We start from the raw sequence: 114923 nt of genomic DNA, 5'->3' as shown, positions 1-114923 counted from the left end.
CAAAACTGAACCGGTGATCAAATCGGTCAGACTACTGGGTCACTAGTTCAACTGGTAGATTACTGGTTGAACCGATTAGGTCAATACTACAAATATAAAATTCTAAAAATAAATAATACAAAAATAGACATAAAATTAGTCAATACTACAATAATATTTTAATTTAACACAATAAGAGTGACAATATTAGGTAATTAGCAATCAATTCCAATTAAGCAATTAACAATCACTTTACAGGAATGGAGCCTATTAACAATTAACAATCAAATAGGCAATTAATCAATTCTAACAAAATCTATTAGCAAGTAACAATCAATTCTAACATAGCCTATTATCTAGTTCTAATCACACTATCACATTGACAATCTATTAGGCAATTAACAATAACATTGCAGCAATGAAGCCTATTAACAATTAATAATCAATTAGGAAATTAACAATCAATTTTAACAAGACTCTATTAGCAATTAACAATCAATTCTAATAGATAAAATATGTAAACTATGTATAAGGGCCAGGGTTCTAAAAATGGACTGGTGATCAAACCGCTCTAGCTACTAGTTCAATGGTTTACTGGTCTAATCGGTTCAACTGTGATTCAACTGAAAAAACTGTTTTATAATAAAATAATAAATAAATTATAAATAAACACCTTACATCATAATTACAACTAGTACAACTGAATCACAAAACATAAACAGCATCACACTCACTATAAAAATCAAAAAACACAATGGCACAATTAATCAATAATCATACAATCTAAACACAACTAAGTCATCAAGACAATCACAATACAACACATTAATTTATAAAAACATTCGATAATTTCAATCTAAAGCACAATTAAGTCATCAAGTCACTCACAATCTAACTGCAATTGAGTCACAAAACACAGCAGTACATCACTATATATAAAAAACACAAAACAATAGCACAATTTGAATAAAGACTATCAAGGTTAACCAGTGATCTAAATCAACTAATCCTTCAATGATTTAATACAAAATAAGAAAAAAAAGTAACAAATGTACAATACAGCATCGGAGCAGAGCTAACCATTCAATGATTCAAATTTCAATTTGAGTACTACTAGCAGAATCCCAAACAAAAATCAATGTTTTGAGCAAAGAATGAAAAAGAATAGAAAACGAAAATTAAAAGCAACTAAAGCCATTACCTTCGTTCTGAGCAGTCTGAGTAAATAATCCAATTCAGTTACAATATCACAGCAATCGACAGCAATCCACTCCTACCAGTAACCTCAACAGTCAAAATTACTCAAAATTATTTAACCCAGTAACAAGTAACAACAACAACGTTCACAGATTATCTAACAACAATTATTCAAAATTATCCACAATCCTAAACCACAGTAATGAAAAATCACAGTTCACATATTAAATAACAGCAATTAGCCAATTATAGTTTCAAAAAAAATTAATACCTAGAAGCTAGAACAGAGTTGACCGAGCTAGAGGGGGACAGGGAGCATGACTGAAGGGCTGACACAGCTGAAGGGACAGGAGCGCAGTGAAACAGATCTGGCGCCTGCAGAGGAGAAGAAAGTTGCGACGGTGGCTGTGCGATGGAGGGTAAGGAAGTTATGATGGTGGCTAGACGGAAGTGAGGGAATAAGGAGGAGCTAGATGAGACAAAAGAGAAGGAGAGTGGCTCAGTGTGAGATGAGCTCGATGATACTTTCATCCATATCTAAAAATTACCAGCAATCCAATAACAATACAGTGGAAGTGTGGAACAGACCTGGCGGCAGCGAGAAGTGGTTGCGCGACGGACAGTGGCTGCACGAACAAAGCTTGCAGTGTTCTCGATTTTCGAATAGAAAAACGGCGGTGGCTGGAGTCTAGACATTGGCTGGACGGAGGTTGCGTCAGTGGCTTCTAACGGCCCGATGTTGCGACGGCGGTGGCGGCTTCAAAAGTTGCTTCGCGTTCTCCTTCTGCCTGTCGTGGATTGGAGATTGGAGAGTAGAGGGGTACTGGGGTAATGGTCACTGGTTAGGGAGTTACGGTTCCAAAATCCAAACACAAAGTGACAAAACGCTGCTTTTTTTAAATAAGTCAAAAACCGGCCGGGTCACGGTTCGGCGATCCATCACCAGGTTCTTAATCTACCAGTTTCTACTTCTGTCAAAAACCGTCTTTAGTAACGGTTTTTGATTTGACTAGCCAGTTCGAACTGGTTTTCAGAACCTTGATAAGGACCACACCATTATTGTTGCGAAAAAAAAACGACCAGACCATTATAAACAATGGTAATTTCAGGACCCTCAAAATTAAAACTGAAAATAAGGTGCATCCCTATTATAAAAAGTTATCAGGTGAGAGATTTCTGAATGGTTTTGTTAAGTTGGAATGACTTTCACAAAAAATTTTTGTTAGCAGCATAATATCATAACCACAAAGTAAACTAAATAACTAAATACCAATATCCAAATATTTTCTTCCCAAATACAAAATTAGCAAACAAACATAAAATCTGCAGTAAGCAGCATAACTAAATTAGTAATTAGCAAGGTTCCCATTCAACAAATTTAAATCTCCAATTCAACAAATTGACAAATTCAGGTCTCATCATAAATTCATAACCAAGCAATTAGTTAATTACATTACATACATAGCATCGTAAGAGATCATAGCTTACAACACACACAATTAACTAATTGTTTTTAACTAAATTATTTTGAACACATTAAAATCTAAATTAACCAAATCACATTTTTTATGAAAACCAGATTAACAACGAAAAGAGTAAGCAAGAAAAATTAAGTAACCTTCGGTGATCTTCCAATGAGCAGAGTACGAAAGAGGAGCAAGAATGTGACGATGAATATGAGGGAGAGGAAGCAAGACCGCTGGCGACGAGCACGTGAGGGACGACAAAGCTGGACTAGAAAAAGAGGTTGGCTACGCAACGAAGCTGCACAGAAGCAGAAATTGGTATATTAAGAAACCGGTAATGGATTGCTGAACCGAACCATGACCCAGCCAGTTTTTGAATTTTGCAAAAAAACACAGCGTTTTGTCACTTTATGTTTGGATTTTGGAACCGTAAGTCCTTAACCAGTGACCATCACCACAGTAACCCTCTACTCTCCATTCTCTAGTCCACAATGGGCAGAAGGAGAATGCGAAACAACTTCCGGCGCAACTTCCAAAGCCGCCACCACTGCCACCTCCATCCAGCCAACATCCATACTCCAGCCACCGCCATTTTTCTCTACGAAAATCGAGGCCACCACCAGCTCTATTCGTGCCGCCACTGCCCGTCGTGCAACCACTTTCCGCCGCCGCTAGGTCTATTCCATACTTCCATTGTATTGTTATTGGATTGCTTATAATTTTTAGGTATGGATGAGAGTATCATCGAGCTCGTCTTACAATGAGCCACTCTCCTTCTCCTTTGTCTCATCGAGCTCCTCCCTCACTTTCGTCTAGCCACTATCGCAACTTCCTTGTCCTCTGCAGGCGCCAACTTTGTTTCACTGCGCTCCTGTCCCTGCAGCCATGTCAGCCCTTCGGCCGTGCTCCTTGTCCCCCTTTAGCTAAGTCTACTCTGTTCTAGCTTCTAAGTATTACATTTTTTTGCAACTATAATTGACTAATTGTTGTTAGTTAATCTGTGAACTGTGATTTTTCATTACTATAATTTAGGATTGTGGATAATTTTAAATAATTGTTGTTAGTTAATCTGTGCTGTTGTTACTAGGTTGAATAATTTTGACTGTTCAGATTATTGGTTGGAGTGGGTGTGATATTGTAATTGAATTGTATTGTTTACTCAAACTACTCAGAACGAAGGAAATGACTTCAGCTGATTTTAATTTTCATTTTCTATTCTTCTTCATTCTTTGCTCAAAACATTGATTTTCATTTGGGATTGTGCTAGTAGTACTCAGATTGAAATTTGAATCATTGAATGGTTAGCTCTGCTCTGATGCTGTATTGTACATTTGTTACTTTGTTTTCTTATTATGGATTGAATCATTGAAGGATTAGTTGATTTAGTTCACTGGTTAACCTTGTTAGTCTTTATTCAAATTACGTTGTTGAATATAGTGACGTACTACTGTGTTTTGTGACTCAATTGTACTTAGATTGTGACTGACTTGATGACTTAATTGTGCTTTGGATTGAAATTATTGAATGATTAATTGATTATTGATTATCTATGGCTACTTTATTGTAATGTTGTTGTGTTTTGTGATTTTTATACAGTAATGTGTTGTATTGTGACTGTCTTGTATCTTAGTTGTATTTAGATTGTATGATTATTGATTAATTGTGTTGTTGTGTTTTGTGACTTTTATAGTGATGTGATATTGTTTTATGTTTTGTGATTCAATTGTACTAGCTGTAATTATGATGTAAGGTGTTTATTTATAATTTATTTATTATTTTGTTATAAAACGATCTTTTCGATTGGATTACAGTAGAACGAGTTGAACCAGTAAACTATTGAACTAGTAGCTAAAACGATTTGATGATTGGTCCGAGTTTTAGAACCTTGGCCCTTATACTTAGTTTACATAGTTTATCCGTTAGAATTGATTGTTAATTGCTTAATTGATTGTTAATTGTTAATAGGCTTCGTTGCTACAATGTGATTGTTAATTGCCTAATAGATTGTCAATGTGATAGTATGACTAGAACTAGATAATAATAAATCTGTTATACTATTGTACAAATAGTAAATAAAATATTTAATTTTTCATGTTTAATATTAAAGTACTTTATGTTGGTAATAAATAATAATAAAACTACTGTAATAAAGTACAAATAACAAATAAAATATGATATACTTTTTATTTTTATTATTATATTTTTTGTGTCAATAATAAATTAAATATTATATGTTTTTTAGGTTTAGTATCATATCTTTTGTCTTAATAATGGATAATTATAAAGAATTTATTTTAATTGTATAATTTTTTTTATTTTATTTGGAGAATAAAATGTATCTATTTCTATTATTAAAAAATAAAAACGATGAAGAAGTTTAAGTCTTGTGGGCTCCCAATGTTAGTTTCACTGGTATTGAAATTTTTTTTCATTGATATTATTATTATTATTATTATTATTATTATTATTATTATTATTATTATTATTATTATTATTATTATTATTAGAGTAATTACCCAAATCAGTCCCCAAGAATTTTAGAATCGGACATTCTAGTCCCTAAGGAAAATTAATACACAGATCAATTCCCAAAGTTTTACTCTGGTAGACAAATCAGTCCCCAGTTCATTTTTCGGCAGAATAATTACTCAGATCAGTCCCCAAAGATTTTAAAAACGGACATTTTAGTCTCCAAGAAAAACTAATGTACAAATCAATCCCCAACGTTTCTCTCTGTTAGACATAATAGTCCTCCGTCCAAAAATAAAATAAAATAAAATTATTGTTATTATTAATTGCACAATAATATTGTACTATATTTTTTTGTATTTTTTGGACAAAAATAATGATAAATTTATTCATTAAATTCTTATATATATATATATAGCCACTCAATAATAATAATAATAATAATAATAATAATAATAATAATAAAAAAGATTATTTTACAAAAAATTCAAGATTAAAACTATTTGATATTTTTGTATTTAATATAATTAAAAGATGTCTTATGTAAAAAAAATATATGTTTGTATTAAAAAAATATATTAAAAGAAAATATTTTAATTTTGATTTATATTAAATACATATTTTTTTAATACAAACATATTTTTTAAAATTGTACATCTTTTAATTATATTAAATACAAAAATATCAAATAGTTTTAACCTCAAATTTTTTATAAAATAATCTCTAATAATTGTATTTATTTATTTATTATTTATTTATTTATTTATTTATTTATTTATTTATTATTATTATTATTATTATTATTATTATTATTATTATTATTATTATTATTATTATTATTATTATTATTATTATTATTATTATTGTACCATAATTTTTTGTATTTTCTAGTAAAAATAATGATAAATTTATTCATTAGATTCTTATATATGTATTTTTATATATATAGTCACTCAATGATGATGATGATGATGATGATGATGATGATGATGATGATGATGATGATGATGATGATGATGATGATGATGATGATGATGATGATGATGATGATGATGATGATGATGATGATGATGATGATGATGATGATGATCAATAAAATTATTTTACAAGAAATTCAAAGTTAAAATCATTTGATATTTTTGTATTTAATATAATCAAAAGATGTACTATTGTAAAAAATATGTTTGTATAAAAAAAGCATGTATTTAATATAAATCCAAATTAAAATATTTTCTTTTAATATATATTTTTTAATACAAACGTATATTTTTTTACATAGCATATCTTTTAATTATATTAAATACAAAAATATCAAATAGTTTTAACCTTGAATTTCTTGTAGAATAATCTCTAATAATTTTATTATTATTGTTATTATTATTATTATTATTGAGTGACTATATATATAAAAGAATCTAATGAATAAATTTATCATTATTTTTGTCTAAAAAATGTAAAAAAAATATAATACAGTATTATTGTACAAATAATAATAATAATAATAATAATAATAATAATAATAATAATAATAATAATAATTATTTTATTTTATTTTATTTTTGGACGGAGGACTGTTATGTCTAATAGAGACAAACGTTGAAGATTGATTTGTACATTAATTTTTTTGGGGGACTAAAATGTCCATTTTAAAAATCTTTGGGGACTGATCTAGGTAATTACTTTGCCGAAAAATGAATGGGGACTGATTTGTCTGCCGGAGTAAAATCTTGAGAATTAATCTGTGTATTAATTTTTCTTGAGGACTAAAATGTCCGATTTTAAAATCTTTGGGACTAATTTGGGTAATTACTATTATTATTATTATTATTATTATTATTATTATTATTATTATTATTATTATTATTATTATTATTTATTTTGCTGGGCTCGGTTGGTTTTAGTTTGTTATTATTATAATATCATTTTTCAGAAAAATGGAACTTCATGCTCAAAATAGCATGTCCATATGATAGCCCAAAATTAGATTTTTGACCAATAAATTCCTTCTCAACCTAGTCCAATGACAACAAAAACCAACAAAAAGTAATTACCTTCGTTAAACCATTAACAATCACTATATACATCCAACAAATTTCTGCTGCCACTGTTATTCTTTAGGATGTGTCTCCTCCTTCAACAACAATGCCAACACGTCATAGGATCCCTTCACCACCTTATTTTAGCAAGGCTGAAAAATTCTTGTTTCAGGAAGTTGGTGAAGATTTTACAATTCACAAACTAATCGGTAAGTGCACCGAGTCATACCAAGTAATACCTCAGGTGAGTGAGGGTTGATTCTACGAGAATTGATGGACTAAGCAACAATGGTTAAGTGATTTACTTAGTTAGACAAACAGAAAATGGTGTTTGAGAGTTCAAAGAGCATTAAACAGTAATTTCAGAAAATTAAAAGACAGGCAAATAAATAAGTTGGGAATAAAACATGGAGAAAGCAGCTAAGGTTTCAGAGTTATCTATTTTCCGGATTGACTTTTCTTATTAACTATTTTAATCATGTAAGATTTAATTTATGGCAAACTATATGTGACTAGACCCTAATTAGTTAGACCTTTCTAGTCTCCTCTAACTCTCATCAACCGCCAATTCCTTGGTCAATTAATTCCAATTAGAGGGTGAAATTCAATTCTAGTTTATGTGCCACAAAAATCCTAATTACCCAAATATAAGAGGATTATATGTCACGTATCCCGTTAAGTCCAGATAATTAGAAATTTAAGAGAATATGTTTTCAAGCTGTTGTTCAAGTAAAGAGCTTTTCCAAGTTATACAAAAACTCAATTAGAAAGAGGGTCATACTTCCGTTCCACCCAAATTCATAAGATAAAGAACGAAAACAATTCTTAAATTATAAATCAGTACATGAATTAAAATAGAAAAACAATAGAATCAATCCATACAAATAGACAGAGCTCCTAACCTTTAACAGTGGAAGTTTAGTTGCTCATGGCAAAGAGTGAAAAACTAGGATTCATGTCAACTAAATTGGGATGAGGTGGAATGAAAAGTTAACTAATGGAATGATGGAATTCCCTGAAGAGAAGTTTCTTTTTCCCTTTTATATCTAATCCTAATTAATTTAAAATCTAATTTCTAAAATTAAAATAATATCTTTTCCTATTTTTAAATTAAAATTTAAATTTAAATCAGAATTAATTATAGCAATCAACAAGTTTTCAATTGATGGATGGGGACCACTTGCTTCGTAGGATCCACGCTTAACTTGGGCTTTAGTGTGCTTTAGCTCCCGGCATTTTCTGCGTTTTCTGCACGTGGCGCATGTCACGCGTACGCGTTAATCACGCGTACGCGTCGATGGTCTTCTTCGCGTGTCACGCATCCGCGTCAAGTACGCGCACGCGTCGCTGTGCAAACCTCCAAATCACGCGCACGCATCAGGTATACGTACGCGTCACTCCTCACTGGTTATCTCCTTCAATTCTTGTGCTCCTTCCATTTATGCAAGCTTCCTCTCCATCAAATCCAACCGAATGCTATCTAAAATAAACAGAATTGCACACGACTCAAAGTAGCATCCATAGTGGCTAAAAGATAATTAATTCTTGATTAAACTCAACAATTTAAATGCAAATTCATTAGGAAAAGATAGGAAAGATTCTCACGTATCTTTATGAGTTATTCCAATCACTTTTTCATCACGGCAAAATCTAGCACCAAACAGGAACTGTGGAATCTCTGCACAGTAAAATGGAATACATAGAACATGGTGAAAACCATCTATATATGCCCAAAATCCTTTTTTCCTTTACTTTTATAGAAAAACTAAATCATGAATTATATGAAAAATAAATGCGACCTACGTGTGGTTTTCTCACTTCCTGTTTCTCTAACGATAATTAAAATATTATTTTTTTTGGACCTCTTCAATGAGTCTTTTCTCAATTATAAGAGTACACAATGATGACAACAAGCATAATCCGGATTATCACAACACAAGCCAAAAACTACTAGGAAAACATAACAAGGAAGAAAAATATAAAATTAGACTTACTCTGTTGTGCTATCTTTGGCCTCTTGAAAAAGGAAACAACTATAAATGTTAAAAAATAACAAAAACACTAAAACTCAGTGGCTACCTCTTTGCTGTTCTTTTGCAGCAAGTCTTTGAAATCTCAGTGGTAGCCACTGTCGCATTTCCAAATTAACAGTTTTGGATTTGTTGAAATGCCTTCCATGGCTAAGAGAAGCCATGACCCTTGTTCTATCGGAAAATTCTCTAATGAAAAGCAAAATCGTCAAACTGAGTTCTCTGCACGGTATGGATTTTCGCAATACATGTCAAGTTTCATTATTTCCTCCAAACCCACGAACAAAAGAATCACGTTTGTAATCACTTTGGAAAAAGAGAAAGGAGGGAGGGAGGATAAATTTGACTGTAATTTTAGTGTATTTGTTGTTTTTAACATTTATAGTTTCCTTTTTCAAAAGGCAAAAGATAGCATAGCAGAGGAAGTCTATCCCGATAGCTTCTGGTATTGGCTGAGCTTGATGTTATATTTTTCTTCCTTGTTATGTTTTTCCTAATTATTTTCGACTTGTGTTGTGATAATCCAGATTATGCTTATTGTCGTCATTGTGTACTCTTGTAGTTGAGAAAAGACTCATTGAAGATGTCCAAAAGAATGATATTTTGATTATCGTTGGAGAAACAGGAAGTGGAAAAACCACACGTAGGTCACATCTTACTTTTTATGTAAGAGTAAACTACCATTTCTACCCATGGAAGTTAAAAACGCTGACAAAATTACCCATAAGAGACGGAAACTACCAAATGTATCCATCAATCATGAGTTCCGTGGGACGAAACTAACCAATCCATATTCCGGCGTTGACTCCATCAGTAACACTCCCTACGTGGCACTTCACGGCGTGACATGGCTTGGGGGGCTGCACATGTGGATTGCTGACATGTCTGACCGTTATAATGTACCCTCAACCCCAAAATTTCCCAAATTCAAACATTGTTTCATCCAAAGCACGAACCCTAGATTCACAGTAATCTTGGAAATTATACCAATGTCGAGGCGAAGACTCTTTACTCCACCTTCTAGTGGCAGCGGTAGTGTGTCTGGAAGCTCAATTTCAAAAAGGGTGCATGATAGGAAGTTCAATGGCAGATGTTTCTGTGGGTTGGGGGTGACGCTGTTACAGTCCGGGACGGCGATGAATCCTGGAAGGTGGTTCGTCCGTTGTCCCAATTGGAAGGTAACCCGTTGTACACCCTGTTTTGTGGGAGTTGAATGTGCATCTGATTTTAATTTTTTTGCCATGGATAGAACTCGGACTGCAACTTCTTTGCATGGGTAGACGAAATTGAAGGGCAGTGGGAGGTTGAGGGTTTGAGGAGAGCACTGTCGGAAAGAAAGATGCATGAAGATGTTGATGAGGCTGAGGCTGAAGTGAAGATGCTCACGAAATCAGGCAGCTTTGAAGCTGAATTTAGCAAAATTAGGTTTTGGCTTCTGATGATATCAATGGCTGTAGTTTGTAATGTTGTGTGCACTGTGTATCTGATTCTTAGGAAGGTTTGATCCTTATTAGTTGTTAGTGTAATATCCTGACAAAAATACCCATGATCGATTCTAAATATACCATTTGTGCACACATGGTATGCAATTAATGTCAGATGTAGGCTTATAAGTTATGTAACATGAAAAAATTATCTGCTACTAATTGCAATTCTTGTTTACTTTCTGGTCCAAAATAACATCAAAGACAGGCATAATATCCTGATAAGTATGTAGTAACTGGCTTACAGAAATGTGCAAGATTGTACTAAGAGTTATCAAAACGTAAACAAAATAAGGCATAGTTTGTGACATGTCCAACAATTGTACGATAATCTGCCAACAGGATTACAAAAAAACATAAGTTATGAAACTATTGCTTCACGGAATTGGAGTGGAGTTGCTGCTTCCGCTTGACCCCTCTTTCAAGTGTGCAGTTGTTGACCCCTTTTTGGCTGGCAGACGGAAGGCTGGCTGCGGCCACCTCCTTGAGGTTGATACTCTAACTGTGGGGGTTGGCATAAACTCCATGAACCTTGAAGTAGTACCCTGGGAGGCAGCTTGCATAGTGTGAGGTGTTACAGTGGGTGGCACATCAGAGGCTGGGGGTGATGAACTAGTAGTAGCTGGTGTTGTTGGGCTGACAATAGGCGGAGGAGGTTGTGGTTGCTGACTAGTTGGTGACGGTCTCCTCACATTCTTCTTCTTCTTTGGTGGCCTTTTTGCAGTGGGTGGCCTAACTGGGGTGGTCTCCTGTTCAGATATAAACGTATGAGTGACATAATGACATAAAACTTGCACATTGTAAAAGGGTTTAGGGCAAAATAATTCAATAGAGTTACAGGTGGTGGCTGAGTTGTTGCTGCTTCAGCTGCTTCAACAGCTTCAAGAGTTTCCTCCCAAAACATCTCCTCCAGTCTTGCCGCCTCCTCTTCGTCATCCACAGCAGGTGGGTGTTGACTTGCACTTTGTCCCCCAGCACTCCCAGCCATTGCCTCCTTCTTCTTGGAACAGCTGCGACTGTTATGTCCAGTCTGCATTAACATGTGGCATGAAACAAAATGTGGAACATGAATTTATAAATGATGTGAGATATGAAGTATGAATTACCTTTAGGCAATACTTGCAGGTGATGGGGCCATACTTTCTGGGGGCCCTATGTGGATCTGGGGTGGGTTCCTTTGGGGCGTCATTCCTTTTGTCTCTTTTCGACTTTGGCCTCCCAATCTGCTTCTTGTATACTGGTGGCAGTACAGGTGGTAGGTCAACATGCTCCCAATATTCTTGACTTGGAACAGGTTGGATGAGGAACTGGTATGTGCTGTTATATGCCCCATGGAAAGCCAGTTGTGTGCATGTTCCTCTGGTCGCCTATTCTGGTATGCAAGGGCAGCACATGCATGCCTGCATGGCAAGCCAGTCAGTTGCCAAAATCTGCAACTGCAAGTCCTCTTTTCTAAGTCCACCATAACCTTATGTGGCAAGTACTGAACTTCATACACATTTCCAGGATCATCTCCAGTGGGAAACAGGCGCCACTTATTGCTCTCCCTTTTCTCTTTTTCCAGCCTACTCTGCTACACCGGAGTGATAACTCCATTATATCCAACCAACGCCTTCTTGTTTCTAGCAATTATGCTCATCATGTAAACCCTCACCTCTTCCAGCATAGTTATAATAGGCTTCCCTCTCATCTTCTTGATCCTAGAATTGAACGATTCGCAGTTGTTGTTGGTATAATTTTCAGACTTTGGGTATTCGCTAAAGCCAGACCTACTCCATTGACTTGGAGGGATCCTGTTCAGATACTCCCAAGCATGTGGATTAACCCGTCTGATCCGATCCAGTACAGCATTGAACTCTTGGGAGGTTGTGGCCTTGGCACACCTCCACATTGCCATCTTCAACTCTGTATCACCCCACTATTTTCTGAAGTTCTGCCATATGTGCATAGCACAATATCTATGATGAGCACCTGGGTTTACTTCACGCATAGCAGGGATGAGGCCCTAGTGGGGAAAAGTAAAGCAAGTAAATCATGTTCCCTTATGAATAGCTATTCATATAGAAATGAAGTAACTATATAAACAACATTGTAAATTGCTAATTATAAAGGCATACATGGACAATAAGAATTGAGACCATTACCTTCTGCATGTCCGACATGAAGTTAATTCCATTGATAGCTGCGTCCCCTAAGTCTTGTTGGAGAAGTTCCAGAAACCACTTCCAACTATCCTTGCATTCACACTCCACCATAGCATAGGCTATAGGGTATATATGGTTATTGGCATCGTGGCCGATCGCAGTCAACAATTGCCCAGGGTAGTATCCCTTCAAAAAAGTACCATCTAACCCGATAAAAGGCCTACAGCCAACCGAGAAGCCCTTCTTACACCCTTCCAAGCATATGTAAATTCTTTTGAATTTATACCCAGTCCCTTCGACATAATCAGTGCTAATCCTTACGGTGGAGCCAGGGTTGGTCCTTATTATTTCATTAGCATAATCCCGTAGAAGTGCATACTGAGCTATCTCTGATCCTTCTATTAGTTCTTTCGCCTTCACCATTGCACGGTATATCTTCCTCTCATTGACAATCACATCAAACTCCTTCTTGAAAAAATCATGTGCCTGCCTTTGAGTCATGTCTGGATGGTCACGGATCTTGTCCTCAAGCTCTTCAACAACCCATTTTCCATCTGCAGATTTGTTCTTATTAACTCTGCTGCAAGTATGTTCGTTGACAAAGGTCTTCACTTGGAAGCTTAATGGAAACGACCGTTTGGCACAATAAATCTGCCATGGGCAATCCTCGTCATAACATATGGCCTTGCACCTTGTTGAATCAATTCTTGGAAAGAATATGCTTCGCCCTAGGTTGATGTTGAACTTCCTTACTGCCTTCTTGAAATGCTCCAGATTCTCAAATTCCATCCCAACCTCTAGCCTTACCTCCCTAACTGGGGCATCGGGATTAGCTTGAGGAAATGCTGCTTGCTGACTGTCTTCATCATCACTTGCAATAGAATCCAGCTCTTCAGACTCGTAACAATGCATCCCTGCACTTGGCCCAAACATATCTTCACCCTCCACAGGTATAAAGATTGAAGGATGCTTGTTTGGATCCTGGTTAGGTATGAACGTTTGCCCTGATGGAGGAGGTCTAACTGTTGATCGTCTCTTTCGCTTCTTTGGACTACCACCACCCACATCTGGGTTTGTAGACGGTTCGGGCTGTGAACTGCTAGGTTGACTCTCTTCACAAGGTGTTTCATTCTCATTCTGAATGGTCTGCTCCTGAGACTCTGGTTCGTTGCAAGATTGTGGAATATATTGTGTGAAAACCTCATTAGATTCCGCAGGCCCTTTATCAATTGTGGGAGCCACTGACTCCGCAGACACTGGATTTCGGTGCCTAGTTTCTTGACTTCCAACTGGCACACGTGGTTGTTGAGGCTCTGGAGGAGTCTTGTCCAACGGCTCATGTGGAGGCAAATTGGGTTCGGTGGGTGCATCTGGGGTCTGAATGATCCTTGGTGGCTCTTCGAAGGTTATCTTTGGTGAGTGTGTGGGGAGATTTGGTTCGTCACTGCCTACTTTTGGTTGTTCTGTTTGGGTATCCGGTCCAGGCATAACTCCTTCAGTATCGCTGATCTTCACCACTTTCTTGTGCTTCTTCTTTGGTGTTGAGGGTCTCCTAACACACAGTTTGGTTCTGTGCTTCACTGGGGCCTTCGTAACATTTAAAATCTCAAGATCTGGTTCAGGTTCATTGTTTTCTTCTGCAAACTCAGGAAGGTTAACTGGATGCTCAGTGAACACCTCAACTCTCCTCCCATTAACAATGGCTGCTTCGTACATAGTCACCACATCCATGTCAAGTCTAAGCAACCTCAACCCACCATTCAACTCCTTCCCAGGTTCAAGCCAGTAAAGCTCGCTCACATCAGTGTACCCTATATCCTTTACTAAGTCATTCATGAAGAACCTATTTAGAGTATCGACATTCACTCGTTCAATCTCTATTTTCTCACCCCCAACGTATGCGACATTCACTCCTATTATTTAGTTTTTCTATAAAAGTAAAGGAAAAAAAGGCTTTTAAGCATAGCAGATTTTCACCATGTTCTATTTATTCCATTTAACTGTGTAGAGATTCCACAGTTCATATTTAGTGCTGGATTTTGCCGTGATGGCAAAATGTTTGGGATAATTCAACCGAGACGTATAGCTGCCATTACAGTTGCAAAACGGGTTGCTGAAGAATGTGGTATTGAGTTGGGCCAGAAAGTTGGGTACTCTGTTAGATTTGATGATACTACTTCCAGCTCAACAAGAATTAAATATATGAGAGATGGATTGCTTCTAAGGTATACGTGTAACATGGATGTTTGAATATCTTTTTCCGTTTTCCAGTAAGATTCATTTGTTGAGACTTTTACTGGGAACTTGGCCAATCAGAATTTGTTGCTCTTCTCAATACTGAAATATGAAAGAAATTATGACTTTGCTTTGGTGGTGTCTTTCTTCCATTTGTTTTAAGTTGTTTTCTTTAAGAATGGGCTAACCAAACCACGTTCTTCACAAATTGCCCTCTTTGACATGGATTTTAGTTGTATGTGATTTGAAGCAACTAAGGAGATTTCAATTTGAAATATCTGTTTTCTGCAAATTGTAATGCAGCTTTTTGTATAGGATATCTGATGTGTTTCTTTATGCTTATAGGGAAGCATTGTTGGATCCATATCTTTCCAAGTATTCCGTTATAATTGTTGATGAAGCACATGAGAGAACTGTCCACACTGATGTCTTGCTGGCCTTGCTAAAAAATGTACAATCTGCTCGGTCAAGATCTATTGCCGATGATCAGGGCGTTAACTTTGGAAAAAAGAATGTGAATGCTGGCATGTCACGGGAGAAAGAATACGGTGGTTAGAGCAACAGTTTTCTTAAAAAGGATAACCACAAAAATTATGCTCCGTTGAAGCAAATATTTATGTCTGCTAGTCTTGATGCTCGCACTTTCTCCGAGTATTTTGGTAGTGCCAAATCTGTTCACATCCAAAGGAGACAATTTTCCATGGACATATTTTACACATGCCATCCAGAAGAAGACTATTTAGATGCTTCCTTGATAACAATATTCCAGGTGATAGGTTTAATTAATTAATAACCATTTAATTTAATCTAATATAATGCAATCTATATTTTATTTGATTGTAATGAGAAATCTTTGGATATTTTACAATGCATCACTCTTGGTTTCTACATATGCATTTATGGTATTTACAGCTTCATAACTCATGCTATGACTCAATCCATTCATTCTCATTAGTGCATTAAATCATCCAGCGATATTGTTGCGTATATATTATAAATAAAATCATATGATATACGGTTATAACAATGTAGTGAGTGTTGGATGATTGAGAAACAAAATTTATAGTTCTGTTGCTTAAACTCATGTCATTGATCTATAGATTCATCAAAGGAGGGCCCTGGTGATATACTAGTATTTCTGATTGGTCAAGAAAAGATTGAATCAATTGAAAATCTTATCAATGACAGACTCACTCAGTTTTCTGAAGGGAGTCAGAAGCTTTAAGTTGTGCCTAAATTTGCAGCTCTTCCATCTGAGCAGCAGTTGCAGGTCTTTGCACCAGCTCCGTTTGGGTTTTGCAAGGTATTTCCTCTTTGCATTTATCTTTCATTTGCTCTGTCTCTCAACTGATTCAATAAAACTAAAGGGAAAATAAATTTAAGTTAGACGTTAGTAAAATTGGATTCAAATATTTAAAATAATTGATATATTTAGTCTAGGTTTCCATTAAATATCGTGAGGCATTTTGTTTTGTTTGACCAAATCTACAATTTAAAGTAAAATGCCGGTGGCCTCATTTTAGAGTTAAATATGCATATGCACATGCTTTTAAATTTATATATAATCTATTTTTAAGTAAGGTTCACTGTAAGTGCTACTGGCTTTTCCATAACAACTACCTCCTATGATTTGGTAAATTTCAGCTCAGCTAGACATAATCCCTATGAATACTATAAAATTTTTTTTTTTATTTTGTAAAAAATAATTGGGCATCCACCTTGCTTAATGAGATTTGATGCAAATTTTAAATAATAATCGAATGGGTATTCACTTGCTTTTAGTTGCATTCAAGTTATCTTTCTGTTTCTTTCTTAGGTGATATTGGCAACTAATATTGTTGAGACATCAGTAACAATTTCTGGAGTAAACTATGTAATAGATCCTGACTTTATCAAAGCACGTTCTTATGATTTTGGAAAAGACATGAAATCCTTGATTATAGTACCTACATCCAAATCCCAAGCACTGCAAAGAATGTATGGTGCAAGATTCTGTTTTAATGTGCTTAATGTTGATTGTTGCTTTAATTTAGTAAAAAACCCGACAAGCTTTTCTCTATTTAACCGAGGATGTCAGTTTTTCCAGTGTTAATTTAGTTTAGTGTAGAAAACCTTTTTCTCACATCACACGGCATTGCTGAACAAAGACTTTTTAGATGTAAATCTGGCATATTGTTTTTGGTATATTTTTCAATTTGTTTTTGTCACGTGTTTTTTTTGCTATGCACGTCCATTGGAAATCTCTTTATTAAAGCAGTATTTGTTAGTCTTGCTGGTTCTTCTTATTCATCCTCGGCCAAATTTCACTGTTTATTTGACCGTGGATTTTGGGTCTTCATTTTAACGCTCTGTAATTTGGCAAGTGTTTTTAACTTATTTGGTTTTAGTGAATTGTGAATTTTTGTTAGCTCCCAATATGGCTTTTTTATAAAACTTAGCTTTGCTTGATTCATGCATCCAGCCATATCCAGTGAGGGAAAGGTTTTGATGTTGTCATGATAGATTTTAGTGAATTACATCATAGTTTGATTTTATTACTAGCTACTTGGGTTTGTGATCATCCAAGATTATCCCTCTCCAGGTGAAAGAATAACTTTCTCACAAATGAGATTAGGACAAGACACTTCCATTAAAATGACAGCTTTTTTTCCAAATTGATATATTGAGACAAATTTCGGCATGAAAGTTAAATGCATCAGAGAATCGGCCATCTTAATAGTATATGGAAACTAGAGTTACATGTTCAACCATTAAACGTATATAGAACAGAATAAACTAAAAGATTAATTGAACAACTCGACAGAAGTTGAAGATGGTGAATATTAGTACAGCTATCCCTACAATGGTAGAACTGCTTCTCCAAGGATCCCGGAAGTACACCCACCTGAGTGTTCCCATAGTCCATTTCCAACCATTGTTGTAATGTTCATTAAGATCTCCAATGATTTGTTGGTAACATGTTTTATTTGTCACAACATGTTTGCATAGACTATTAACCAGTGTTGCCAATTCCTTGTCACTTCCAAGTTCATGGACAATAGCTTCCTTCTCAACCATCAATTCTGCGTCATCCTTGGTGTGAATAAGAGAATCAATCAGAGAAACATAGTTGCAAATGTAAGGCTCCTCAGGATAGTGACACTGCTCAAATGCTATCAGGTTCCTAAGAACACATTCTGCTGTGGGAACTGAGATCTAGCCTTAAAACACTTGGAATATGGGAAGCAACCCAAGCAGAGAAACCAGCTGAAGAATCTCTTCTTCTCAAACTTTATGTCTAGCAAGGATCTATTATGAACCTTCTCGAAGCTTATTCCGGCTTCATTCAACTTTGTCGCGGTCCTCAGCATACATTCTTTTTGCGAGTAAGTGTGGCGACTCTTGTCATCGTTGAACCAAATCAGTGAAATGCAGCGATTTCTCCCACTTCTTCGGCTCGAACTTCCTCTCAGAAGATTTCTGATAAGGGTAACAAGATGCAAAGTACTCATGAGCAAGCCTAATGAATCTGGAATGCTCTTTGAGATTGCTTGGGACACAAGTCTCATAGAGTTTCTCCAAAACTTGATTTGGAAGCTGGTTCTGAAGCAGCAGCAAGTCCCTCTGGATGCTTTTGCTAAGACATCGTTGAGTCAATACACAATCATCTTTGTGTTTCCACCGTTTCGCTTCCCTCAGAAAGAGTTCCATGTTGAAAACAGAATCCAGCAGAATAATCCTCACAAATTGTTCGCTTCCGATGTGAGGGAACTTCGACTGGTAACAACGCCTTATGATCTGCTCTTGTTGTTCAATGAAGGCCTTGAAGTCCTCTAGGGATCTTGTAGATACAGCACTCTGGTCATCTTATTGCAGGATCAATGTTTTCTGGAATATCAATTATTTGTTGAATAGCATATTCATCAATAAATGTAGATCCCATCACACCTGCTTATAGCTTTTTCTGTTGCAAATTCAGCATAGCAGATCCAATATCAGACATAACTAAGTTTGATTATTATAGAACATTTTTTTTATAAAGTTCAAATTTTATGAAATTAAACATAAAAGAAAGGAGCCTCAAATGTTTCTATGTTGTGACATCAAGGTAAAGGATACAAATATTGAAAATAGTCTCTCCACTTGTAAAGATAAATTGTGTAAATATATACCAAGTATATATTTAGAAAAAAAGCCTTTTCAAATTAAGGAAGTAAAAAGGAATTTATGGTGTGCAATGTAACTTAACTGTTAGAATAAAAATAAAAACAGAACTTTTCAACAAGATTTATAAAGTTGGTATATACAAAAGATTCAACCCCTCTTCCATGTAAAGACATAAAGTGTAGATACCACACACAAAATGGCTTTGCTGCTTTGTCTAAAGCCACTGTTTTTTATTATTAAATATCACTTCAAAGTTCAAACAGCACAAGGGCCAATCTAGAAGAAAGGGACAATAAATTCTATTTTTTTTATTATTTTTTTTAAAAAGGAACAAAAATAGAATAGTTCTAGTTATTAAGTAATAAATGGCAACATCATCTCAAAAAAAAAAAAACAAAAACAAAAACAAAAAGAAGAAAAGAAAGAGCATTCTACTAAGAACCTGAAACTAGTGAAAAAACAATATGAACTACTGCAACAATCTAAAGACAGAGAACAAGTAAAGTGCAGAATACTAGTATACTACTAAGAACCTGAAAGCAAACGTTGTATCTTTTCACTTTCCAGAAGCAATTTCTCAATTTCTGGCTTGTGACTCTTTAAGTTCTAAGTTCTCTTATCAGCTCTTTCTGCTTTATACAAAGACAACAACCTATAGGAGTGTGCTTCATGGAAATAGCAAGTGGAAAATAGAAAATTCAAAGAAAGACAAGACCATGATAAATGAGAAACAAATTTATAACCGACATGTCTGATTTTACTTTATCTTTTTGCTTGGTACAATTAATTGGAAGGTGGGAAGATTATTATGAACTCTCGTGAAATATTATAATAAAGTTTGATAGAATTGGGCAGCTCAAAATATTTGTTAACTGGTCTAACTCAATTCCTTTGCTCAAGTTAATCCACCACCTCAAATGTAACCATCAACAGTAAGGTTTGCGGTTACATCACTCGCCCATTATTGAATCTCAATAGCAATAACCACCCAGTAGTAGAAAGTAAAGCAGGAACTCAGTAAGAGGTGTATGTCGTTGGAGGATCCAGCCGCATTTCCATAGTTTTAGACAAGTAATGATAGCAAAAACAAGCCATTAAAACTGTTGTCATTTACATAAAGTCGATAGGCAACATCCATAAAGTAAACATATTCTGAAGCTTTCACTGATCTTGCTGTAATAGATAAATGTCCTATGATAAAAATCAATCATTTCAGTGCCATTTATATGTGGAATGAATGTATAAATTTTGTATAAATCATTTCTTTAATTTTTCCATGTGAAGGGGTTTTAACTCATGAACAATCATTAGCATATTATGTTTCACATCTTGAGATAAGGTGCAATGCAATTTGACTGTACATGAGATTATCAGTTCCATTGAGCTAGGATTTCTAGGAAGAAAGAAAACCTAGAGACATCACAAGCTAATCAGATCCATTTTGTTACTAAGCTGATATCAGCAGTTATTCCAGTTTAAGCGTAACATCATTAATATGCCAAGCATAGTGTTAAGACGACAAAGATATAAGAATCTTTTGGGAATTTCAAGGCCACTTTAGCAAGTTGCTTTATTCTCTATGGATGTAAAATGGCAAAGCTTAACATAATAAAAGTATACAACTGCTCAAAATTATCAAAGCACAAATGAGATGCAAAAATAAAGTTTTAATTACCTGCTTGGCAAAACCATGAAGAATTTAATTTTTCACAACATAATATTGAGGAACCAGCTCAGTTAACCATAGGTAGTCAATGCTGCTTACATTCCGAACGTACTTGCTATTAGTTTGAACAAGTTCATTAAAAATAATACACTCTGGTTTTTGCCTGAATAATACAGAAGATGGGTGGATCTGCACCACCAGACCACTTGCCAAGGCCCTGCCATGTCGTGACAAAACAGAAAGTTGTTTCCATATAAGTAAAATAAATATCTGAGTTGAACACTATATACAGTTGCCAATTAGAAAACAAGTCAAAATGCTAAAGAATAAAAATATAAAATTCCAGAGGGAATAGACAACAACCTGTATGTTCCCTCCGGCTGCTTTACGGCCGCATTGAGGAAAAAGGAAGCAGCAAGACATCTGCGATACTGAAGCATATCATCTCCACAAGAAGCTAGATTCAGCCCCATTTGTTCAGCATGTACTCTAATTTGCCTGCAATAGTTATCAGAGATGAGAATGCATAGAGAATATTTCAAGCAAGACAGGTAAATTACATTCACCCCGACCCACATTTTTTGACCAGTATGCACTCACAACCCTTGCATTGCACCAATTGTTCGTCTAAATAATATACTTAGATTCCCAGTATTAATGTAACTATCAAATCTTTATACATGTGCCTATACCTATATCTTACTACTTTTTATTTTGTTTAATTTTATTTTACTGAATTGAAATGACAAAAATGCCCTACATAACAATGTTAAAAGAAAAAGAGCTTTTGTCATTGTTCTTCCGCCTCTACAAGTCCTCTATGCATAAAGAGAGTGGAGTTAAAAATGACTTTATACAACCTATTTAATGTCATTTCAATTTAATGACACAAATAGAGGGGAGGTGAGTGCATGCTATTCAAATAAAAGGATGGTGCCCGTAATTTGATAAATCTCAGAGGCTGTGAATGTAATTTACCCTTAAAGATATCATGAATTTGAGACAGTTAGATTTAAAATAACTACCTGTGGATGTCACGAGCATGTCTAAGAGAACGGCTACTAATAAAATTATCCTTACACCACTTTTTGAAAGCCTTTTCAATTTTTGCTTTACCCATTTCTATTGATCTCCTCTCTAAGAAATCATTAGATGCTCGATACACATTAATCAAAGTAATGTGGTCTCCCTCCGGACTAGAGAAGCATTTTATTGCAGTTCTTGCCTAGTAAAAAGATGAGAAAAACAGTAACTTCAATTGCATGCAAGGAATAGACAATGAATGATACCTATAATTATACCAACTCTAGAATTTTCCTATAGAAATTCATTGCTTATTTTATAAATCATTTATACACTATTTACATATTCTGTTAAATAGTCAATAGAGGGATAGACTATGGAAGTATACAATCAATGATTAATATTCATATTTGTTTGCCGGATTAAATAAATTTTTGGTCCCTATGAAACACCTCTTATGTTTTGGTCCCTAAAATTTTTCTTCTGATTTTAGTAGAGTAAAATTAAAGTTATCTATTTTAGTCCTAGTTTGTTCTATTAAGTGCTGAACTGGCAGGTTAAATGCTGATATGGCAAGACATATCACATCAGCAAGCAAACTAATTGTAGGTGCTTAAATAACCAACTTTGAAATTTTACTAAACGAAAACCAAAAGAATTATAAGGACAAGAGGAAAAAAAGACAGGCATTTGACCAAAATCCTTTTAAGCCTCGTTTTTCATAGTAACATCAAAAGAGAATATAACAGATACACCGTAGAATCAGAATTCATTATTCAAACCTCTACTTGCTTTTCCCGAGGAGCATAAAATATGGATTCCACAGACAGCATTGCTACGGTTATCAACATGTCCTCTAAGCAGTTATACTGACTAGCTAAGATAATAGCTTTAGAATAAATAGGATCCAAGGGCAGCCGAGCCATTTGATGCCCAACAGGATCAGAGAGCTGACAGTCATCTGTTAGAGCACCTAGTGAAAATAGCTGTTCCAATGATTTGATAATCGTTGTCCTGTTCAACAGTACAATACATCATACAGCTTACAAGAGATCAAAACAAATTTCAAAAGCTCACTAACGAGGGATGCTAGAAGAATAATTCACTAATGTACACCACAGTGCAAACAACCATATATATTATTCTCAGGTTGCACTATGATAATAAGTGGAATGAACCATTAAAACTCACTTTTACTACCTTAGAAAGTGGTTGTGGTTGATGTTATATTGAAGAGAATAGAATCATTTGGTCTGTTTGGATTCAAAAAGTTGTTTTTTTCTTCCAAAATTAATCACAAAACTCCACCTTCTTTATTTATTTATCGAAAGCTAAAATATTGAGGTAATATGCATCTTGATTCCTGAAATTGGTTGGATGGGTCAATTTGATCCCCAGCTTTTCAAAATGACCAACTATGTGTCCCACTTTTAGAAACAACGAAACTTTCATCTCACATCCGTCAGGATAATGCTAAAGTGAACATTTAAATGCTACGACAGATAATTATCAACAAAAATGGAGCACATAAAGACTGATAAATATGTAAATGTAGGGAAACAATAAAACCAAAATGCTGACAAGTTTCTCACCGTGAAGGTTTCTCAATAAAATCAAACCCTACTATGTCATCAACACCCAAGGCCTTAAGCTGCAAAATCACATTAGATAGGTTGCACCGCTTAATCTCTGGCTTTGTCGAATCCTCAAGCTTCTCGAATTCACTTTCTGGATATAGACGAAAGCATTTTCCAGGTCCTTCACGCCCTGCACGGCCACTGAGCAACAAAGCTAACAATCAGTTTGTTCGTACTTAATGAAGAATTCCATGTATATGTTAATTTCAGTAAGATAGTTTAGCAATAGTAACAATGCAAATGACATCACTCATTATAACCAAAATATGATATGTAAGAACAGCTACACATAAAATCACAATTAAAGAATGAGTTATGATACAAAAAAGAAAGTTCAAGACTTGAAAAGGCATCATAAAGATAAAAGAAATAAAAAGTTACATCACTTAGTTTAATTTCGTTTTCTGATAAAATATATAACAAGCTTTATAATAAAGAGATTCCCAATGGACATGCATAGCAAAAAAAACGAGACAAAAACAAAATGAAAAATATACCAAAAACAATATGCCAGATTTGCATCTAAAAAGTCTTTGTTCAGCAATGTCGTGTGATGTGAGAAAAAGGTTTTCTACACTAAACTACATTAACACTAAAACAGAATCTTGCACCATACCTTCTTTGCAGTGCCTGGGATTTGGATGTAGGTACTATAATCAAGGATTCCATGTCTTTCCCAGAATCATAAGAACGTGCTTTGACAAAGCCAGGATCTATTACATACTTTACTCCAGGAATTGTTACTGATGTCTCAGCAATATTAGTTGCCAATATCACCTAAGAAAGAAGCAGAAAGATAACTTGAATGCAACTAAAAGCAAGTGAGTACCCATTCGATTATTATTTAAAATTTGCATTAAATCTCATAAAACAGGTGGATGCCCAATTATTTTTTACAAAATAAAAAAAAAATTAGTGTTCATAGAGATTATGTCTAGCTGAGCTGAAATTTACCAAATCATAGGAGGTAGTTGTTATGGAAAAGCTGGTAGCACTTACAGTGAACCTTACTTGAAAATAGATTATATATGAATTTGGTTCTCTTGAAAATAGATTATATATGAATTTAAAAGCATGTGCATATGCATATTCAACTCTAAAATGAGGCCACCGGCATTTTAATTTAAATTGTAGATATGGTCAAACAAAACAGAATGCCTCACTATATTTAATAGAAACCTAGACCAAATATATCAATCATTTTAAATATTTGAATCCAATTTTACAAACGTCTAAAATATATTTTTCCTTTAGTTTTATTGAATTAGTTGAGAGATAGAACAAATGAAAGATGAATGCAAAGATGTGATACCTTGCGAAATCCAAACGGAGCTGGTGCAAAGACCCGCAATTGCTGCTCAGATGGAAGAGCTGCAAATATAGGCACAACTTGAAGCTTCTGACTCCCTTCAGGAAACTGACTGAGTCTGTCATTGATAAGCTTTTCAACTGATTCAATCTCTTCTTGACCAGTCAGAAATACTAGTATATCACCAGGGTCCTCCTTTAAATGAATCTATAGATCAATGACATGAGTTTAAGCAACAGAGCTATGAACTTTGTTTCTCAGTCATACATCACTCTCAGTCATCCATCACTCACTACATTGTTATAACCGTATACCATATGATTTAATTTATAATATATACGGGACAATATTGCTAGATGATTCAATGCGCTAATGAGAATGAATGGAGTGAGCTATCGCATTCGTTATGAAGCTGTAAATACCATAAATGCATATGTAGAAACCAAGAGTGATGCGTTGTAAAATATCCAAAGATTTCTCATAACAATCAAATAAAATATCGGTTGCATTATATTAGATTAAATGAAATGGTTATTAATTAAACATATCACCTGAAATATTGTTATCAAGGAAGCATCTAAATAGTCTTCTTCTGGATGGCATGTGTAAAATATATCCACAGGAAATTGTCTCCCTTGGATGTGAACAGATTTGGCATTGCCAAAATACTCGGAGAAAGTGCGAGCATCAAGACTAGCAGACATAATTATTAGCTTCAATGGAGCATACTTTTCGCGGTTATCCTTTTTAAGAAAACTGTTGCTCTGACCACCATATTCTTTTTCCAGTGACATGCCAGCATTCACATTCTTTTTTCCAAAGTTAACGCCCTGATCATCAGCAACAGATCTTGACCGAGCAGATTGAACATTTTTTAGCAAGGCCAGCAAGACATCAGTGTGGACAGTTCTCTCGTGTGCTTCATCAACAATTATAACAGAATACTTGGAAAGATATGGATCCAACAATGCTTCCCTATAAACATAAAGAAACACATCAGCTATCCTATACAAAAAGCTGCACTTACAATCTACAGAAAACAGATATTTCAAATTGAAATCTCCTTAGCTGCTTCAAATCATATACAACTAAAACCCATGTCAAAGAGGGCAATTTGTGAAGAACGTGGTTTGGTTAACCCATTCTTAAAAAAAACAACTTAAAACAAATGGCAGAGAGACACCACCAAAGCAAATCATAATTTCTTCCGTATTTCAGTATTGAGAAGAGCAACAAATTCTAATTGGCCAAGTTCCCAGTAAAAGTCTCACAAAATGAATCTTACTGGAAAACGGAAAAAGATATCCAAACATCCATGTTACACGTATACCTTAGAAGCAATCCATCTGTCATATATTTAATTCTTGTTGAGCTGGAAGTAGTATCATCAAATCTAACAGAGTACCCAACTTTCTGGCCCAACTCAACACCACATTCTTCAGCAACCCGTTTTGCAACTGTAATGGCAGCTACACGTCTCGGTTGAGTTATCCCAATCACTTTTCCATCACGGCAAAATCCAGCACCAAACAGGAACTGTGGAATCTCTACACAGTTAAATGGAAAAAATAGAACATGGTGAAAATCTGCTATGCTTAAAAGCCTTTTTTTTCCTTTACTTTTATATAAAAATTAAATAATGAATTATATAAAAAATAAGATGTGACCTACGTGTGGTTTTCCCACTTCCTGTTTCTCCAACGATGATCAAAATATCATTCTTTTGGACCTCTTCAATGAGTCTTTTCTCAACTACAAGAGTACACAATGACGACAAGAAGCATAATCCGGATTATCACAACACAGCCGAAAATAACTAGGAAAAACATAACAAGAAAAACATAAAATCAAGCTCAGCCAATACCAGAAGCTATCGGGATAGACTTCCTCTGCTGTGCTATCTTTTGCCTCCTGAAAAGGAAACTATAAATGTTAAAAAACAACAAAAACACTAAAATTACAGTCAAGTTTATCCTCCCCTCCTCCTCCCCACCCCCTCCCTCCTTTCTCTTTTTCCAAAGTAATTACAAACGTGATTCTTTCATTCGTGGGTTTGGAAGAAATAATGAAACTTGACATGTATTGCAGAAATCCATACCGTGCAGAGAACTCAGTTTGACGATTCTGTTTTCCATTAGAAAATTTTCCGATAGAACAAGGGTCATGGCTTCTCTTAGCCATGGAAGGCATTTCAACAAATCCAAAACTGTTAATTTGGAGATGCGATGCGACGGTGACTACCACTGATACCGAATTAGGGCCTATCTGATATATTCTGCTATCCAACTATGAAACAATTACAACAGATCTCTAGTTAGGTCTCAAACAATGATCATCCATAACAAAAATCTTACTATGAATCGTGAATCATACTCCCTCTTAAATATTAAGTCAACATGGAAAAAGCACTTCAGTCAAAGCAGCAATGCCGGAAAATTGCATAAGATGATTGATATTTTGATAAATATAAGTAACTGTTATATTATCAGTATAATGTAATTACATAGCATACACATATAAATATAAATATACGTACATATATGTACAAATATTTAGAAATATGATATTATGCATAGTTGTCAAAACTGAACCGGTGATCAAACCGGTCAGACTACTAGGTTTGAAATACATATCTTCACCAACAATTTAACAACAATCAAGTCTCACTTTCTAAAAATAACTAATACGAAAATAGACATAAAATTAGTCAATACTACAATAATATTTTAATTTAACACAATAACAGTGACAATCAATTAGGCAATTAGCAATCAATTCCAATTAAGCAATTAACAATCACACTACAGGAACAGAGCCTATTAACAATTAACAATCAAATAGGCAATTAATCAATTCTAACAGAATCTATTAGCAATTAACAATCAATTTTAACACAGCCTATTATCTAATTCTAATCACACTATCACATTGCAGCAATGAAGACTATTAACAATTAACAATCAATTCTAACAAGACTCTATTAGCAATTAACAATTAATTCTAACAAATAAAATATGTATAAGGACCAAGTTTCTAAAAATCGGACCAGTCATCGAACCGCTCTAACTACTAGTTCAATAGTTTACTGGCCCAACCAATTCAACCGTGATTCAACCGAAAAACCGTTTTATAACAAAAATAAATTATAAATAAACACCTTACATCATAATTAGTTAATTACCGCTAGTACAATTGAATCACAAAACATAAAACATCACATCACTATAAAAATCACAAAACACAACAGCACAATTAATCAATAATCATATAATCTAAACACAACTAAGTCATCAAGACAGACACAATACAACACATTACTGTATAAAAATCACAAAACACAACAATATCACAATAGAGCAGCCATAGTTAATCAATAATCAATTAATCATTCAATAATTTCAATTTAAAACACAATTAAGTCAACAAATCAATCACAATCAAAGATACAATTGAGTCACAAAACACAACAGTACATCACTATATATAAAAAAAATAAAACAGCAGTACAATTTTAATAAAGACTAACAAGGTTAACCAGTGAACTAAATCAACTAATCCTCCAATGATTCAATCCAAACTACGAAAACAACGTAGCAAATGTACAATACAGCATCAGAGCAGAGCTAACCATTCAATGATTCAAATTTCAATCTGAGTACTACTAGCAGAATTCCAAACAAAAATCAATGTTTTGGGCAAAGAATGAAAAAGAATAGAAAACGAAAATTAAAATCAATGATGACATTGCCTTCGTTCTGAGCAGTCTGACCAAACAATACAATTCAATTACAATATCACAACAATCCACAGCAACTCACTCCAACCAGTAATCTCAATAGTCAAAATTATTCAAAATTGTTCAACGATTATTCAAGACTTTAGGGGGTGTTCGCGGTGCTGTTTGGTTCGGTTATTTAGAAAAAAGTCATCCGATCCAATCGTTTATTAAAACTGCGGTTCAATTTGGTTCCCTTTTTTTGTCAAAACCATCTGAACCAAACCAAACCAATTAAAATCAGTTTAGTTTGGTTTGGTTTGTTCAGTTTTTGCAATTAATTCAAACAAAAACCTACTGTACAATTTCACAAAGTCATAACATTAAAATTATGCAACATAATAAGTAGACAACTAATATTTCTAAGTCAATAACCAATAAGCCAGTAACTATTTCACAAAGTTATAACATTGTAGATTAAACAATAGTCAAATACATTGAAAAATAATCAAATAAAATAGATTAACAAGAAGTTTCAGCAACAAAAAATAGATTAAACAATAATCAAATATATTGAACAAATAGTCGATAACAATTTACAAATTTCCAACAAGTAGTCAACAAAAATTTCCAGCGATAAAATAAAATAGATTGAACAAATACTCAATAATAATTTCCAAGTTTTCAGCAACAACAAATACTCAACATATAACAATATGCAATATCGATCACTCAATGGCTCTCATTTTAGTTGGTCACTCACAATTAATTGAGCTTCTTTTATCAAAGCAAATCTAATTTCTAAGAGTACTAAATAAAGAATAAAAGGAAGCCAACAGAAAATAAAGAAGCAAATCGTTGATTCAAATCATTGGTGCTAACCCAATCTTCCATCCCTCCCAATGATAATTATTGTCCTTGTTCACATTGGCTCAGAACAAAAATAGATCAAAACCAATCATCATAACAAATTGAAAATCATCATAATCAGAATTAGAAAATCAGTACCAGTTAGAAGTCGGAAGGAAAAAAAAAGTTCAGAAAAAAATCAAGAACCAACACCAAGGGCTCCGTTCTAGACGCAGACAACGACACGGCGGGGCTGGATGGCGAAAACAGGGACTACGCGGACACGGCGGCTGCTGTGCGTGGAGGATGATGACAGCTCCTCGTGCGTGGAGAGACAAGGAGTGGAGGAGCGGTGGCTACTGTGCGTTGAGGACGACGACGAAGGGAGGAAGAGAGAGAAAGGGTCGCGCCGAGGAAGGGAGAAGCGCGACGAGGAAGGGCCACCGTGAGGGTTCTGTCCGGCAACGTCAGGAGCTGAGAGGACGACGAAGACGCCGCTGACAGTTGTGCTGTGTGGTGTGTCGTGTGTATTCTTCCAAAGACCAGATGACGATGACGCTAGACGCTTCAAACTGCGAGGGTTCCAACCGCTGGTGGTCACTGGGTCACTGCCGGGTCGATTGTGGTGTGGATGGTGGAGTCCCTCTGCTCGTTGGAGGAAAAGGAAAGTAGGGTTGAGGGAGGCGTGGTGACAACTGACTGAACTGAGTGCTGAATGATTTGGGGGTGGGTTAGGTTAGTGGGTCGTGGGTTTTTTTTTTTTTTTTTTTTTTTCCTAGTGTCAAAAAACGATGCCGTTTTGAGCTATTTTTAAAAACCGGAGCTTCAAAAAACCTGTCCATTTCGTCCGATTAATCACTGGTTCGACCGGTTTTTTTTGCAGACCGATTTTGTAACTGATTTTTTGCAAAGAGATTTCGGAGGCTTCCAGCTAGATGATCGATTTTTAATTAACCCGGTCGAATTGACCGGTCCGGTCCGATTTTCAAAACCTTAGTTTTGAGTGTGGCTGGCTAGGTCATCTACTTGGCGTTGGGGGTTGGTTTATTTAGGGTTATTTAGTAATTCGGTTCGGTTCGGTTTTTTCAATTTTCAATTTTCGTTTTTTAGTTTGGTTAGTCGATTTTGTTCGGTTTGAATCGATTTTGAACATCTCTATATTTAACCCAGTAGCAAGTAACAACACCAAGGTTCACAGATTAACTAACAACAATTATTTAAAATTATCCACAATCCTAAATCACAGTAATGAAAAATTATGGTTCACAGATTAGCTAACAACAATTAGTGAATTATAGTTCAAAAAAAATTTATGATTATATTTTTACTAAATTAGTGAAGAAATAAATATTATACACTAATAGTTATATTTTTTACACTTTTATAATAACTAATATGCGGAGACAACTTACGAGACACTAATAGTGTATAATATGATGAGATAATATAATCAAAATAAAAATTAATAATCTTAAAAAATAATAAAATTAAAGATAATTAAAGATGTTTAAGATAAGATTGAAGAAATATATTTTTTTATCTATTAAAATTATGGATGAAAATAAAGAATATTTTAGATATAATTTTTTAAATTTGTTTCTAATTAAATAGAATTGAGAAATAAATAAATTTAATAATATTTATAAATAACTAATCTTTAATAATATTAGTAAATTTATATATTGATTTTGTTACACATAATAATAATTTATTTTTTTAATCTTATTTTTTAATTTAAATTTGTATATTTTATACGATTTACATGTTAAATAACTTAAGATATTTTATTATTTTATAATTTATTTTTAATTATTAATATTAAATTTATAATTTTAAAATAAAAATATAAAATTAATTTTTTAAACGTAATATTGATAGCTCATTTATTCTTTAAATTAGTATTAAACTCAATTTTTTTTTTTACCAAAGATAGGAGACTTGAACTCGCAACCTCTTAATTGAGTATGGGGAGACTATGCCATTTGAGTTATAACTCATTGGCTTAGTCTTAAACTCAATATTGATAACTTAAACATGAAAATTAATATTTTTAAATTTGATTATTCTTTTTTTTTTGTTGGAAGTAAAATTCTCAATTATTCCTGCGGTGAAAACCAAGAACTAATTTCTAGCTTAGTTGAAATTCACATTTTGATAATAGTAAATTCAACACGAGTTAATACTCAAATTGGCCCCTGAAATTTGACCTCCGACTCAATTTAGCCCTCAAGGTTTCAGTTGACTCTAATTGTACCCTGAAATTTTATCTCGAGCCTCAATTTGCCCTTCCGACGTTTTCCGTCACCAGAGAGCTAACCTAGCAAATTTAAATGACACCTGGCAGTCTCAAAACGACGCCGTTTTACTGTTGGCGCCAAAATTGTTAGAAACGACGTCGTATCCCTTAGAAAGGGGTTAAATGAAAATCCAAACACTAACCACTTTAAAGGTGAGACTCAGTTGACCCTTTCTCTTCCTCCACTTTCTCTCGTTTTTCTTCCCGTCAGAGAAGCACCATCGATGTCACAGTAATGGAGCTTTGAAGCTTTTCTTACTTCTTTCTACCCTCATTGTGAAGATTAATTACTTGGGAGTCATCTTTTGAAAAACAGGTTAATAACAAAATCGATGCTCTCAACTATCGTGCTCTGTTTTTATCAAAATATTGGTTGTGTTGTTTTTCATTTTTTCACCCTACTTGATCAGTGAAATTTTGGGAGAATGTGGTTGAATATGGTTGTTGATGATGATAGAATTTTTGTATGTTAGGGTTTAATTTTTTTGCATGTGTGTGGCTGTGATCAACCGAATCGTTCAATTCTTTATCCGTTTGAGTAGTCTTTGATTCTTCATATTCTATTTTAAAATAACAATTATACTCCTTCATATCCCATTTTAATTTAATTGTTGATTGGATAATTTCTTGTAAAAATAAAATATTTTCTGTGCTGAACATTATATGCGTCAATGACCACCATGAATGTTTAAGTGATAATCGTGAACTGAGGATTTTGTATTTTGGTCAGTCATTACAGTGTATTTAACTTTTGATTATTGTTTCGTTAACAGAATTTATGCTAATTTTTTTCATTATGTTCATCTTGTTCTAGATATTCCTTTCTTCCCTTATCCTGGCATAGTTTTCTACGAATTCTTATCACATTAAAAAAGGAGCTTGTTTCTATATTTTCATCTAATGTAGCAGAACACATAAATTGCTAATATAGGACAATTTTTAAACTCAGTTGAACACCATTGTCAACTTATATTATATTGATAAGTTTGTAGATTATATTAATAATAGGGTTGAATATATGCATGTGTGAATTCTATGGATGAATCTTGTGTTTATCCTAGTAGGTACAGCAGTAACATTAGTTGACTTCAATTCTTTGCATATCAATTTGAGAAAATTGAACTTCTAGATTTTATTTGAAATTTGTAGGGGTTAAATTGAAGCCTTCAAACATTTTGCCACGTCATCTAACTGCTAGGGTGACAGGTGTCTACCAAAATTGACAGGTCAGCTCTTCGGTGACGGAAAATACCGGAAGGGCTAAATTGAGGCTCGAAGCAAAATTTCAGGGTACAATTAGAGTCGATTGAAACCTTGAGGACTAAATTGAGTCGAGAGTCAAATTTTAGGAGCCAATTTGAGTATTAACTCATTCAACACAAAACCTACTAGTTACTATACATACATCATTATCTAAAAATCGAAATCCTAAACAGAACACTTTGTGTTAGTTTTTTAAATTTACCAAATACTCATAATGTATTAGTTAAACAAAAATATTATAAGCACATAAAAAATTAGTCATAATGTATTCATCTATTGATATATATACATACTAAGCCGGTGGCCACAACTTCACACTTCCTTTCCTTTTATTGGACATAGATCTATCATCACTCTTACTATCTTCCCCACTCCCTAACCTACCTTCTTCTTCTTCTTCTGGTTCTGCTTTCGATCCATTTCTCAGCAATTGTCATCTTTCTCTGGATAATTCATCCAATCGATGGACATTGATGTGTCAAAGTTCTTCAACACATGCCTCCTATTCGTGGCCACCATTGTTGTGGCCAAGCTCATCTCAGCCTTCATTGTCCCTAAATCAAGAAAGCGCCTTCCCCCAATCGTGAAGGGCCTTCCATTCATCGGAGGCTTACCCCGATTCCTCAAAGGTCCAATCTTTATGCTCCGTGAAGAGTACCCTAACTGGGTGGCGTCTTCACCCTCAAGATGTTCCACAAAAACATCACATTTATGATCGGTCCCGAAGTTTCTGCTCATTTCTTCAAGGCCCCAGAATCTGAACTCAGCCAGCAAGAGGTGTATCAGTTCAATGTTCCAACTTTTGGACCCGGTGTTGTCTTTGATGTTGATTACTCTGTTCGCCAGGAACAGTTCAGGTTCTTCACTGAGGCCCTTAGGGTTAACAAGCTCAAGAGCTATGTCGATCAGATGGTTACTGAAGCTCAGGTCAATGTTGATTCATGTCTAGTGTTTATTTTTGTTTGATATAGTATTATTCTGTTATTTGACTCTTGATTTGTGACATTAGCAATTTGCCTGTTGGATTTGACTTATTTTTTTCCTCCTAGAGTTGAATTTGATGATCATGTTACTAAATTGTTTCTCATTAGCTGCAGATCCATTTAAATTGTGCCTTTTTTATGTGTGCTTATTTCATCTTCTGTTTTTAATTGGATATAGTGTGAATCTGCATTCAGTACCTCATTGGATTTGGTCATGAACTTTTGCATGCTGCATCTTCCAAGCTAATAAATTGCAGCAATAACATTAGATAAGCCTTATGATATAATTATGGGTCTATTAATAATATTGAAAACCAAATTTGAATTGGAACCTTATTTCATTCCAGTGTTTTTAATTTGATAAGCTGGAGAGGCTTTTCAGCTCCATTTGTACTTGACATTATTTTTAATATTGTCTCATTATGTTAATAGTAAGTCTTCCGTTAAAATTTTCATCAGTATTGTACTGAATTGGCATTATGGGCTATTGGTTCTCTAACATGGACCTGATTTACAGGACTACTTCTCAAAGTGGGGAGAAAGCGGTGAGGTTGATTTGAAGTATGAGCTCGAACATTTGATCATCTTGACAGCAAGTAGGTGTCTCTAACAGCAAGTACCTTTCAGCTGTGGTTGATGAGCAGAAGATTTTGATGGAAAAGCACGGGGATCGAGTCGATCATGATGTCTTGGCCGAAATGGATGTCCTGTATCGGTGCATCAAAGAAGCCTTGAGGCTCCACCCTCCATTGATTATGCCTGCGAAGCTCACACACCGATTTCAGCGTCACAACACGAGAGGGGAAAGAATATGATATTCCTAAGGGTCATATAGTTGCCACATCCCCTGCTTTTGCAAACAGGCTGCCTCACATTTTCAAAGATCCCGATACGTATGATCCCGATCGATTCACTGTTGGGAGAGAAGAGGACAAGGTGGCAGGGGATTTCTCATACATCTCTTTTGGAGGGGGCAGACATGGATGCCTTGGCGAGCCCTTTGCATATCTGCAGATAAAAGCAATATGATCTCACTTGCTAAGGAATTTCGAGCTGGAGTTGGTGTCACCTTTCCCTGAGATTGATTGGAATGCCATAGTTGTTGGAGTGAAAGGAAAAGTGATGGTCCGCCACAAGCGGCGGGAGCTTTCTTTTAGTCACTAGGACCAAAATGTTTTGAGTGTTATGGCATGATTTCTTCTTTAAGCAGTATTTGTTAGTGTTGCTGGTTCTTCTTATTCATCCTCGGCCAAATTTCACTGTTTATTTGACCGTGGATTTTTTTAGTCTTCATTTTAACACTCTGTAATTTGGCAAGTGTTTTTAACTTATTTGGTTTTAGTGAATTGTGAATTTGTGATAGCTCCCAATATGGCTTTTTTATAAAACTTAGCTTTGCTTGATTCATGCATCCAGCCATATCCAGTGAGGGAAAGGTTTTGATGTTGTCATGATAGGTTTTAGTGAATTACATCATAGTTTGATTTTATTACTAGCTACTTGGGTTTGTGATCATCCAAGATTATCCCTCTCCAGGTGAAAGAATAACTTTCTCACAAATGAGATTAGGACAAGACACTTCCATTAAAATGACAGCTTTTTTTCCAAATTGATATATTGAGACAAATTTCGGCATGAAAGTTAAATGCATCAGAGAATCGGCCATTTTAATAGTATATGGAAACTAGAGTTACATGTTCAACCATTAAACGTATATAGAACAGAATAAACTAAAAGATTAATTGAACAACTCGACAGAAGTTGAAGATGGTGAATATTAGTACAGCTATCCCTACAATGGTAGAACTGCTTCTCCAAGGATCCCGGAAGTACACCCACCTGAGTGTGCCCATAGTCCATTTCCAAACATTGTTGTAATGTTCATTAAGATCTCCAATGATTTGTTGGTAACATGTTTTATTTGTCACAACATGTTTGCATAGACTATTAACCAGTGTTGCCAATTCCTTGTCACTTCCAAGTTCATGGACAATAGCTTCCTTCTCAACCATCAATTCTGCGTCATCCTTGGTGTGAATAAGAGAATCAATCAGAGAAACATAGTTGCAAATGTAAGGCTCCTCAGGATAGTGACACTGCTCAAATGCTATCAGGTTCCTAAGAACACATTCTGCTGTGGGAACTGAAATCTAGCCTTAAAACACTTGGAATATGGGAAGCAACCCAAGCAGAGAAACCAGCTGAAGAATCTCTTCTTCTCAAACTTTATGTCTAGCAAGGATCTATTATGAACCTTCTCGAAGCTTATTCCGGCTTCATTCAACTTTGTCGCGGTCCTCAGCATACATTCTTTTTGCGAGTAAGTGTGGCGACTCTTGTCATCGTTGAAACTCAGGTTCATGGGGAGATAAGAACATCGAACCAAATCAGTGAAATGCAGCGATTTCTCCCACTTCTTCGGCTCGAACTTCCTCTCAGAAGATTTCTGATAAGGGTAACAAGATGCAAAGTACTCATGAGCAAGCCTAACGAATCTGGAATGCTCTTTGAGATTGCTTGGGACACAAGTCTCATAGAGTTTCTCCAAAACTTGATTTGGAAGCTGGTTCTGAAGCAGCAGCAAGTCCCTCTGGATGCTTTTGCTAAGACATCGTTGAGTCAATACACAATCATCTTTGTGTTTCCACCGTTTCGCTTCCCTCAGAAAGAGTTCCATGTTGAAAACAGAATCCAGCAGAATAATCCTCACAAATTGTTCGCTTCCGATGTGAGGGAACTTCGACTGGTAACAACGCCTTATGATCTGCTCTTGTTGTTCAATGAAGGCCTTGAAGTCCTCTAGGGATCTTGTAGATACAGCACTCTGGCCATTTTATTGCAGGATCAATGTTTTCTGGAATATCAATTATTTGTTGAATAGCATATTCTTTGTTGAATAGCATATTCATCAATAAATGTAGATCCCATCACACCTGCTTAGCTTTTTCTATTGCAAATTCAGCATAGCAGATCCAATATCAGACATAACTAGGTTGTGATTATTATAGAACAGTTTTTTTTATAAAGTTCAAATTTTATGAAATTAAACATAAAAGAAAGGAGCCTCAAATGTTTCTATGTTGTGACATCAAGGTCAAGGATACAAATATTGAAAATAGTCTCTCCACTTGTAAAGATAAATTGTGTAAATATATACCAAGTATATATTTAGAAAAAAGGCCTTTTCAAATTAAGGAAGTAAAAAGGAATGTATTTGTAAAATTAGTGAGAAAAAGTGAAAGACACAAAGACATGGACATATACACAAATACATGATAAAAAACAATTGTGTTTAGTAGTTATAATGGACAGAACATACAAATTTGTAAAATGTCTACTTTATCCTCCATAGCATAAAAAATAGCATCATTATCATCTTCATCACCCTCAAATCTTTCAATCTTTTTTTTCACAGCAACTTCCAGATCTAATATCTTTTTCAAAAGAAAAAACTATAAATAAAATTAATTGCGAAACCAGAACATTCATCTACATAATCCCATAACAAAACAAGATTTACAATATATATTCTGAAAAATTTAAAAATAAAAATAAAGAAGCACAAGAAGATTGAAACAAAACAATGGCAGTATAATGATACTCACATTAACATTAATCAAATTACAGCAAATTCAGTATTAAAATTTAAAGTCAAACTAAACTCAAATAACCAAATCTGTGTTTAAATATTATTATCTAAAAAAGAAAAAACCCTTGAGGTAAAGTGTGAAATAGATAGAACAAGAGACACCTACAGCACCCACATTGACGGCGAGTCCGAAACGGTGAGGGAGGGGCGACGCGGTGAGACCTGTGACAGGGAGGGAAGGAGGCACCGCGAGATGCAGAAGCGCAGAGGCAAGAGGCAGAAAAGAGACAACACGATGGTGAGAGGAGAGGTTGAGTTGGGGGAGTTCCAAGTGAGGGATGCGGCTAGCAATGGTGGCGAGTAGATTAAGGAAGGCTGGAGGCGAGACAGTGATCATACTTCTAAGAGAAAGAAAGAAAGAAAGAAAGAAAGAAAGAAGATATGGAAAGAAGAAGAAGGGGGTTGAGGCACTAAGGGAGGAGAAGAGAAAGGCTAAATGGTTTGGATAAATCTAGAATTTTCAAAAAATATTAAGGGTAAATTTGTCCAAAATTTTAGTTTAATTTGTGTCTCACAATAAAAATTTGTGTCTCATGATTTGGGAGAGACACAAAATACACGTATTTTATGTATTTTTGTGTGTAACCGTATCTCTCTATTTTTTATGTCTCACAAAACAAACATTGAACATATGTTACAGTGTCCATGTCTTTAATGGACATAGACAGTATCTAAGGCTGTGTTTGGTTTATATCTTAAAATTATGAAGACATAGACACAAATACACAGAGTACATAGACACAAGAAGACATTAATTTTGTATTTTGTTTGATAATTAAGACATAGACAAAACACACCACTCACAATTTTATTAAAAAGTCAATTTTACCCCATTCATTCCAGTATCACTATCACCACTTCTGCCTTTTCATACTCCTTCAAAATCATCAAAATTTACCATGGCATCATCATCTTCAAGACCAACACATATTTTTTCTAATTTTTGATAATTCTTCATCAAAAACAAAATCAACCTTACAAGCATAAAAAATTTACCCAAAATTGCTAAAAATTAGCATAACAAACACAAATCTCTATCAATCCAAATACAGAATAAGTTATCACCTCATCCATGGCAAAGAACACCACAAATAAAATTAATCCAAAATTTAATATTTATAAAATAAACAAAAATACTTCAATAACATTCTAATTGAATAATACAAACATTCAAATATTTTATTAAAATTTTTTTAAAACAAATACAAATTGAATCTGAGAGTAGAATAAGGCAACATAGTAAATGAAAAAAAAAAGAAGTGGAGAAGAATGAAAAGAAAATGAAAATGAGAAAAGATGGAAGGACAAAACCAAAAATAGAAAGAAGTGGAGAAGAATGAAAAGAAGATGAAGAGAAGAAGAACAAAATGCGAATGGGGGAGAGCGTCTTCGTTGTTACACAGTCGTTGTTGATACTGATCAAAGGGTGAGGCAGAGAGACTTTCTTATTTGCTGTGACGCTACCTGCAAGGAGAAGACAGAAGACAAACAGCGCCGCCAAAGAGGATGGAAGCGACGCCATTGAAACCCAAATTGGGCAACAACAATGGAGGCTGAGAGAGGAAACAAAGAATGGTTGAAGAAAAAAATAGGTTGAAGGGATAAAATGGTAAAAATTTTTTGTGTCTCAACTTAAAAATGAGTATCTCAGTTAATTATAAAGACACAAATACATGTTTTTTGTGGGTATCTCTGTGTCACCGCGTCTCTCTTAGTTTGTGTCTCACGTGCCAAACAAAGAACACGTCCTACAGTGTCTCTGTCTTTGGCATACACAGACATCAACCAAACGGTGCCTAAACGGACACTCAATAGATGAATACATTATGACTAATTCACATAAAGACACAGTAAATAACTTCTTTTAAAGACACATTCATTCTACCAATTAATATTTGACATGTAGCATTGGTCAAATTAAAATACGGTCTATCTTTAGTGGTTCTGTTTATCTGGTTATAAACGATTTTTTTATGGTTTTTTCCCTCACCGCCACGCTCCTCCACTCTTACTGTCTCTCACCCTCACAGTTTCATCTGAGGGATGAAGTAGAATCGTCGTCTTCCCGCATCTGAGGGATGAAGTAGAATCGTCACCTTCCCTCGTTACAGCCTGAACAACGCCGCCTCCATCCCGGTCTTCATTGGCACTGCAGAAGCATCTTTGCTGGTCTTAGTTGCAGCTCGCTTGTCAGACTCTTCGGCATTCGCGCTCTTCCATTTGGTAGTCTTCTGTGATTTTATTCAGTGTGTGTCTTTTCTGAACTTGATGGAGTGTGGTAATTGAAGACCAAGGAATGCTGATAAAAAAGATTGGAATCATTATTATAGTAAGAATGTTATTGAGGGTGCTTATTAGTTTTAGTGATTAATGATGATGATGAGATGATTGTGGGTGTTGTTGCTGAAGAAGCACTATTATTTGTGTTGTTTCAAATAGAGTTAAGGATGATTAAACAAAATGGCTCAGTATGTGTGCTTCTTATGCCATTGAATTTGAATTACAAAATTAGTGAGCAGCTGTGTAAACAACTAATCTTGTGCCATTGTTGAATTTGAATTTATCCTTGTCATGCATATTTGTATCTTGAAGTTTTGTATATGCAATGTAGATATTAAAGAAGAACTTGCAGCAATTCATATGATTTAGTGTTTCATTGACTCATTTTCATATTTTTATTTTAATTATGTTATATTTCTTTTTTTAGTGTTCTTTTAAAAAAGATCAATACTAAGCCAATGAGTAATAGCTCAAATGGCATAGTCTGCTCATACTCAATTAAGAGGTTGCGGGTTCGAGTCTCATATCTTTGGTAAAAAAAAAAAGATTAGTACTAATGTTGTTATTATATTTGAACCAAGTAGGAAAAGGAAAAGGAAAAGGAATCACCAGCTATTATGGTGGCAAGAGCTGAGGAAATGAAAACAGAGCAGGCCTTAGTGGTGGTAAGAACAGAGAAAATGGAAGCACGACAGGCATTGGTGGTTAGTGGAGAAAAAGTTAATATTTTACCATCAAGTTGGTGTAAGATGGAAGATGGTGCCTGATGAGCGGATAATTTATACGCTTTTTGGCATTGTTTTTAAGTAGTTTTTAGTATGATTTAGTTAGTTTCTACTATATTTTTATTAGTTTTTATTCAAAATTCACAATTCTGGACTTTATTATGAGTTTGTGTATTTTTCTGTGATTTCAGGTATTTTCTGGCTAAAATTGAGGGACCTGAGCAAAATCTGATTCAGAGGCTGAAAAAGGACTGCAGATGCTGTTGGATTCTGACCTCCCTGCACTCGAAATGGATTTTCTGGAGCTATAGAAACCCAAATGGCACGCTCTTAATTGCGTTGAAAAGTAGACATCCAGGGCTTTTCAGAAATATATAATAGTCCATACTTTGCTCAAAGATGAACGACGTAAACTGGCGTTTAACGCCAGTTCCATGTTCCATTCTGGCGTTAAACGCCAGAAACAGGTTACAAGTTGGAGTTAAACGTCCAAAACAGGTTACAACCTGGCGTTTAACTCCAGAAACAGCCTAAGCATATGTAAAGCTCAAGTCTCAGCCCCAGCACACATCAAGTGGGCTCCGGAAGTGGATTTCTGCACTATCTATCGTAGTTTACTCATTTTTTGTAAACCTACGTTACTAGTTTAGTATTTAAACAAACTTTTAGAGATTTATTTTTCATCTCATGACATTTTCACGTCTTACATTGTATCTCTACGGCATGAGTCTCTAAACTCCATGATTGGGGGTGAGGAGCTCTGCTGTGTCTCGATGAATTAATGCAATTACTTTTGTTTTCTATTCAATCACGCTTGTTTCTATTCTAAGATACTCGCTTGTACTTAACCGTGATGAATGTGATGATCCGTGACACTCATCATCATTCTCAACCTATGAACGTGTGCCTGACAACCACTTCCGTTCTACCTTAGATTGAGTGTGTATCTCTTAGCCTCTTGGTTCATGATCAGAGTCTCCGTGGTATAGGCTATAACTATTGGCGGCCATTCTTGAGATCCGGAAAGTCTAAACCTTGTCTGTGGTATTCTGAGTAGGATCTGGGAAGAGATGGCTGTGACAAGTTTCAAACTCGCGAGTTCTGAGCGTAGTGACAGATGCAAAAGGATTACTGAATCCTATTCCAGCAGGATCGAGAACCGACAGATGATTAGCCGTGCGGTGACAGCGCAATTTGGACCATTTTCACTGAGAGGACGGATGGTAGCCATTGACAACGGTGATCCACCAACATACAGCTTGCCATGGAAGGAGACCTGCGTGCGTGAAGAAGAAGACAGTAGGAAAGCAGAGATTCAGAAGACAGAGCATCTCCAAAACCTCAATCTGTTCTCCATTACTGCATAACAAGTACTATTTAATTTATGCTTTTTACTCTTCATAGATATAATCATTCTTATCATTGATTTCCTGACTAATAATTACAAAATAACCATAGCTTGCTTCAAGCTGACAATCTCCGTGGGATCGACCCTTACTCACGTAAGCTATTACTTGGACGACCCAGTGCACTTGCTGGTTAGCGGTACGAGTTGTGAAAAGTGTGATCTACAATTCGTGCACCAAGTTTTTGGTGCCGTTGCCGGAGATTGTTCGAGTTTGAACAACTGACGGTTCATCTTGTTGCTTAGATTAGGAAAATTTTGTCTTTTGGGTCAGAATCTTTTATTTTTTTTTCTAAAATTTTCCAAAAATTTATTATTTTTATTTATTAATTTTTAGAGTTTTCTGTTTGAGTTTAGTTTCATATTTTAAGTTTGGTGTCAATTGCATGATTTTATTTTCCTTTAAATTTTCGAATTTGTGTTCATTGTTCTTTCTTGATCTTCAAGTTGTTCTTGCTATTTTTCTTATTTGATCTTTAGTTTTTCATGTCCTATGTCTTTTTTTGTTTTTCTTGTGCGTTTTCAAATTATCAGTTTTCAAAACTTCTTTCTTATACATTAAATATTTAAAAAAAAACACGTTAAATTTATAACTCAATTGGCTAGAGCGTTGTGCTTATGTTCTTGGTAATTGAGTATCTTCCTTTTAAAACTTTTCCAAAAATAATTTTTCTTTGATTAAATCTTGTGTCAAATTTTTAAGTTTGGTGTTCTCCTGTTATTTTTCTTTAATTTTCTAAAATTTATTTTTATTTTTCTAAAAGTTTTAAGTTTGGTGTTCTTTTTATGTTCTTGAGTCTTTGAGTTTTATTCTTGTTGTTCTTGTGAGTCTTCAAGGTGTTCTTGAGTCTTCTTTGTATTTTGATCTTAAAAATTTTTAAGTTTGGTGTTCCTTGGTATTTTCCCTCCAAAATTTTTGAAAAACAAGGAGCATTAGATCTAAAAATTTTAAGTCTTGTGTCTTTTGTGTGTTTTTCTCTTTCTTCATTAAATTCAAAAATATCTTTTCTCTTCATTTCAATTAATTTTCGAAATTTTCCTTTAAAAATTCAGATTTCTATTTTAAAACTTTCTATTTTATCTTATCTAAGCTTTAAAACTTCAAAATTCAAATCTTTTTCGAAAATCATATTCAAAAGTTTTCAAATCTTTTCAATTAATTAGTCAATTCAACATTCAAATTTCTTTTTTTTTTCCTTTTCATTTAATTTTTGAAATCTATATTTTATCTTCTAATCATTTTACTTTATTTTATTTCTGTTTTTTTATTCGATTATTTTTAATTAAATACAATAAAAAATTAAAAATATATTTTACTTGCAATTCACATCATCTCCCTTTCTCCATCATGGATCTAAGTGGAAATGAACAGTCCAGAAGGACTCTAGGGTCATATGCTAATCCCACTACTACTGCATATAGGAGTAGTATCTGTATACCTCCCATCAAAGCAAGCAGTTTTGAGCTAAATCCTCAGCTCATTGTCATGGTGCAGCAAAACTGCCAGTATTCCGGTCTTCCACAGGAAGAACCTACTGAGTTTCTGGCACAATTCTTACAAATTGCTGACACAGTACGTGACAAGGAGGTAGATCAGGATGTATACAGAATGTTACTATTTCCGTTTGCTGTAAAAGATCAAGCTAAAAGGTGGTTAAATAACCAACTCATAGCAAGCATAAGAACATGGCAATAGTTATCAGACAGATTTTTGAATCAATATTTCCCTCCAAAAAGGATGACACATCTAAGGCTGGAGATCCAAGGCTTTAAACAAGAGGATGATGAATCTCTTTATAATGCCTGGGAGAGGTACAGAAGGATGCTAAGGAAATGCCACTCTGAAATGTTTTCAGAGTGGGTGCAATTAGACATCTTCTACTATGGGCTTACAGAAAGAGCTCAGATATCTCTAGACCACTCAGCTGGTGGATATATACAAATGAGAAAAACTATTGAAGAGGCTCAAGAGCTTATTGATATAGTTGCTAGAAATCAGCATCTGTACATAAGCAGTGGGTCCTCCATACAAGAAGAAACCAAAGCAGTATCTACTGAACTTGGTCCTCCAGAACAAGTTGTTGAACTCAATCAGCAATTGTGTTTCCTAACAAAACAGCTAGTAGAATTCAAGGAGATGCTACAAGACACTAAAAATACTAATAAAATTATGGAAGCACAATTGAATCAGACAAAACAGCAGCTATCAAGGCAGATAACAGAAGAATGCCAGGCAGTTCAATTAAGAAGTGGGAAAACATTAAATACCTCACTTCAGAGCAGCAGAAAACCAAGAAAAGAACAACTGACAGAGGATGAGCAAAATATTATCCAAAATCCCTCTGAGGACAGTAAGAGCCCAGAGAGGAATAACTCTGGCATTCAACCGCCAGAAAAGAATGCAAAGCTGGCGTTAAACGACCAACCCATGTGCAGTTCTGGCGTTCAAACGCCAGAAACAGGCAGGGAGTTGGCGTCAAACGCCCAATAGAAGCTCAGTTCTGGCGTTCAAACGCCAGAAACAAGTAAGGAGTTGGCGTCCAACGCCAATCCAGCTTCTAACCCTGGCATTCAAATGCCAGTGAGGGATCAGACACACACAAGTGCTGATAACAACCCCTCTAAAAAGGCTTCTCCAACCACCTCTGCAGGAAATAAACCTGCAGCAACTACGGTTGAGTAATACAAAGCCAAGATGCCTTATCCTCAAAAACTCCGCAAAGAGGAGCAGGATAAGCAATTTTCCCGCTTTGCAGACTATCTCAGGTCTCTTAAAATAAAGATTCCGTTTGCAGAGGCACTTGAGCAAATACCCTCTTATGCCAAGTTCATGAAAGAGATCTTGAGTCATAAGAAGGATTGGAGAGAAACTGAAAGAGTTCTCCTCACTGAAGAATGTAGTGTAGTCATTCTAAAAAGCTTCCCAGAAAAGCTTAAAGATCCTGGGAACTTTATGATACCATGCATATTAGAGGGTAATTGCACCAAGACAGCTTTATGTGATCTTGGGGCAAGCATCAACCTAATACCTGCATCCACTATCAGAAAGCTTGGTTTAACTGAAGAAGTCAAACCAACCCGGATATGTCTCCAACTTGCTGATGGCTCCATTAAATACCCATCAGGCGTGATTGAAGACATGATTGTTAGGGTCGGGCCATTCGCCTTTCCCACTGACTTTGTAGTGCTGGAAATGGAGGAGCACAAGAGTGCTACTCTCATTGATGTCCAAAAAGGGGAAGTAACCCTGAGGGTCAATGAGGATGAGTTCAAGTTAAATGCTGTCAAAGCCATGCAGCATCCAATCACACCAAAAGACTGCATGAAAGTTGATCTTATTGACTCTTTGGTAGAGGAAATCAACATGGCTAATAGTCTCGAATCAGAGCTAGAAGACATCTTTAAAGATGTTCAGCCTGATTTGGCGGATTCAGAGGAAATAAAAGAGCCTCTGAAAATTCTTCAGGAAGAGGAAAAACATCCTAAACCCAAGCTCAAACCACTACCACTGTCCCTGAAAAATGCATTTCTGGGAGAAGGTGGCACTTTTCCGGTGATCATAAGCTCTGCTTTGAATCCACAGGAAGAGGAAGCACTACTTCAAGTGCTAAGGACACACAAGACAGCTCTTGGGTGGTCCATAAGTGACCTTAAGGGCATAAGCCCAGCTAGATGCATGCACAAGATCCTATTGGAGGATGATGCTAAGCCAGTGGTTCAACTACAGAGGCGGCTAAATCCAGCCATGAAGGAGGTGGTGCAGAAAGAGGTCACCAAGTTTTTGGAGGCTGGGATTATTTATCCGATTTCTGACAGCCCTGGGTGAGCCCTGTCCAAGTTGTCCCCCAAAAGGGAGGCATGACAGTGGTTGAAAAAAATGAACTGGTTCCTACAAGAACAGTTACAGGGTGGCGCATGTGTATTGACTACAGAAGGCTCAATACAACCACCAGAAAGGATCATTTTCCTTTACCATTCATAGACCAGATGCTAGAAAGACTAGCAGGTCATGATTATTACTGCTTTTTGGATGGCTATTCAGGCTACAACCAAATTGCAGTAGATCCCCAGGATCAAGAGAAAATAGCATTCACGTGTCCATCTGGAGTGTTTGCTTACAGAAGGATGCCATTTGGGCTGTGTAATGCACCTGGAACCTTTCAGAGATGCATGTTCTCTATTTTCTTTGATATGGTGGAAAAATTTCTGGAAGTCTTCATGGATGACTTCTCAGTATATGGAGACTCATTCAGCTCCTGTCTTGATCACCTGACACTGGTTCTGAAAAGATGCCAAGAGACTAACCTGGTTTTAAACTGGGAAAAATGTCACTTTATGGTGACTGAAGGGATTGTCCTTGGGCACAAGATTTCGAACAAGGGAATAGAGGTGGATCAAGCTAAGGTAGAGGTAATTGAAAAATTACCACCACCTGCCAATGTTAAGGCAATCAGAAGCTTTCTGGGGCATGCATGATTCTATAGGAGGTTTATAAAGGATTTTTCAAAAATTGCAAAACCTCTAAGCAACCTGCTAGCTGCTGACACGCCTTTTGTGTTTGACACAGAGTGTCTGCAGGTGTTTGAAGCTCTGAAAGCTAAGCTGGTCACAACACCAATTATTTTTGCACCAGACTGGACCTTACCATTCGAACTAATGTGTGATGCCAGTGACCATACCATTGGTGCAGTATTGGGGCAGAGGCATGACAAGCTTCTGCATGTCATTTATTATGCTAGCCGTGTTTTAAATAATGCCCCAAAAAATTACACAACCACAGAAAAAGAATTGCTTGCAGTGGTTTATGCCATTGACAAGTTTAGATCATACTTAGTAGGATCCAAAGTGATTGTGTACACTGACCATGCTGCTCTTAAATATCTACTTATAAAGCAGGATTCAAAACCCAGGCTCATAAAATGGGTGTTGCTTCTGCAAGAGTTTGATATAGAAATAAGAGACAGAAAAGGGACAGAAAACCAAGTGGCTGATCATCTGTCCCGGATAGAACCAGTAGAAGGGGCGTCCTTTCCCTCTATTGAGATCTCTGAAACCTTTCCGGATGAGCATTTGTACACCATTCAGGAAACACCATGGTTTGCAGACATTGCAAACTATAAAGCTACAAGGTTCATACCCAAAGAATACAGCAGGCAACAAAAGAAAAAATTAATTGATGCAAAGTACTATTTGTGGGATGAACCCTATCTCTTTAAGAGATGTGCAGACGGAATAATCCGTAGGTGTGTGCCTAGAGAAGAAGCACAGAAGATCTTATGGCATTGCCATGGATCACAATATGGAGGCCACTTTGGAGGTGAGCGAACAGCCACCAAGGTCCTTCAATGTGGCTTCTACTGGCCTACCCTCTATAGAGATTCCCGAGAGTTTGTACGTAACTGTGACAGTTGCTAGAGAGCTGGTAATTTGCCTTATGGTTACGCCATGCCTCAATAAGGGATCTTGAAAATTGAGTTGTTTGATGTATGGGGTATTGACTTCATGGGACCTTTCCCACCATCATACTCAAACACTTATATTCTGGTAGCAGTCGACTATGTATCCAAATGGATAGAGGCCATTGTCACACCCACTAATGATACTAGGACAGTGCTGAAGTTCCTCCAGAAACATATCTTCAGCAGGTTTGGTGTCCCTAGAGCACTAATTAGTGTGGGGGCACTCACTTCTGCAACAAATAACTTTACTCTGCTATGGTCCGGTACGAAATTAGCCACAAGGTGGCAACTCCATATCATCCACAGACAAACGGGCAAGCTGAAGTCTCTAATAGAGAACTAAAAAGAATCCTGGAACGGACTGTAAATACCCGTAGATAGGACTGGGCGAGAAGCTTGGATGATGCTCTGTGGGCTTACAGAACAGCATTTAAGACTCCTATAGGGACCTCTCCATACCAGCTTATGTATGGTAAGGTCTGTCATCTACCCGTGGAACTGGAACATAAGGCCTACTGGGTAACCAGATTCCTAAACTTTGATGCCAGATTAGCTGGAGAAAAAAGATTGCTCCAGCTAAATGAGCTAGAGGAATTCAGACTCACTGCTTTCGAAAATGCCAAGCTTTACAAAGAGAAAGCAAAAAGGTGGCATGACAAAAATCTGTCATCTAGAGTCTTTGAACCAGGACAGAAGGTTCTGCTGTTTAACTCTAGGCTCCGGCTATTCCCCGGAAAACTGAAATCTCGGTGGAGGGGACCATATATGATTACAAGTGTGTCACCATATGGCTATATGGAGCTTCAAGACATTGATTCTAATAAGAAGTTCATTATTAATGGATAGAGAATCAAGCATTATCTTGATGGCAATGTTGAGCAAGAGTGCTCAAGGCTGAGGCTAGATTAAAAGCTCAGCAAGGTCTAGCTAAAGACAATAAAGAAGCGCTTGCTGGGAGGCAACCTAGCCATTAGCAAAACTTTTTCTGTTATTTTATTTTATTCTATTCTTCATTTTATTTATTTTTTAAATTATACAAGTTCAATATTAATAATCTTCAAGGTAAAGAATCAATTGCATAAGTTCACAGGGTTATAGAAGGATTCAGAGTACAAAACAGGGAAAAGGAGCTCACTAGCAAGAAAATGCCAGTAAGAGGTACAATTGGGCGTTAAACGCCCAAAAGAAGCATCTACTGGGCGTTTAACGCCAGTAATGGTACCTTTCTGGGCGTTTAACGCCATATTTGCAGCATCCTGGGCGTTCAGAAAAACACCCAATGACGAGAGATTTCTGGCGTTTAACGCCAGCCAGAAGCAACAGCTGGGCGTTAAACGCCCAAAAGAGGCTACAGATGGGCGTTAAACGCCCAAAACAAGCAGTAGTTGGGTGTTTAACGCCAGGATTGTGGAGGGGAGGAAGTTTTTGTTCCCAACTTGATTTTTTTCAAATTTTCATAGTTCCATCCATACTTTCTTGCATAAACATGTTTTCACACTTTCATTTTTCAAACTCTTTTCCAAAAATATTAAACATATCTTAATCCTAAAATTAAATCTTTCTCAATTCTTCTTCAACCTCTTTTCAAATCTTTTTCAAAACAAATCTATCTTTTTCAAATCTTTTCAACTCATTAATATCTTTTTCAAATTTTCACAATAACCTTCTAAAAACAAATTTATCTTTTTCAAATATCTTTCATATCTTTTCAATTTTAAATTGCATCTTTTTCCTATCATACGTATCTTTTACAAATCACATATTCTATCATATCTTTTTCAAAAATTTTCGAAACCCACCCCCCTCCCCTTTAAATCCTCGTTCGGCCTCCCTCCTCTCCTCCACAATTCGAACTTGGCTCTCCATCTATCCCTCTCCTTTCCTTTCTTTTGCTTGAGGACAAGGAAACCTCTAAGTTTGGTGTGTTTATCCGTGATCACTAAGCCAATACTCACCAAGATCATGGCTCCTAAGGGAAAACAAACCACCTCAAGAGGCAAGAAAGAGAATATTCCAAAACCACTTTGGAATCAAGGGAAGTTCTTAACCAAAGAACATTCAGACCATTACTACAAGATAATGAGTCTAAGGACAGTGATCCCGGAAGTTAAATTCGATCTGAAAGAAGACGAATATCCAGAGATCCAAAAGCAAATTCGAAATAGGAGCTGGGAAGTCCTAGCTAATCCTGAGACAAAGGTGGGAAGAAACATGGTTCAGGAATTCTACTCTAATCTGTGGCAGACAGACAGTCAGAGAATAACTGGAACCGCATTCTATGATTATCGAACTCTGGTTAGAGGGAAGATTGTTCACACCCACCCTGACAAAATAAGGGAGATCTTCAAGCTGCCTCAACTGCAAGATGACCCAAACTTCTTTAATAGGAGAATGATGAGACTAAATCAGAGCTTGGACAAAATCCTAGAGGACATATGTCTCCCTGGAGCTAAATGGACAACCAACACCAAGGGTGTCCCAAACCAACTCAAGAGAGGAGATCTTAAACCAGTCGCCAGAGGCTGGTTAGACTTCATTGGGCGCTCTATACTGCCCACTAGCAACCGCTCTGAAGTTACCATCAAAAGAGCAGTGATGATTCACTGTATTATGCTGGAAAAAGAAGTGGAAGTTCATCAGCTGATTTCTTATGAGCTTTACCAAATTGCAAACAAGAATTCCAAAGATGCCAAATTGGCTTATCCAAGCTTAATCTCTCTGTTATGTAAAGATGCTGGGGTAAAAATGGGAGTAGATGAATATATCTCGGTTGAGCAACCAATCACCAAAAATTCGATGGAAAGACAAGTGCAGGACGACCCCATCAAGAGGAGAGCACAGGAGTTCCTACCGGAAATTCTTCAATTTGAATACTGGGGGCGCCTATCACCAAGTTGCAAGAAGCTATGGATCAACTGAAGGAAGAACATCAAAATCAAAACAGCATGCTCTGCAAACTGCTTAGGGAACAAGAAGAGCAAGGGCGTGAACTGAAAGAACTGAAGCGCCAGAAGCTATCTCTTGAAGGGCCAAGCACACCACAGACTAAAGAGGCATCTACCTCCCAAAATAAAGGTTGTTGAGTCCTAACTCTGTGATAACCTTTTATCTATTTTAAGAGTACATGAGTATTAAAATTAGAGTCATTTGTCTTTATGTTTTTAGTTTCTTTTCTTACTAAGTGTCTGCTTTTATGCCTAATTTATATTATTTCCATTAAATAATGAATAAAGATTAGAGTCTATGCCTTAAAGTTATGAATGTCCCATGAATCTATCACCTTTCTTAAATAAAAAATGTTTTAATTACAAAAGAACAGGAAGTACATGAATTTCGAATTCATCCTTGAAATTAGTTTAATTATTTTGATGTGGTGACAATACTTTTTGTTTTCTGAATGAATGCTTGAACAGTGCATATATCTTTTGAATTTGTTGTTTATGAATGTTAAAATTGTTGGCTCTTGAAGAATGATGAAAAAGGAGAAATGTTATTGATAATCTAAAAAATCATAAAATTGATTCTTGAAGCAAGAAAAAGCAGTGAATACAAAAGCTTGCAAAAAAAAAAAAAAAAGAAAAAGAAAAGAAAAAGAAAAGAAAAATGGCGAAAAAAAAAGCAAGTAGAAAAAGCCAAAAGCTCTTTAAACTAAAAGGCAAGAGCAAAAAGCCAATAGCCCTTAAAACCAAAAGGCAAGGGTAATAAAAAGGATCCAAGGCTTTGAGCATCAGTGGATAGGAGGGCCCAAAGGAATAAAATCCTGGCCTAAGCGGCTAAACCAAGCTGTCCCTAACCACGTGCTTGTGGCGTGAAGGTGTCAAGTGAAAACTTGAGATTGAGCGGTTAAAGTCAAGGTCCAAAGCAAAAATAGAGTGTGCTTAAGAACCCTGGACACCTCTAATTGGGGACTTTAGCAAAGCTAAGTCACAATCTGAAAAGGTTCACCCAGTTATGTGTTTGTGGCATGTATGTATCCGGTGGTAATACTGGAAAACAGAGTGCTTAGGGCCACGGCCAAGACTCATAAAGTAGCTGTGTTCAAGAATCAACATACAGAACTAGGAGAATCAATAACACTATCTAAATTCTAAGTTCCTATAGATGCCAATCATTCTGAACTTCAATGGATAAAGTGAGATGTTAAAACTATTCAAGAGGCAAAAAGCTACTAGTCCCGCTCATCTGATTGGAGCTAAGTTTCATTGATATTTTGGAATTTATAGTATATTCTCTTCTTTTTAATCTATTTGATTTTTAGTTTCTTGGGGACAAGCAACAATTTAAGTTTGGTGTTGTGATGAGCGGATAATTTATACGCTTTTTGGCATTGTTTTTAAGTAGTTTTTAGTATGATTTAGTTAGTTTCTACTATATTTTTATTAGTTTTTATTCAAAATTTACAATTCTGGACTTTACAATGAGTTTGTGTGTTTTTCTGTGATTTCAGGTATTTTTTAGCTGAAATTGAGGGACCTGAGCAAAATCTGATTCAGAGGCTGAAAAAGGACTGCAGATGCTGTTGGATTCTGACCTCCCTGCACTCGAAATGGATTTTTTGGAGCTACAGAAACCCAAATGGCACAATCTTAATTGCGTTGGAAAGTAGACATCCAGGACTTTCCAGAAATATATAATAGTCCATACTTTGCTCAAAGATGAATGACGTAAACTGGCGTTTAACGCCAGTTCCATGTTCCATTCTGGCGTTAAACGCCAGAAATAGGTTACAAGTTGGAGTTAAACGCCCAAAACAGGTTACAACCTGGCGTTTAGCTCCAGAAACAGCCTAAGCACGTGTAAAGCTCAAGTCTCAGCCCCAGCACACATCAAGTGGGCCCCGGAAGTGGATTTCTGCACTATCTATCGTAGTTTACTCATTTTCTGTAAACCTAGGTTACTAGTTTAGTATTTAAACAAACTTTTAGAGATTTATTTTTCATCTCATGACATTTTCAGGTCTTACATTGTATCTCTACGGCATGAGTCTCTAAACTCCATGATTGGGGGTGAGGAGCTCTGCTGTGTCTCGATGAATTAATGCAATTACTTCTGTTTTCTATTCCATCACGCTTGTTTCTATTCTAAGATACTCGCTTGTACTTAACCGTGATGAATGTGATGATCCGTGACACTCATCATCATTCTCAACCTATGAACGTGTGCCTTCCATTCTACCTTAGATTGAGTGTGTATCTCTTAGCCTCTTGGTTCATGATCAGAGTCTTCGTGGTATAGGCTAGAACTATTGGCAGCCATTCTTGAGATCTGGAAAGTCTAAACCTTGTCTGTGGTATTCTGAGTAGGATCTGGGAAGGGATGGCTGTGACAAGCTTCAAACTCGCGAGTGTTGGGCATAGTGACAGACGCAAAATGATTACTAAATCCTATTCCAGCAGGATCGAGAACTGACAGATGATTAGCCGTGCGGTGCCAGCACAATTTGGACCATTTTCACTGAGAGGACGGATGGTAGCCATTGACAACGGTGATCCACCAACATACAGCTATTACTTGGACGACCCAGTGCACTTGCTGGTTAGCGGTACGAGTTGTGAAAAGTGTGATCTATAATTCGTGCACCAAGTTTTTGGTGCCGTTGCCGGGGATTATTCGAGTTTGAACAACTGACGGTTCATCTTATTGCTTAGATTAGGAAAATTTTGTCTTTTGGGTCAGAGTCTTTTATTTTCTTTTCAAAAATTTTCCAAAAATTTATTATTTTTCTTTATTAATTTTTAGAGTTTTCTGTTTGAGTTTAGTTTCATATTTTAAGTTTGGTGTCAATTGCATGATTTTATTTTCCTTTAAATTTTTGAATTTGTGTTCATTATTCTTTCTTGATCTTCAAGTTGTTCTTGCTATTTTTCTTATTTGATCTTTAGGTTTTCCTGTCCTGTGTCTTTTCTTGTTTTTCTTGTGCGTTTTCAAATTATCAATTTTCAAAACTTCTTTCTTATACATTAAATATTTTTAAAAAAAAAACACGTTAAATTTATAGCTCAATTGGCTAGAGCGTTGTGCTTATGTTCTTGGTAATTGAGTATCTTCCTTTTAAAACTTTTTCAAAAATAATTTTTCTTTGATTAAATCTTGTGTCAAATTTTTAAGTTTGGTGTTCTCCTGTTATTTTTATTTATATTTCGAAAATTTATTTTTAGTTTTCTAAAAGTTTTAAGTTTGGTGTTCTTTTTATGTTCTTGAGTCTTTGAGTTTTATTCTTGTTGTTCTTGTGAGTCTTCAAGGTGTTCTTGAGTCTTCTTTGTATTTTGATCTTAAAAATTTTTAAGTTTGGTGTTACTTGGTGTTTTTCCTCCAAAATTTTCGAAAAACAAGGAGCATTAGATCTAAAAATTTTAAGTCTTGTGTCTTTTGTGTGTTTTTCTCTTTCTTCATTAAATTCAAAGATATCTTTTCTCTTCATTTCAATTAATTTTCGAAAATTTCCTTTATAAATTCAGATTTCTATTTTAAAACTTTCTATTTTATCTTATCTTAGCTTTAAAACTTCAAAATTCAAATCTTTTTCGAAAATCATATTCAAAAGTTTTCAAATCTTTTCAATTAATTAGTCAATTCAACATTCAAATTTCTTTTTATTTTCCTTTTCATTTAATTTTCAAAATCTATATTTTATCTTCTAATTATTTTACTTTATTTTATTTCTTTTTTTTATTCGATTATTTTTAATTAAAGAAAATAAAAAATTAAAAATACATTTTACTTGCAATTCACATCATCTCCCTTTCTCCATCATGGATCTAAGTGGAAATGAACAGTCCAAAAGGACTCTGGGGTCATATGCTAATCCCACTATTGCTGCTGGTGCACAAAATTGTGATGTCCAGGCTCGAACAATCCCTGGTAATGGCTCCAAAGCTTGGTGCTTTGATCTTAATTCATAATTGTCACAACTTCGATACAACTAACCAGCAAGTGCACTGGGTCGTCCAAGTAATACCTTACGTGAGTAAGGGTCGAATCCCACGGAGATTGTTGGTATGAAGCAAGCTATGGTCACCTTGTAAATCTCAGTCAGGCGGATATAAAATAATCATGGAGTTTTCGAATAATAAATAATAAAATAGGGATAGAGATACTTATGTAAATCATTGGTAGGAATTTCAGATGAGCGAATGGAGATGCTTTTCGTTCCTCTGAACCTCTGCTTTCCTGCTATCTTCATCCAATCAGTCTTACTCCTTTCCATGGCTGGCTTTATGTGATACATCACCACTGTCAATGGCTACTTTCGGTCATCTCTCGGGAAAATGATCCAATGCCCTGTCACGGCACGGCTAATCGTCTGGAGGCATCACCCTTGTCAATGGCTTCATCATATCCTCTCGGTGAATAATATGCTCACGCACCCTGTCACGGCACGGCTATTCATCTGTCGGTTCTCGATCATGCTGGAATAGGATTTACTATCCTTTTGCGTCTGTCACTAACGCCCTGCAATCGCGAGTTAGGAGCTCGTCACAGTCATTCAATCATTGAATCCTACTCAGAATACCACAGACAAGGTTTAGACCTTCCGGATTCTCTTGAATGCCGCCATCATTCTAGCTTACGCCACGAAGATTCTGGTTAGGAGATCTAAGAGATACTCATTCTAGCTTAATTCATGTAGAACAGAAGTGTTTGTCAGGCACGCGTTCATAGGGGAGAATGGTGATGAGCGTCACACATAATCATCACCTTCATCATGTTCTTGAGTGCGAATGGATATCTTAGAAGAGAAATAAGAGGAATTGAATAGAAAACAGTAGTACTTTGCATTAATCTTTGAGGAACAGCAGAGCTCCACACCTTAATCTATGGAGTGTAGAAACTCTACCGTATGAAAATACATAAGTGAAGGTCCAGGCATGGCCGAGATGGCCAGCCCCCTAAACGAGATCAATAGTCTCCTAAGATGAACAATGGAATAAAACTGAGACCAAAGATGGTCAAAAAGACTAGTAAAGGTCCTATTTATAATAAACTAGTCACTAGGGTTTACATGAGTAAGTAATTGATGCATAAATCCACTTCCGGGGCCCACTTGGTGTGTGTTTGGGCTGAGCTTAAGTGTTGCACGTGCAGAGGCCATTTGTGGAGTTGAACGCCAGTTTCTGTGCCAGTTTGGGCGTTCAACTCTGGTTTTGGATCCTTTTCTGGCGCTGGACGCCAGATTTGGGCAGAAGGCTGGCGTTGAACGCCAGTTTACGTCGTCTATTCTTAGCCAAAGTATGGACTATTATATATTGCTGGAAAGCCCTGGATGTCTACTTTCCCAAGCAATTGGAAGCGCGCCATTTTGAGTTCTGTAGCTCCAGAAAATCCACTTTGAGTGCAGGGAGGTCAGAATCCAACAGCATCAGCAGTCCTTCTTCAACCTCTGAATCTGATTTCTGCTCAAGTCCCTCAATTTCAGCCAGAAAATACCTGAAATCACAGAAAAACATACAAACTCATAGTAAAGTCCAGAAATGTGAATTTAACATAAAAACTTATGAAAACATCCCTAAAAGTAACTAGATCCTACTAAAAATATACTAAAAACAATGCCAAAAAGCGTATAAATTATCCGCTCATCACAACACCAAACTTAAATTGTTGCTTGTCCCCAAGCAACTAAAAATCAAATAGGATAAAAAGAAGAGAATATACTACAAATTTCAAACTATCAATGAAACAGAGCTTCAATCATATGAGTGGGACTTATAGCCTTTTGCCTCTTGAATAGTTTTGGCATCTCACTTTATCCATTGAAGTTTAGAATGATTGGCATCTTTAGGGACTTCAGATTTCGAATAGTGTTATTGACTCTCCTAGTTTAGTATGATGATTCTTGAACACAGCTTCTTTATGAGTCTTGGCCGTGGCCCTAAGCACTTTGTTTTCCAGTATTACCACCGGATACATAAATGCCACAGACAGATAATTGGGTGAACCTTTTCAGATTGTGACTCAGCTTTGCTAGAGTCCCCAATTAGAGGTGTCCAGGGTTCTTAAGCACACTCTTTTTTTGCTTTGGACCTTGACTTTAACCGCTCAGTCTCAAGTTTTCACTTGACACCTACACGCCACAAGCACATGGTTAGGGACAGCTTGGTTTAGCCGCTTAGACCAGGATTTTATTCCTTTAGGCCCTCCTATCCACTGATGCTCAAAGCCTTGGGACCCTTTTTATTTGCCCTTGCCTTTTGGTTTTAAGGGTTATTGGCTTTTCCTGCTTGCTTTTTCTTTTTCTTTCTATATTTTTTTTTCGCCTATATTTTTTTTCTTTTTTTTTTCTGCAAGATTTGTTCTTTGCTGCTTTTTCTTGCTTCAAGAATCATTTTTATGATTTTTCAGATTATCAAATAACATGTCTCCTAGTCATCATTCTTTCAAGAGCCAACATATTTAACATTCTTAAACAACAACTTCAAAAGACATATGCACTGTTCAAGCATACATTCAGAAAACAAGAAGCATTGTCACCACATCAATATAATTAAGCTAAGTTCAAGGATAAATTCGAAACTCATGTACTTCTTGTTCTTTTGAATTAAAACATTTTTCATTTAAGAGAGGTGATGGATTCATAGGACATTTATATCTTTAAGACAAAGTTACTAACTACTAATGATCATGTAGTGAAGACACAAACATAGATAAGCACATAACATAGAAAAAGAAAAACAGAAGAAAGAAGAACAAGGAATGAATCCACCTTAGTGATGGTGGCGTTTTCTTCTTGAGGAACCAATGATGTCCTTGAGCTCTTCTATGTCCCTTCCTTGTCTTTGTTGCTCCTCCCTCATTGCTTTTTGATCTTCTCTTATTTCATGAAGCATGATGGAGTGCTCTTGATGTTCCACCCTTAGTTGTCCCATATTGGAACTCAATTCTCCTAGGGAGGTGTTGATTTGCTCCCAATAGTTATGTGGAGGAAAGTGCATTTGAGGCATTTCTGGAATCTCATGGTGATGAGCTTCATACGCCTCTTGAGCTCCATGACTGGGCTCTCTTGCTTGCTCCATCTTTTTCTTAGTGATGGGCTTTTCCTCTTTAATGAGGATATCTCCCTCTATGTCAATCCCAGCTGAATTGCATAGGTGGCAAATGAGGTGAGGAAAGGCTAACCTTGCCATGGTGGAGGATTTGTCAGCCACCTTGTAGAGTTCTTGAGGTATAATCTCATGAACTTCCACCTCTTCTCCAATCATGATGCTATGGATCATGATGGCCCGGTCTATAGTAACTTCAGACCGGTTGCTAGTGGGAATGATTGAGCATTGAATAAACTCCAACCATCCTCTAGCTATAGGCTTGAGGTCCAATCTTCTTAGTTGAACTGGCTTGCCTTTGGAGTCAATCTTCCATTGAGCTCCTTCTACACATATGTCCATAAGGACTTGGTCCAACCTTTGATCAAAGTTGACTCTCCTTGTGTAGGGGCGTGTGTTCTCTTCCATGTATGGTAAGTTGAACGCCAACCTCACATTCTCCGGACTAAAATCTAAGTATTTCCCCCGAACCATTGTAACATAGTTCTTTGGATCCGGGTTCTTACTTTGATCATGGTTCTTGGTGATCCATGCATTGGCATAGAACTCTTGAACCATTAGGATGCTGACTTGTTGGATGGGATTTGTTAGAACTTCCCAACCTCTTCTTTGAATTTCATGTCGAATCTCCGGATACTCATTTCTTTTGAGTTTAAAAGGGACCTCAGGGATCACCTTCTTCTTGACCACAACATCATAGAAGTGGTCTTGATGGGCTTTGGAGATGAACCTTTCCATCTCCCATGACTCGGATGTGGAAGCTTTTGTCTTCCCTTTCCCTCTTCTAGAGGATTCTTCGGTCTTAGATGCCATCAATGGTAATGGAAAAACAAAAAAGCTATGCTTTTACCACACCAAACTTAGAATATTGCTCGCCCTCGAGCAATAAACAAAAGAATAGAAGAAGAAGAAGAAGAAATATGGAGAGGGAGAGGGAGATGAGGTTTCGGCCAAGAGGAGTGTAGAGGGGTGTGTTGTGTGGATTTGATGAAGAATGGAGGTCTTTATATAGGGTAGGGAGGTGGGGTATTGGTTCGGCCATATGGGTGGGTTTGGGTGGGAAATTGGTTTTGAATTTTGAAGGTAGGTGGAGTTTATGAGGTAGGTTTATTGGGAAGAGTGGGTGGATGTGAGTGGTGAAGGTTTAATGGGGAAGAGAGATTGAGGTGATTGGTGAGGGGTTTTTAGGGAAGAGTGTTTATGGGGTTGTGTGAAAGGGAGTGGTGAGAAGAAGTGAGTGGAGGAAGGTGGGGATCCTGTGGGGTCCACAGATCCTGAGGTGTCAAGGCATTTACATCCCTGCACCATTAGGCATGTAAAAATGCCTTTGTATCCAACTCTGGGCGTTCAGCGCCAGGTTGGTGGCCATTTTGGGCGTTCAACGCCCATTTGTGTGCCATTTCTGGCGTTGAATGCCAGAACCATGCTTGTTCTGGCGTTCAGCGCCCAGAAGCTGCCCATTTTGGGCGTTCAGCGCCAGAACCATGCTCTGTTCTGGCGCTGAACGCCAGACAGATGCTCCTCCGGGGTGTAATTTTTCTTCTGCTGTTTTTGATTCCGTTTTCAATTTTTATATTTATTTTGTGACTCCACATGATCATGAACCTAAGAAAACATGAAAAAAATAATAAAAATAAGAATTAGATAAACATTGGGTTGCCTCCCAACAAGCGCTTCTTTAATGTCAATAGCTTGACAGTGGGCTCTCATGGAGCCTCATAGATGTGCAGAGCTTTGTTGAGACTCTCCAACACCAAACTTAGAGTTTGGATATGGGAGTTCAACACCAAACTTAGAGTTTGGTTGTGGCCTCCCAACACCAAACTTAGAGTTTGACTGTGGGGGCTCTGGTTGACTCTGCTTTGAGAGAAGCTTTTCAAGCTTCCTCTCCATGGTTGCAGAGGGAGATCCTTGGGTTTTGAATACAAGGGAGTTTTCATTCCATTGAAGGACTATTTCACCTCTGTCAACATCAATCACAGCTCTTGCTGTGGCCAGGAAAGGTCTTCCTAGGATGATGGATTCATCCTCTTCCTTTCCAGTATCCAGGACTATGAAATCAGCAGGGATGTAAAGGCCCTCAACCTTTACTAAAACGTCCTCTACTTGTCCATAAGCCTGTTTTCTTGAGCTGTCTGCCATCTCTAGTGAGATTTTAGCAGCTTGCACCCCATAGATTCCCAGTTTCTCTATTACAGAGAGGGGCATGAGGTTTATTCCTGAACCAAGGTCACACAAAGCCTTAAAGATCATGGTGCCTATGGTACAGGGTATTATGAACTTTCCAGGATCCTGTCTCTTCTGAGGCAATGTCAGTTGATCCAGATCACTTAGTTCATTGATGAACAAGGGAGGTTCAACTTCCCAAGCATCAATGCCAAACAATTTGGCATTCAGCTTCATGATTGCACCAAGAAACTTGGCAGTTTGCTCTTCAGTGACATCCTCATTCTCTTCAGAAGAGGAATACTCATCAGAGCTCATGAAGGGCATAAGGAGGTTCAATGGAATCTCTATGGTCTCTAGATGAGCCTCAGAGTCCTTTGGTTCCTCAGAGGGAAGCTCCTTATTGATCACTGGACGTCCCAGGAGGTCCTCCTCCTTGGGATTCACGTCCTCTCCTCTCCTCAGAGGTTCGGCCATGGCGCTTATGTCAATGGCCTTGCACTCTCCTTTTGGGTTCTCTTCTGTATTGCTTGGGAGAGTACTAGGAGGGATTTCAGTGATCCTTTTACTCAGCTGGCCCACTTGTGCTTCCAGATTTCTAATGGAAGACCTTGTTTCATTCATGAAACTTACAGTGGCCTTAGATAGATCAGAGACTAGATTTGCTAAATTAGAAGCATTTTGTTCAGAGTTCTCTGTCTGTTGCTGAGTTGATGATGGAAAAGGCTTGCTATTGCTAAACCTGTTTCTTCCACCATTATTAAAGCCTTGTTGGGGCTTTTGATCCTTCCATGAGAAATTTGGATGATTTCTCCATGTTGAGTTATAGGTGTTTCCATAAGGTTCACCTAAGTAATTTACCTCTGCTATTGCAGGGTTCTCAGGATCATAGGCTTCTTCTTCAGAAGATGCCTCTTGAGTACTGTTGGATGCAGCTTGCATTCCATGCAGACTCTGAGAAATCATATTGACTTGCTGAGCCAATATTTTGTTCTGAGCCAATATGGCATTCAGAGCATCAACTTCAAGAACTCCCTTCTTCATAGGCGTCCCATTACTCACAGGATTCCTTTTAGAAGTGTACATGAACTGGTTATTAGCAACCATGTCAATGAGTTCTTGAGCTTCTGCAGGCGTTTTCTTTAGGTGAATGGATCCACCTGCAGAAGTGTCCAGTGACATCTTTGATAGCTCAGATAAACCATCATAGAATATATCCAGGATGGTCCATTCTGAAAGCATGTCAGAAGGACACTTTTTGGTCAACTGTTTGTATCTTTCCCAAGCTTCATAGAGGGATTCACCTTCTTTCTGCCTGAAGGTTTGAACATCAGCTCTAAGCTTGCTCAGCTTTTGAGGAGGAAAGTACTTGGCTAAGAAAGCCGTGACCAGCTTATCCCAAGAGTTCAGGCTGTCTTTGGGTTGAGAATCCAACCATAATCTAGCTCTGTCTCTTACAGCAAAAGGGAAAAGCATGAGCCTGTAGACTTCAGGATCTACTCCATTAGTCTTAACAGTATCACATATCTGCAAGAATTCAGTTAAGAACTGAAAAGGATCTTCAGATGGAAGTCCATGAAACTTGCAGTTCTGCTGCATCAGAGAAACTAATTGAGGTTTCAGCTCAAAGTTGTTTGCTCCAATGGCAGGAATGGAGATGCTTCTTCCATGTAAATTGGAATTAGGTGCATTAAAGTCACCAAGCATCCTCCTTTCATTATTATTATTTTCGGCTGCCATCTCCTCTGCTTGTTCGAAAATTTCTGAAAGGTTTTCTCTGGATTGTTGTAATTTAGCTTCTCTTAATTTTCTCTTCAAAGTCCTTTCAGGTTCTGGATCTGCTTCCACAAAAATGTTCTTATCCTTGCTCCTGCTCATATGACAAGGAAGAATGGACAGAAAAATAATAATAATAATAGAGATCCTTTATACCACAGTATAGGGATCCCTTTGTGAGTGGAAAAAAAAGAGGGGGAGACAAAGAATGTGATGTAAAGGAAGAAACACATCTGTGAGGATGGAAGAGAGGTGAAATGAGATGTTAGGATATGAATGAATAAATAGAATGAGATGGGGGAGGGATAATTTTCGAAAATTATTTTGAAAAAGAGTTAGTGATTTTCGAAAATGGTTTTTGAAAAATGTTAGTAATTTTCGAAAATTTTTGAAATCAAAAATAGAAAATAAAAATAATCAGTAAAAAAAAAAGAAATTTTTGAAAAAGAGGGGAGATATTTTCGAAAATTAGAGAGAGAGAGAGTTAGTTAGGTGGTTTTGAAAAAGTTAAGAAACAAACAAAAAGTTAGTTAGTTAGTTGAAACAAATTTTTAAAAGATAAGAAGTTAGGAAGTTAGGAAAGATATTTTGAAAAGATATTTTTGAAAAAGATAAGATAAGAAGATATTTTTGAAAAGATATGATAGAATTAGTTTTGAAAAAGATTTGATTTTTAAAATCACAATTAATGACTTGATTCATAAGAAATCACAAGATATGATTCTAGAACTTAAAGTTTGAATCTTTCTCAACAAGCAAGTAACAAACTTCAAATTTTTGAATCAAAACATTAATTGATTATGTTATTTTCGAAAATTATGATATAAAATAAGAAAAAGGTTTTTGAAAATTATTTTGTTGGAATTTTCGAAAATAACCATGGATTTTGAAAAAGATTTGAATTTTGAAAAAGATTTTGAAAAAGATAAGATTTTCAAATTGAAAATTTGATTTGACTCATAAGAAACAACTTTGATTTTTAAAAATTTTTGAAAAAGTCAACTCAATTTTCAAATTTGATGAGAGAAAAAGGGAAAGATATTTTTTTGATTTTTTGAATTTTTATGAAAACATGAAAATTATGCAATGCATGAAATTTTTAGATCAAAACAATGAATGCATGCAAGAATGCTATGAATGTCAAGATGAACACCAAGAACACTTTGAATGTCATGGTGAACATCAAGAACATATTTTTGAAAAATTTTTAATGCAAAGAAAACATGCAAGACACCAAACTTAGAATTCTTTAATGCTTAGACACTAAGAATTCAAGAATGCATATGATAAACATGAAAAGACACAAAACAAAAAATCATCAAGATCAAACAAGAAGACTTACCAAGAACAACTTGAAGATCATGAAGAACACCATGAATGCATGAAATTTTCGAAAAATGCAAGATGCACATGCAATTGACACCAAACTTATAACATGACTCAAAACTCAAACAAGAAACAGAAAAATATTTTTGATTTTTATGATTTTCTAATTTTTTTGTATATTTTTTTTTCTCGAAAATTAATTTGAAAAAGGAAAATAAGGATTCCAAAATTTTTAATATGAATTCCAGGAATCTTGCCATGTTAGTCTAAAGCTTCAGTCCAGGAATTAGACATGGCTCACTAGCCAGCCAAGCTTTCAAAGAAAGCTCCAGTCCAAAACACTAGACATGGCCAATGGCCAGCCAAGCTTCAGCATGTAATTCAGACATGACACGCCTGACATACCCTACAGTCGTGTAAGAGCTGATGGTTGGAAGCCTCAGTCCAAAAGAATTTAGACATGGCTTTACAGCCAGCCAGGCTTCACATGCTTCATGAAACACTAGAATTCATTCTTAAAAATTTTGAATAAAATTTTTGAAAATATTTTTATATATTTTTTTTTTCGAAAACAAAAGAGAAATTTTTTTCGAAAATATTTTTGAAAGATTTTTTGAAAAGAAAACGAAAAGAAAGTTACCCAATCTGAGCAACAAGATGAACCGTCAGTTGTCCAAACACGAACAATCCCCGGCAACGGCGCCAAAAACTTGGTGCACGAAATTGTGATGTCCAGGCTCGAACAATCCCTGGTAATGGCTCCAAAGCTTGGTGCTTTGATCTTAATTCATAATTGTCACAACTTCGATACAACTAACCAGCAAGTGCACTGGGTCGTCCAAGTAATACCTTACGTGAGTAAGGGTCGAATCCCACGGAGATTGTTGGTATGAAGCAAGCTATGGTCACCTTGTAAATCTCAGTCAGGTGGATATAAAATAATCATGGAGTTTTCGAATAATAAATAATAAAATAGGGATAGAGATACTTATGTAAATCATTGGTAGGAATTTCAGATGAGCGAATGGAGATGCTTTTCGTTCCTCTGAACCTCTGCTTTCCTGCTATCTTCATCCAATCAGTCTTACTCCTTTCCATGGCTGGCTTTATGTGATACATCACCACTGTCAATGGCTACTTTCGGTCATCTCTCGGGAAAATGATCCAATGCCCTGTCACGACACGGCTAATCGTCTGGAGGAATCACCCTTGTCAATGGCTTCATCTTATCCTCTCGGTGAATAATATGCTCACGCACCCTGTCACGGCACGGCTATTCATCTGTCGGTTCTCGATCATGCTGGAATAGGATTTACTATCCTTTTGCGTCTGTCACTAACACCCTGCAATCGCGAGTTAGGAGCTCGTCACAGTCATTCAATCATTGAATCCTACTCAGAATACCACAGACAAGGTTTAGACCTTCCGGATTCTCTTGAATGCCGCCATCATTCTAGCTTACGCCATGAAGATTCTGGTTAGGAGATCTAAGAGATACTCATTCTAGCTTAATTCATGTAGAACAGAAGTGTTTGTCAGGCACGCGTTCATAGGGGAGAATGGTGATGAGCGTCACACATAATCATCACCTTCATCATGTTCTTGAGTGCGAATGGATATCTTAGAAGAGAAATAAGAGGAATTAAATAGAAAACAGTAGTACTTTGCATTAATCTTTGAGGAACAGCAGAGCTCCACACCTTAATCTATGGAGTGTAGAAACTCTACCGTATGAAAATACATAAGTGAAGGTCCAGGCATGGCCGAGATGGCCAGCCCCCTAAACGAGATCAATAGTCTCCTAAGATGAACAATGGAATAAAACTGAGACCAAAGATGGTCAAAAAGACTAGTAAAGGTCCTATTTATAATAAACTAGTCACTAGGGTTTACATGAGTAAGTAATTGATGCATAAATCCACTTCCGAGGCCCACTTGGTGTGTGTTTGGGCTGAGCTTAAGTGTTGCACGTGCAGAGGCCATTTGTGGAGTTGAACGCCAGTTTCTGTGCCAGTTTGGGCGTTCAACTCTGGTTTTGGATCCTTTTCTGGCGCTGGACGCCAGATTTGAGCAGAAGGCTGGCGTTGAACGCCAGTTTACGTCATCTATTCTTGGCCAAAGTATGGACTATTATATATTTCTGGAAAGCCCTAGATGTCTACTTTCCCACGCAATTGGAAGCGCGCCATTTCGAGTTCTGTAGCTCCAGAAAATCCACTTTGAGTGCAGGGAGGTCAGAATCCAACAGCATCAGCAGTCCTTCTTCAACCTCTGAATCTGATTTCTGCTCAAGTCCCTCAATTTCAGCCAGAAAATACCTGAAATCACAGAAAAACATACAAACTCATAGTAAAGTCCAGAAATGTGAATTTAACATAAAAACTTATGAAAACATCCCTAAAAGTAACTAGATCCTACTAAAAATATACTAAAAACAATGCCAAAAAGCGTATAAATTATCCGCTCATCACAACACCAAACTTAAATTGTTGCTTGTCCCCAAGCAACTAAAAATCAAATAGGATAAAAAGAAGAGAATATACTACAAATTCCAAACTATCAATGAAACAGAGCTTCAATCATATGAGCGGGACTTATAGCCTTTTGCCTCTTGAATAGTTTTGGCATCTCACTTTATCCATTGAAGTTTAGAATGATTGGCATCTTTAGGGACTTCAGATTTCGAATAGTGTTATTGACTCTCCTAGTTCAGTATGATGATTCTTGAACACAGCTTCTTTATGAGTCTTGGCCGTGGCCCTAAGCACTTTGTTTTCCAGTATTACCACCGGATACATAAATGCCACAGACACATAATTGGGTGAACCTTTTCAGATTGTGACTCAGCTTTGCTAGAGTCCCCAATTAGAGGTGTCCAGGGTTCTTAAGCACACTCTTTTTTTGCTTTGGACCTTGACTTTAACCGCTCAGTCTCAAGTTTTCACTTGACACCTACACGCCACAAGCACATGGTTAGGGACAGCTTGGTTTAGCCGCTTAGACCAGGATTTTATTCCTTTAGGCCCTCCTATCCACTGATGCTACAAGACACTAAAAATGATAATAAAAATATGGAAGCACAATTGAATCAGATAAAACAGCAGATATCAAGGCAGATAACAGAAGAATGCCAGGCAGTTCAATTAAGAAGTGGAAAAACATTAAATACCTCACTTCAGAGCAGTAGAAAACCAAGAAAAGAACAACTAACAGAGGATGAGCAAAATATTATCCAAAATCCCTTTGAGGACAGTGAGAGCCCAGAGAGGAATAACTCTGGCGTTCAACCGCCAGAAAAGAATGCAAAGCTGGTGTTAAACACCCAACCCATTCGCAGTTCTGGCATTCAAACGCCAGAAACAGGTAGGGAGTTGGCGTCAAACTCCCAATGGAAGCTCAGTTCTGGCGTTCAAATGCCAGAAACAAGTAAGGAGTTGGCGTCCAACGCCAATCCAGCTTCTAACCCTGGCATTCAAATGCCAGTGAGGGATCAGACACACACAAGTGCTGATAACAACCCCTCTAAAAAGGCTTCTCCAACCACCTCTGCAGGAAATAAACCTGCAGCAACTACGGTTGAGGAATACAAAGCTAAGATGCCTTATCCTCAAAAACTCCGCAAAGAGGAGCAGGATAAGCAATTTGCCCGCTTTGCAGACTATCTCAGGACTCTTGAAATAAAGGTTTCGTTTGCAGAGGCACTTGAGCAAATACCCTCTTATGCCAAGTTCATGAAAGAGATCTTGAGTCATAAGAAGGATTGGAGAGAAACTGAAAGAGTTCTCCTCACTGAAGAATGTAGTGCAATCATTCTGAAAAGCTTCCCAGAAAAGCTTAAAGATTCCGGGAGCTTTATGATACCATGCATATTAGAGGGCAATTGCACCAAGACAGCTTTATGTGATCTTGGGGCAAGCATCAACCTAATACCTGCATCCACTATCAGAAAGCTTGGTTTAACTGAAGAAGTCAAACCAACCCGAATATGTCTCCAACTTGCTGATGGCTTCATTAAATACCCATCAGGCATGATTGAAGACATGATTGTCAGGGTCGGGCCATTCGCCTTTTCCACTGACTTTGTAGTGCTTGAAATGGAGGAGCACAAGAGTGCTACTCTCATTCTAGGAAGACCTTTCCTAGCAATTGGACGAATTCTCATTGATGTCCAAAAGGGGGAAGTAACTCTGAGGGTCAATGAGGATGAGTTCAAGTTAAATGCTGTCAAAGTCATGCAGCATCTAGACACACCAAAAGACTGCATGAAAGTTGATCTTATTGACTCTTTAGTAGAGGAGATCAACATGGCTGATAGTCTCAAATCAGAGCTAGAAGACATCTTTAAAGATGTTCAGCCTGATTTGGAGGATTCAAAGGAAATAAAAGAGCCTCTGGAAATTCTTCAGGAAGAGGAAAAACATCCTAAACCCAAGCTCAAACCACTACCACTGTCCCTGAAATATGCATTTCTGGGAGAAGGTGGCACTTTTCCGGTGATCATAAGCTCTGCTTTGAATCCACAGGAAGAGGAAGCACCACTTCAAAATCATTGTAATTCAAAATCCATAAATTACAATAAATTTTCTGAAAACTTTAAGCTACAGAAGCACAAGGCCAAGTTCTGATGGCTTCAACCCATTCCTTATCCGGTAGTTGTAAGAATAATAATGAAGCTTCCCATCACTTAGTCTAAATTTCAGTTCTTTCAAGAAGGTTTCATTCTGCATGACATCCAATGCATTGGTGACACTGTAGTCCTTCTGTTTTGCTACAATGAGAGCATCATTCATCAGTTGAAGCAAGAGGGTCTTGTTTGACCTCTAACAAGGGAGTTGGAGCTTCAATAGGGCCTTCAGGAAAACTGGTGTCCCCTACATCCTTGAACTACCCGACAGGTTAGGTTTCCCAAAATTTATTCCTTCTTTCAAAGGAGAGGGATTCTTGAACTTTTTGTGCTAGATTGTCCAGTGCAAGATCGCTTTCCCAAAATTCAACTCAGTAATGATTTTCAGCAACAAAAGGATTTAGCTAAGTAATTATTTGAGTAGAACAGCAACAAAATCAAAATTCAATGAATGTTATTGTACAAGATGTCTTTGATATGGGTTGAGAGATGGATCGAAAACCTGCGGATCGAGGCGGATGCCGGACCACTTGACTGGAGCAAAGGGGGGAGGTTCCTGCAAAGACACTCCGATGCTCAAGTCAGAATGGATCTGAGAGGTATAAAGTGGGAGGAATGAATGAATACCTGGAGGGACCTGGGTCCTCTTATTTATAGGTGATGGTAGCTATCTTATCTTTATCTTATTTGACTAAGATAAGGGAGACATTTGAGTTCGAAAGTTGGTTAGGAATTCTAGTGGGCCTGTTTCCGGCCTTCTAGAAGGTTTCGGAGGGTCAGACCCGGGTAGCCAGGTTTGGGGACTATTCTGGGTCGTGGGATTTGTGGGCCGGATCCGTAACAGTTGCCCCCGTAGTGGGAAAGCGGGCGAGGTCAGTTTCTTCCGCTGGCATGGGGTTAGGCCGTTGGTGGCCTTCTTTTTGTCGTATGGATGTTTTTTTCCCGAACGCTCGTCGCGGTGGGTCGGTGTGTCGGACCCTAGGATGGGCCAACCCGTAGAGTCTGTCAGACTCGTAATTCGTGTTGTAGGAGGCGTGACCTTTCCATTTCTCTGTGTTCACTTAGCTTCCCAATGCGCGCTGTCAGTTAGGTTTTAAGAGAGCATTTATTGCGGAGGAAAAGATGCTTGGGTTGCCTTCCAATTTTGCCCTTTTGCGTTTGTTGGTTACTAGGGGTATTTTTGGTTTTCTAGCCCCTTTTAATCATTTTATGCTTTTTCTTCTTCCCTCGTTTATTTCATTTTGCTTTAGTCTTCTTAGTTTTTACTCTGCAACTTTGCTTTCTTCTTTCTTCTGCTTTGGGGTGCCCTGCTTCTCAGCCGTTGCGTTCCTATCTTTCGGGTTTTATCGGTGCATCACCAGGTTGGTATTCTTTCTCCGTTTCCTATGTGATTTGTGTTTTCCTTTTGCATTTCTGTTTTGTATCTGTTTAGTGTAGATTAGGATTGCCTCTGGTGTATGATGGTTTTGCATGGTGGTAAACATTTTTCTTGGGGTAGTGAGTTTTATGAGGGGATGAGCACCACTGTGTAGTTGGTAGTGTGTAGTGGTGTCTATTTGGTTTCCTCCACCGTTTTCTGCCGGGTTTGGCTGACGGTGGTGCTCATCACTGTTTTAGGTATGGCTCGTCGGAGGACGGAGGGTATGAGGGCTCCGGTGGCCCCAGCGGGGGGTGTCCCTTCCCTTTTTTCTTGGGTTACTAGTGACGTGTGGGGGACGCCATCGCGGATGACGGAGGCGGACCTCCAGCGGCTCCGTGATCAGGGAGCTGTTTGTGGGGGTGGCGACGCCAAACGTCATTACAAGCTTTCTCTTCCCGGGGTTGATGAGAGGGTTTGTTATACCAACCTCGACTCCCCGACCGTTCCGGAGTGGGTGTGGGTGTACGAGGCGATGTTCACCCGACTCAGCGTTCGGCTCCCCTTTTCCCCTTTTGTTCAGCAGCTGTTGAGCCGGTGCTCCGTGGTGCCGTCCCAACTGCATCCGAATAGCTGGGCGGCGATACGGTCTTTCGAGCTCGTTTGTGAGTTTCTGGAGCTCCCTGCCTCGGTGAATGTCTTCCTTTTCCTCTTTTTGTGTACCTGACGTTAGGATTTTTGCCAGTAAAGAATTTTATAAAAATAGTTGCGTTGTAGATATAGTCTCTAAACCAACATAAATCCCTTCGTACAAACGTTTTGGTTGTCACAAGTAACAAACCCCTAAATAAATTGATAACCGAAGTATTCAAACCTCGGGTCGTCTTCTCAAGGAATTGCAGGAGGTGTTCTTATTATTGGTTATGAGTCTTGTAAATTGGGGGTTTTGGAAAGAAGGAGCAAGTAATGTAAGATAACAAGTCGTTAAAATAATAAATAACAAAGCTCTTGGCAAGGTATAAGAACTAGAAGTCCTATCCTGGTTATCCTTATCAATTGTGATGAGAATTGGATTTTTCTCCCACTTTGTTAACCTCTAACTATGAAGGTAAGTTAAGTGGATGAATTAATTTTTATTCCTCAGATCCTAGTCTTTCCTTGAGAAAAGTTAGAGTTATTGGAACTCGAATTAATTCTTGAATAATTCCAATTTTCAATCAACAATGAGTTTGATAACTCAAGTGTCTCCAATGACTCAACCAAAGCCAAGAGGGAAAATTCTAAATTAAATTAAAAGCATCAATATAAATAAAGCAAAGCATTCTTAAATCTGAAATACCTTAAATAATATTAATTAAGAAAATCATAACATGAATGTAGCATAAGCCAAATAGGCAACATAACTAATATAAGCATTAAAGTTCTGAAAGTAAGAGATAAATATAAAGTAAAAGAACATTGAACCTGGGATTGAGAGGCACACCTAAAACTAAGAGAAATCCTAAATCCTAATCCTAAGAGAGAGGAGAGAACCTCTCTCTCTAAAAACTACATCTACTCCTAAAATTTTGAATATGAAAAGCTTGTTTATGAATGGATATATTTCCTCACTTTATAGCCTCTAATCTGTATTTTCTGGGCCACAAACTGGGTCCGAAACAGCCCAGAATTCGCTGGTTGCGAATTCAAACACGCTGATTTTTGTCACTACGATGCGTCGCATGGAGCACGCGTTTGCGTCGCTTATCATCAGGGAAACTATGGCATATTATATATCAAATCGAAGCCCCGGACGTTAGCTTTCCAACACAACTGGAACCGCGTCGTTTAGACCTCTGTAGCTCAAGTTATGACCGTTTGAGTGCAGAGAGGTCAGGCTGGACAGCTTTAGCAGTTCCTTCAGTTTCTTGTATTCCTTCCACTTTTGCATGCTTCCTTTCCATCCTCTAAGCCATTCCTGCCTTGTAATCTCTGAAAACACTTAACACACATATCAAGGCAGCTAATGGTGATAAGAGAGGATTAATATTAGCAATATAAAGGCCAAAGAAGCATGTTTTCAATCATAGCACATAATTAGGAAGGTAAATGTGAAACCATGCAATTAGTATGAATAAGTAGGTAAAGAATTGATAAAAACCACTCAATTGAGCACCAGATAAACCATAAAATAGTAGTTTATCAACCTCCCCATACTTAAACATTAGCATGTCCTCATGCTAAGCTCAAGAGAAACTATAAAGAAATGAAGAGGAATGGTAGAATGTATGAAATGCAACCTATCTTATATGAATGCAACTACATGCAAAATGTTTCTACCTACTTGGTTAAAAGCAAACAAGTTCTCCAAGACAAATACAAACCAATTTCGACTAATTCAAATTAAACAATAAAAGACAAGTAAACTTGTAAGAAGATAGCTCATGAAAGCAGGGAATATAGAATCAAGCATTGAACCCTTACTGGTAGTGTATATCACTCTAATCTCTCAAGTGTATAGGGTAATTCACTCTACTCTTCTCTAATCATGCTTTCTAAACTTTGTTCTTCATCTAACCAATCAACAAATATTTAATGTACCAATGCAAACATCATGAGGTCTTTTTCAAGGTTGTAATGGGGCTAAGGTAAGGTTGAGGGTATATATATGGCTAAGTGAGCTATGAATTGAATCTTTAATTAACCTAAGCTTTCACCTAACATACATATACTCTATATAATTCTAATTCATGCCTAGCTACCCAAAATCCTCACTTTTGTATCACATACTCATGTATCAACTTTTCTTTAATTTTATCACATATGCATTGATCTTTTATTAACTTAACATTGGGGTAATTTTGTCCCCTTATTTATTTATTTATATTATATATTTTTTTTCTTTTTCTTTTTCTCTTTTTTTTATTATTTTTTTTTGAATCATAAAAGCAAACATAACTTATCAATGCACATGGATTCTCCATTATTTTTCTATTTTGGTTTTTCATGAGTAGGTTCCCAAATTCCCAATATTCAAATAAAGTAGAGACATGATACATTCCGTTATTAACCCAAGTTTCCACAGTTTTCCCACACTTAATTGTTGCACAATCCCTATCTTAAGCTAACCAAAGATTCAATTGGGATATTTAATTATTTTTCTGCTTAAGGCTAGTGATGTGGTAAAATACAGAACAAATGGGGATTAAAAGGCTCAAAGTGGCTGACAAGGGTGATTTAAAGGGTAGGCTTATTTGGGATAAGTGAGCTAAAATCAAACAATGGCCTCAATCATATGCAAGCATGTAAATACACTAAATAATGGACATATAGATTGGAATAAAATATAGATTACAATCATAGAGAAGGAAACTCACAGGAATAAAATATTTAAGGTTAAATAATGTAACCATATAAATAAGCTCAAATCTCACAGGTTGTGTGTTCTTCAGCTCAAAAATCATGTTCCAAATACAACTTCAAACAAATTTAACACAAAAATTTTGATTTAAATTAGTGAATACTATAAAATTTCTTGAAAAAGAAAATATTACTTCAACCAAGTAGTAACTAAATGCATAAAATCAAATAAACATGCAATCAAATATGCAGATGCAACAATGAACAAATAAAGAAAATAAAAGTATTGGTGTTGAAAAGAAGGTAACTAACCCCTAGAAGTCGGTATCGACCTCCCCACACTTAAAGATTGCACCGTCCTTGGTGCATGCTAAGATGTACAAGTGGACGGGCTGCTCCAACTGATGTCTTTCACTATAGATTGTGCAGATTGACTTGTCTGTCTCCCCAGTTAGAAGCTTTCCCTTTCCCTTCCTCGGTGGCCATCCTGAAAGAAGAGAAAAAGAAGAAAAGTAACCCATAAATAAAGATAAGAACATAAATGAAGTATGGGTGGGTTAATGCCAAATGATAAGGGTCTCAATTACATGGAAGCTTTAACATGTATGTGAGAAAACAATAGAAGCCATGGCATACTAGTGGTGCAAAATTTGCAACAAATGGGAGGTGTGTGGGTAATGAAAATATCAATATAAGTTCATGTCAATACAAGTGAAGTGCAAGTATCATAAAAGATTGGCATTGGCAGATAATTAATATCATCCCATAGTGTAAAACAAGTCGCTTAGCACCAAAATAATACCAGAAAAGATACAACAGTTGAATATGAACAAGTAACACCAATGGAAAAATAATAAATTTAGAAAAGAAAATAAAAAGATGCACAAAATTAAAATGCAAGGGATGAAAGTATGTAAATAAATTAAATAAAATAAAAAGGAGGTGAAAAAGATGATAAATCAAAGAAAATAAGAAAGGAAGGAAAAAGAAATAAGAAAAGATAAGAAAAATAAGGATTTGGAGAAGAAAAGATAAGATATTTGGTGAATTAGGATAAGCTGTGCGGCGCAAGCGACGCGGTCGCGCGACTTGCGCTTAAACTGATTGACGCGGTCGCGTGACCCGTTTTATGCCACTGGCGTGAGGGCAGCCTCACACTCGCACAACTCTCTATTCAAAATCATTAATTGCCAAATATTGGGTGACGCAATCGCGTGGGGCATGCGATCGCGTGAGTGGCCTTATTTCCAATATGACGCGGACGCGTGGGGCACGCGTTCGCGTGGGAGGGCTTGGGCTTCCAGCACGAGTCCAGCCCAATTCCAGCTAAACTTTCGGCCATACACCCTTTTTACGTCGATTTACAGGGCCACGCGGTCGTGTGGGTGACGCGGACGCGTGGGAAAGCTATTTTTCAAATGACGCGGTCGCGTCGGCGACGCGGTCGCGTGGGTCAAATTATGCTAATGGCGTGCCTCCAGCCACGCTCTTGCATGACTCTCTGTTCAATTCTTTTCTTCCCAACGCACTAGTGATGCGGACGCGTCAGCGACGTTGCCGCGTTGCGTGCGTGCTTTTTTTTTGTGTAAAATGCATAATGCAATGCTAATATGAATGTTATGCATGATTCCAGGTTCAATGAAGTAAAATAAAATAAAACTCAAAAATAAACAAAACGGAATAAAATTAAAATTGAAAAAAGGAACGATCATACCATGGTGGGTTGTCTCCCACCTAGCACTTTTAGTTAAAGTCCTTAAGTTGGACATTTGGTGAGCTCCTTGTTATGGTGGCTTGTGCTTGAATTCATCCAGGAATCTCCACCAATGTTTGTGATTCCAGTAACCTCCGGGGTCCCAAACTAGGCATGTAAATCCCTTAAGAAGCTTCAAATAGATTCTTAGGCTCCCGGGGTGACAAATGTCAGAGCAGATTCCAGGATCCCAAACCTTGCTTTTACACCCATCTTCAAATTGATTATCATGATTCCATCCGGGTGGTTCAACTTTAGAATTCTCACTGAAGCGTCCAAACAACTTCCTAGACCCATTCAATTGAGCTCTACACCAACCTTTGCGTTTAAACTTAGAGCTTCCAACCATAATGAACCTTGCAGGACAATTCTTACCACTGACCATCTTTCTCTTACTCTTAATGCCACAAAGAGCTCTAAGTTGACCATCCGTCTCCAGTAGCCCATATTCAAGTGGAATTAGAAAGCTAAGGGATATGAATTTTACCCACTTGAATGTTGTGAAGGATGATGGCAACTTAGGGGGAGGGGTCTCCAATAACTTTGGCAAGGTGATTCCAAGCTCCACTCTCTTGTGCTCTTTGACAACTTCCACCTCTTTGCAAACTTCTTTAATTTCAACCTCTTCCTCTTGGTAGCTTTCTTCCAATTCAATCTCTTCTTCATTACTTACCAAGGGTATGGGAGGTTGTACTTTTTCTTCTTTAATTTCCATCTCTTGGTCAACCTCTTCCAAGTCTTCAACCATGATATGCCTTAGAGGTTGTACACCCTTTTCAACATCAATTTCAATTGCCTTGGAAGGAGGTTCCATAACCTGACTTTCCCATGGAGGGTCAACATCTCCTAAGTCTACAACCACTTCTTCCTCTTCAATAATTACAGCTTCCTCCACTTATTCTAGCACAAAGTCATGCTCCGTACTGTCCACTGGAGTTTCTAATATCTCCTTCATGCTACGTTCTTCATTAGATTATCCACATGAAGCCATGGGGGTTTCTTGAGTGTCCGAACGTCGGGAAGCTAATTGATTTATTGCTTGATTCAATTGATGAAGTGTGGCATTAAATTTTTCACATGTTTCCTTGAGTTGCTTCGTTGATGCTTGGGGTGATGGATATGGACATGATGCATATGGAGGTGGTGGTTCTTAGGAGTAATTGGGTTGGAATTGGGGTGGTTCTATATATGGTTCATATGGTTCATAAGGTGGTTGGTATGGTGGATGAGGGTTAGGATCATATGGAGGTGAATGGTGTAAAGGGGCTTGTGAGTTTGGTGGTTCAAAGTTGTGTTGAGGAAATGGTTCATAGGCATATGGTGGTGGTTGTTGATAGTCCATTGGAGGTGGTTGTCGCCAAGAGGGTTGATCAAATCCTTGTGGCTCCTCCCATCTTTGATTGTTCCAACCTTGATGCCTGTTCTCATTGTAACCAGACTCATAGCGAAGGGGGTGAGAGTTCATAGTAGCAAATAAAAATTAAAAACAAAAATAAAAACAAATTGAAATTAAAAGGTTATTTAAATTTTTGAATTTGAAAATTAAATTTTGAAAGTTGAAATTTGAAATTTTGAAATTTGAATTTTAAATTTTTGAAATTTGAATTTTGAAATTTGAAATTTGAAAATTTTTAAATTTGAATTTTGAAAATTGAAACTTGAAATTTGAAATTTGAGTTTTAAATTTTGAATTTTTTTTGAATTTAATGAGAAAAGAGAAAAACAATAAAATGACACCAAATTTAAAATTTTTAGATCAAAATGAAGAAAACAACTAAGAACAACTTGAAGGTCAAGATGAACACGAAGAACAACTTGAAGATCAAGATGAACACTAAGAAAAAATTTTTCGAAAACTTTTTTTAATAACTAAATAAAAACCAATAACCTCTTAATTTATGAAAAGGAAAAAAATAAAAACAAAAATAAAAACAAATAAACAAGCAAAAAGTAAATATTTACAATAACCAATAATAAGGCACACGTTTGCAATTCCCCGGCAACGGCGCCATTTTGACGTTAGGATTTTTGCCAGTAAAGAATTTTATAAAAATAGTCGCGTTGTAGATATAGTCTCTAAACCAACAGAAATCCCTTCGTACAAACGTTTTGGTTGTTACAAGTAACAAACCCCTAAATAAATTGATAACCGAAGTATTCAAACCTCGGATCATCTTCTCAAGGAATTGCAGGGATGTGTTCTTATTATTAGTTATGAGTCTTGTAAATTGGGGGTTTTGGAAAGAAGGAACAAGTAATGTAAGATAACAAGTCGTTAAAATAATAAATAACAAAGCTCTTGGCAAGGTATAAGAACTGGAAGTCTTATCCTGGTTATCCTTATCAATTGTGATGAGAATTGGATTTTTCTCCCACTTTGTTAACCTCTAACTATGAAGGTAAGTTAAGTGGATGAATTAATTTTTATTCCTCAGATCCTAGTCTTTCCTTGAGAAAAGTTAGAGTTATTGGAATTCGAATTAATTCTTGAAGAATTCCAATTTTCAATCAACAATGAGTTTGATAACTCAAGTGTCTCCAATGACTCAACCAAAGCTAAGAGGGAAAATTCTAAATTAAATTAAAAGCATCAATATAAATAAAGCAAAGCAATCTTAAATCTGAAATACCTCAAATAATATTAATTAAGAAAATCATAACATGAATGTAGCATAAGCCAAATAGGCAACATAACTAATATAAGCATTAAAGTATCTGAAAGTAAGAGATAAATATAAAGTAAAAGAACATTGAACCTGGGATTGAGAGGCACTCCTAAAACTAAGAGAAATCCTAAATCCTAATCCTAAGAGAGAGGAGAGAACCTCTCTCTCTAAAAACTACATCTACTCCTAAAATTTTGAATATGAAAAGCTTTTTTATGAATGCATGTATTCTCCCACTTTATAGCCTCTAATCTGTATTTTTTGGGCCACAAACTGGGTCCGAAACAGCCCAGAATTCGCTGGTTGCGAATTCAAACACGCTGATTTTGTCACTGCGATGCGTCGCGTGGAGCACACGTTTGCGTCGCCTATCATCAGGGAAACTATGGCATATTATATATCAAATCGAAGCCCCGGACGTTAGCTTTCCAACACAACTGGAACCGCATCGTTTGGACCTCTGTAGCTCAAGTTATGACCGTTTGAGTGCAGAGAGGTCAGGCTGGACAGCTTTAGCAGTTCCTTCAGTTTCTTGTATTCCTTCCACTTTTGCATGCTTCCTTTCCATCCTCTAAGCAATTCCTGCCCTGTAATCTCTGAAAACACTTAACACACATATCAAGGCATCTAATGGTAATAAGAGAGGATTAATATTAGCAATATAAAGGCCAAAGAAGCATGTTTTCAATCATAGCACATAATTAGGAAGGTAAATGTGAAACCATGCAATTAGTATGAATAAGTGGGTAAAGAATTGATAAAAACCACTCAATTGAGCACCAGATAAACCATAAAATAGTGGTTTATTAGTACCCTTCCGACCAAGGAAGGGAAGCACAAGAAGGGGTATATGACTTTTAGAGCTCAGCCCCATCGCCGGGTCTTCGGTTTGTATGAAGATTCTTTTCATGGGTTTAAGAGTGGATATTTTAATGTCCGTCCTACGAGGGGGCATCATTCGTTCTGGTTGACATTGGAGGGTGAGCGGCGGTTCCCCATGTATTGGAATTTTGGGGCGGGGCCGTCCGTTCTCACTCGGGTGACGCAAGAGTTCTTAACTGCGGAGGATCGGGATGTCGCTCTTGTTCTATGGCAGTTGTTTGGGGAGTGTCCCCTTAATCCTCGGGACGTGATGGGTGACCCGGTCGCTTGTCGGACCTATGTTGGTGTGTGAGCCCTTTTTTTTTTGTTTCCGAGTTGGATACTTAGGCTTTTTCCTTCTTTTTGTCTTTTTCGCAGTTGAGATGGCTGGAGGTTTGATGACCCTTGCGTGGTTGAAGGCTCAGTTGTCTCAGGGGACTCCTTCCGGTGCTACTCCCTCTACTCCGATCTCGCGACCTAGTGATGAAACGAGAACTGTTTCTGAGGATCTCACGTTGACTGGAGGTGGGACTGAAGGGTCGGGTCGGGGTGTGGGGGTTGATGATGATGTGGTTGAGGTGTCGCTGGAGGGTGCTTCCCGTAAGCGAAAGCAGTTAGAGGATGATGATAGTGAGAATTTGGCAGAAGGGGATGGTGCGGTGCCATCGGTAATGGATCATCGTTTCGACGCTCCGGCTTTCATTGATGAGTATCTTATGCCCAGCACGGAGGATTTTTTCCGTGAGTGTGACGTGACCTTTCAGGCTAAGTCTCTCTATCGTTCCCTCCTTCGTTCTGCTGTGATTGTCTGGAAGGCCGAGCCTGTAATGGCTCAGGTGGGCCTTTTGGACAAAAAACTCCGTCAGTCTCAGGCCGAGATTGCGAGGTTGAAGGGGTTGCTCGCAGATGCCGAGTCGGCGAGGGAGCGGGCAGAGAAGTCATCCGAGGAGTCTGGTGCTGAGATCCTTCGTCTTTCCGAGGTTGAGACTTTTCTTTTGTCTCAACTTGGGGAGGAGCGAAGGAAAGCTTCGGATGCGGAGTCCCGGGCAGCCGTGCTTTTGGCTGACGTTGGTTCGCTGAAGGGTGAGGTGGCTGATTTGAAAGCGGAGGTCGTGGTTTTAAAAGAGGAAAAAGCTGTGTTGCTTGCCGATGTGAAGGAAGCTGTTGCTGCTACCGAGGAGACGATGAGAGCTCAAGCTTTGGTGTTGGCGCCTGATGCGGACGTGTTTGTGATGGGAGCTTTCAAGACTGTCCGTGATGGCGAGATTGTCGACCTCGAGTAGTTGTGATTATGACTATTTTGGATTTTTTGTTTTTATGGATTTTGGCCGTGTGGCCGTGTAATCGTGACTTGAAGTTTATTTTGTTTTTATGGATTTTGGCCGTGTGGCCGTGTAATCGTGACTTGAAGTTCATTTTACACTGGTTGGGCTGTTTTGTGCCTTTTTGTATATTCCGTTTTAAGCCGTTCTTTTTTAATTTACTCATTCCCTTTGTTTGGTTAGCGGACCATCGTGAGGTCAATTTTTTGTGGATATCCGTATCTAGGGCCCGGGGGGTGATCGGTCCCCCAATTTTGGCCGTGCTTTTATTCCGTGCTTAGGAAAATAGCTTAATGGAATTTTATTGATGGTTGGGCCTCATTAAAACCCTCCGTTTGTGGCGGGAAAGAGTATCCGGGATTGATACTTAAAGAGAAAATAGAAAAATTTGTTGTAAAGAAGACTAAGCGAAATAAAATAAAGGAGGAAACAAATAGGGAAAAAACAAAGTTAAGGGATGACCTAGGGGGTCAGTCTAAGTGTGGTATCGTCGCAAGTTGGCAGCGTTCCATGCCCTCGGGACTTCGTCGCCGTTTAGCCGTTCGAGCTTGTATGCTCCCTTTCCGATTACCGCCTTGATTCTGTATGGTCCTTCCCAGTTGGGGGTGAGTTTTCCTTCACCCGGGGTTGGGGCTCCGATTAAGTTTTGTCGTAGGATGAGGTCGTCGGGTACAAATTCTCTTTGGATGACGCCGTGATTGTACCTTAGACTGATTCTTTGTTTTAGGGCTAGCTCTCTGATGTGGACTATGCCTCTTACCTCGTCGGTGAGGTCTCGTTCTTCTTCTTCGTCATTGCCCCCGACCGTTCTCCTTGGGCTTGGGTCTCCTATCTCTACCGGGATGACGGCCTCCACGCCATATGTTAGTCAAAAAGGGGTTTCCCCGGTGGCCGTTTGGGGGGTTGTTCGATACGACCATAAGACTGATCTGAGTTCGTCGGCCCATAGTCCCTTGGCTTCGTCAAGTCGCTTCTTTAGTCCTTTGACGATTATTTTATTTGCGGATTCTACTTGCCCGTTTGTTTGGGGATGTTCTACCAAACTGAAACGGTGGGATACGTGCAACCCTTCTAGGAATTCTCTGAATTTCCTATCGGTGAATTGGGTTCCGTTGTCTGAAATGACGATCTCGGGGATCCCGAACCGGCTTACGATCTGTCGCCAAAGGAATTTTTGGCATTGGATTGCTGTGATGGAGGCCAGGGATTCGGCCTCGATCCATTTAGTGTAATAATCTATGGCGACGATGAGATACCGGAGTTGACCGGGTGCCGTAGGAAAGGGCCCGACGAGGTCGATTCCCCAGGTACCGAATGGCCGTTCTGCCGATATAATGCTGAGTTGGTGCGGGGTGGCCTGGTGGATATTGGCGTGCATTTGGCATTTATTACAGTTTTTTACCAGCTGCATGGAGTCTCGGATAATCGTGGGCCAGAAGTATCTGGCCCGGATGACTTTTTGGGCCAGGGTTTTACCCCCGATGTGGTTGCCGCAACAACCTTCATGGACTTCGCGGAGTATGTACTCTGTATCCCCAGATTCGACGCATTTGAGGAGAGGTTGCGAGAATCTGCATTTGTATAGTTGTCCCGCAATGAGTGTGTAATTGGCGGCTTCCCATTTTGTTCGTTTTTCCTCTTTGGGGTCTTCTGGTAGTGTTCCGTTGAGGAGGTATTGTAGGATAGGGTAGGTCCATGATCCTTGGCTAGAGAGTGTCAGATAGGCGTTAATCGTGGTCGATATGGATGGTGATCTGACGACTTCCTGAATTAGCGACTTGTTGCCGTGTCCTGGTTTGGTGCTGGCTAGTTTGGAAAGTAGGTCTGCCCTGGCATTTCGTTCCCTAGGAACGTGTTGTATGGTAACGTGATCGAATCCTCCTTTCATTTCGTGTACTCTAGCAAGGTATTGTTGGAGTAGGGGATCTCGCATCTGGTAGTCTCCGTTAATTTGGGAACTGACAACCTGTGAATCGGTATTCACTTCCAGGACCTTTGCTCCGACTTCCTTGGCTAGGGCTAGGCCTGCCAGGAGGGCCTCATATTCTGCTTGATTATTTGAAACTGGGAACTCGTATCGTATTGAGTGTTCGATCGTGATCCCGTTTTGACTCTCGAGTATGACTCCTGCGCCTCCATAGGTGACGTTTGATGAGCCGTCGACGTGTAGTTTCCATGATTCGGGGGTGGAGTTTCCCGGGGTCATCTCGGCGATAAAATCGGCCATAGCTTGTGCTTTGATTGCATTTCGGGGTTTGAACTTGATCTGGAATTGGGATAGCTCGATGGACCATGCTAGCATTCTTTCTACTAGGTTAGGTTTTTGTAGTACTTGTTTGACCGCTTGGTCGGTTCGGACCGTCACAGAATGAGCCTGGAAGTATTGTCGCAGGCGCCGGGAGGCCGTGAGGAGTGCGAAAGCTAACTTTTCTAGGCGTGAGTAGCGAGTTTCCGCGTCTTGCAGGACTTTGCTTATGAAGTATATGGGTTTTTGTTCTTTCTTCTCGTTTTCGCGGATGAGTGCTGATGAGCGGATAATTTATACGCTTTTTGGCATTGTTTTTAGTATGTTTTTAGTAGGAGCTAGTTACTTTTAGGGATGTTTTCATTAGTTTTTATGTTAAATTCACATTTCTGGACTTTACTATGAGTTTGTGTGTTTTTCTGTGATTTCAGGTATTTTCTGGCTGAAATTGAGGGACTTGAGCAAAAATCAGATTCAGAGGTTGAAGAAGGACTGCTGATGTTGTTGGATTCTGACCTCCCTGCACTCAAAATGGATTTTCTGGAGCTACAGAACTCGAAATGGTGCGCTTCCAATTGCGTTGGAAAGTAGACATCCAGGGCGTTCCAGCAATATATAATAGTCCATACTTTGGCCAAGAATAGACGACGCAAACTGGCGTTCAACGCCAGCTCTCTGCCCAATTCTGGCGTCCAGCGCCAGAAAAGGATCCAAAACCAGAGTTGAACGCCCAAACTGGCACCAAAACTGGCGTTCAACTCCAAGAAGGACCTCTACACGTGCAACACTCAAAGCTCAGCCCCAGCACACACCAAGTGGGCCCCAGAAGTGGATTTATGCATCAATTACTTACTTTTGTAAACCCTAGTAGCTAGTTTATTATAAATAGGACATTTCACTATTGTATTAGACATCCTGAGTTTTATCTTCGGATCAGAAGAGTCTTGGTTACTCCGGTTCCCCTCTGGGGCCGAGACCAATGAACTCCATTATCACTTATGTATTTTCAACGGTAGAGTTTCTACACTCCATAGATTAAGGTGTGGAGCTCTGCTGTTCCTCAAATATTAATGCAAAGTACTACTATTTTCTATTCAATTCATCTTATTTCGCTTCTAAGATATTCATTCGCACTTCAATCTGAATGTGATGAACGTGACAATCATCATCATTCCCTATGAACGCGTGCCTGACAACCACTTCCGTTCTACCTTCGACTGAATGAGTATCTCTTAGATCTCTTAATCAGAATCTTCGTGGTGTAAGCTAGAATGATGGCGGCATTCAAGAGAATCCGGAAGGTCTAAACCTTGTCTGTGGTATTCCGAGTAGGATTCAATGATTGAATGACTGTGACGAGCTTCAAACTCGCGATTGCTGGGCGTAGTGACAGACGCAAAAGGATAGTAAATCCTATTCCAGCAGGATCGAGAACCGACAGATGAATAGCCGTGCCGTGACAGGGTGTGTTGACCATTTTCACTGAGAGGATAAGATGAAACCATTGACAAGGGTGATGCCTCGAGACGATTAGCCGTGCCGTGACAGGGCATTTGGATCATTTTCCCGAGAGAAGACCGAAAGTAGCCATTGACAATGGTGATGTATCACATAAAGCCAGCCATGGAAAGGAGTAAGACTGATTGGATGAAGATAGTAGGAAAGCAGAGGTTCAGAGGAACGAAAGCATCTCTATTCGCTTATCTGAAATTCTCACCAGTGATTTACATAAGTATTTCTATCCCTATTTTATTAATTGTTTTCGAAAACCCCATTACTATTTTATATCCGCCTGACTGAGATTTACAAGGTGACCATAGCTTGCTTCATACCAACAATCTCCATGGGATTCGACCCTTACTCACGTAAGGTATTACTTGGACGACCCAGTGCACTTGCTGGTCAGTTGTGCGAAGTTGTGAACCATGGTATTGGCATCATGTTTTTGGCGCCATTACCAGGGAAAGAAAGAGCAATGAATTTTACATAATTAAAGTGTAATCACAATTTCTGCGCAAGTGCTGCTGCGAGTGCTTCTTCCGTTTTGGAGAGGTATAAGTAGAGAGCCTCCCCTGTTTGGGGTTTGGCGAGGACTGGTGGTTCTGCTAGGACTTTCTTGAAATGTTGGAATGCTTCTTCACATTCTGCTTCCCATTTGAAGGGGGCTCCCTTCTTCATCAGTCTGAAGAAGGGGATTGCCTTTTGAGCCGATGCTCCGAGAAAGCGGGATAGCGCTGTCAGTCGGCCGGTGAGCTTTTAGATGTCGTTAAGGTTTTTTGGGCTTGTCATCTCGAAGACAGCACGACATTTCTCTGGGTTGGCTTCAACTCCGCGTTGTGTGATCATAAAGCCGAGGAACTTTCTTGCCTCCATTCCGAAGGCGCATTTTGTCGGGTTGAGTCGCATTTGGTGCTTTTGTAGGGTGTTCATTATGACCTTGAGGTCGCTGATGAGTTGTTCGCCGGATTCGGTCTTGGCGAGCATGTCGTCTATGTAGACTTCTAGTTTTGTTCCGGATAGGTTCTGGAATATTTTGTTGACGAGCCATTGGTAGGTGGCTCCGGCGTTCTTTAAGCCGAAGGGTATGACTATGTAGCAATACGTCCCGTCGGGGGTGATGAATGCCGTTTTTTCCTCGTCAGGTCGGTGCATAGGTATTTGATTGTAGCCAGAGTATGCGTCAATGAAGTTGAGGTACCGGTGTTCGGATGCGGCGTCTACCAATCCGTCGATGTTTGGCAGGGGGAAGGCATCTTTTGGATAGGCTTTATTGAGGTCCGTGTAGTCGACGCACATTCGCCATTTCCCGTTGGATTTCTTAACTAGCACGACATTCGCCAGCCACGTTGTGTAGTGTAGTTCCCTGATAAAGTTTGCTTCGAGCAGGGCTTTTACTTGCCTTTTGACCTCGGCTGCTCGGTCTGGGGACATTTTTCGTCTTCTTTGTGCCACGGGTTTGGCTTTGGGATCTACGATTAGTCGGTGGGACATTAGGTCGGGGTCTATTCCGGGCATGTCGGCTGGTGTGAACGTGAACAGGTCCCTGTTTTGTTTCAGGAATTGGGAAAGATCTTCTTTGAGGTCATATGGGAGATTCCTATTGATGAAAGTGTCTTCGTCTTTGGTTTGCCCTACTTGTAGTTTTTCTATGTCGCCTTCTGGTTCTGGCCGGGGTTGGCCGTCTTGCCGGGCGTCCAGGTCGGCTAGGAATATCCCAGTTGCGTTACGAGACTTCTTTCGTAAAGCTAAGCTGGTGTTGTCACATTCTGCTGCGACTTCCCAGTCTCCGTGGATGTTACCGATGGAGCCGTCTTCCGTTGTGAATTTCATAAGGAGGTATTTGGTAAAAATGACAGCGGAGAAGTCGTTGATTGTTTTTCTTCCGAGGATGACGTTGTAGGCGGTGGAGTCTTTTAGGACCACGAATTCGGATAAAATTGTCTTTCTTTGGTTGCCTGACCCTATGGTGAGTGGGAGGGTGATGGAACCGTCTAATTTGAGGAAGTTATCTCCGAGTCCCATGACGCTGTTGCGGTGTGTTTGGAGGTTGTCATTGCGGAGCCCGAGTTTGTCGAAGGCTCCTCGGAAGAGGATATTAGAGTCTGCACCAGTATCCACCAGTATTCTTCGTACTAGTTCTGTTCTGATTCTTGCCGAGATGACGAAAGGTGCGTCTTCGGCCGAGGTGCCGTGCTGGCAGTCCTCGGGTAGGAAAGTTACCGTGTTGTCAGTAACGATAATTGGGGTTTGGTCTCTAACGGCGAGGATTTTGAGGTCCTTTTTTAGTGAAGATTTTGACTTGCCTGATATGTCTTTGCCCATGATGATGTTTAATATTATGGTTGGGTCGTCGTCCATGCTTTCCCTAGGGGATTGTTTTTGTGTTCGCGGGTTGCGTCCTTCTCTTTCTGGCGACCTGTCCCTTTCTGCGCGTTTTGATTCTCTGATGAGTTTGGCAAACTCTGGTAGCTTGCCGTCTCTTATGGATTGTTCGAGGGCATCTTTAAGGTTAAAACAGTCTTGTGTCCTGTGCCCGTAACCTCGGTGGTAATCGCAATAAAAGGGTTTTATTGCCGCCTGTTCTTTCTTTAAGTTGTCGAGCTTTTGGGATGATACCTCGATCTGCTATCTAGTGGTATATTTCAGTAATTGAGGCTGTTAGGGGTGTATAATTAGAGAATTTCCCGATTCTGGGTGGTCGGTTTGTGCTTGTTGGTTTGGGGTGGTCTCTCTGATTTTCTCTGGTTGGTGGGTTATGCCGCGGTGCCGGGTTGCCGTGTTGGATGTTGTTATGTTGTCGTTTGTTGGCAGCGACGACCTGGCTGACCTCCTCGTCGTTGATGTAATCTCTGGCGATGTTATGGATCTCGTGCATGGTCCATATTGGTTTGGTGGTAAGGTGCTTGCAAAAATCTTCGTTCATGAGCCCGTTGGTTAAATAGAGGCTTGCGACGGAGTCCGTGAGTCCGTCAACCGTTAGGCATTCGTCGTTGAAGCGGCCGAGATATTTTCTTGTGGATTCGTCTTGTTTCTGTGTGACCCCTAGTAGGCTGATGGGGTGTTTAGCTTTAGTGATTCTGGTTGTAAATTAGGCCATGAACTTTCGCGAGATGTCGTGGAAACTAGTTATGGATCCGTTGCGGAGAGCGTTGAACCATTTGATTGCCGGCCCCGCTAGGGTTACCAGAAAGGCTCTGCATCGGACAGCGTCAGCCGCGCCTTCTAGGTTCATCCTGGCCTCAAAGGCCGTCAGGTGTTCCTGGGGGTCTTTGGTTACGTCATACTTCATGTCCGTGGGTTTATCGAAACCTTTGGGGAGTTTTGCTTTTAAGATTCTTTCCATGAAGGGGGTAGCTCCCATTATTGTGTGATCGTTTCTCGTGCACTTGGTTTCTCGGTGTCGTTGGTCGTCGTCCGTGTGAACGGGGTCGCGGGAGGTACTGCGGCCGTATCTTTTGCTGTGTCGCCGCTCTAATGATCTGTCGTGTCCTTGGTTACGTGAGGTGCTTCTGTCGTGCCTCTTGGCGTGTCGCCTTTCTGGCGATCTGCCGTGGCGAGACCTGGATCTGGAGGTCGCGTGACTTCCGTATTCGGCATTGTGCTTTTCCTTGGTGACAATTCGATCTTCGAGTTCTTGTACTCGGTGGCAGAGTTCTTGGATTATTTGGGCTGACCTGTCTTCTGGTTTCTCGGGATGTTGAGTTTTGGTGAAGATGGGACCGTCTTCCTTGTTATGGACGGCACTTGCTATCCTTCCGTGGAGTATGGCTTCTTGGTGTTCGGGAGTAGGGTTTCGTGTTCTGGAGTCGTCATGGTGGCTGATGGAATGCTCTTCAAATCCGTCCGCCATTCCGACTCAACCGGTGGTGGTTCCCCACAGACGGCGCCAATGTACAAGATGTCTCTGGTATGGGTTGAGAGATGGATCGGAAACCTGCGGGTCGAGGCAGATGCCGGACCACTTGACTGGAGCAAAGGGGGGAGGTACCTGCAAAGACACTCCGATGCTCAAGTCAGAATGGATCTGAGAGGTATAAGGTGTGAGGAATGAATGAATACCTGGAGGGACCTGGGTCCTCTTATTTATAGGTGATGATAGCTTTCTTATCTTTATCTTATTTGACTAAGATAAGGGAGACGTTTGAATTCGAAAGTTGGTTAGAAATTCTAGTGGGCCGGTTTTCGGCCTTCTAGAAGGTTTCGGAGGGTCGGATCCGGGTAGCCGGGTTTGGGGACTATCCTGGGTCGTGGGATTCGTGGGCCGGATCCGTAACAGTTATCAATACCAAATTCATCTCAATGATTTTTCACCAACAAAAAAAACTTGCTCAGTGAATTTTCATCAACAAATTATTTAACAAATTCAACTCAGTAAATTAACAAATTCAACTCAGTGATTATTTTTAGTGACGAAAAGATGTAGCTAAGTAATTATTTGAGTAGAACAGCAACAAATTCAAAATTCAGATCAATAACAAATTTATCTCAATGATTTTTCATCAACAAAAAAACTAGCTCAGTGAATTTTCATCAACAAATTATTCAAGGTTCATAATCAATATGATTTTTTTCAATAACAAAGAGACTAATTCATTGATATTGTCAGCAAAAAAATCAAAGACAGCAACAAAACAGAAAAGGAAAGAACAGGAAAATTTGTTGGAACTCCCCAAATTGGGACTAGGTTGTGTGAAGGAAGCCGACGGCGGGGAGGAAGCTAACGGCGAAAGTTGCTGAAGATGAGGAGGAAGTCCCGTAACCTGCTGCTTCTGTCTCTGGCGACGATAGGCGCAACGACGGCGCGACATTGACTGCGAGGCAGTGACAAGACAGGGAAGGAGCGCGAGACCGGAGACCGTAGGAGAGCGACGACGAGCTTATCGGAGGCAGTGAGAGAGACCGATGCCGAGAGAGGGAGAGAACTTGGGTTCGAGAGCAATGCGGCACAGACGCACGGTGAGAGATGAGGGAGCTGCTGTGACAGTGATGTTGAGGGAGGAGAAGAGGACCGTGAAATGACGTAGTTTCATAGATTTAATGGGAAAAAATTACTCGGACTTATTTATTTAAATCGGACGGGTCGAACCGGGGGTTAAAGCACCTGGTTTAGACATAGATTTTATTAACCGGTTCTTAATAAACAACCAATCATAAAATGACACCTCAACAACTTAAAAAAAAAGTTATTTTGGGCATCTTTATGTGAGTCTTCCCCAATTTTTTATGTGCTTATAATATTTTTGTTTAACTAATACATTATGAGTATTTGGTAAATTTAAAAAACTAACCCAAAGTGTTCTGTTTAGGATTTCGATTTGTAGATAATGAAGTATGTATAGTAACTACTAGGTTTTGTGTTGAATTTACTACCATCAAAATGTGAATTTCAACTAAGCTAGAAATTAGTTCTTGGTTTTCAACGCAGGAATAGTTGAGAATTTTACTTCCAACAAAAAAAAAATTAATCAAATTTAAAAATATTAATTTTCATGTTTAAGTTATCAATATTGAGTTTAAGACTAATTTAAAGAATAAATGAGTTATCAATATTAAGTTTAAGGAATTAATTTTATATTTTTATTTTAAAATTATAAATTTAATATTAATAATTAAAAATAAATTATAAAAATAAAATATCTTAAGTTATTTAACATGTAAAATAAACAAATTTAAATTAAAAAAATAAGATTAAAAAAATAATAAACTGTTATTACGTGTCACAAAAACAATATACAAATTTACTAATATTATTTAAAGATTAGTTATTTATAAATATTATTAAATTTATTTATTTCTTAATCCTATTTAATTAGAAACAAATTTAAAAAATTATATCTAAAACATTCTTTATCTTCATCCATAATTCTAATAGATAAAAAAATATATTTCTTCAATTTTAACTTAAACATCTTTAAGTATCTTTAATTTTATTATTTTTTAAGATTATTAATTTTTATTTTGATTATATTATCTCATCATATTATACACTATTAGTGTCTCATAAGTTGTCTCCGCATATTAGTTATTATAAAAGAGTAAAAAATCTAACTATTAGTGTATAATATTTATTTCTTCACTAATTTAGTAAAAATATAATCATAATTTTTTTTTTGAAACTATAATTCACTAATTGTTGTTAGCTAATCTGTGAACTATGATTTTTCATTATTGTGATTTAGGATTGTGGATAATTTTAAATAATTGTTGTTAGTCAATCTGTGAACCTTGGTGTTGTTACTTGCTACTGGGTTGAATATAGGGATGTTCAAAATCGATTCAAACCAAACAAAATCGACTAACCGAACTAAAAAATCGAAAACTGAAAATTGAAAAAATCGAACCGAACCGAGTCACTAAATAACCCTAAATGAACCAACTCCCAACGCCAAGTAGACGACCTAGCCAGCCGCACTCGAAACCAAGGTTCTGAAAATCGGACCGGACCGGCCAGTTCGACCGGGTTAACCAAAAACCGATCATCTGATCGGTCTGGTTGACCTCCAAAACCTCTCTGCAAAAAATCGAACCAAATCGAACTGCAGTTTTAATAAACGATCGGATCGGATGACTTTTTCCTAAATAACTGAAGCAAACAGCACCGCAAACACCCCTAAAGTCTTGAATAATTGTTGAACAATTTTGAATATTTTTTACTATTGAGATTACTGGTTGGAGTGAGTTGCTATGGATTGTTGTTTTATTATAATTGAATTGTATTGTTTGCTCAACTGCTTAGAACGAAGGCAATGGCCTTCATTGATTTTAATTTTCGTTTTCTATTCTTTTTCATTCTTTGCCCAAAACATTGATTTTTGTTTGGGATTCTGCTAGTAGTACTCAGATTGAAATTTGAATCATTGAATGGTTAGCTCCGCTCTGATGCTGTATTGTACATTTGCTACTTTGTTTTCTTAGTTTGGATTGAATCATTGAAGGATTAGTTAATTTAGTTCACTGGTTAACCTTGTTAGTCTTTATTAAAATTGTACTGCTGTTTTATTTTTTTTATATATAGTGATGTACTGTTGTGTTTTGTGACTCAATTGTACTTTGATTGTGATTGACTTGATGACTTAATTGTGTTTGAAATTGAAATTATTGAATGATTAATTGATTATTGATTAACTATGGCTGCTCTATTGTGATGATGTTGTGTTTTGTGATTTTTATACAGTAATGTGTTGTATTGTAACTATCTTGATGACTTAGTTGTGTTTAGATTATATGATTATTGATTAATTGTGCTGTTGTGTTTTGTGATTTTTATAGTGATGTGATGTTGTTTTATGTTTTGTGATTCAATTGTATTTGCTGTAATTATGATGTAAGGTATTTATTTATAATTTATTTTTGTTATAAAACAGTTTTTCGGTTGAATCACGGTTGAACCGATTGGGCCAATAAACTATTGAACTAGTAGCTAGAGCGGTTCGATGACCGGTCCGGTTGTTAGAAACTTGGTCCTTATACATATTTTATTTGTTAGAATTAATTGTTAATTTCTAATAGAGTCTTGTTAGAATTGATTGTTAATTGTTAATAGTCTTCGTTGCTGTAATGTGATTGTTAATCGTTCTAATAGATTGTCAATGTGATAGTGTGATTAGAATTAGATAATAGGCTGTGTTAAAATTGATTGTTAATTGCTAATAGATTCTGTTAGAATTGATTAATTGCCTATTTGATTGTTGATTGTTAATAAGCTCCGTTCCTGTAGTGTAATTGTTAATTGCTTAATTAGAATTGATTGCTAATTGCCTAATTGATTGTCACTGTTATTGTGTTAAATTAAAATAGTATTGTAGTATTGACTAATTTTATGTCTATTTTCGTATTAGTTATTTTTAGAAAGTGAGACTTGATTATTGTTAAATTGTTGGTGAAGATATGTATTTCAAACCCAGTAGTCTGACCGGTTTGATCACCGATTCAGTTTTGACAACTATGTATAATATCATATTTCTAAAAATCTGTACATATATGTACGTATATTTATATTTATATGTGTATGCTATGTAAATTACATTATACTGATAATATAATAGTTATATTTACCAAAATATCAATCATCTTATGCAATTTTCCGGCATTGCTGCCTTGACTGAAGTGCTTTTTCCATGTTAACTTAATATTTAAGAGAGAGTATGATTCACGACTTATAGTAAGATTTTTGTTATGGAAGATAATTTTTTGAGACCTAACTAAAGATTTGTTGTAATTGTTTCATAGTTGGATAGCAGAATATATCAGATAGGCCCTAACTCGGTATCCTCTTTGCTGTTCTTTTGCAGCAAGTTTTTAAAATCTCAGTGGTAGCCACTTTCACATCTCCAAATTAACAGTTTTGGATTTTTTTGAAATGCCTTCCATGGCTAAGAGAAACCATAACCCTTGTTCTACCGGAAAATTTTCTAATGAAAAACAGAATCGTCAAACTGAATTCTCTGCATGGTATGGATTTCTGCAATACATGTCAAAATTCATTATTTCCTCCAAACCCACGAATGAAAGAATCACGTTTGTAATCACTTTGGAAAAAGAGAAAGGAGGGAGGGGTGGGGAGGAGGAGGGGAGGATAAACTTGACTGTAATTTTAGTGTTGTTGTTTTGTAACATTTATAGTTTCCTTTTTTAGAAGGCAAAAGATAGCACAGCAGAGAAAGTCTATCCCGAAAGCTTCTGGTATTGGCTGAGCTTGATTTTATATTTTCTTCCTTGTTATGTTTTTCCTAGTTATTTTCGTCTTGTGTTGTGATAATCCGAAGTATGCTTGTTGTCGTCATTGTGTACTCTTGTAGTTGAGAAAAGACTCATTGAAAAGGTCCAAAAGAATGATATTTCGATTATCGTTGGAGAAACAGGAAGTGGAAAAACCACACGTAGGTCACATCTTATTTTTTATATAATTCATTATTTAGTTTTTCTATAAAAGCAAAGGAAAAAAGGCTTTTAAGCATAGAAAATTTTCACCATGTTCTATTTATTCCATTTAACTGTGTAGAGATTCCACAGTTCCTGTTTGGTGCTGGATTTTGCCATGATGGAAAAGTGATTGGGATAACTCATCCGAGATGTGTAGCTGCCATTACAGTTGTAAAACGGGTTGCTGAAGAATGTGGTGTTGAGTTGGGCCAGAAAGTTGGGTACTATGTTAGATTTGATGATACTACTTCCAGCTCAACAAGAATTAAATATATGACAGATGGATTGCTTCTAAGGTATACGTGTAACATGGATGTTTGGATATCTTTTTCCGTTTTCCAGTAAGATTCATTTTGTGAGACTTTTACTGGGAACTTGGCCAATCAGAATTCGCTGCTCTTCTCAATACTGAAATACGGAAGAAATTATGATTTGCTTTGGTGGTGTCTCTCTGCCATTTGTTTTAAGTTATTTTTTTAAGAATGAGTTAACCAAACCACGTTCTTCACAAATTGTCCTCTTTGACATGGATTTTAGTTGTATATGATTTGAAGCAGCTAAGGAGATTTCAATTTGAAATATCTGTTTTCTGTAGATTGTAAGTGCAGCTTTTTGTATAGGATAGCTAATGTGTTTCTTTATGCTTATAGGGAAGCATTGTTGGATCCATATCTTTCCAAGTATTCTGTTATAATTGTTGATGAAGCACATGAGAGAACTGTCCACACTGATGTCTTGCTGTCCCTACTAAAAAATGTACAATCTACTCGGTCAAGATCTGTTGCTGATGATTAGGGCATTAACTTTAGAAAAAAGAATGTGAATGCTGGTATGTCACTGGAGAAAGAATACAATGGTCAGAGCAGAAGTTTTCTTAAAAAGGATAACCACGAAAAGTATGCTCCATTGAAGCTAATAATTATGTCTGCTAGTCTTGATGTTCGCACTTTCTCCGAGTATTTTGGCAATGCCAAATTTGTTCACATCCAAGGGAGACAATTTCCTGTGGATATATTTTACACATGCCATCCAGAAGAAGACTATTTAGATGCTTCCTTGATAACAATATTCCAGGTGATATGTTTAATTAATAACCATTTCATTTAATCTAATATAATGTAATCGATATTTTATTTGATTGTAATGAGAAATCTTTAGATATTTTACAGTGCATCACTCTTGGTTTCTACATATGCATTTATGGTATTTACAGCTTCATAACTCATGCGATGGTTCACTCCATTCATTCTCATTAGCGCATTGAATCATCCAACGATATTGTCGCGTATATATTATAAATTAAATCATATGGTATACGGTTATAACAATGTAGTGAGTGATGGATGACTGAGAAACAAAGTTCATAGCTTTGTTGCTTAAACTCATGTCATTGATCTATAGATTCATTCAAAGGAGGACCCTGGTGATATACTAGTATTTTTGACTGGTCAAGAAGAGATTGAATCAGTTGAAAAGCTTATCAATGACAGACTCACTCAGTTTCCTGAAGGGAGTGAGAAGCTTCAAGTTGTGCCTATATTTGTAGCTCTTCCATCTGAGCAGCAATTGCGGGTCTTTGCACCAGCTCCGTTTGGATTTTGCAAAGTATCTCATTTTTGCATTCATTTTTCATTTGCTCTATCTCTCAACTGATTCAGTAAAACTAAAGGGAAAATATATTTAAGTTAGGCGTTTGTAAAATTGGATTCAAATATTTAAAATGATTGATATATTTGGTCTAGGTTTCTATTAAATATCGTGAGGCATTCTGTTTTATTTGACTATATCTACAATTTAAAGTAAAATGCTGGTGGCCTCATTTTAGAGTTGAATATGCATATGCACATGCTTTTAAATTCATATATAATCTATTTTCAAGTGAAACAAATTCATATATAATCTATTTTCAAGTAAGGTTCACTGTAAGTGCTACCAGCTTTTCCATAACAACTACCTCCTATGATTTCGTAAATTTCAGCTCAGCTAGACATAATCCCTATGAACACTATAATTTTTTTTATTTTGTAAAAAATAATTGGGCATCCACCTGTTTTTATGAGATTTGATGCAAATTTTAAATAATAATCGAATGGGTACTCACTTGCTTTTAGTTGGATTCAAGTTATCTTTCTATTTCTTTCTTAGGTAATATTGGCAACTAATATTGTTGAGACATCAGTAACAATTCCTGGAGTAAAGTATGTAATAAATCCTGGCTTTGTCAAAGCATGTTCTTATGATTCTGAAAAAGACATGGAATCTTTGATTATAGTACCTACATCGAAATCCCAGGCACTGCAAAGAAGGTATGGTGCAAGATTCTGTTTTAGTGTGCTTAATGTTGATTGTTGCTTTAATTTAGTCAACAAAAACCTGAAAAGCTTTTCTCTGTTTAATCGAGGATGACAGTTTTTCCAGTGTTAATGTAGTTTAGTGTAGAAAACCTTTTTCTCACATCACACGGCATTGCTGAACAAATACTTTTTAGATACAAATCTGGCATATTGTTTTTGGTATATTTTTCAATTTGTTTTTGTCACGTGTTTTTTTTTGCTATGCATGTCCATTGGGAATCTCTTTATTATAAAGCTTGTTATATATTTTATCAGAAAATGAAATTAAACTGAGTGATGTAACCTTTTATTTCTTTTATCTTTATGATGCCTTTTCAAGTCTTAAACTTTCTTTTCTGTATCATAGCTCATTCTTTAATTGTGATTTTATGTGTAGTTGTTCTTACATATCATATGTTGGTTATAATGAGTGATGTCATTTGCATAATTATTATTGCTAAACAATCTTTCTGAAATTAACATATACATGGAATTCTTTATTAAGTACGAACAAACTGATTGTTAGCTTTGTTGTTCAGTGGCCGTGCAGGGCGTGAAGGACCTGGAAAATGCTTTTGTCTATATCTAGAAAGTGAATTCGAGAAGCTTGAGGATTCGACAAAGCCAGAGATTAACCGGTGCAACCTATCTAATGTGATTTTGCAGCTTAAGGCCTTGGGTGTTGATGACATAGTAGGATTTGATTTTATTGAGAAACCCTCACGGTGAGAAACTTGTCAGCATTTTGGTTTTATTGTTTCCCTACATTTACATATTTATCAGTCTTTATGTGCTCCATTTTTGCTGATAATTATTTGTCGTAGCATTTTTTTTAGATATGTCTATGGTGAATCCTTTTTATTTTTAACATATGGTTTTTGATGGCACAATGGTAAAATTCTCCCTTTCTTAAGAAGTGTTACACATTAAAAAAAATCATTATATTACGGGGGTGGCATTTGAATGTTCACTTCAGCATTACCCTAACGGATGTGAGACGAAAGTTTTGCTGTTTCTAAAAGTGGGACACATAGTTGGTCATTTTGAAAAGCTGGGGGGATCAAATTGACCCATTCAACCAATTTCAGGAATCAAGATGCACATTACCTCAATATTTTAGCTTTTGATAAATAAAGAAAGAAGGTGGAGTTTTGTGATTAATTTTGGAAGAAAACAATAACTTTCTGAATCCAAATGGACCCAAATGATTCTATTCTCTTCAATATAACATCAACCACAACCACTTTCTAAGGTAGTAAAAATGAGTTTTAATAGTTCATTTCACTTATTATCATAGTACAACCTGAGAATAATATATATGGTTGTTTGCACTGTGATGCACATTATATATGAGGTAAATATTTGGAAACATATATGAGGTAAATAAAAATTTCTGTTTGACTAGATGTAATTTCTGATCTCTTTGATAATATATTAGTGAATTATTCTTCTAGCATCCCTTGTTAGTGAGCTTTTGAAATTTATTTTGATCTCTTGTAAGCTGTATGATGTATTGTACTATTGAACTGAAGTAGCCTCTTTCAGGGTCAGGGATATATATATATATATATATATATATATATATATATATATATATACTATGTAAAACATTATTGAAAGCTTGTTCCCTTTCATGTTTGAACAGGACAACGATTATTAAATCATTGGAACAGCTATTTTCACTAGGTGCTCTAACAGATGACTGTTAGCTCTCTGATCCTGTTGGGCATCAAATGGCTCGGTTGTCCTTGGACCCTATTTATTCTAAAGCTCTTATCTTATTTAGTCAGTATAACTGCTTAGAGGACATGTTGATAACCGTAGCAATGCTGTCTGTGGAATTCATATTTTATGCTCCCTGTAAAAACCAAGTAGAGGTTTGAATGATGAATTCTGATTCTACTGCGTATCTGTTATATTATCTTTTGATGTTACTATGAAAAACGAGACTTAAAACGATTTTAGTCAAATGCCTGTCTTTTTTTCCTCTTGTCCTTATAATTCTTTTGGTTTTCATTTAGTAAAATTTCAAAGTTGGTTATTTAAGTACCTACAATTAGTTTGCTTGCTGATGTGATATGTCTTGCCACATCAGCATTTAACTTGCCAGTTCAGCACTTAACAGAACAAACTAGGACTAAAATAGATAACTTTAATTTTACTCGACTAAAAGCAGAAGAAAAATTTTAGGACCAAAACATAAGAGGTGTTTCGTAGGGACCAAAAATTTATTTAATCCGACAAACAAATATGAATATTAATCATTGATTGTATACTTTCATAGTCTACCCCTCTATTGACTTTTTAACAGAATGTGTAAATAGTGTATAAATAATTTATAAAATAAGCAATGAATTTCTGTAGGAAAATTCTAGTGTCCAGGGTCTTCATTTTTTTTACTAGAAAATTTTTCTGGCATTATTCTCATTATTGTTTGTCCAACCTTGTAGCAAGAGATTGCTGAAGCTTATGGAGATTGTGCTTACTTCTAATGTTCCCTCTGTTGTTGAGAAATTTGAGTTGTTGTGCATGTTAGTGCGATTTCAGATTTCTACCGCACTATGTTGTCATTTTTGTAACTTTTCTGAACATTTGGCCAATGCCTTTATCGTTGGTCCGGAGAGCCTTTGTAAGTTTGTTTGAGGGTGCACTTAGAATTCGCAAAGTTACAAAGGTATATCTTGTTTGGTTATACAAGTGTGGGGGCTCTTATTTGGTTATATAAGTGTTATTTTTCTTGCTGCGTGCCATAATTTCACATTATTTGAGTTATGACTTATGAGTTATGACTTGAATTTAATGTTATGTTTATTTGCTAAATTTATTATTGTATTTGTTGCATTAATTAAATGTCTTATGACTAAAAAATTGTTTATATAGATTAGATTTTATAGTTTATTATATTTATAATTTTTCTGCATATATATATATATATGATTTTTTAAGTAATCTGTAGTTTCTTACAATACCATTCACCATATTTTTATGACGAATTTGCGGGTAGAAATTAAGATGCCTGTGAGTAATGTGGCAGGTAGTGTGGCCGAGACATGGGTGTTCAAGATGGGTGTGGATAAACTTTTAAAATGCCTTACAATTTTTTCTTTCTTTTTAACTAAAAAATACCCTTTTATAAAAAATATAATTTCTTTAATAAAAAATAATTTATACACCGTATATCAAATTCAATATTCACAACATTGTTTAAACTTCTAAAGCATTTAAAATATGTAATAATAATGCATATCAAAATTTTTTTAATTATGAAAAGCTATTTATATATAGAGTAATACTATATATCTAAGTCTTTTTATGAATTAAGTTCAACCACATTAAATAAAAAGACTTAGAATAATGCTAGCCACTATATAGTTGTTAGAATCGAATCGATGATCGAACCGGTCAAGTTACTGGATTACTGGATCACTGGTTGAATCGGTTAACCTGGTCCTATATAAATAAAAATAAAAAATAATAAAAAATTTAAAATTAAAATTTAAAATACATATTTTCACTAACATTTTAAGAATATCTAGCTATTCTAAATTAATATAAAATAAGAACAATAAGTATTTTGTTAATTTTACTCTATCATAAATATTTTATTTTATTTTTATATTAAAATAACTATTATTTTTAAATTTTAATAATCTATTAATTAATTTATATCTATTATACTATTATATACTACTAGTATTTAATTAAAATAATATTAATAGATATTATATAATTATGAAAAGAAAAAATAAGTGAATTTATAACTATAATTAAAATAAATTAAATAAAAATAAATTATTTAATGATATATATATATATATATATATATATATATCATAATTTACAAATAAATTAATAAAGAGTGTTACAACCCGGTGGTTGATTCTGATTTTATTATTCAGGTTCACCTGAACTCCAATATGATTGGAAAAGTTGAATTGATATACGGTCTATATGTGTACTCAAAGAATTCAGAATTTTTGAATAAAGGCTCTTTTGATGAAAAGTCTACACCTAATAAAGTCTCATCTAACAATATTTTAGATGGAGCTGATATTTGTAATCCAATTGATACCAAAATATGACACAACAGATTAGGTCACTTGTCAATTTTTGTTTTGAAACATTTGCCTACTTTTTTAGTTACTAATGTTGATCTGTTTTGTGAGATATGTCCTTTATCCAAGCAAAAGAGACTTTCCTTCATATCAAACAATAATCAAGAAGCAAATCGTTTTACTCTTGTTCATTATGACACCTAGGATCCCTATAAGATCCCCACCTACTTGGGAGAAAGATATTTTCTAACGTTAGTGGACGATCACAGTCGTTACACATGGATACACTTGATGAAATCAAAATCTGAGGCAACAACAATTATAAAAGATTCTTTTGCCATGGTTCAAACTCAATATGGCTGCAATATTAAGTTGAGATCGAAAAATGCACCAGAACTCCCACTCACTAAATTTTTACAAATGAGAGGAACTACTCTTCATCAGTTTAGTTGTGTGGAAAGGCCTCGGCAGAACTCAGTGGTCGAGAGAAAACATCAACACCTCCTCAATATGGCAAGGAGTTTATTTTATCAATATGGAATTTCAATAAGATTTTGGAGGGATCGCGTAACCACAGTGACGTTCCTTATTAACGGAACCCCCTCCTCACTATTGAATTGGCAGTCACCTTACAAAATCCTTTTCAAAAAGGATATATCCTACACAGATTTGAAAGTGTTCGAATCCCTTGCTTATGCTTCAACTTTGTCTTCATCTAGAAACAAATTCATTGCATGCGCTACACCGGCTGTGTTCGTGGGTTATCCAAAAGGCTACAAAGGATACAAATTGTATGACATTAAGTCTAAGAAATTTTTTATTTCAAGGGATGTGGTTTTTCATGAACTAAAGTTTTCCTTGAAGTCTGATAATAAGGAGCTTCAAGAATCTGATTCTTTTGTTGACTATGTACTCCCTAGACCCTACCTTGCTCCTTTAGATAACTCAACCTTATTGCAGAAGCCTCATCCATCTCTTATCCAGCAAGATCACCAACTTCAGAACCAAGAACAAAAAATTAGAAGGAGCACTAAACTTCACCGACAACCAGCTTATTTGTCATATCATCAATGCAACAATGTTACTTCACCTTTCGCAATGGTCAACTACTGCTCTTATACCAAGTTAAGGCACTCCGTATGACCGTATCGAAAATTTTTTTACAAGTCCCTGAGTTTTATGAGCCACATTTTTATCACCAAACTGCCAAATATCCTCAATGGCAGCAAGCTATGGCTAAAAAATTGCAAGCAACGAAAAATAATAAAACATGGGAGGTGGTAGAGCTCCCAAAAGGAAAGAATTGCATCAGTCGCAGATGGGTGTATAAGGTGAAAAGAAAACAAGTAGGAATTAGTGGCTAAGGGTAACACAAAACAAGTAGGAATTGATTTCAATGACACTTTCTCTCCTATGGCTAAACTCACCACTGTGAGAATGCTCCTTGCCATAGCAGCCATTAAAGACTGAAAATTGTTGCAACTTGACATGAATAACACCTCCTTAAATGGGGGATTTATTGGGTTTTTTCTCTCCTTTGTGAGGCCCAAGCCCAACTTTTTGGGGGTGTATTCTTGTACTCTAGTGTCTCTTCCCGAATCAGATTTTTGGAGATCTTTTGAGAGTGAGAGAGTGTAGCCACAAAGTGAGAGAGAAGAGGAAAAATAGAGAATTTCCGTTTTTATGCAAAGCAGTAAATTTCAAATGCCAGTTTCTCATTCGTTCACCGTTGAATCGGCTTGAAATTTGAACTACGTGCTCCTATCATCTTGTTCTTCATTATGGTCGGTGGAGATGTTGATTGGAGATTTGCAGTAAGAAAAATTGGCTTCGCAAGAGAGAAAATAGGTTTCTCGTTTTTACACAGAGCAGCAATCTTTGAACAGCAGTTTCTCATTATTTCACCGTTAGATCGATGTGAAATTTGGACTGCAGATTTTTTGCATCTTGTTCTTCATTCTGAATGGTGAAGATTTTAACTGAAATTCTGCAGAGGGAGAAATAGGCTTCAAGCAACAGCTCTATTTTGGGGTATTTTTCATCTTCTTGCTTCTCATTTGTAAGCTTTAGTGTTTTGATATTTTGGCTGGCTATATGCACATTTTTGTGCTTTGTTTGAGACTCTTTTGTACCTCATTTGATTATAGTGGAGCTATTTCATTGGTCTGGACGACCCGTGGTTTTTACCTCTCACATTGAGGGGGTTTTCCACGTTAAAATCTCGGTGTGTTCTTGTTATTGCTTTACTTGCTATATTTGCTTATTATAGTTGATACCATATTGTGTTGTGAGTGCTTCTATATTGTTCTTGTATTTGATATTTGCGTTGTTTCCGCTGCTAGACTCTTTCATACTGGCATCAAAGCTTGTTGGTATTTTTCTGGAATTGTGATTATGTGAACAATGGAAGCTAATACTAGTAGGATGATCACTCTTAATGGTCCTAATTATGATTTGTGAAAGTCAAAGATGAAAGATTTGCTCTATGTCAAAAATTTTCATCAACCAGTTTTTGGTACAGAGGAGCCTAATGATAAATCTGATGATGATTCGACTTTGTTGCATAGACAAGTTTGTGGATATATTAGACAGTGGGTTGACGATAATGTGTTGAACTATATTATTGGAGAGGCACATGCTCGGACCCTTTGGATTAAGTTTGAACAGTTGTATGCTCGGAAAACTGGGAATAAAAAGATGTTTTTGATCAAGCAGTTGTTGGCTTTGAAATATACAGATGAGACATCAATGACAGATCACTTGAATAACTTCCAAGGAATTATGAATCAGTTATCTTCCATGGGTATCAAGTTTAATTAATAGGTTCAAGGATTATTACTTCTTGGCTCCTTACCAGACTCGTGAGAAATTCTCAGAATGTCATTGTCCAATTCTGTTCCTGATGGTGTAATCTCTATGGATCTTGCCAAGAGCAGTGTTTTAAATGAAGAAATGAGAAGAAAGTCACAAGGTACATCGACTACACATTCAGATGTTCTTGTTTCTGAGCTAGGAGGAGAAACAAAAGTCGAGGTTCTGAAAGTAGAGATCAAAGCAGAAGCAAGTCTCAAGAAAAGTATAAAAATATTGAGTGTCATCATTGTGGTCAAAAAGGACATGTGAAGAAATTTTGTTGGTAGCTAAAGAAGGAGAAAGCCAAGGCAAGTAAAGACAAGAGCACAAATAAAGATGATGGTAGCAAGGAAGACAAGGTTAATATAACTCATGATGATTTTCTTGTTGTTGAGGAGTTTGAATCTGTTAACCTTGTTGATAATAGCACTAGTTGGTTGATTGATAGTGGTGCTTCTATTCATGTTACATCTAGGAGGGATCTGTTTACATCTTATACTCCTGATGATTTTGGTGATGTGAAAATGGCTCATCAAGGTGTTGCAAAATGTGCCGGTGTTGGACAAGTTTGCTTAGAAACCTCCAACGGTACCAAGTTGACTTTGAAGCATGTGAAGTATGTTCCAGATATTCGGTTGAACTTACTTTCTATTGGTAAGTTGTGTGATGAAGATTTGGATAGCTCATTCTCTCGTGGTAGTTGGAAGCTCACCAAGGGTCCTATGGTTGTTAATACTACTGAGTTTGTTGATGAAACTGATTTATGGCATAAGAGATTATGTCATATGAGTGAGAAGGGCATGAGTATGTTATCCAAGAGGAATCTTTTATCTGTTTGTAAAGTTTCTTTACAAAAGTGCAACCACTGCTTTGCTGGGAAACAAAACAAGGTTTCTTTCAAGAGTCATCCACCTTCAAGGAAGCCGGAGATACTTGACTTGGTGCATTCTGATGTATGTGGGCCGATGAAGACAAGAACACTTGGAGGGTCTATCTATTTTGTAACCTTTATTGATGATCATTCTAGAAAACTATGGGTTTACACTTTGAAGACCAAAGATCAAGTTTTGAATGTGTTCAAGCAATTTCAAGCTTCTGTTGAAAGAGAAACTGGGAAAAAATTGAAATGCATTCGTACTGACAATGGTGGTGAGTACTCAGGTCCATTTTATGCTTATTGTAAAGAGCATGGTATAAGACATCAGAAGACTCCTCCAAAGACTCCTTAGTTGAATGGCTTGGCTGAAATGATGAACAAAACATTGGTTGAAAGAGTTAGGTGCTTATTGTCACAGTCTGTATTGGTAAAATCTTTTTGGGGTGAAGCTTTGAGAACTGTTGTTCATGTCTTGAACTGGACACCATGTTTTTCCTTGCAATTTGAAGTGTCAGAGAAGGTATGGTCAGGTAAAGATATTTCTTATGATCATTTAAGAGTCTTTGGATGTAAAGTTTTTGTTCATATTCCCAAAGATGAGAGATCTAAGCTTGATGTAAAGACTAGGCAATGTATTTTTATTGGCGATGGCATGGATGAGTTTGGTTACAGGTTTTATGATCCTGTTAGCAAGAAGGTGATTCGGAGTAGAGATGTTGTCTTTGTTGAAGACCAAATATTGAAGGATATTGATAATGCGGAGAAGCCAATGGTTCAGCCTAATGATAATTTTTCTGACTTGGATATTACTCCCTCTATGCTATAGTGGAAGATGGTAGAGTTGAAGCTCAAAATAATGAGCATGATACAAGTGCTTGCTCATCTTTCCATGCACTCCAGAGATTTTGGAATCCTTCTTCCTGTAATTGATATTTGTTAATATATTTCTAGTATATTAATGATAATTAGTACGTACCTGTTGCGTAAAACAAATGTTTAAGGTCGTTGTCTTTATCTCCTGGCATATATTGATGAGCTCCTTTGAAATCAAATTGTCTATTAAAAAAATATAAGTCGTTAGTCCTCAATAAATTGAAGTTTGTATACAAAGATATCTATATCAATGAAAAAGATTTAAAGATTAAAATTATATGTAGACTGAATTGTACCAAGAAGTAACTACACACACTTACTAAGAACATAAATTACCTGTGGGGAAGGTAACAATATTTCTTTGAAAACTACATTTCTGGTAAATTCTCCACTTGTTCCATCTATTTTTCCTTCTTTGACTAAAATTTTTGTAGTTGACTGAGAAATACTTCGAGACAGAGCAACATATAATTGGCTATGGCTAAATACATGTTTAGGGAGGTAGATCCCTACTTTAGGAATGGTCTGTCCTTGTGATTTGTTTATTGTTATTGCAAAACTCAACCTTACAGGAAATTGCTTCCGGATAAGTATAAAAGGCAGTCCTGAATTTTCTGTTGTTTTGTGTTTTATCCGAGGCAAGAAAGCTCTTCTTCCACAGTAATGACCGGTTAAAATTTCTACGTCCAACATGTTTTGAAAAGTTCCACGATATAGTAACCTTGTACCATTGCATAAGCCGGCCTTAGGGTCTATGTTTCTCAATAACATCAAAGGTGCACCTCTTTTTACCTTCAACACATGAGGTGGCAACCCGCCTGTAGAAACTGAGTTAATGTATTCTTGTTGATATAAATTATTAGCATCTCCTTCTACCTCATCAAATGAGACTAAATTTCGTTCTTCTCCTGGAAACTGGTTGATAATTATATCATTAAGCTGTTGCACATCATGATTTTTTGGCGTCAATATTGCCCTTTCTACCATGTAAGAAGCGTCCCACCCATGAGATTGTAAGTTTGAAAATATTTCTTCTATTAACTTGTGTAACGATGTTTCACCCTTCCACGGAATTGCCATATTTGCTTGTATCCGTACAAAGTCTTCATGTATGGTGGGCTCAATTCCATCACCAATGTGCATAAGATACTTAGCAAAAACATGATCATTAGAAGATCGCATATTTTGTCGCAAATGGAGAATTTTAGTGGAAGCCCATAAATGAGACTTAACTATAGAAGCTGAAATCATTTGTGACTTACTACCTTTCGGTACCACAGGCAGTACTTGGCGAAAATCTCCTTCCATCACCATCACTTTTCCTCCAAATGGCATACCGTTTGCTAATATATCTCTCAGAGTGTGGTCTAATGATTGCACCAATTCTTTATTTGCCATAGGTGCTTCATCCCAGAAGATTGCCGTTGTTTGTCTAATCAGCTTTGCAAGATCTGATTGTTTGCTTATGTTGCAAATGGATGATGGTTCTGCATTAATTGGGATCTTAAACCTAGAATGAGCTGTTCGACCCCCAGGCAATAATGTTGCGGCTATTCCTGATGATGCAGTTACCAAGACAATATCACCCTTATTTCTCAATTCTGCAATTATAGCTCTGTAAAGAAATATTTTGCCTGATCCTCCTGGCCCATCAACAAAGAACACCACTTTCTCTTCGATCAATTGTATTCATAATGCACTTGAAAGCTTTAGATTGGTCATTGTTCAATCTTGCTACGGAACACAGGTCTTCCCGAGGTACTTCGACAGACAGTTCTTCTTGGATAACTCTGGGTATTGAGTTGTTATTGTCATTTTCATGAGTTAGAGCTGGCAAATCGTATTGGGTAATCTGTTTTCCGTGCTGAAGGAGTATATCATTTATATCCCTGAGTAGCCGATTTGTGAACACTAATGCTGTTGTGGTGCTGGCTGACGGATAATCATCCACCATATATGAAAAAAATTCATCCCATAAGCTTCTTACATCTGTAGGCTCACAAAATATTAAGATGGTTGCAAACAACCTTCGTAAAGCACATGGTAATCGTAAAACAGAAGCCTCAACCAAACACGCATGGATGCTACTGTCACTCTCTAACAATCTTCGGTGTTGAGCAGATTGCTTGAAGAACGAATATTGGACCCCATTCACTGTTAGCAAGTCATCCCAACTGATTGGTCCTCTGACATTAGATAATAGAATACGCAAATAGAATTTTTCTCCTTCTGAAGGTGATACAGTATAAATTCGACCGATTGATCTTCTCTGTGTCTTGCGCCGACGCCATTCCTTTTCCTTGTTGTGCCAAGTGTAATACTCTGGAATTTTCCTGTACAGAAGATGCCTAGATTGTTGGTCCTCCTCACGATTTAGGGCAAAGAACTCAGTGAGCATTGTTCTAGAGAAATAATCATCATTAAGTATTTCAGGAATGGTTTGGTGATCATAGAAGCTCACTTGATGTTGATTTGGCAAATGAATTTGTAACCTTTCCACTGATGGATACATTCGATAAAGGTTAAATTTAAATATTCTCCAACATGCCTCTGGAGCAGCGATCCATCTTGCATCAACAAACTGTTGGACCTTGTCAACATTAGAACCGTTGTGAACTTCCATTGCAACTCGGTCTGGACCCTTGTAGCAATATTTGTAGAGATACTTTATACTCTTTATGCTACTATATATCTCAACATTAGTATGGCAATCATACTTTAGTAGTAGCCAAGGGTTGTACGGAACTACCCATCTATTGTCAACTGTGACATTTTGGTTAATCGGTACTGGAGTGTCGAATAGTCACCTATATTGCGGATATAAGTCGTCACCTCTTCGTGTTTCTGCTGTGAACTCTTTTGGGTAGTTTCGTTTGCATTGGCCATTTTTCATACAGAGCGAAGATTGATCAAGTGTTCCGCAAGGACCATGAATCATATGTTTTATCACTGCATCATGTAGGTGTGGTTCTACTTCTTTAGATGGTATCTCTGCACGTACCAAACTATCATAATGCTCTGGGTCAATTAACTTGTCATTGTTCTCTAAGATTAACAACATATGTACATGTGGCAACCCTCTTTTTTGAAACTCAGTGACATAAATATAGCTCTTCACCTTTCCCAAGACACCCTTAGTAATTACATCCTCTTTCAACTGTTCAAATTTGGCTCGAAAAATTTTTGTTGTTAGATCTGGACGATCTTGTGGAGTTTGAACTGGGTTGAGTTCTGAAGTTATTTCAGTCCAAGATGAATTGCATGTCATTGTGAGAAAAATATCTGGCTTGCCCTCTTTAAGAACAATCGCCATTCCATCTTCATATCGTTGGGTCATGTCGCGACGGCTACCAATGAACGACGATGGTAATTTTGTTCTTTTTCTTCCAACATTTTCTGAAGACAAATATATAGAGAAATATTATTAGTTTTAATAAGGGTTAAGTACTGAAATCGTCCCTAAGGTCTGGGGTGAAAATCAAAATCGTCCCCGACCTTTTTTTGTTATTAAAATCATCCTCAACGTTACAAAACGTTATAAAATCATCCTTTACTACTTCAATTTTATTATTTTGACCAAATTACCCTTTATAATTAATAAAAATAATATTAAAAAAAACAAAACAACCCCTCACCCTCCCCCCACCCGAGCCCAAACCCAAACCCAAACCCTGCATCTCTTCAGTTTCTTCCCTCTCAACCCTCTCATCCCCCGCTCCCAACCACAACCCCAATTCTTCTTCTCTCTCTCTTTCCGCCACCAAGCAGAAAAGCTCATCTTTTAATTCACCATCGGCGAAGTCTCTGGCATGCCAAACATATAATTTCTCGTTCCCGGAGTGCTCCTGCACACTCATCGAAGGTAGAATCAAATGATTGGCGCAGATCTTGAGCATATTCGCCAGTGGAGACGGCGACCTCTTCGAGTCTGACAATCGGAGCTACCTGAGCTCCGGTGTCCTCGTCCTCGCCGGCGGGAGCCTCCTCCTCTTTGCGGTGCTCGGCTTCGGTGTTCGACATGCTCTTTTTAATTTCTCAACCCACCGCCGCAACCCTTTCTCCTTTCTTCTTCCTCTCCTCTTTTACCTTCTCCTCTGTCCACTGACCCATGGCCGAACCATGTCAGAACCATGATGCAAGAGTATAACCATGATGCAAGAATAGGGCAGCACCGTGTGCGGTGGAGCTCCATGTCAGAACCACCACCACCACCGCCTCCACAAGCATTCTTTATACCGTCAAAGAGTTCATCTGAGAGTGTCAAAGGGCAACCTTTGACATCAGATTGTTCAGGGAATGCAGAGATTGTTGCTGTTGATAGATGAGATGGGCCTGGCTTGGGCTTGTGTTTGGGAGGATGGGCTTAAGGGTTTGAAGGGTTGTTGTTGATGATGAGTCATTGCACATGCGGCAATGGAAGAAGAAGATGATAATGCAGAAGAGGAAACGGGTTATTGCAATATGCCATTCTTCTAATTTCTAACTAGTTTATTTTAGATCTATAAGACTAGTTTAACTCCATAAAGTTAAGAGTAGGGATTAGTGTGTATTAATGTATTATCATGACCAAATCATTCATGGAATAGAAGGACTCAAGTTGACTTACATTGTCTCATAATCTCATTGAAGTCACATTATTTTGCTTTGATTGGGTTTGGTTGCTGGCGGAGAGGGGAAGAACGAGCTGGATTGGTGATGATGGTGAAGAAGATGAAGCTGCGTTGAATTTGAGAAGAACAAAAGAAGAAAGAACAGTCAAAAGAGGAAGGGGAAGAGGGGTGGGTCTCCTCTGGAATGCTGGGGGGGTGGGTGGGGTGGGGTTTTGTTTTTTTTTTTAATATTATTTTATTAATAATGAGGGGTAATTTGGTCAAAAAAATAAAATTGAAATGGAAAAGGACGATTTTATAACGTTTTATAACGTTGAGGATGATTTTAATAACAAAAAAAGGTCGGGGACGATTTTGATTTTCACCCCAGACCTTAGGGACGATTTCAATACTTAACCCTTTTAATAATTATTTTGGGTAATTCTTAATGATTTATGAAGTAGCAATTAGATACAATATTTACCTGCATTGGTTTCTCCTGTGTGCAAAGCATCTTGTAAGCCTTGGTATAATTCAGCCCGTAATTTCTTCTGTCTAGTTCGAACCCATCTTAACTTTCTGGTTTCAATTTTCACATAGTTATCAACAACATATTGTTGTAGTAGTCGCCCTGCTTGCAATACGGTGGAATGATCATCGGGGCGGATCTACAAATTTTTAAGAATTTGCAAAAAAGATTAGATACATTGAACAATTTTTTGGCAGAATTTTATTGAAGTCTATACTGCGTAGGAAATGGGAATTTGTACCTGGAGCATATAGCTATTATATGTTTGGCATGATACTTTGCCGCCACTTTGACTTCGGGTATTGATATCCCATCCATAAGTTCCAAATGGAAAAAGAAGAGGATATTGTAGTGGATCGTAATAGCTAACGAATTCCTGAATCCTTCGTAGGCTACCAGCATGAGTTTGCACCTTAATATCTCGCCCACGAATCATTGTTTCAACGTCATCACCAACAATTATAGCTGCTACCTACGACGCAGTTGGAAGACTATATTGTGGCTAATTAGCAGGTCACTCTCTAATGACCAAACTACACTCATGTAGAGCTGACCGTTGTGCAAGCTGGCGAAACACATGGAGAAAAGGATTATACCGGTGTAGCAATTGTTGTAACTTGAAAACTAATGTTTCATGTAGTTGTGTGTTCTCCAGCATCCTATTCTGCAACTCGTGGTCAGTATCATATATGTACAGTTGCAAAAACCGTGGCCGCGTGCCCTGATCTGGATGAAATCCCCCTATACTGTGATATATTGAGCCTTGAGCACGAAATGTATATATACCACGACCTGTTATAGTCAGTTGTTCGTCTATGTGCACACCACACGAAGTGAAGGAAAATACATGATTGTATCCACGAATATGTTTTCTAAAATGATTTCCTTCTGCAGAGGGGTTGATGGTGTGCAGAAATTGGCAAATTAAAAATTGTTAAAACATTTACGTTGTAAATATAGTTCTTAACTTGCCAGAAATCTGCTCCTTAATTTAAAAAGGTGTCACAAAAAATTGAATTTAAAATACTGGGAGTATGAATCCCAGGTCGTCTCCCAACGAGTTGCAGAAAAGTGTGCTATTTTATTAATCAGAGGTTTTCAAAAAGGTTTGAATTGGGCAAACAGGAAATTAAATTGGTAAATTTGAATAATGTAAATAAAAGCCTTGACTGGGAATTGATTAGTTGGAATCCCTATTATTGTTGGAATGCTCTCAGGATTAATTGACAATTAAAGGTTATCCTGTTTAGTTATCCTTCGCTAGGTGAAGGAAAGTCAAACAAGTTGGAATGCTATGTCCGTTCACAAGTTGCAATCCACTTAATTAAAAGGGATTGGTGTTAGTGATTAGGAGGCAATCCAACCATAAACCCAATTACAATTTTTCTTTCAAGCCTTCCAACTCAAGGGTTCCTTTCAATTAATTCCCCATCAAGTTAGGAAACTACTCGTTCATTGTGAATGTAAAATTCATAGCATATAAAAAGGAATTAAAGAAAGACATTGTAAATAAAGTTAAAATAGTCAATTAAAAATAAAAGTGATCCTTGTATTAAATAATCCTAAGAATATTCCAATGGTAAAATTAAACAAAGCAAGGAACATGGAAGATTAAACCAAGTAAAGAAAACGAACTAGAATGACGAAGTCTTGATGAGGTAATAACTCTTCTCAGTATTTCAATGCCAAAAAAGTAAGAGAAACTAAAATCCTAAGAACTATGAATGTGTAGAGAGAAAACCTAGAGGAGGAGCGAAACTAGATCTAAAACTAAAAACTGTGTAGAATGAATGTTCTCTTTGGTTTCTGCTTGTTCTCTGGCTCTAGTTTGCTGTTCCGGGCCGAAAACTGGGTCAAAATAGGGCCCAAAATCGCCCCCAGCGAATCTGTAAATTATGCAGATCGTGCACGTCATGCGATCGCGTCGTTCATGCGGACGCGTCATTCACGTTTCTGCTTTGCCATACGGACGCGTCGTCCACGCCTCCGCGTCGCTCGTGCTTTTCCATTTCGCGCGGTCGCGTCATCCATGCGGTTGCGTCACTGCGATTTGATCTTCTTCACGCGGTCGCGTCGTCCATGCGGCCGCGTCGCTTCTCGCTGGTCATCTCCTCAATTTCTTGTGTTCCTTCCATTTTTTCTAGCTTCCTTTCCAGTATCCAACTCATTCTTGCCTTATAAAGCATGAAACGTTAAAAGCCTTAAACGTTTAACACACAGATCACGACATCGAATGGAATAAAGGAGAAGTAAAATGTATAATTAAAAGTCTCTAGGAAGCAGTTTTCACTCATGTAATAAATTCAGGAAGGAAATATAAATGCATGCTATTTTAATGAATAAATGGATCAGGATCATGATAAAACCACACAATTAAACACAATATAAACCATAAAATAGTGGTTTATCAACCTCCCCACACTTAAACATTAGCATGTCCTCATGCTTAATTGAAGGAGATGAAGTAAATAAGTATGAACATGCAGAAACTCATGCAATGCAATGCAATCCTATATATATATGAATGCAACTATATGATTCTTGTCTACTTGATCAAAAGTAAATAAGTTCTTCAAAACGATTATAATTCACATTCCACTAATTCAATTTTTATAAAGTAAGAGCAGATAAAAAATGCAAGAGGATAGCTGATGAGCGGATAATTTATACGCTTTTTGGCATTGTTTTTAGTGTGTTTTTAGTAGAATCTAGTTGCTTTTAGGTATGTTTTCATTAGTTTTTATGTTAAATTTACATTTCTGGACTTTACTATGAGTTTGTGTGTTTTTCTGTGATTTCAGGTATTTTCTGGCTGAAATTGAGAGACTTGAGCAAAAATCAGATTCAGAGGTTGAAGAAGGACTGCTGATGCTGTTGGATTCTGACCTCCCTGCACTCAAAATGGATTTTCTGGAGCTACAGAACTAAAAATGGCGTGCTTCCAATTGCGTTGGAAAGTAGATATCCAGGGCTTTCCAGCAATATATAATAGTCTATACTTTGCTTAAGTTTAGATGATGCAAACTGGCGTTCAACGCCAGCTCTCTGCCCAATTCTGGCGTCCAGCGCCAGAAACAAGTTGCAAAGTGGAGTTCAACGCCCAAACTGGCACAAAAGCTGGCGTTCAACTCCAGAAAGAGCCTCTGCACGTGGAACATTCAAGCTCAGCCCAAACACACACCAAGTGGGCCCCGAAAGTGGATTTATGCATCAATTACTTACTTCTGTAAACCCTAGTAGCTAGTTAATTATAAATAGGACTTTTTACTACTGTATTAGACATCTTTGGATTATCTTTTGATCTATTGATCACGTTTGGGAGATGGCCATTCGGCCATGCTTGGACCTTCATTACTTATGTATTTTCAACGGTAGAGTTTCTGCACTCCATAGATTAAGGTATGGAGCTCTGCTGTTCCTCAAAGATTAATGCAAAGTACTACTGTTTTCTATTCAATTCATCTTATTTCACTTCTAAGATATTCATTCGCACTTCAACCTGAATGTGATGAACGTGACAATCATCATCATTCCCTATGAACGCGTGCCTAACAACCACTTCCGTTCTACCTTCGACTGAATGAGTATCTCTTAGATCTCTTAATCAGAATCTTCGTGGTGTAAGCTAGAATGATGGCGGCATTCAAGAGAATCCGGAAAGTCTAAACCTTGTCTATGGTATTCCGAGTAGGATTCAATGATTGAATGACTGTGACGAGCTTCAAACTCGCGAGTGCTGGGCGTAGTGACAGACGCAAAAGGAGGGTGAATCCTATTCCAGCATGATCGGGAACCTCAGATGATTAACCGTGCCGTGACAGGGCATCTTGGACCATTTTCACAAGAGGAGGGGATGTAGCCACTGACAACGGTGATGCCCTTGCATAAAGCCAGCCATAGAAAGGAGTAAGACTGATTGGATGAAGACAGCAGGAAAGCAGAGGTCCAGAGGAACGATTGCATCTCCATACGCTTATCTGAAATTCTCACCAATGATTTACATAAGTATTTCTATCCTTATCCTATTATCTAATTTCGAAAACCCATTACTATTTTATATCTGCCTGACTGAGATTTACAAGGTGACCATAGCTTGCTTCATACCAACAATCTCCGTGGAATTCGACCCTTACTCACGTAAGGTATTACTTGGATGACCTAGTGCACTTGCTGGTTAGTTATGCGAAGTTGTGAAGATATGTTTAGACCATGGTTCTGTGCATCCGTTTTTGGTGCCATTGCCAGGGAATCAATTTCGAACAACAATTCACAGCCTGAGTAACAATTTCGCATACCAAGTTTTTGGCGCCGTTGCCGGGGATTGTTCGAGTTTGGACAACTGACGGTTCATCTTGTTGCTCAGATTAGGTAATTTTCTTTTTGTTTTGTTTTCAAAATTTTTTTCAAAAATCTTTCAAAAATTTTTCTCCTTTGTTTTCGAAAAAAATTTTAAAATAAAAATATTTTCAAAAATATATTTTTCTTCAGAATTTTTAAGAATGAATTCTAGTGTTTCATAAAGCATGTTGAAGCCTGGCTGGCTGTAAAGCCACGACTGTAGGGCATGTTAGACGTGTCATGTCTGAGTTACATACTAAAGCTTGGCTGGATATTAAGCCATGCCTGACCCTTTGATTGGAGCTTTAGTCTAAAGAACATAAGATTCCTGGAATTCATATTAAAATTTTTGGAATCCTTATTTTTTTTCAAAATGATTTTCGAAAAAAAATAAAAGAAAATACAAAAAAATTCATAAAATCATAAAAATCAAAAATATTTTTTGTGTTTTTGTCATGTTATAAGTTTGGTGTCAATTGCATGTGCATCTTGCATTTTTCGAAAAAATCATGCATTCATAGTGTTCTTCATGATCTTCAAGTTGTTCTTGGTAAGTCTTCTTGTTTGATCTTTGCATTTGCATGTTTTGTGTCTTTTCTTGTTTTTCATATGCATTCTTGAATTCTTAGTGCCTAAGCATTAAAGATTTCTAAGTTTGGTGTCTTGCATGTTTTCCCTTGCATTAAAAGTTTTTCAAAAATGTGTTCTTGATGTTCATCATGATCTTCATAGTGTTCTTGGTGTTCATCTTGACATTCATAGCATTCTTGCATGCATTCATTGTTTTGATCCATAACTTTCATGCATTGCATCATTTTTCTTGTTTTTCTCTCTCATCATAAAAATTCAAAAATAAAAAAAATCAAAAAAATATCTTTCCCTTTTTCTCTCTTAAAATTTCGAAAATTAGATTTGACTTTTTCAAAAATTTTTAAAATCTAGTTGTTTTTATGAGTCAAATCAAATTTTCAATTAAAAAAAAATTTCCTATCTTTTTCAAAATCTTTTTAAAAATCAAATCTTTTTCATTTTTCTTAGTTATTTTCGAAAATTCTAAAAAAATATTTTTCAAAAATCTTTTTCTTATTTTTATATCAAATTTTCGAAAATAACAATAACAATTAATGTTTTGATTCAAAAATTTCAAGTTTGTTACTTGCTTGTTAAGAAAGATTCAAACTTTAAATTCTAGAATCATATCTTGTGATTTCTTGTGAATCAAGTCATTAATTGTGATTTTAAAAATCAAATCTTTTTCAAAACTAATTTCAATAATATCTTTTCAAAAATATCTTCTCATCATATCTTTTTCAAAAAGTTGATTTCAAAATATCTTTTCTAACTTCTTACCTTCTTATCTTTTCAAAATTGATTTTCAAAATTTGTTTCAACTAACTAACTAAATTTTTGTTTGTTTCTTATCTTTTTCAAAACTACCTAACTAACACTCCCTCTCTAATTTTCGAAAATATCTCCCTCTTTTTCAAAAATTTCTTTTTAATTAACTAATTATTTTAATTTTCGAAAATTACTAACCTTTTTCAAAAACTATTTTCGAAAATCACTAACTCTTTTTCAAAAAATTATTTTCAAAAATCCTCTCCCTCTCTCATCTTATTCTATTTATTTTATTCATCTACTAACATCTCTTCCTCACATCACTCACCAAATTCGAACCCCCTCTTCTATCTGTGTTCGAATTTTCTTTTTCTTCTTTTCTTCTTCTACTAACAATAAGGAACCTCTTTACTGTGATAGAGGATTCCTCTTCTTTTCTTTTTCTCTTCTCTTTCTTATGAGCAGGGACAAAGAAAAAGGTATTCTTGTTGAAGCTGATCCAGAACCTGAAAGGACTCTGAAGAGGAAACTAAGAGAAGCTAAATTACAACAATTCAGAGACAACATTATTGAAAATTTCGAACAAGTAAAGGAGATGGCAGCCAAACCCAACAACAATAATGCAAGGAGAATGCTTGGTGACTTTACTGCACCTAATCCCAATTTACATGGAAGGAGCATCTCCATTCCTACCATTGGAGCAAACAACTTTGAGCTGAAACCTCAGCTAGTTTCTCTGATGCAACAGAACTGCAAGTTTCATGGACTTCCATCTGAAGATCCCTTTCAGTTCTTAACTGAATTCTTGCAGATCTGTGATACTGTTAAGACTAATGGAGTAGATCCTGAAGTCTACAGGCTCATGCTTTTCCCTTTTGCTGTAAGAGACAGAGCTAGAATATGGTTGGACTCTCAACCCAAAGACAGCCTGAACTCTTGGGATAAGCTGGTCACGACTTTCTTAGCCAAGTTCTTTCCTCCTCAAAAGCTGAGTAAGCTTAGAGCGGATGTTCAAACCTTCAGACAGAAAGAAGGTGAATCCCTCTATGAAGCTTGGGAAAGATACAAACAGTTGACCAAAAAGTGTCCTTCTGACATGCTTTCAGAATGGACCATCCTGGATATATTCTATGATGGTTTATCTGAGCTATCAAAGATGTCATTGGACACTTTTGCAGGTGGATCCATTCACCTAAAGAAAACACCTGCAGAAGCTCAAGAACTCATTGACATGGTTGCTAATAACCAATTCATGTACACTTCTGAAAGGAATCCTGTGAATAATGGGACGCCTATGAAGAAGGGAGTTCTTGAAATTGATACTCTGAATGCCATATTGGCTCAGAACAAAATATTGACTCAGCAAGTCAATATGATTTCTCAGAGTCTGAATGGAATGCAAGCTGCATCCAACAGTACTCAAGAGGCATCTTCTGAAGAAGAAGCTTATGGTCCTGAAAACCCTGCAATAGCAGAGGTAAATTATATGGGTGAACCTTATGGAAACACATATAATCCATCATGGAGAAAACATCCAAATCTCTCATGGAAGGATCAACAAAGGCCTCAACAAGGCTTTAATAATGGTGGAAGATACAGGTTTAACAATAATAAACCTTTTCCATCATCCATTCAGCAACAGACAGAAAACTCTGAACAAAATACCTCAAATTTAGCAAACTTAGTCTCTGATCTGTCCAAGGCCACTGTAAGTTTCATGAATGAAACAAGGTCTTCCATTAGAAATTTGGAAGCACAAGTGGGCCAGCTGAGTAAAAGGATCACTGAAATCCCTCCTA

At 37.1% G+C, this 114923-nt stretch overlaps 3 protein-coding genes, 2 non-coding genes and 4 pseudogenes across 13 annotated transcripts; 4 read left to right on the top strand and 5 right to left on the bottom strand.

The window, feature by feature from the left end:
• Positions 1-9339: 9339 nt before the first annotated feature.
• On the top strand, positions 9340-102387 carry LOC112729867 (pre-mRNA-splicing factor ATP-dependent RNA helicase DEAH10-like; annotated as a pseudogene).
• On the top strand, positions 14847-15620 carry LOC112727187 (pre-mRNA-splicing factor ATP-dependent RNA helicase DEAH10-like). The gene is made up of 2 exons (XM_072209075.1): positions 14847-15030; positions 15386-15620. Exons 1-2 carry the CDS (start codon positions 14861-14863, stop codon positions 15594-15596), a joined length of 381 nt encoding a protein of 126 aa, XP_072065176.1. The 5' UTR covers positions 14847-14860; the 3' UTR covers positions 15597-15620.
• On the bottom strand, positions 17713-18588 carry LOC112727186 (uncharacterized; annotated as a pseudogene).
• On the bottom strand, positions 17713-30113 carry LOC112727185 (pre-mRNA-splicing factor ATP-dependent RNA helicase DEAH10). Of its 9 annotated transcripts, none has more exons than XR_011868428.1 (15): positions 29545-30113; positions 26920-27107; positions 26686-26732; positions 26493-26573; positions 26152-26368; positions 25373-25796; positions 24825-25028; positions 24129-24289; positions 23468-23653; positions 22658-22889; positions 21878-22077; positions 21216-21350; positions 20862-21069; positions 19720-20377; positions 17713-18983 (listed from the first exon to the last, which is right to left on the bottom strand). XR_011868428.1 is itself a non-coding variant. In XM_072209073.1 (14 exons), the coding sequence occupies exons 2-13, from the start codon at positions 27009-27011 to the stop codon at positions 20886-20888; spliced, it is 2163 nt and encodes a 720-aa protein (XP_072065174.1). In that variant the 5' UTR covers positions 27012-27107; positions 29545-30113; the 3' UTR covers positions 17713-18983; positions 20862-20885. The 9 variants fall into 9 exon arrangements, 3 of the variants coding, with proteins under 3 accessions (XP_072065174.1, XP_072065173.1, XP_072065175.1); XR_011868427.1 differs by having other exon boundaries at positions 19720-19815; XR_011868426.1 differs by having other exon boundaries at positions 29419-30095.
• Positions 33256-35330, top strand: LOC112727184 (sterol 14-demethylase-like; annotated as a pseudogene).
• Positions 35555-37975, bottom strand: LOC112727182 (UPF0481 protein At3g47200-like; annotated as a pseudogene).
• LOC112731409 (small nucleolar RNA R71) lies at positions 60885-60992 on the top strand. Its single transcript, XR_003167188.1, has one exon. It is a non-coding gene; the product is annotated as a small nucleolar RNA R71 (small nucleolar RNA).
• Positions 102388-102412: 25 nt separating the features above from the next.
• Positions 102413-106350, bottom strand: LOC112729866 (uncharacterized). The gene is made up of 6 exons (XM_025780009.1): positions 106276-106350; positions 106001-106175; positions 105226-105726; positions 103996-105117; positions 103123-103886; positions 102413-102433 (listed from the first exon to the last, which is right to left on the bottom strand). The coding sequence occupies exons 1-6, from the start codon at positions 106348-106350 to the stop codon at positions 102413-102415; spliced, it is 2658 nt and encodes an 885-aa protein (XP_025635794.1).
• A 7768-nt stretch (positions 106351-114118) lies between these two features.
• LOC112731465 (small nucleolar RNA R71) lies at positions 114119-114226 on the bottom strand. The gene has a single exon (XR_003167240.1). It is a non-coding gene; the product is annotated as a small nucleolar RNA R71 (small nucleolar RNA).
• Between the last annotated feature and the right edge of the window lie 697 nt (positions 114227-114923).

This window comes from Arachis hypogaea, chromosome 12, assembly GCF_003086295.3.
Source record: "Arachis hypogaea cultivar Tifrunner chromosome 12, arahy.Tifrunner.gnm2.J5K5, whole genome shotgun sequence".
NCBI classification, from domain to species: domain Eukaryota; kingdom Viridiplantae; phylum Streptophyta; class Magnoliopsida; order Fabales; family Fabaceae; genus Arachis; species Arachis hypogaea.
The sequence above is the reverse complement of the archived record's forward strand: the minus strand, read 5'-3'. Positions and strand labels throughout refer to the sequence as shown.

Bases quoted from the DNA above. Each gene is read 5' to 3' on its own strand.
- LOC112727187 (XM_072209075.1), top strand. From the start codon at position 14,861: ATGTTTGGGATAATTCAACCGAGACGTATAGCTGCCATTACAGTTGCA. The intron at 15,031-15,385 runs GTATACGTGTAA...TTATGCTTATAG, and splicing joins AGAGATGGATTGCTTCTAAG to GGAAGCATTGTTGGATCCAT.
- LOC112727185 (XM_072209072.1), bottom strand. The intron at 26,369-26,492 runs GTAGGTCACATC...TTAACTGTGTAG, and splicing joins AGGAAGTGGGAAAACCACAC to AGATTCCACAGTTCCTGTTT. The intron at 25,029-25,372 runs GTGATATGTTTA...ATTGATCTATAG, and splicing joins CCTTGATAACAATATTTCAG to ATTCATTTAAAGGAGGACCC.
- LOC112729866 (XM_025780009.1), bottom strand. From the start codon at position 106,350: ATGTCGAACACCGAAGCCGAGCACCGCAAAGAGGAGGAGGCTCCCGCC. The intron at 106,176-106,275 runs GTAGCTCCGATT...ATGAGTGTGCAG, and splicing joins ACGAGGACACCGGAGCTCAG to GAGCACTCCGGGAACGAGAA. The intron at 105,727-106,000 runs GTTTGGGTTTGG...ATTTGTCTTCAG, and splicing joins AGAAACTGAAGAGATGCAGG to AAAATGTTGGAAGAAAAAGA.